This window comes from Melanostigma gelatinosum, assembly GCF_949748355.1.
Source record: "Melanostigma gelatinosum genome assembly, chromosome: 4".
Classification (NCBI taxonomy): Eukaryota; Metazoa; Chordata; class Actinopteri; order Perciformes; family Zoarcidae; genus Melanostigma; species Melanostigma gelatinosum.
Window position 1 is genome coordinate 22,031,252 of NC_136637.1, and position 144,179 is coordinate 22,175,430.

Sequence of the window (144,179 nt, forward strand, 5' to 3'; positions counted from 1 at the left end):
AACAGTCAAACGGTAAATTATTGACATGGAGGTCAAGAGATAACACATTAAAAACATGTTTAGGTAAGATAATATATAAAGGTTTTCTAGATGAATGTATTAGAATAAAATCCAGTCATACTACAACATGACTTGTTCTTACGAGGGATCAAAAGAAAAAGTAAAAAAGAAATGATGACACACTGTCGCTTCCCCCATACAAACAAGCCAGTTGACTTTATTGCTGCATGTCCAGAAGACGTATAATTAAATATTCTATAACTACCAGTATTATCTATTTTTAAAAATCTGTTACCACTTCCAGCATTAACCAACTAGTGAACTGAGTTCATACCAAAACATGTCATATCATTTTTGAGATTCATTCATTCCTCTTTTCATACTAAATTTAAGCTGTAGTCACAAGTAAATATTGTATATAGAGTGAATAAAATGTAAAAAACAAAAATAAGATAAAAGGGGCCATGTATAATATCAGAGTATTAATATAGCATCAAACAACGATATACTATGTAAATATATAGTGTAGTAATGGCTACCTGTATTTAAAAAGAAAGTACTTCCTTGCTTAATCATATTTACATTTTCTTTTTAAACATATAATGAATCTTATCCAAGTAACATGCTGCATTTAAGTGGCAAGTATTCATGACTGTGCAGGGTGTGTCAGCTATTCAGTCTCAAAAGTAATCTTACTTAATTAAATTATGAGAAAGCTTTCCACACGACAGAGTGGATCAGGTGGGTCAGAATAAAACACAACAAAAATATCTGTATTTATTTATTGCTCAGACATGTACTTTGGGTTCTCTCTCCAATCCTGCATGTGCTTGTAATAAAGAAAGAATGCGCGTGTGTTAGCGTGTTAATTTACATGAGTAACCATACACACATATAACAGGTAACAGGGTTAACCTTCATCAAACAAGACCTCCAATAGCACCACCCTCTCTACAAAATCCTCTATTGTGAGAAGACACCGTATGCAGGAGGAACTGAGGACAGACAGACGTAAGGTAAAGGAAAGGAAGATACCATGGCAGCGGCTTCAGATCAGGTAACTTATTCATCATGTAATTCATAACAAATAGTTTTTTCCAATTTCCTTAAATAATTCGGCAATGGAGTTTCTCATTTTTGGGGGTCAACGACCACAGGGCCAAACCGAAGAAACCAGTGTTGTCTCGTAAAAATAAATAACCATGTCTAAATCATTAATTATTGTCAAAAAGTAAAATGTTTCTGTCAATGCAGAACGATTGATTTGATGATTTCCAATTTCATATTCTTCACAGATCCTCTAAATTAATTAATTAATTAATTCTGATTAATTCAGTTTTTTCCTGCTCGTTCATGCAAATGAAATGTCTTCATCGATGTGCATCTACAGATTTGTTTGAAATATATTTTACAAACTTATCTTATGAGATTAACGTTAGTACTCATAGAAAAATCAGCAAACTGTTAAAAGTTAAACACATCAGATTTATCTGTTAAAGGCAACAGATAGATGATTGACAGTGCAGAGCAAATATCCAAGGTCTCATGCACACAGGAGACAGACTGCAAGCTGACCAAAGACCAAACTTCAAAGCAAAGGAGAAAACGAGAATGCAATACATACATCAAATTAAGTCAAAGCAAAGTTTAAAATACCAGCAAAAAAAAACACACTTATGGCACAAAACACCCGTTTACGTCACTGGAAACTGCTGAAGTGCAACATGTTAGTAATCCGTTCCTTTGTGTGCGCAGAAGGTGGAGTTTGTGCGAACAGGCTACGGCAAGAACGCAGTGAAGCTGCTGGTCATCAGGAGAGAGGGCGGCCACCACTACATCATCGAGCTGAAAGCTGACGTGGAGCTCACACTCAACTCACGCAAGGATTATTTAACTGGAGACAACTCAGACATCATCCCCACCGACACCATCAAGAACACCATCCATGCCCTGGCCAAGATCAAGGGGGTAGCCAGCCTCTCTACACTACACCCGTCTACTTTCTACTGATCACAACACTTTCATCAATCCATTGACAACAATGTCTATCTACAGAAAGTGAAGGAGGGCAGTTTGGACCAAAAGTGTATCTGTGTTAAAGGCCTGAATTGTGATCACGTTTTAAGGAATCCTATAAGACTGAGTTGTTCTGAACATGTTTTTCTGTCAGGATTTTGTTGCAAATTTATTCAAAAGCAACTTGATTCAGGATGTAATGCAAATGAGTTCGGAAGAGGGTTAGATTAAACCCATGATTGAGGATTTGGAATTTTATGTACACAATATATCTGTAGTGGCCATTTGTCGGCTAAATCAAACTTAAACAAATAATAATCAAACGCCACTGATGCACCGTGGTCGGTATCTTTACGCAGCCAGAAGAGAGTCAAATGTCCAAGCAGGATTCAATTTTGGTGTATTTATTAAATAAAGCAAATAAAACAAGAAAACAAACTAATTAACAAACTCCTGTCGTGCTGTCTCTCCTGTCCTGTGTAGCTGGTAAAAACTATACGCCCACCCCGGTGCATGCTGGTCCTACCTTGCCACTCGTTTAAATAGCAACAGGTGCCCACAGTAATTACCCAAAAAATAATAGAAACAAACAAATTACTATTAAAGAGAAAAATAATCTTAACATATGAAACATCTACAATAATTAAACAATACTACTTATAAATGAAATAACAAAATACAATATCAAATAAATAGCTCCAACATTCCGGCCCCTAATTGTGCATAATATCACAATTATTATTCTCAAACGAGCTATTCCTATAATAAACATGACCTAAAGTTAATCTTCTTCTTGACTCCTACAACAAAAAGAAAGATTAGAGAGAGAGAAAATAGAGGTCGAGAAAACATCAGTCCATGATGTTTAGTCTGCTGCTTCCAAAAGCAGACAGAGCTTCGTCACCGGCCTCTCCAGAATGCTGGTCCTGGTTTGAAGTCGCACAGACCGCACCAGCCCCTTTGTATCTGGTCTTGCCTCCAAAACTTTTCCCATCATCCAAGATCCTCTTGGAGCTGTAGAGTCCGCAACAAGGACAATGTCTCCAGCAGTGAGGCTTCTTCTTGGCCTTGTCCACTTTTGTCTCTCTTGCATTATAGGCAGGTACTCAGAGATCCATCTCTTCCAGAAGAGTTCAGCCATGTACTGTACTTGCTTCCACCTTTTCTTGATGTACAGATCACTTTGAATGAATAGTCCTGGTGGCATGATTGGTTTGCCTTTTAACATTAGAATGTGGTTTGGTGTGAGAGCTTCAAGGTCATCTGGGTCATCTGAGACTTTTGTGATGGGTCTGTCATTTAGAATTGCTTCAACCTCACAGAAAATAGTCTGGAGCCCTTCATCGTCCAGAATTTGCTGTTGCAGAACTGAGGTGAGAACACCTTTCACTGAACGAATCAGGCGCTCCCAGATGCCGCCTTGATGGGAAGCTGCTGGGGTGTTAAAGTTCCATTTTATGCCATCCTGGACAAAAGCCCTTTGAATTTTGTCATGATTCAGAACAGCCAGACTTTCCTTCAGCTCCCGGTTGGCTCCAACAAAGTTTGTGCCATTATCCGACCTGATAGTGGAGACTGCACCTCGTCTACAGATGAACCTTCGTACTGCATTTATACAGGAGTCTGTGTCTAGTGTATATGCCACTTCCAAATGCACAGCACGACTGGTTAGACAGGTGAAAAGCACTCCATATCTCTTCAGAAGACTTCTTCCTCTTTTAACATTGATGGGCCCAAAATAGTCAACTCCAACATTTGTAAAAGGAGCTTTATCAGGCAACACTCTCTCCTCCGGCAAGTCTGCCATCTTCTGTTCACCAAGCTTTCCTCTGTTGCGTCTACAAACAACACAGTCAGATATGACTTTCCTGGCAGCGGAATTTGCATTGATGATCCAGTACTTTTGCCGTGACCTTGACAGCATGTGATTTCTTCCAGCATGTCCCAGCTGATGATGGATATGGCGCAAAATCAGCGTGGATACATGCAGGTCTTTGGACAAAATAACTGGATGTTTGGATTCTGCTGGCAGTGCTGCTTTACTCAGCCGACCACCAACTCTGAGAATTTCATCATCCATTACTGGGTCTAGTTTGTACAGCGGACTTTCTTTGTGGATGGTTTTAAAACATCCTTTCAGTGAGGCAATTTCAGCTTTGAACTTGTGTCGTTGTACATATTGAATGATTGACTTCTCCGCCTTAGCAAGATCTTCAGGTGTTATTCTTTGTCCTTTGAGTGTGGCTTTAAAGCTTTGAACTTTTCTTTCTACTTCATGCTCCCGATTCTTCAGATCGTCCTTTCTGAGGCCTGCAGAAGCACAAAACTCCTTTCTCTTCTGTCCCAATAACAAGAGACGTTCCTTGACCTTCAGAAACCAAGCCACAGATGTTTTTAGTCTAGTCCAAGATGAAAAATAGTAGATCAGGTGGTTGGTGGCATTTTCCAAATCCTTGATGACAGCATTTACCATTAAGTCCCTTTTGACCTCTGGGTCATCTGCAGAAATCACCTCAAGATTCCCATCAAGTTTAGGCCACTCCTTCTTTGACTGATAGAGAAACTCAGGTCCACTTATCCATCTCCTGCCTTTCAGGAAATCCTCAGCTCTCATTCCTCTTGATGCTTCATCTGCTGGATTATCCTTGGAACCCACATATCTCCACTGATCTACATCTGCTGCTTCTCTGATGAAAGAGGTTCTGTTTGCCACAAAAGTGTGGAATCGTCTGGTTTCACTAGAGATATACTTAAGGACTGTTGTGCTGTCCGTCCAGAAGACTGACTTCTCCAGCTTGAGTTGCAACTCCTTCCGAAGCATTTTATCCACACGAACTGCAAGAACTGCGGCTGTGAGTTCCAGTCGAGGAATTGTGGTCTGCTTTAGTGGGGCAACTCTGGCCTTTCCCAAGAGAAATGCAACATGTACTTTATCATCAGTTTCCAATCTCACGTAAGACACAGTTCCATAGCCAACTTGACTGGCATCAGAAAAGTGGTGAAGTTGTGCTGTAGCAGGTTCTCCTAAGTCTCTGGGCTTAATACAGCGGTCCACTTTGAACTCAGACATCCTTTGCAGGTCCTCCAGCCAATTAGACCATTGTTCAGCGAAAGAGTGGGAAATAGTGTCATCCCAACCCAAGTTTCTCCTACAAAGCTCCTGCAGTAACAGCTTGGCTGGCATGCTGAATGGGGCTAGAAATCCCAAAGGGTCATAAAGTGAGCTGACCACTGACAAAATGCCTCTTCTGGTGTTTGGCTGTTGTTGTAGTGATGTCCTGAACTTGAACTTGTCAGTTTCAATGCACCACTCTAGTCCTAGTGCTCGCTCCATTGGAAGTTGGTCTGTATCCAAATCCAGTTCCACCATTTCTTTTGGTCTTTTGTCCTCAGCGATTGACAGCAGCACTGTGCGGCTGTTGCTGATCCATCTTGAAAGATTGAATCCTCCTTTATGACAGAGCGCATTCAAATCTTTGATTATTTGCAGTGCCTCCTCCTCTGACGCCATGGATTTCAGGCAGTCATCCACATAAAAATTATGTTTGACTGTATTTGTCACTTCTGGAGGGAAATGTTGGACATTATCATCTGCAGTTCTCCTCAAAGCATAATTTGCACAACTTGGTGAGGATACAGCTCCAAACAGATGTACTTTCATCCGATACTCCAGTGGAGACTGCGCAGTGTCACCATCAGACCACCAGAGGAAGCGGAGAAAGTTGATGTGCTTTTCTGAGACACGAACTTGATGAAACATGGCTTGGATGTCGGCCATTACTGCAACGGGCTCTTGCCTAAATCGGACGAGGACTCCAATAAGAGTGTTAGTGAGATCAGGTCCCTGCAAGAGCTGGCAGTTCAGTGATGTCCCTTTAAAAGTTGCTCCACAATCAAAAACAACTCTTAGTTTGCCTTTTCTGGGATGATAGACTCCATGATGAGGGATATACCACACCTTTCCATCACTTTGTTCGAGTTGATCAGCAGGTACCATCTCAGCATATCCTTGAGTTATCATGTTGTTTAGGAATGCGGTATATTCCTCCTTAAATGGAACAGTCTTGACAAATTTTCTTTTCAGGCTTCGGAGGCGCTGTTCTGCAACACAGCGATTGTTAGGCAAGACAGAATTTTCCTGTCTGAAAGGTAAGTCAATACAGTAATGGTTTCCAGTTAATACTGTTGTGTTGCTCATAACATTCATGAACTTGAGGTCTTCTCTGGACATTTCAATCTGCTCCTCTGATGATCTCTCATTAAAGTCATGGTTATACTGTTTAACCAGCATTCCTTGCAGATGTTCCACAGAGATTCGGTTGGCTGTTACAGCAGGGCAGCCACTCTTACTCCTACTGCTCTCGCCGCGAAGTGGACCATTAATGACCCAACCAACTCTGGTTCTGACCGCATAAGGTCCTTCATCCTGGCTGTTTATCAGCTCCCAAGGCTCCATCACTTTTGGAGCATCAGTTCCAATTAGTAGCTCAACACCTGCGTCAATGTCGTGGAGCTTAACATCCTTGAGGTAAGACCATTGATCAAGATCCTCCTCCCGTGGGACGTTGAGTGCAGAAACAGGCATGCTCCTTTGAGTTAAAACATCAGGTAACTCAATGAAATCGTTTGTGCTCATACCAGACACTTCAAGGCCTGACAGAATATGTGCATTTACGATCTTCTTTTGATTCATTGTTCTCAGCAGAATACTAGTCCTTTTACCCTTCAAGTTCAGTTTTCTTGCCAAGTCCTCTGTACAGAATGTGCCGGAACTCCCTGGATCCAAGAAGGCATATGTCTGCACCGTTTTGTTACCTCTCTGGCTCTTGACTTTGACTGCGACAATAGAAAAGATGGAATTATCTTCATAACCAGCCCCGATATGGCCGCAGGTTTGAGACATGGTGGTTGACACGCTTGGAGGGCTCACAGACTGTTGGGCTTGTTGAAAGGTTGTTCTTTTGTCTTGCCACTCTATGTGAAGGACTCCTGGGTGCTTTTGGTGACACACATTGCAATCCAAGCGACTCCTACAGTCTTTGCTTGTGTGGCCTACTTTCAGGCAACCAAAACAAATACCCTGTTCTTTGATAAAGTTAATTTTATCACGATGTCCTTTAACTTTAAACTGTGAGCATTTATCCAATGAGTGACGACTTTGTTTACAAAACAGACAGTTGTGAAGAGAGGAAGACGTCTTGTTTCCTGTGTACTGAGTGATGACTCCTTCTTTCACTGCAGTAACATTGGTGGCAAAGCTGCTTCCTTTTTTCCTTTGCTTCAAGTAACTAACGTTGGAGACCTTCAAGTTGGTAGGTTGTGAGTCCTGAATGTTGCCAAAAAGTGGATCTGAGGCAATTCTGACTTGTTTTTCAATGAAAGCAACAAGATCCTCAAACAGTGCTCTCCGGCCACGTCGCTCTTGCAGATCACAAGCAACATTTCTCCACCGTTCCCTTAACTTATAAGGAAGTTTCAAGATGATGCTCCTCATATTAGATGGTAGGTCCAGTTCCTTCATATGCATCATTTGCTCTGTTAGATTTGAGCATCCTCGAAGAAACAGGGAAAATGATTGCAATGCTTTAAGATCTTCACTTTTAACAGGCGTCCAGCTGAGAAGCTTTTCCATATACGTAGATGCAATTTTGTATTCGTTTCCAAAGTGCTCTGCGAGAAGACTTTTGGCTCTATGGTATCCCTGATCTGAAGGTAGATGTTGACAACTGCACACCAAGTCTCTTGGCTGCCCCCTGGTGTATTGTTCGAGAAAGTGCAAACAGTCACTCCAATTAGTTGTCTTCTCCTCCACTCCATTTTCAAAAGCTCTGATAAAAGACCTGTACTGAAGAGGGTCTCCATCAAACACAGGAATGTTTCTTACAGGCAGGACAGAGCACAGATTTTGCTGGACCAGCAGAGCAGCGATATCATTTTGTCTTTGCATCACATTTACAATGTCATTCTGATGGGGTTGAGGTTGCACAAGTCCTGCTTGACTTTCATTCACAGTTTGTGTCGTTTGACCTGGAGAATCAGTCTTTAAGAGCATCTCATCAATTTGTGTGTTTGACCTTTGTTTAGGCCTAACAACCTGTGGTTGCATTATGGGATCAGACACAGAAATAACATCCTTTTCAACAGGAACAAAGGTGTAGGCATGGGGATTTAATAGTCTTGCTTCTTTGAACTTGTTCCTTTCAACATAAGAGTTCATTCCGTCTGAACATTTTGAGCCACGCTGGGATGAATTTATTTCCAAGACATGAAGCTTTGCACTTGTAGCTGCCAATTCCGTTTCAAGTTCCAATTGTTCCTTTTCTTTCTTCAACTTTTCCTTTTCCCTCTCCAACTTTTCCTTTTCCCTCTCCAACTTTTCCTCCTGAGCTTCGATTAGATGTTTCCTTTTTAGAGCAGCAACGCGCTCCATCAGAGCTGCCTTGTCAGCCTCAGCTCTAATGCGTGCAGATGATGTTGATGAAATCTGTGATAGCTGGGAATGTGTCTTTACAGAGTTCATCTTTACACTTAACACATTAGAAGCACTATCTTCAGGGTTTATTTCATCTGCAACACCTTGGTGGTCGAGAGAATCTTTACATGGCTGCACATATGGGTAACCCATTTCAGACAGCCAGCCTTTTACCCTTTCAGTGAAGTCATAGAACATTGTCATTTTTTCTTTGAAGTACAGATTTTGCCTTGTAACTTCATCTTGAGGTAAAGGTAAGCTCACAAAAGATGTATGCATGTCATTTGCATCTTGGTAACACTTGATGAATGTAAAAAGCTCAGCATTCACTGAATTTACATTTTTATTGGAAGTCATTAAATCACTTATGTTTCTCAAACACTTTTTGGCTTGTTTGCATTTTGCGGTTGTCTTTTGCTGGTACATTTCCGTGTAGAACTCCAAGCCTTTAGAAGTCATTGTAATGTCTCTTCTTGCTGACGGCCTTTCAACATCCGTCGCCTGAACGTCAGACATTTTGAACACTTCTTCCAAACTGCTTGTCACACATCAATCAAATCCGTCGGACGTGAATGCAGGTAAAGTGCAGCAAAAAACAGCAAAGGCGCTTACAGGCCGCTCCTCCAATTCACCACACACACACACTGAAGTCGGGCTTTTTAATGAATGAAAGCCGCCGATAGTGGTGCGCGGGTGTTGCGCAATGTCCTTTGTAGCGATTCAACGCAGTCAGGCTTAAACATCCAGAAGCACGTACATCACTGTGAATACAGACTTTTAAACTCCACTCGTTTCACCGTCTTCCTATACGGCAGTCGTATCACGTACCCGTTTCTTCTGAGATGTTTCAGCGCTGTGTTGATCTGGTCCAAAGCAGTTGTCCCGCTGATATTGAATCCAAGAGTGATGAATGAAACAATCCTCTTTGATCATCCATACGAAATCCAAAAACGATCCAACCAGTTGTGGCTGTGGTGGGATCGGTCCTTTGAGTCCAAGAGCTAAGCTTTTACTTTAGTCCAAAGGCGTAGTTTTTACTTTATGTAGTGGCCATTTGTCGGCTAAATCAAACTTAAACAAATAATAATCAAACGCCACTGATGCACCGTGGTCGGTATCTTTACGCAGCCAGAAGAGAGTCAAATGTCCAAGCAGGATTCAATTTTGGTGTATTTATTAAATAAAGCAAATAAAACAAGAAAACAAACTAATTAACAAACTCCTGTCGTGCTGTCTCTCCTGTCCTGTGTAGCTGGTAAAAACTATACGCCCACCCCGGTGCATGCTGGTCCTACCTTGCCACTCGTTTAAATAGCAACAGGTGCCCACAGTAATTACCCAAAAAATAATAGAAACAAACAAATTACTATTAAAGAGAAAAATAATCTTAACATATGAAACATCTACAATAATTAAACAATACTACTTATAAATGAAATAACAAAATACAATATCAAATAAATAGCTCCAACAATATCAATAGGCTTTACTGGCCAAGTCTAAGTTCTCAGACAAGATAAGGTAAGGCATCTTAGCAGGGCACCTTTACTAAGGACCATTTCGGACTATTACAGTAGTTTGGAATCCAGTGTAGAACAAACATGACTGGAGTTATGTCGTCAAATGTTCAGGGCCATTTTGAACAAGCTGGAGCATTTAAACTAGCGAGAAGGCTTTTACAGTAGTCGAGTAGTGCTAAGTGCTACATTGTTAAGTGCTAAGTGCTACATTGCTAAGTGCTACATTGTGTAATTGAGGAGTTATTGAAATTAAGTTGGAAATAATTGAGGCGCGCTCTTTGTTTCACAGGGCCTAAGATTGGCATATAGTCTTTTTTATATTCGGGTGAAGAAAGCTCATTGTCATTCGGCTTTTAACAACTAGATGCAGCTACATAGAGGTCTATGGTGAAAGTAGATTAAACAGCATTCATGTAAAACACACACTTGTACATTCCCTCATTGCATGGACATTTTGAATTCTACTGTGGTCATTCCTTGACCTCACTATAGTGCCACTAAGGGACCCCTGGCAACCTGCAGCACAAACACACACTGATCAAATAAAATCAAGGGTTAACAAACCCTGTTGACATTCGTTTGTCTGGGGTCGGACTTTTGTTTTAGTCGGCACTTCCTTTGTGTTCTCATTCATTTATGAGCATTTTCTTTAGATAGCTTTACTTACAGTCTGTCCCTCTGCTCTTTACGCTATACTCATGTGTTCAGGTAAAGACCATCGAGCAGTTTTCCCTGGATATCTGTCGTCATTTCCTCACCTCTTTCAACCATGTGCTGAGGGTCAACGTTCACATAGAGGAGGCCCCATGGAGACGCTTGGAGAAGGTGAAACACAGGGTTCAGTCGTCAGTCCTTGATACAAGAGTCTGCAGATATTTTTCGAGTCAAAATGTGAAAAGCACAATTGGAACAAACTATACACACGCGTGCTTTTCCTGACACGTCAAAACATCTGCCACGTGTTACCTTCATTCGAGCTATTTACATTCAAGCATGATTTTCACCCTTTCTGTTTGTCATTGTCATTTGTTTTCTCAGAATGGGGTGGAGCACGTTCATGCGTTCATCTACAGCCCAGAAGCTTGTCGCTTCTGTGATGCTGAACAGAATCTCAATGGTTAGCACAAACACACACAACTCATAAGGCTTATTGATGAAATACTAAGGGATCTAAAACTAAAGCTTAGCATTGCTGTATATCATTGAAGCTGCTGATGAAAGGCTACATTTTGTATGTTAGAGAGTCCAGGATGACGGCCATTGTGGCATGTGTCTATTCTGCGCTACTGTGAAAATGTTTCTGAAGTCTGTTTACTCTGCGCTCCAGGAATCCCCGTGGTTCACAGTGGGGTGAAAAACATGACGGTTCTGAAAACCACCCAGTCCGGTTTTGAGGGTTTCCACAGAGACCGCTTCACTACTCTGAAAGAGGCCAAGGACAGGTGTTTCTGCACCTCAGTGTATGCTAGGTGGCTTTATAACAAGTCTCAAGATGTCGACTTTGATGCTGCGTGGTAATTAAATCCTAAAATAACTTTCACTCTCTAAACAGCTTCGGTGTAGTTATGCATGATGGAACACTGTAACTTTATCTGCCTAATAGGTGGAAAAATGTCATTTCTGAACACAAATCAAGAAATAGAAGGAATTTCTCACCTGTTTCAATTGAAAAATCCTAAAAGTGAAATGACATGCCTTCTTCATCCAACGATCATCGCATCACCGTCCTCACAGGAAGTGTGTGAAGGACACGATTATTGAGAAGTTTGCTGGCCCGTACGATACTGGAGAGTTCTCCCCCTCTGTGCAGAAGACCCTTTATGAAACACAGGTTCTGGTCCTGGATAGAGTTCCTGAGGTAAGTCCACACTTATCAAACCTCCAGGTAAAATCTGTCGCGGTCGCAGCTAGAAAATAAAGCTCAATTGTAACAGTAGATGTTATAGACCAACTTGTCAGCCACATGTCTTTAGGTATTCTGTCTTTTAGGTTGATGAAATCGAGATGGTCATGCCCAACCAGCATTACATCACCATAGAAATGACAAAATTTGGCCTCACCAACAAAGATGAAGTAAGTTCTGTTAGTACAGTTAATAATCTTTCATGTTTAGTGAACATTGTTCGATTATTGACATGTAATATTCCCCTGACAGGTTTTTCTTGCCTTGGATAACCCTTCAGGCAACATCACAGGCACAGTGCGCAGGAAACAGCGAGCCAAGCTGTGAAGGCACCTCCACATCCAGGAAATGCTGCTCATGTGGCCTACATATCAAGTCAATCTAATATCATGTGAATGAAGTTCTGAGAACAAAAATGACCTTTAAAATATTTGTTTTGGTCATAAGTACAACTCAAGATTTCCTAAATATGATAAGCTCTTGATGTAAGTAAAGAAATGAAATCAACTAATATTGTTCTTTTGTGAGAAAAGAGCACCATTTATTGCAAATCTTTGATTCGGATATTCAAACTCCAGTGTTATGTTGCACATATACATCGGTCATACACACTTCAATACGGTTGTCTTTGCAACAATTCTGAAAGCACCACAGGTAGGAACATAGGAATATATACACTAGGCCTCGCGCCTAGATAATGTAGGTGTGCAGGAACAAAGAGGCTTTCGTTTGGCTCCTTGTTTCTGGGAAAACAAAATGCTTCAGTGTTACATGCTAAGGACGTTTTATGGACTCAGCTGCACGGTTTAGAGCATAAAAACTGATTTCAGGGAAAAAGCGGGATGCACCAGTATCATTTCATGATTGTATCAAAGTGTTCAGGTACAACAACATATACAGTTTGCAACTAAATATCATCTTATAAACAAATACTTTGTTTTTTTTAAAGCAACATGGGTTAATTCACTTTGCACACACGCGCAAACACATGTACGTACACACACACTCACAAAAATCCTTCCTGCACAGTACTTGCCCAAAATTACCTTCTTTCACATAAAAAAAACACACAACAAATAAAATACATACAGTATCTCAAGCAGAAAAAAATAAGAATGGATGAAAAGGGTAAACAGTTTAGGGTGCTCCATGTGCAACCCATTTTTGGAGTCCACGCTTATAAAAACATACAGCATTCAAATTGTGTTAAGGTGCCACTGTGGCCAGAGGAGTCTTTGTGGAGTGGCAGCTAACCTGGGGTCTCCTGACACGATGATTGTCACTGAGGCGGGTGCTGGGATGGCCTGCGGCGCTACGAGGCGTTGCTCTTGAGGTGTTGAGTTTGCAGCGGCTTCACGTGGTACTCGTAGATTTTCAGCGCAGGGCCGAGTTTTATCGACAGTCCCGTCAGGACGTCGTTGCGCGTCATTAGCAACAGGGACTTGCCATCGATTTCCTGTCAGGCGGGGAGAGCGACGTATCAGACCGACATCTTAGTTTATTTTCATCACGAGCAGGAAGAGAACACCAACCTGATCCTGAAAAGCAGTGGCTTGCTCCTCGAACCCTGTTGCTTTGAAGTAATCGACGACGTCGGCGACCCCCCAGTTGGCGGGGTCCGGCAGCTGGCCGTTCTCCACTGGGCTGTGGAGTCACAGTGAATGCATTGATCTTAATGTGGATGCACACTCAGCTGTTTAACACATTCTTTCAATAAACAATGTCTGGCACTAATTGAATTTAATACCTTTTGGTGTCAACAGAGCCATTTGCCTTGTCTTCCATGCCAGCTGTAAGAAAATAAACAATAATAATCATCGAACACACAGTCATTACAACATGTAGCAACTTCAAATCAATGTTCAATCCTCTTCACCAAAAGTCACTTTCAATAGCGTTAAAAGTATTTTCTCCACTGGTTTTAAAGTACACAAAAGCTACCAAGACTTAAACTCAACTGTGAACTGCTATTGCTTTTTACAATTGTTAATTGAAACTATGACACAGTTTGAGAGTAAAATATTCAAATCAGATTACAATAAATTATTTGCAACACTAAATAATTGTTAGTTGCAGACCTACAAAACAGGCAATACAACATGTAGCAATGTGAAACACAATAAATTGTTCCTAAAATAACTTTTTCCACAGGTTTTACATAAGCGACAAATAATGTACACTGTGTATGCAGAATCTTCAACAACTATAATGTAATTAAAATGTTGTGCATAATTTAACACACGTTTGGTATCATTAAAAAGACGTACACTAATTTGTATTTTGGGATATTATTAGTTTAAACAGTGCTTGGTCACAAAACCGTTCACGATGAAGCTAGCAAAAGGGTCTGAGGGGTTTCTGCTGCATTGGACAAATGGTCAAAGCAATTTAACTTTGGACTAAAAGCTTCCTGACAACACAAACTGAGATTTTCTTTAAAACAGAAACTGCTTTGGATAAACTGCTGGTGACCAAGGAAAGATTGTGCTTTCATTGAGCCAATGCAGTTTACAGTTAATAAAGCACTAATCGTAGCCATAAACAGGCTAAACGAGTCTCTTACAATCTGTAACGTTGCAGTAATTTTTCATCAGATGTCTTCTCTCGGAGAGCTCAGTGGGTTGGCAGCTCAAACACCATCATTGTTTCTCTTTCGCAGTCTTGGGCATTCACTGGGTGTCCTCACTGCAATAACAGTAAATAAGTACAGGTGTTTAAACAGTGAAGAGACAATGTACAACCACAACACACAGCTAAAGACCAGAACAAAGCTAACGCTGGTGTTGTATCGATAACTGAGGTACGCACTCACGTTGTTAGCTGAATTTTAAAATAGCAGAATAACGTTATGAAATTGCATTAACTGACACGTAACGTTACATAAATGAAGTGAAAAGGAGCAATACAGCACAGCACAATAATGAAATAACGTTATGCTGTCGACAGCTGATATTTGATCGCTGCCTCTTCGTATTTGGTATTAAGCTAACAGGGACAGTTAGCTGGGTTTGCTAATACAGAATTTAACGTTAACAGTTAACGTTACCTTATTTTAGGTGATTCCTGCTTGACAACAACAGTGCGTCCAAGCTACGCACGTACGTTGGACAACAAAAAGGTTTTCTAATCACTGAGATATTTTACTAATAATTAAACGTCGGTATTCACTTGATAGAATCAAGATGTAATCAAGTAAAGGCAACTAGCCCTCTTCATCGGTTTAGCTTCTTTCGCCCACATGACAGCAGAGAATCATGGGAAGTGGAGTTTTTACAGTTTTACCGCCAGCATCCGTAGTTCAGCAGGGTCCAGCACCTGCTAAAAGTACATCACTGCAATTACTACACATACAATATTTCTCATTACATTGAATACCGACAATTTTAGCTATAATAAAAAGAATTTATTATAGTGACATATCCTTTGTTACATAAAATCTGCTACAGCAAAGTATATTCCCCTTGCAAACACAAGTAAATATGGGTGGGAAAAACGTGTCAGCCTTCTAAATGATGTGAAAAATATCCCACAAACTAAATACAGACACATTTCAGATTATTGATCCCATACCGGCATGTGTGACTAGCTACGAAGAACTCATAAACTGATTTCCTTCAGTCAGGAGTGTGAAGTGCCATCATTTACATAAAAAATGACAAACATGAGGGCTAAATAACACATAAGAAGAGCTGTGGATTTCCTACACATTTTTCATGGGAAGATTTACACACAGGCAGTTTGGATAGAAACATGCTGAATTCCCAGGTGCAGTTTTCAAAGTTTGTCCAAATAAAAATGTCATTGATTCTGCAATTACATTCTGGTCACCCTTCATACTGGGAAAATAATATTGGATCTCCTTTAACAAAAAGAAGTAATAGAACACAACAAAAACGTTCAGAAAAATAAGAAAAAAAGTTAACCTAAAAGGCTACAATTTAAAATTGGCATGAGAGGCATCAATGTGTATTAACTGTTGAAAATATTTAAATTTCGATAAATGGTTTATTTTTAAATGAAAAAGTGGTACTAATAAATAACCCAATATATTCCCTGTAAATTACACTTTTGTGAATAAAACTGTTGGAGTCTCCTTATGCATACTGAGAACTATGCAAGTTAAAACAATTCAAATGTAATTCTATTAGACATCTCTAATATAAATAAAAAAATAGCATGCGAAAAGTTGTGCCTTTTGAAATGAAAAGGGGGCTAAATCAAATGTCACACCATGTGTTCAATTTATGAAAATTATGAATTCAGGCATAGCCAATATCAATATACAGCACATCAGTATCTTAAAAAAAGCATTCAGTCACCAAACCTTTTTCAAATTTGGTTGTCTAAGATTGTTGACACTTGAGCACCATGTCAAATAATGATCTAAACTTCAGAAGACTTGTTAAATTTAAAGACCGTCAACAATGCATTCTTGTTTCCAACAAGATGTGAAATGTAAAACTTTGATTTCCCGACAACCCTGAGTGTCCGACCTGCAGAAATTACTTCAAACTCTGACCTCCCTGTGGACGGCAGGGACAAACTTCCCTCTAGAAAATCAAAAGATCACAGAAGCAGGACCAATCAGAGCTTTTCTGGATTCTGGAAGTTCAACAAGTGGACACCGTGGCCTTGTAGGTATTGAACCTTTGACATACAGATTCTATAATCACCTGTTAAATACACATGTCAACCAGTCACGCCAGAGGCAGGGACTACATTTCAGCAGGAAAGAGCAGGCGATGTGTCCGAATTCAGGGGAAATGAGTGATGCTCTGTATAGAAAAAGCCCTCATAAAACCTATATTTCTCTTGAGGGGAGAAAATATGCATTACATATGTGTAGACAATAACTTAACAGGAGAGATTTACAATGAAAATGTTCTTCAAAAGTCAGACTCTTTTGACCTTACTCCCTTTGAAAATCTGTAACAAGGCAAAAACATTTTTGTCTGCTGACGTTCTCTGACTCAAAGGAAGGAAGAGTGAGCAAATATTGCTTCATCACAGTGTACAAATTGGTTAAAAATGATGCAAAGAGACTACAAGCTATAGTTGAGGTAAGTATGTTTCAACCAAGCGGTGACCAAGATGAATACTTTTTCGGTTATGATATTTAAATTTTCTGTTATTTGATGGGTAACTGTTTAGTCTTGCTTCCATGGGATCATTCAGAGGAACACGTCACTCAGATAAAATCTAAGATCTAATGCATCAACATCCCAGGCAATAAAACTATTTTAAAAACGGTAACAAAACACAACAACAACAAAAAAGATGGGAACATTTTCAGGGCACTATTAGCTTGTTGTGACACTGCTGTACAAACATGCAAAAGTAAAATTGAAAATAAAACAAATATGGCAGTTGCAGTGTCTTCTCAGAGCGCTGTGTAAGCACAATTTACAAACAAAAATCGGAAAGAAACCCAGAACGGACAAGATATGTCCATGTGACCAACACTGCTTCGCATCCACAGCAATATACTCTTAAGAAAATCGAACAAACTGATCTTTCAGCAATTATGCCACGGCAATAAACTTCATGTATCGGACGTACCAAAAAAACAGATGCCCCCGTTGTGTGGAGTGAACACCTTTAGTTTTCCTTCCTTGTGAAACAAAGAGTTGTACCTGAAAAATATATCATCTCATTCCTTTCATTTAATACCACACCTGGTCTGAGATGTGACCAGATATGGATAAAACAATGCTACAATTGACTGAATACAGCACTGACAAGTTCCTGCTCCGTAATAACACTTGTCACTGTTAATTCACCTCTTCAAGAACTGAATGTCTGAGTGCTGAAACTCAGAAACTTCAAGAAGCCATCAGTGTTGCTGTTCTTTCACTAAGCACCAGTTTCTTTGTTTGGAATTTGGTCATGCTTTAACAACACAAAGTGTTTATAAATGACAAGTCTATATATATATATGCACAATTACACGGTTCTAGGTCTTAAGGACACCAGAATGATGAATGATGGTTCATTTTAAAGTGTTCATGGTTGAGGAATAATAAACGGAACCCTTGAAGTGAACACACTCATGTCATGTAACAGACGACATATAACTGGCAAGACACAATGTCCGAAATGCAAACCAAAACAATCCCTTCTATTTTCCCGAAGCTTAAAATCACAATATGTGCAATACCAGCTAATACAATCATTCACTCTTTGTGCCATTTAAAAAAGGGAATAAGATTAGATTTCATGTCGCTTTTCAAATAATTATTTGAATTGAAATAAGGAGCAGGGAGCGGCAAACGAAAAAACAGAAGAAAGAAAAGACAAAAAATGAGAACGTGGTCTCGTATTTTTTTGTGTTGCAGCACAATGGGGTGTCTGCATAATGTGCCTGGGTATAGGATAGTGCTAACTGCACGCAGGATCATGGCAAGAAGGACCTCATTCAGCTGTGTGGTATCAAGGAACGAGGCATTTGTTTTGAGCACGCGATGGCCTCGGTTCCACCTTAAACCCTCAGGAGAGTGCAAATATCCCAAAACATGTGAGCCCTGACGGGACTCTTGCCCATTTACTAGAACTCGGCAAACTCTTTTGCACACTTTTCTGTTTGTGAGACACGAATGTCCTCCTCTTCGTAATCGTCAAAGTTGCTTGTGTCTCCTGGACCTCTGCACTTTGGCAAGAAGGGAGCTTCGACCTAAGAATGAGGAAGAAAGTAAGGAATTGTTTTCTGATCATTTATACAAAAATGCCAAACAATGGCTGGTGTTTATAGATGTAAATTCATTTCTGTTGAAATACTAAACTTCATTGGTCCTTCAGTCTATTTCAATGATAAAGAGAGCTTTGTGCAGTGGGGTGAAGCAAACTATCTCATTTGACATGAGAGAAGAACTGAGGCGATAGATGGTACTGGACCTTCAGTTAGTGGGGGACCATAACCCAGTGGTGATACATAACTAACCAATCAATCAGGGCTTCTCCTATAAGTACCCATCATTTGATTAAAGTCAGCGGTTTTCCAATAAACCAGATATTCAGAACGCTCTGACCAATTGGTTACAGGTTGACAGTCTTTACAAATCAGTGTTCATTTTATTCACGAAAACTATGACAAAATATGATGAACGTATATTTTTGCCTGTTGAGCTCTCATAACGGGCCTCTCCTCATAACAAGGCTCCGCCAATAATCATTCAATCTGTGTTTTTTTTTAAATCAGATAACGATAAGAACGAATCCTATATAAAATAAGTGTGACTAAATGATAAAATGATTGGGTTTGGAAAGACTAGATCGATTTAATATGTTCAATATAATCTGATGACTAAATCAGATCATTTGGAACAGGACCAAGACTAAAACTACATTTTGAAAACATCAAAAGTTGACTTAAATGTAAACTACAACTGGACAAAAATGTTTTAAATGAGTTTTTAAACTATGAAGGAAAAAAATAAACCAAAATGTGACTAAAACTAAAAAGCATTTTCTTCTCAAGAGTAAGACTAAGTCTAAAATAGCTTTCAAAACAAACACTGTAATACATATCTTAACTGGTGATATCTTAAAAGTGTTTTTCCTGCCCAATCCATCATGGCTGCTAAGAGAGAAGGTGTTTGTAACCCCAACACAAATTTACAAAGATGGGGCACACCTCACCATCACCTCATGACAAGATAACCTCATGTCTTGAATTTACAAAAGGACTAAATGATGGATAGTAATAGATGTGTCATTACATGTTTTCGGGTTGACAAACATGACAGAATGACTACCTACCTTTCTCTCATAGATGGCAATCCAGTCTGTTTGGGAGAACCACTTGTGATTTTTTATGTCATTCACACCATTCTTCAGGTTGCCAAATCTCTTTGTCAGGTCTACCTGGAGCAGGTTTCTCAGCAGATCCTTCAGGTCGGAGCTAAAGTGAGAGGGAAATCGTACCTACGGGAGCCGAGGACGATCAACACAAAGACACGTTATTCACCCATTTAATATAACAAACACATGGTTGGCTACAGCATACAAAAGAGCAATACCAAACACCGGAGAAACAATGCCAAGTTGATGGTTGTGAGTGAAAGGCAAGCAGATAAATGACAGAGCATTCAAATATTGAAACTCTTTGCATGTAACCATCTCTGCATACCTTGCCAGACACAATCTTTTCGTAGATCTGGATCGGCTGATCAGCAAAAAAGGGAGGGTAACCAGCAGCCATTTCGTAGATGAGAACTCCAAGAGCCCACCAGTCCACAGCTTTGTTGTAGCCCTAGAAGAGTCACGGACAGAAAAAAAATCGATTATCTTCACGCGAAAAGCACCTCAGATAACGACCGGCAATGAAGGCTTGAGACATGCAGAGCAGTCAGATATGCATAAAGACAGAGTGACACATTTTTGTCGTGTTGGCTCTGCACTTAGCTTCAAATTGTGGGGTTTTATATTTACATCATGCGACTGTCTAGTAATTGGATGTCTGTATTAACAAGTCCCCCAATGTTAGGACACAAAGTAATTGGAGTGCATGAATTTGCATTCAATGACTAGCTGATGTATTCGACACTTATCTTCTCTGCGGGTCCGCCAGCTTCAAGTCTTGCTTGTTTCAAACACTTTTTGACTCAAATTTAGTCTCCTTGTCAAGTAAAACGTGCTCAAGTGAGTCAACAAGTTTGTCCCGTTCGATGGGTTTAGGATCACTGTACTGCAGCATTTAACTGGTGAGATTTTAACATCGTTCAACAGTCTTATGTTATCTTACGTTAGCCTCAAGGGCTAGAACTTTTACCGTTGGAAACACAGTCAGCTGCTCCGGCTTGTCTCTCTCATTGGCTATTATAGTCCAGCTCAGAAAGTACTGACGTTATCATCCAGATTTTAACTCATAAATATCAAACATGTTTGAAATTATGGGAGCGGTTTTGGAGGTCTAAGACTAGATCAGTAAACCCCTCACATCGTCAGATAAACTGGGCCAAACATCGATAACAACCACGGCCTCGAACCGGATTTCCCCTCCGATTGTAACTATTTAAGCTATTTATCCTGTTTTATATCTTATACATGTTTTTAGATTTAAGATTGCCTTATTGTAAAGCACTTTGTAACTTTATTATTATTGTCATAGAATTGTGGTTACGATCCCTAAAAATAACCAGAATTATTTTTTCTAAATATAAATGTGAAGACCCGTTAAAGCTGAACATCATTACTTGTAAGTGGGCTGTATTGGGTACAAAGGGGTCACCTTGCTGAGGATGATCTCTGGAGCCAGGTACTCAGGAGTTCCACACAATGTCCAGGTCCTGCCTTTAACTCTTTTGGCAAAGCCAAAGTCTGTGACCTGAAGAAAGAACAATAGGAGCGTGATAAGAAAAGTAAAGACGTAAAGGCAAAGTCCACATGTACTACATTTCAAACCATGATAGTCAACAGAAGCATACATCTGGTATTTTAACATCTAACTTGGATTAAAACCGACTAAATGTGTTAATTCTCTATTTTGTAAGCAGTAGGTCCACCGACTCTTTCTTGGGTGTTTTCTACTAGCAGCTGATGCGTTTCCGATTACCTTCTCAGTTACAACTAATACTTTACAGACAGAACTTGTTGATGACCGATACCTTTGCTTTGAGTTTACTTTTCTATTATGAACTTCACACAGACCGTGTACCTGGATATAACCGTGTTGATCTATGAGCAGGTTTTCAGGCTTCAGGTCTCTGTAGATGAGGTCTAAGGAGTGAAGGTACTCGAAGGTGAGTACTATCTGAGCTGCATAAAATCTTGCATGGTGTTCACTGAAAGAATGGAGGGTGGACAGTCAGACATTGGTGGAATACATGAAGACGAGTCTCTTCCGAGTGAAAGAGCAAACTCAGTCAGTCATTGTATAGCCGGAAAATAATGTCCGTCTCGAGCTATTCCATGACATTGACGGACCAGAGTTAGCAAATTGAAAAATGTCCAGTTATTGGTGACTGATACAGCATTTTACAATAATAAAAACAAAAAAACTCAAATAATATATAATCGAATTGTACGCTATACCTGAACCTTCCAATACGTCTGAGGTGAGAGAACATTTCTCCACCGGGCACATATTCCATCACCATGTAGAGGTTTGAGTTGTCCTGTTAATCAAAGCAAGACATCTTTAAGCAGGGGCCTCCTGAACCACCTGATCACATATTAAATGGTAGGTGGTCTTCAAGTAGGGAAATGAAACATCACAAAAGTGATCGTACATTATGGGGTTATCTTTTCTGTTGAGGTTGTTTGTCATAACAAACATAAAACTGGCTGGTCATTGTGAGATTAATACTATTTAAACTGTATTCCTTGGTGAAAACTATAAAAACAGGTGAGCATGGACCTTGAAAGCGTACTCCAATCTGACGAGGAAGGGGAAAGAGACGGCCTGTAGTATCCTCTTCTCATTTAGTGTGTGTTCTATCTGCTTCAACTTCACCACCTGAAAAACACAAGGCACAATGCAAGTACTACGGTTGTATTAAGCAAAGCATGTTCTTGATAACCGAGTACGTACGTGTGGTGTATCATTCCCCAAACTAAATGTAAAGCAGAGCCACAAAGACCCATGATTTCTGAGAGCGCTTTGCCTGATTAAAAAGTCAATAAACACAAACATGTTTTAGCTCGATTATAAGCGATCCCTTTTTAAAGCATACGTTTTTTTTTTAAAATGTTAATTTCAGTAAGGTGTGAAAAGCAACTTGCACAGACTTCAAACTTCATTCATCAGAGTTAACAGTTTTCTGTTGGTTCTTTTTATTACTTTGAAACGTCCACCAGTGTATTCATCTGGTGCCTTGATGAGTTGGTGGGAAGACTTAAAAGTCAGGTGTTAAAAGGCATTGCATCCACAAGCCATATTGTGAGACAACAATAAGCAAAAAGTGGACATCACAGAAAGGAATGTCCTAATTTGCTAAATCCTCAGAATAAAAAAGTCTAACATTAACTCAATCCACAGTTTCAACTGCATTCCCACTCAATGATATAACACCTGGCCATGACTGTTACTGTGATGAATTACTGACTGTATATCAAGCAAGTTTTAAGCCTCTGCAAGTTCATTTGCATACGCTACTGAAATAGCTAAAGGGAAAACAATGGCAACCTGTAAGGCAGTAAAAACACATTTGCAAACCTGCGAATGCATGGCATGCTTTGGGAAATGCGCAGCAGCAATGTGACATGTATATGATTAGTAGTAGCATAGTAGTAAGATAAGAAAAACACAAGACCACTGTGACGGACGAATACAAGTTCAGTGTTCAAAGTGTGAAGACAAAAAAAGAAGCCAAGTGAGCAGACATGGTTATAAGGACAGCGTTGCAGCATTACAGCTGAAACAGAAAGTCAGACAGCTTTTGCTCCTCAGTGTACCGCTACATGAGAAACGCACCGAGGACGCGCTAACCTCCTCCTACGACTCTCACATCAGCATTAAAAGATCGAAACTCTCGTGCGAAGCGCCTCTGAGGTTTTCAGCGATAACATTGGTCACAGTGCACGAGAGGAAAAGTTCCATTTCCTTTTACAAGATCTACTGCATTTCATGTAGTTACAGCATTTGTCAAGCGTGCAGGAGTGTGCTTTTCACAGACTACCCGGGCTTCCTGACACTAGTTCTTTTGAGATGGGTAAAGTGATTTCTTTAAAGCCACGCACTTACTTTTTGTTTATCCAAGATCTTCATGGCGTAGAACTGATTCGTTTCTTTATGTTTGACAAGCATAACTCGCCCGAATGAGCCAGTGCCCAACGTCTTGAACCTGTCAAAGTCATCCAGGCCAGTTGTGCTCTGAGGAAACATTGGCAGTGGAAGTGAGGACAGCAAAGTGATGATTCAAATGCTTTATTTCTGCATGTCAATTTGGTGTCAGTGCAGCTCTTATGTGGCATTTTGGCTCCATGAAGCTGTGAGTGAAAACACATACGCTGGGTGATGTTTGTACAACACATGCGCTTTAGTGTCACAGTACAATTATGCACTCAGCTATGATTCAAGTCAACAAGATCTATGAAACCATGAAGTCCAGCGAGTTAAGAGAAAAGTAAAGTTTGAATTTTATAACGCAGAGTACACACAGGAAACAACTTACCTGTGGTGGACACTCCCATGTTCTTAAAAAATCTTCTTTGGCTTTAGCTAAGAACTCTTTCACTATAAACAGAGACAGAAGTGTGATTTAACAATCAGCATGTTGGTACTCACACAGTGTCAGTTGAGCATGTTGAGGAGAATAAACTGGGGCACTTTAGCGTGTTCGGGAAAATAAACAAAGGCAGTTCACATGTTGAGGGAAACAAATGCATTTAAAAAAAAGGTCACGCAAATGTCAAGTACTGAGGATGCAGGAATATACAAAACAGCAAGAAATACCCCCACACTCAAAAACCACACGCCTAAACAGGGTATTATAATTAATAAAGTGATGCAAAAAAGCTCTTGTTGACTTTACAGAGTTGGCCAATTCAAAGACGAGCTATTCTGCATCTCTTTCAAGAGTAGATGGGAGTAAAGGAGGGAGGCAGTGCTACTGGGCAGAGAACATAACTGAGGCTACAGTGCAGGCATTAGAAAGACATTGTGAAAGTCACAGCAGACATGAGATGTCATAAGTCACAGAGTCATGGCAGGTATCTAATGTCTTGTTGGTGGTGCATTTGGTACGCGGTTGCTGATTTAAATGCATACCTGGCATTGAAGGACTATGTGAGAGCTGTATGTTAACAGACTATCCTAACTAACCTCAGTCTTTGCAATACATGTAGGATTATACAAAGCCTGGTGGGCCTAAACTGCAGAATTAACTTTTTCTCTGTGACTTAGGACGGCTCATGGAAAAGTGAGCATACCAAAAGTCTCTACAGTTCACCCAAGGGTTTGCAGGACCATTCACCCACATGGATGGAAATGGTGGAGAAGAGAAAGAGAGGAAGAAACATTTATGAAGTGCTTAAAACAAGAACATTTGAGATTAAAGTGATTTAAATGCAACACGTAACAAAGTGACACAGGAGAGGACAACTACCACCTGACAGAAGATACACCTGATGAAAATAGTCTACCTTTAAGAAACAAAATCATTTTGGTTGGAAAATTAATTTCTTCAATTGACTATGAAAGCAGTACTGTTGCTAAAACCAATAGTCAGGAGATTTTAGTTGCTTACAATCAAGCAATAAGTGGATATTTCTGTCAATATGGGTTTGATTCTACACAGTAGGTCGCCTTTAATACTTAGACCTGACTTTCTCTTTCTTTATTACCAGTATTGCAGGAAACTTCTTTTTAATTTTTTTTTTTTTTTTACAATCTTTCAATAAACAAAATATTGTTAAACTACATATATCTGTCACAGACTATACAACAGTGATTGAAAAGACATTGAGTAAAGCACACATATATCACATTTCATACTTGAAAAACAGTACACAGAAATGACAGGACAGAGATGATGCAAGCAACTGAAGCACCACAAATGGCCCGTTCTACAAAGCTTATTTTACTGGATCCGTGTGCTTGATACAAACTCATGACCAACAATGTGCATGAAAATATAAATACTCATAACCAACATTAGACTAATACGCTACTTGGTCAAGCTTCTTTAAAATCAGTTTTCCGACACACAAAAACTACAAAACACAAGCAGAGACACGTCCGGCTCAGAGCTGCAGCCGACAAGTTTTAGGTGTAAAAGCAACACATCGCACTTACTGAACTTATCCCACATGATGGTGAACTCAGATATATGAGGCACCTCGCTCTCTTGTCCCTTCTGCTCTTGGCTACTCTTACGATATCGATGGAAAAGGCGACTGGCGAAGGATTGGTCCTTTCCCTGGGCCATTTAGAGACTAATTTCTTGCGGCATGAGTGAAAAGGCTCACAGGCAAAGTAACCGTTTTCCGACTGAAGACCAACGAGTGATACAAACTTCCTGTATGCAGCCAAGTGCATCACAATGCTTGGTTAACCACATAAAAATGAAGCTTCCTGTTCAAGTACTCTGCTTCAGTTCACGCAGCCAACTGCATGTCTACTTTCTCTATGTGGTGTGGAAAACACTTATTGGTCTGAAATGCAAATGGTGATGTTGTTTTTGACAAAAGGTATATAAAGTAAGCAAAGCACACATAAAAGGCCAGCCTCTTATGGTTATGTCAAAAACATTGCACAGCTGTGGCACATTCAGAGTGCTGATAAGGGAACTGGAAGCCTGTAACACCCACTGACTGACCTAGAGAGAAGTTATCTCCAGGTTATCGTGCTCTCTGGTGGTAAAGTTTAACAATGCAGTTCTTCAAAGAGCTTTCCCCTTTGCTTAAAGTCACCCTGACGAACTGACCCTAATCCTGCACACTCTTTTGTTTGTTTTGTAGTTACAGCAGTGTGGGCCCCTCTGAATTATTAAATACAAACAGAAACATAAATTACACCAACAATGTGTGAACAGTTTGTTTCTGTACCTGGCAGTTTGCGCCACACTATTATTGGACACAACTTTCAATGCATCCCTGCAGAAACTACAGTTACCTTGTATAACAAAGCTGCGAGACTGTATGGACTACCGCCAATCAGAAAGCGGGTCAAGATCAGTCCTCTCCAGACAGACAGTTTAGCGGATTAGTTGGGTCATTACTGACAAACGAACACTAAACACAACACAGTGGCCTCTGGCTATTGCTTTCAAGTGATTGATGGAGCCCTTCAGATTGAGAAATTGCTGTTCAACAGGTGCAATTTGACAAGGACGGGAGCTACCTCTCCTTGCTGTTGTAGCGGCAAGGCAACACGCTGATGTCAGTGCAAGAAAGCAGCGTTTGAGGCATACCATTTTGATTTACAGTAAACTTGTTGACAGCTGACATCACACATCAAGTGAGGGGGTTGGATAGAAAACGTTGCTAGCCATTTTGCAGCCCTTATTTTGAAAACAAAGCCACCAAAAACACCACCACCATCATTACCATCACTATCCTGCTTTAACCACACCGAGCAGCCATCTGGTCCACTTATCTCTTAGTCCTATCAGGAACCTGTTGTTGTTGTTGTTGTTGTTGTTGGCAGTGACTAGGCCTTGTGCTGCAACTTCAGTAGAAACACATTTTTGCTGATGTTATCCGGGCTCCAGACAGCTGATATTAGCTATTTGGAACTTAAACATTGTGCTTTGATAACTTCAGTTACACGTTAGTGTGAGCAAACATATATAATCCTACAATTCGTTGAGTCAAGGATCCCTTTGCATTCACTGCTGTGGGAGACATTCAAACAGAATGGCGAGGACCTCACTGCCATTTGCTCATTGGTTACTTTTAATAACTGGCTAGGTGCATCATCTGTGGCACTGTTTCCAAGTGGGATAAGCAAACAGACACCACAACGAGGGAGCTAGGCTAACAAACCTACCAAAGATGGTTATTCTTTATAGCCCATATTACTGTAACATTGCTGTCTGCTACCACTGGACAACAACTGCTAAACGGCTGCACTCCACTGACTTGATCATATGCAAACACTGTCTAAACAGCCAACGTGAGATGGCTAACAGGCTAGCTTGATGCTTCTCAGGTACTCACCGCTTTCTTGCTCATTGCCTTTCTTGGCAGTCGCTGTGTTTCCCATCGTAGGAGGACAGGGCGATGCACAGCTGGCTAGGAGCGACGATGGTGGCGGTTAGCTAACAGGGTCCTCCGTTAGCTAGCTAACAGATTTCAGCTTGTGCTAGCTGGCTGGCTAACAACAACATCAATGTCTTCTCTTGGTGGACAGAACCTCGACGTGCTCTGCTAACCGCCCTGTTGATCTTTATGTACAATGTCCTTTTTTGCCGTTCAAGTATGCCTCCGCTGGAATGAAAACATGATCCAGACTTTTCACCTCTGCCTGCTGTCGTTTTGTGCTGCGTTCACGTCATATGGTAATACCCATGGAACAGACTTTAGTGGGTGAAATGCTGCTTTCAAGGGCCGGTCGGAAATCGTAGGTGGTCAAGTGTCACATGATTTATTATGTAAAAGTTGTTTGTTATATTCATAACAGTCATATTTAGCAATTATCTATATAATAGATTGAATCACGACTGATGCACATTGATCACTCTGTGCCTAAAATATGCCTCTCAAAACTATCATTATTACTATTATTGTTTTGTATACACATACATTTAACAATATGCATATTCATTCAAATATGTTGCTTAGTCCGGGATAGATGCTAATATTTTTAAGCCCTGGCCTCATGGGCCACCAAGCCCCTAAATGTGGTGGCTAAAATACATTTTTGGTGGCCCAAATGTAAACCTATGTAAAAACTATAGACAGAAAAGGCAATTTAACTTAATTTAACACATGCCACATTAACATAATGCAAATATGTAATTGTTTATTCAAATTGAAAACTAGTTATTTGTCTTCTCACAGTCCCTAGTGCATATAGGGCAGTCTATCATGTTTGCATAATATACAATTAAAATGAATAGGAAATAAATGATGGAAATTAAGCAGGACTGTTGTGCCGACTGACTGTTAACAGATCAAATCTAGCGTGAAGGGATTGGTGAGAAAGCATAAATGCCCATTTCAACTTCACAAATCAGCCGTTACTCTCCAGACACCAAGTCATTGAGACACACAGTCTCATTTTTAAGAGATACCTGATAAAACTTGGTGGCCACAGGGAGCCAGCCACAGGGGATATTTGGTGGCCACAGAGTTTCGGAGAGACAATGAATGAACGCAGGAAAAGTAATAGCATAAAATGATCTACTTCCTTCACATTTATTTATACAGCAAATAAAGTACTGCAGTATTAATGAAAATATCCAGCCAATTGTAATAATTTGGACTTTTGTACCACCAAATTAAGTGATGGAAACCTTTATATTTGCAAGCGTTAATTATGGTAACTGTATTTCCCATGATTCGTGAATGCAGCATTTTTGACAGAGCAGAGCATACAAAGTCAATTGTTTTTGGAAGAAAACCTGCAGACTTTATTTGATAAAAAAAACAACGGGTGAATCCTGTGATAAGATGTATTAGTGGTCATTGAAAACTTTTCAGCTGTAGACGCTTCAGTTTAAGGTAAAAATATTTGTGATGTTCTAGCACATCCATGATGTGCTAGAACAATTTGTTCTAGCACAACAAGGCAGCAAGGCAACAATGTGCCCTTTATCCTGCTTGATAAGGCAGGATAAAGGGCACAGTAACTTTAGCACTCCTTACTTCTAATGCTTTTGCTTTTATGTGAAACAAACATGTTGCATTTTTGGCAAATAAAAACATATAACATAAAATGTTTGACTCCATAGTTTTACCTCAACCCAACAACTCAGTTTCATGTAACATCCTGTAGAAATGGTTTCATATACCAGCCTTGATCTCCCTTGGATGCTCTTTTGTAGCAGATGTGAGCTCTGACCTGCAATGGGGGCACAAGGCCAGAATTACTTACCCTTCAAGGATCAGGAGTGTCACATCAGAATACACAGTTTTAACGAAGACATACACCTGAAGGGCATTGTGTGCTGTTGTTCAGAAGTGCCTGTAAGCCAATTTAAGGACTTCATAGTCTTTAAGGTGTTGAAAAAAAATCTGTATATGAATAAATAAAAACAAACCTAAACGAACTATTGAAAAAAATCCAAAGCGGCCTGATGTAATCTAATGACATGTATTTGACTGCAAAACACGGACGTTGTCAAAGAAAATTAAGGATTCCTTCAATTGAAGAATTTTTTTTTTTTTACGGAAAACGATACATTGAACTTGTTTAAAAGCTTTGTTGCAGTTCTCAGTTGACTGAAAACATGATAAATACCAAATAATTTGCACAACATCACGTGAACTAACCTAAACTGATATTTTGTAAATCACAAAGTTGGAATAAAAGTGTCTGTGACAGTTTGATGAATATCCCCACGTTATTACAGCGATAAATAGGTAACAATAACTGAATACCTCTGAGTGGGACGCACCCATAATCGATTGTTTTTCTTTTAGCACCATGGTCAGCGACACAGTTGCTCGGTAGCCTCTCTGTTTGTATCAGCGAGTTGTGGAGGAAGAGCTACGTTAAATAATGACCTCAACGGTGTACGAAATATACCTTGCAGCTTTGGTAACACTTTTGTTGTCACTCACAACTAGTAAAGAGTTGACAATGATATGAGCCGATTTAACATGTACGCCCTACAGTACACCAAACGTCAGGTTGGTACCAGACTGAGAATGCAAACTTCAGCACTTCATTCAGCCCCCCCCCCTCTCAAAGAGCGAATGGTTTAGCCCATGGATTCGCTCCAGCACACACAAGAGGACTACAAGATACAGATTTTGTCAACCAACGTCCTTGTTCAATAGTAACGCCGTTACACAACATAAACAATGTTGTATTCTTCAGAATACTCTCGGGACTAAAGTGTTTTTTTAAAAAGAGACCCCAGTGTATCACTTAACGGCGGCTGTGTCGGTTGACACCAACAGAAGAGCTGCACTGCCTGGAATAAATAAGGTAACGTTAACGGGCTACTTCTCCATCCTTAGCTCGGTGGTGCGGCTAAGCTAACTGTACAGTAGCCCAGGGTCATTATGTTTCCTCTGAAACATTACACTGCATCTCATTCAGCAATTTGTTATTTCATTTCGAAGCTGCAGTAAATGATAAGGCCGTAACGACATGGCTGTAACCTTACATTTGATGGTAGCAGGTTAACTGGACAGCAACATTTTGCCAGATTGTTTCCTTGTGTGATCCTTCCTCCAACTGACCTGAGTGCTAGCAATCTAACGTTAGCTACCGCTTGCTAGCAACTTATTGATAGCAATAATTCACCTGCTTAGGCTTTTGTGGCATTTCATTTGTGAGCGAAAGCAATTTCCCGAAAGACACCCACGATGCATGCGAGGTTTAAGAAATCCAGTTTGGGCTGATCCAGAAATACAGACATAGATACGTTAATGGCCTTCTATTCTTTCAGTGATCAGGATGATACCATGTTGACTGCCATGCTGTGACAAGCACTGGATGTGATAAGGCTTTTATGAAGGATATGATATGTATACGCTTTTATTTGCATGCAAGCTAAAGTTGGCGTCCAGGATACTCATTGCACCTACAATAACGTAGCAATTAGGCTTGGTTGCTATTTGATACAGGTTTACATTTTTAATTACTTTCCATATGCACAACAGTTGACATATAGTCGGTGTCAGCAGCTAGTTTGTTTCTTTCTTACACTTTGCTTGACTTCCCTCTGTAATGTCTTTGAGTTCTCTCATATCTAGCACAGACCCTTGCTAGGTTTGCCGAACATAAACCACGAACTGAAACCCAGTCTTATTTGGATACAATACAAGACAGGATTAGGCACACATGTCGAGCACTGTGTTTGATTAACAGGTGAACCCATAATCATATGTGGTGATGATACATCTGCATACATGTAAAGCTAATTTGAGTGCAGTGCTTTTGGACAAACACCTACGTGTACGTTGTTCAATAAACTATAAGTTATTTATACAGGAAATAAGGCCACGCAAGATCATAGTTAATGTAAAACTTGAATTGCATTTCTAAGGGAGTGGTTGGATTTGTACATGTCACCAATATGCCTGCATCACTGTAGATTATATCCAATAAAGTTAAGCTTAGCTTTCAGCTTTTTGTTGGTGTATTTCAGGAGCCCGTGGGCTGACAGCTCCCACACACGTGCCTCCTCATATCTGGAAAAAGGCACAAAGCCAGAGTTGGGTCACTGGTTTGAGCTAATTTTAGATCCACTGGCAATTCTACATCGACTACTTTGCTGTGAGAGAGTAGCCCACAAATTCAGCAAAATCAGCAAAATCAGCTTTCCTGTTAGGACAATGTGGCGATCACAGCTAAGTGGATGATATACAATAGTTCTTACAAAAGGGATACTGTATTTTTTTTGAAGATGTACACAATTGCATTGTGCCTTTTAAATGTCCAGTGAATAGGATTTAATTTATACTATTTTTATGACAAAAGCTACCTTTTCTTAATCTTTTGTTTACATTTTCCTTTCAGCGTGTAATAGTACAACGTGTCTCCATTCTTTGGCAGTGTCTCTGCCCTTTTGAACGGTTATACATACCCTGAGGTCCCCGCAGTGCTGTAATGGCAAAACTGGGGCACTGTACAGACAATAACTGCTGACATAAGGCTAAGTGGTGTTCCCCCCCAAGCCTCGCTATTGATTCTGTATTTGACGTTTTCAAGATTTTGTTTCATGTAAGGAAGGGAGAACTTAAAACAAACCCTCCAGGGAAGTACCGCTGGCGGTACTAGGTACTTGTTAATAGATGTCACAGCGCCTGTCATGTCTACTGCTTTGGGTCAGGTTTTCCTTTGGCACACTTTTTCTAAAGCTATTTGTGTGCTGCCCTTTTGGATTTGCCTTTGACATTAAACGGAGTAGCGCATTTTTGAAGTGCCGTTGTCTTATTACAGTTGGATAATAACAAGTGGGAAAATGAATTTCTTGGTAGAGTTTTGAACAAGAACTACTTTACTTCCTGATATTGTTTTCAGCATTTGTTCGTGATGTAGCCTAAATGCTGCAGAAGAGCGAGAGAGAGAGAGAGAGATAGAGAGAGAGAACCATGATGTACAGTTACGTGACACACGCACATTCACAACTTGTGCTGGATAATTAGTGGTGTATTCTGCATAACAACGCCCTGAAAGACAGACATGTTTTTGTCATGCATTCAGGGCCTGTGAGACAGAGAGTGATGCAGTGATGAGATGAGCAGCATGAAGAGCTGACTCTACAATGAAGCCTTTCTGTGCTGTGTGAGGCAAAGAGGGGGGAGTGCATGAGATCAGCATCTATAGCAGTTCTGCCTGTTCAGCGCTGCTCTGCTACGGTGGCCCTCTGGCTCACTCTGATGGAGAAGAAGGGTCATTGCATCAGAGGATTATCAGAGACTGTTATCAGGGAAAGGACGTTATTCAGTGAAGATTCAATACTTCACTGAAAGGATTAATTGCGTTGATGTGAGCAGTAAAGTATATCGGATGTAAGTTTAGAAGTCTGAACCCACTTTGTGGATGTGCTCACGTTGCATTCCTCACATTGTTACGAAAAGTACCCAGAAGGTTGATAGAAATGACAAAAAGTGAACAAAAAATGATTCAGCACAATACAGTATACTATCGAGGATGTTGTCATATTATAAATGTCATTATTTTCATGTTAAACATACATTGTCTGTAATGCAATTATTGCATCTTTTTCTATTTTATTAGACAGGAAATAAAATGACTGCAGCGATAGGACGGGTACGGCGTGTGACAATGACCACTGAGCTCAATTCAAACTTGTGACGTCACAACAGGATGTCCTGCTCGAGTCCCTCCATCAGTCCCTCTAATCTGGTGTCTGGTTGCACTGAAATCCCTCTTCTATCGTGTGAATGCAAGTAGAACTATAGGCCGGTTTTGCAGCTGATAACCACCGCTACCCATAAGACGAATGAGCGATACACGACAGAGCCTCTCTCTCTCTTCTGGGTCAACCATCAGTGCTTCAACCCTGACCGCGTACAGTCACGGTACGCATGCAAACATGCCGAGATAGAAATCTGAAATCACCAAGGAAACAAATGTAATCACATTGTCGGAGAGGAAATTTGAAAACTGAATTTCATGAGAGCATGAGAGCATGATTTTAAAGTTTACAATTACAAAATATTATGTTTAATTAAGAATAATTAAGTCTACTGTAGCTGACAAAACTGATATTCAGTATTATTAAAATAAAACTGATAAATAATTGCTCCTTAAATTATATACCTCCATAATCCTGCAATATTGTGTGGAATGATTAGGATTAACATCAGTCTGTGGATTGTGTGCATTTTTCAGAGATTACTTGCATTGGATTATGCATGTCTCCTATTCGTACGTATGCGTTTGGTGGTGTTTAGTTACATAATGTGTGCCTGTCAGATCCCCCCTTTTGTTCCTGAGGGATTACCTGACACTCAGGTCCACTGCTCATAGACACAGTGTTCTAGAGAGCCAGTACACCACTGGGAGGGGGGCAGGTTGTTTGTCAACAGCACGGCTTGGCTCACTTTATCACGCCGACTCTTTGTTGTTGCTCTGCCCCTCTGTGCTGATCTCATTCCAGTCTCTGTCCTCTCCAGGATCAATGTCTCGTGCTTACCACAGGCAGACGAAGAGGCCGACAGTGAAGACCGGAATGTTCGAGTAATGCAATTGGATTGTTTCCCCAATTCTAATTTGCAGATGTGTACATATAGACCTACAGGTGTATCTGTGCGTATGGACAGTAAACGTTGGTAGATAGAGAATAATGGGATTTTCAGTGGAGTCTCACCACTAGAGGCTACTGTTGATCTCTGTATGAAACGCAGAAGCTGCACCAAAAAACAGTCTGCTGTAGATATAGCCTGGTATATATACCTATCATTTATAGTTTATATATTTTACGATACTACATGGACCGATGCCCTGTATCTTAATGAGTCACATTTTTAATTGTGGCTATTTTTCCAATTGGAAAATGATACATCTTGATTAGAATGTGCATCACTTCCCCATTTCCACCATCGGAAGAGGCTGAGCAGGCCTTACATGCATCATGTGACATGTGGCGTTGGTTTCTTGTGATTCTTTCTTGTTTATGGGTTGTGATCAGGTCAGTCAAAGTGTGACATTTGTCTTTTCTTTATTTTAATAATATCATCGGTAAAAATACCCAGTAATTTGCAAGAAAACAAAGATAAGGGTCAACGTATCGATAAATATAGAGGAAAATGTTGTTTATCTCTCCCACAATCATGTCACAACCCTTCAGCTTTATCTTGTACCTCCATGATGGAGCGGGGTTCTGACCCCTCAATCTATAAGTATGGATCACTGTCAATTATAAATTGATCAGCTACATGCACTATTTGACCTGCGAGGATCACGAGCTGCTGGAATCGTTCCAAGCATGCTGTAAATGTATTGCTTGTCAGTCCATCATTGGACGGGCAGTTCGGAGTCTCCGGTACACCTGACTGCTGCTTTGTCTTTAAAGAGGGGACTTTCTAGGATTTCAGGACATGTGGGTCTTAGCCCGGACCTCTGGGGGGTGAGGGGGGATCCTACCCCAGGAATCTTTTTTTTCTTTTTTTCTTTTATGAACAAGCTCTATTTTTCAGGCTTTTTTTGCACTCTGGCATCTTATTTACATTCAAAGTACGTGTCTTCATCATTGACAAGAATAAAGTGTGTACCACAAAAAAAAACAGTTTTTACCTTCCAGATGAATACATCATTGTGTTAAAGATATTTGCATCGTTGTTAGTAATTTGTATTATATTGAGTAGATACAGAATACTTCTATTGACGATTAATGTATTTATGGTAACAGTTGTGGAATGTAACTTTGAACATTTGCACTTGAGCTTTTCCATTTCATGCTACTTTATACATCTACTCCACTACATCTCATGACATAGTGGAGTAGATGTATAAAGTATTACAAGTAATATAATGAGCCCCACCTTTACCAGCGGCAACGATGAAGTGATGAACAAATCAACGCATCAGTAATAATACAATCATATAATATACATTATTCTGCACGAGTACTTTTACTTTTGGTTCTTCGAGTGTTTTTTTTATGATAATAGTATTTTACTCTCTCTCTTCTCTCTCTCTCCATCATCTGCTGCTGTCTCTCTCTCTCTCTCCATCATCTGCTGCTGTCTCTCTCTTCTCTCTCTCCATCATCTGCTGCTGTCTCTCTCTTCTCTCTCTCCATCATCTGCTGCTGTCTCTCCCTCTTCTCTCTCTCCATCATCTGCTGCTGTCTCTCTCTCTCTCTCTCTCTCTCCATCATCTGCTGGTGTCTCTCTTCTCTCTCTCCATCATCTGCTGCTGTCTCTCTCTCTCTCTCTCTCTCCATCATCTGCTGCTGTCTCTCTCTCTCTCTCTCTCTCCATCATCTGCTGCTGTCTCTCTCTCTCTCTCCATCATCTGCTGCTGTCTCTCTCTCTCTCTCTCCATCATCTGCTGCCGTCTCTCTCTTCTCTCTCTCCATCATCTGCTGCTGTCTCTCTCTCTCTCTCTCCATCATCTGCTGCTGTCTATCTGTATATCTGTCTGTCTGTGTCTTTATCTCTCTCCACTGTGACTTTAAGAAAGTGCGTTCACACCAGGCACAAGCCTACTTCATATCTTGTAAATCAGACTACACAGGCTCACTTCTTAGCCTACCCTTTCTTCTCTTTTGGAAAAATACAAAAAGATTGTTTGTTTTTTTCCAACTGGACCTGTAGGTCTGCCATTTCTCCTCTAACGTTTCTCTTCCCACTGTGAGTCACTCAGCGCTGACCGTCAGACCCAAGGCAACAAACAAGAACATGCAAACCCCACACAAAGAAGACAGGGACTCAAACCTAGTCCTCTCTGGCTGTGATGCAACAGTGCTAACCACTGAGTCACTACGCTTCCTCAGCCAGCAAAACAAATGAAATGTGACAGAGCATCTCAGCAACGGTTGATTAACCTCAAAAGTGGTTTGAAGACATACACTCAGACCGCAGCCAAACAATAACAAAATCTGGCTGATGACTGGTGTTCATTTCCCACACCACTTCATAGCCTGAAGCATCCTTTTAATACACCACTGTAAAGATGCCATCTGTTTGAATGAAGTGACCTCTCAGCCATACAATGAAACCCAGCTGGCACACACATCAGACACAATGGGATTCTGCAAACCCTTTACTTTGACAACCACATTAATATTTCACAGTGGTTCCATGGAATACCAATTAGTCCAGCGGACATCACACGTCTTTAGATTATTTCATTCGTAGTACTACGGCGTCAGAGCTGCACAGAGCTCTCACTGAACTGTTACGCTTGGTGTCAGATTGACTGATGTAGCCTGTGATAGGCCTGTGTGCTGCTGTTGCTGCTGCTGCATTACATCAAAAGCATGTCCAATGCACTCCAGTCCAGTGAGAGCACACACACACACACACACAGATCCACAGTGGTCACCCTCCGAGCAGTCAGCCTACCACGGCTGTTCTGCTGCTGTAAAATATCTTTTTTTTTTCTTCTCTTCTACAGGCATTCCTATCCATCCCTCTGTCCACCCCCTCCTTCCCTCTCTCCTCTTGGGGCTGTAAAGAAGCTGGGGCTGTGTAGACCCTTGAGAGGCCCGCCCTCCCCCCCCCCCCCCCCACCACTGCACACTCAGACTCTGCTGCTGCTCTTTATGTTGCTGAAAGGCACCAGGGAGATGCTCAGATGATCCATTGGGCCATCCTGAACCACTTCATCCATACAGCTCGAGACAGGGAAGACTAACTACTGCAAGCGTGAGAGACCCCTCGGAGGGTGCTGCGAGTACCCTGTGAGGCCCGCCCTCCCGCCAAGCTTGGCAGAAAGCTTGGCTTGCCCCTTCACTCCTCCGGCCCCTGAGATGCCCTCTCCTCCCAATGAAGGAGGTGAGTAAGAGAGGTCCAACTCTCTCGGGACTAACAGGGTTATTCTGTTGTATACCTGACCACCTGCTCATATATGTACCTGCCATCATCAGTACTATTCTCCCCTGCATAGAGCCACAAGCACACACATACACAAAAACACACACAGATCATGATGCATCCAGCTACAGAAAACTAGACGCCTAATTCATTTACTCCCTAGCCCCATAAACAAACCCCACTAAATCCCCTGCCGATGTGAGACAAATATATTACAATACTCCAGCAACTCCTGCTCCCCTACCAGTCTGGAGCACAAGCTGTGACTGTATCTAGTCTTCTTTTTAATGCCGTCTTTTCCTCCAGAGGATCAAGGAACGTCCCCCGTGAACGGGCCATCTGTGGGCTCCTTCCAGAGCAGTGGGAAGAGGAAGGGGCGCACCAAAAAGAAGAAAGGCGCTATCACCGCCAATGTCACTGGCACCAAATATGAGATTGGTACGGTATTTTATTTCTAATGATATTAAAACACTCACAAATTACAGCAACCACAACCACAAAAAAGACATAAAAATGTGGGATCAAAACAAGTTTGAAAAGGGAGCTAAAGCAGGCCTGTACACTTCAGAAATGTCAGTCTGCAGAGATAAGATATCTTTTGATCACAGAGTTCGTCTTAATGGAGAACTAGTGCAGGATGAAAGAGGCTTTCTTTGAGATGGGTGATGAAACCCTTTCATCGATGTACATTATCCTAGTATTGATGTTTTTTGTAGGAAAACAAGCGAGTTGCCTGAAATGGTTTAGCAGCAGTGTTTGTGGTTGTAGCTTCGGTTGTAGTCTTAGTATAACTTTTTTTCAGGTTACTGCTTACATATAAACGTGGGATGCACTGTTAACATTGATGAACACACACTAAATGATAATTGTCCTGAAAACGTTTTGTCAGATTTAGCTACATTGTGTATACTAAGCCTGTACTACAATGCGTCAGATTTCAAGCATTTTAATTGATATATTGATTTTCTTCATGACAATTTCATGAGTGAGCAAGACCAACATTTCGGGGTGGTCCTGCAGGTAAGATTAATGTACTGTGACACAGTGAATTGTATATTAATTTTGGAAACAGCTCTCAGTATGGCCCAGTCAGTCCCTCAAAATCACAGCAAATCTAATCACAATAAAATAATACACTGCAGATTGTCCCCTCGACAATAAAATCAAATTTTGCTGTGGTGGATTGTTTGAAAGACGCCGTTGTTATTTAATGTCTTGAATTAAACCTAATAGAGTTGCAGTCCACTAACAGTTCACACAGAGACAGCTCGGCTTTACACGCATACATAAATCTTTATTGAGGTAATTTAACTTGGCAGTGAGGTCTTTTTGAGAAGGGCAAACAGAAGCATAGTAAGCACTCCTTACATGGCCAGTATTTGCCAGTGTGGCAGCACAGCTCTCAGGGGTGAGCTACAACCTATGAAATGAAGGAGTCAGCAGCAGAAAGTAGAAGTTGGGGGCTGCCCGGATCCTGTAGGTAGATGGGAGGCTAGCTGTGATTCAGTTTGCTTGCTGTGACGAGACCCTCGCGGTGGCCATTCTGAGAGTAGTGCAGGGCTATTTTGAAGGAAAATTAACACTAAGGGCCAGATGGATGGCTCATTTTTGCTGTTACCTTTTTTTTCCCCCCGCTGTCTTTTCTTGTTTCAGAATTGATAGTAGTACAGGTAAAGGCTAAAGGTCAGGGAATGTGGTGTGTGAAAATTTGCTTTACACCCACTGAGAAGGGAATGTCCACTCCGACACTAAGGAGGTCTGTTGCGCGAGATGTGTAAGAAAGAATTGATTATAGCTTTGTACTCAAAGACCCTACTGGTATCTGTAAGTATAGGCCTGCTGTGATGTAACCCCCCCCCCCCGTATTCCAGTTAGCAAAACACTGTTAGCCTCTACCGACATTAACAGATGGATGAAGTCGCATCGGAAACACCTTTTTTCCCATTCAAGCACCATCATGCAACATTAGGCAAGCCTTCTCCAGGTTTGTGAAGGCTTTCAAGATATTAATTAATACCACGTTTCGTTAGGGCATATGAATTTTTCATTACCCACTGAATAATGAATAGTTGTTGGATTAATGTCCAAATGGGCTCGCCACCTATCTCTCATATATGGGGTTTCCAGTGGGATTTGAATGCATTACAGACAATTCATTTATCTTTTTGAAGAGAGGCATTACGATTGGCTGCTCTGCAACCATTCCACGAATGGTAAATATTGCTGCAAGCTTTTTGATCTACAATCTCCCGGACTCATTTCTCTCTTAATGTATGCAAAAACAGAAATTAAGCCGAGCAGAAAGTGAAACATTGATCTGTAAAGTGGAAATATTTGATTTGTGGGTCCAAGTCACATCTTATCTCTTATTTAGCATCTATAACAGTAAGTTACTTTGTTATCATGAATACAAAGTTTATTTAAATGACTGCAGAGGTATTTCTATTCATGGAATACAATCGAATGTGATTGTTTTTCCCCAGTTCGTATAGTCATCAACGAGGTGGACTTCATCAAGACCCGGGAAGATGACGAGACAGCCAACCTCATCTGGAATGATTCGGCGGTGCAGCATGAGAAAATCGCTGAGCTCAGGAATTATCAGGTACACAGCATGGCCACCATGTCAAGTCAGCACACATTGTTCAGCGGCACCGTAACGTCGAGGTTAGAGGAGAGAATAACGGTGACAGGTCCAATAGCTGCACTGAACAGGAAGAAAAAACCCTTTAGCTCCAATACAGCTGCTCTGTGGCCAGCAGCAAAGGCCACGATGCTGATCAGCTCCCAGTGGATGTATCTAACTTTGGAAAGTGAAAAGTCTCGAGCAGCAGTTCAGAAAAAGAACACGAGTGTTCAGTTTATTTTAAAGGTAAACCAAATGTTAAAAACAAAACAACCTAGCTCTGATGTGTATATGACTGGTAAGGTGAGGAGGGATTTTCCCCAAGGGAAAAGAGAAAAAGGAGCAAGGGATGCCTTAGAAACGAAACCGAAGAAAAGAAAGGCATACAAAGGATGAAACAAACATGACAGCTCCTGCAACCCTTCCATGCTTAGAGAACTTTATCTTAATGATTTTCCGATGAAGAAAACTAAATCCCTTCCTTAGAAAACTCCTTTGGTTGGAGTTGGATACACATGACACAGTTTCCTTTAGATTCTTCAAAGTTATTACAGCACAAAGTATTCATAGATAAGTTTCTACACGCTTGTATGATAGACCAGTTTGATGCAAGGCCTACTCCCGCATGTGATGACACATTACAGGACAACAAATGTCACGTATACCGCTGGCAGTGAGCAAATGCCACATGCCTTAAGAAAATAAATTCTCTTTGTCATCGACTGTTGTTTATGTGAAAAGTTTCAAAGTACTAATTATCACTGAAGCCTATTCATTTGGCAAGTCATATAACTTCAAATAACCGACCTTCTGAAGTTTCAGTTCAAATAAGAATGATCAAAACAACACAATGTAGAGTTTTTGAAGTTACCTCTGCCGTAAAAAAAAAAAGGTTTGCACACCACCCGGCCATATAATATGTTTTCCTGCTTGTCTCCAGTAGAAATGAAAGAAAAGCTAAAGGAAAATATAAAGAGGTTACAGCAGATGGAAATGGGATGGTGTATAGAGACATTTGGGACGGAGTAATAGTAAATGTCAGAATAAAATAAAAATAGAATAGAAAGTGAAGATGGATGAAAAGACCCCCATCTGCTTTTCCTTAGGCCCTGGGAGGTAAGAGGGAGACAGCAAATAGGACAGAGGGAGAGGGAACAACAGAGCGCACACAGAGACAGATAAGGAGATTGACAAGTAGACTGACAGGTTGAGAGCAGCAGGGGGTAGGGGCAGGTTTCAGATGTCTCTAGTGATGTTGACAAGACAGGCCTGAACAACAAGGGCTGCTCTGAGTTATATGTAATAGTCTGAAAATGATCTTACCTCTGTTTGACCTGCCTGTCCTGCTGACTGAACTTGCTGCTGCTGCTGCTGCTGCTCCCCCTCAGCTCCGAGCGTCAGCCATCCATCTTCCCGCTTATTTGATTAGACCGGGCACTAATGATCGATTAAATCACATGCTATGAAGAGTATGGCTTATTAGGACAGGGGCAGCAAGAGTTCAGCTTAAGTAGATTGAATATTACAAATACTGTAACGGCTTAACGTGTAGCAATGTGGCTAATGTTTTCACATAGAACTGGTGATTTGCTGTCAATTGTTTTCACTTGCTCGCTCGCGCTGCTGTGGTATTTCACGAGATCATTTCTCAGTCGAAAAGTAGAAGTCCCTCAACAATTGGTTTTGATTTCCCCTCACAAGCCACGTCGTCTCGCGGCATTGGCATAATTGTGCAATCTCTTCCGAATCCCTAATTACGTCCGTCTCGTTTGGATAATAATCACGGGATCCTTTTACACTGTGCTTTCTCTCGTTCGCCCTCTTTTAATTCTTTCCCTTTTCCCCGTTTAGTGATGTACTGTGAGAGTTTGCTGTCAAGTTTCAGTTCATATGAGCCTAATTAACGCCCTGTTCAGGCTCATTTGGTCAAAGAATACAGAAAACCCAGAGTTTTTCCTTTCCCTCCCGCCCCCCCTTTCGGTGCATTCAAAGCAATTCATTCAACTGTCACTGCAGGAGCTTGCGATGCAGAACCAATTACCTCGGCCCCTCGCAGTTGAGATTGATCTTTTTTTTTTTCTCGCCTCTTCCCTCCCCAACCTTTAAAGTAAAAAAAAAAGAAGGAAAGCATGGTAAACTAAATAAGGGTTGAGAAAGGTCTCAGCGTCACCTTTTTGTTTTGGGTCCGTAATTGGGCATAAATGTCAGAACATTGTAAGCTCACTTCAGGTTGCTGCCTTTAATGTGCTCGTTTTTATGAAGGGGTGGGGGTGGAATTGAGTGGCGTAATGGCCCTAACAACATTATTATGTCTGCCTGTCCCTCTGCAGAGAATTAACCATTTCCCTGGTATGGGCGAAATCTGCCGGAAAGACTGCCTAGCAAGAAACATGTCCAAGTAAGTTTTCAAATGAGATTACTTTGGTACAGTTTGCAAATGTGTAAAAACAAGAGCATTTCAAAGCTCCGTGTTTAGCCACCTGGCACTCGAAAAAGTCACATCTGGGTACTTGTAGCACGTCACCATTACAAGCCAAATAACTAGAAGATACTGCTTTAAAAGCACAAAATTCATCTTTACTTTTCGAAAAAATGTAACTTGTAATTTTGAAAAGTACAAATACAAAATGTTGCTTTACTCCAAAACACTTTTTTCTCTTTGTTTCTCCAGAATGATCAAGAGCCAGCCTCATGAGTACAGCTTCATACCCAAAACTTGGATCTTCCCTGCCGAGTACACTCAGTTCCAGAACTATGTCAAGGAGCTACGCAGGAAACGCAAGCAGAAGACCTTTATCGTCAAACCCGCCAACGGAGCCATGGGTCACGGGTAGGTCAGAGGCTAGCAAGTGCCCCCGAGCAATCTAACAAACTGGCTGTAAGACTGACGGAGGCACGAAAGAGAGGGAGAGAGTGACTGAAGCAGAGGATAGAAACTAAGCGAGATAGTGAGTGTCTGCGCGAGTGAGTAGAGGAGGAAATATAGAGCAATTAGATGACAAGCACAACAAAACAAGGCAATAAGAGGTTTGTGATACTGACATGAGTGTCTATGGAAAAAGGTATTCCGGCTGGGACCAGATTGAGTATTTGAGCTGAGAGGTTGTGGTGAATCTCATTGTTGGCCTCATTGTCCTCGATGGTCACACTCACCATAAATCAGAGGTTATCGGTGCCGGTGGAGGATACTCACACACACACACACACACACACACACACACGCACACACACACACACACACACGGTCCCTGGCAGTTACTGTAGTTCTTTCCCTGAAGGTCTCTGCATGTGATTATTTGGATTCCTTTATGAGGCACCATCAGCAGAGAACAATCAGACTACAAAATGGACCAAGGTGGCTGCTGCAGGGGACTCTGTCTCACCATAACATCTCTTTATCAAAAGATGAGCAGGCGCTGGTACCTGAATGCATATTTCATACAGTGCCTATCTCAGGTTGTGATGTTTTCACTATCCTGAAGTATTAAGAGAATCAGTATAGAATCCTGGTGACATGGCCTCTTTACTCTGACATTAACCAGTTTATTAGGTACACCTGTACCCTCCAAAGCAATCAACACACCTAACGTGTGTAAATAGGGGTGGGCAAAACAATACAAAGCAAAGTTTACCAAAGGGTTGAATTGACTGCTCTCTGACACAGTGTCAACAAAACTAAGACTGGGTGAGTGTGGGGGTGGTGTTGATTTTAAACTTGCTTGTGAAGGAGTTCCAGGTGCCACTGACTAGGAGGAGACCAGTTGATTAAAATCCAGAAGGTCCCTGGAGAAAGGGACATTTGGGCTTCTCTGCTCAATCTACCAAAAAACACTGACCAGGATAAGTGATTTAAAAAAAATTGATGGATGTAACAGAAATGTTCTGCAACACAAGTATCCAAAATTGTCTCTAAAATAAACCCAGTAACTAACTCTAATGTTCTATGTGTGAGTCATAGCTAACAAAACGGAATTGTACGAAGCTACTTCAGGTCAAGCATACATGTACAGGACTAACATAAAGTGTAAATGCTAAGTGCTTTCAAGTTCAAAGTTTCCAGTGTGGTTGGTTTAAAAAAATAAAATATGAACTAAAAGACAGGCCCAACTGTGGATATTATAATTTGGCTACAATACAGGCTCCTCTGAACATAATTTGTTTTTGTTTTGCACATAGCTCTCTTAAACACTTCTGAATACATTGAAACTGTTCAGATTGCGAAAAACAATTAACAAGTATTCTTTTTGACTTGCTATTCTTTGAAATGGTGATCCCTAAAGTGCATGTGTGAAGAAATACTTTGGAGTGCATTCATCACTGGCACCAATAGGTGGGGATATTGAAGTACAAATAGCTCAGTGTGCCTCACCTCTCCCTCTAATTCTCTTTGAATTTGTCCGTTCTGGTATAATGTGAGCATTACTTAGAACTCAATGCTGCACTAAGCCCTTATTTATTAAAGAATAAAAGGCAACAAAGGCTGAATTATAGCAATACATTAAGAATATGAAAGATGATGAGTTTAGCTCGACCACTCAACGGCGGGCGGTTCACAAGATTAGATTTTTTTTTTTCTCAATTCTTTTTTTGCATGGTGTGACGCGGCAGGAAATTAACTTATATCTACCCCCTGTCGTTTATTTTTCCGTCGGCCAACAAAATGAAGTTATTGTTTGCGTCTGAGGCGCAGCTTGTTATAAGGGAAACAAAATAAAAGCGCGTGCAGGGCTTAAAAAGATCCCCTCCGGTGCCAAATTAAATAGGCAGGGGAGAGTGGGCCGTGATTATCTGACACCCCAGCTCATCAATCATGTCGTCTTCTCCTCAGCTACTCCTCCTTGACTAGCCAGCACTGTTAACCCTGTCTTCATCATTCAGCTCGCTGTTTGAAAGGCCCTTTCACAGAGTCGGTCAGCCTACCATCAACTCGTCCCTGTTCTTTCCTACTCAATCACTGTGATAAGCAGACCAACGACACGGCAGTATTTTAGTTGGCAGGAGCAAATGGTGATGAGGAGTGGTTGATAAACCTGAAAGTAACAACAACGTCACACTGAGGCAGATCTAAGCTGGGAAACCTCTGAAGAGGAGACTGTTGACCTAAGACCAGAACCTGAGAGGAAGTACCTGATCTCAGTCCAGACTCACACTTAGAAGCTCATCACCAATGCTGCAGTTTTTTGCTTCAATAGAGTTAACCAAGCAGTATTATTTTAGACATAGACTGCACTGTTCCCAGCATACTGTATGTTCTATGTGATTACAGAGCAGAATAACGTTTGCCCTTAATACCTCAAACTGTACTTTTTTTTTTTTTAACTTTACATCTTTACAGCTTTACATCTTGGCCATATATTGTGTTTGTATGTGGTGTGCCTGCTTGCATGTGTATAATGGAGCCTTCCAGGCTGTGCATGTAACCAATTTAGGCCAAGTCTGCCTTAACTAAGAGTGATGGTGATATAGGTCAGTCGCGATGCCTGTACATAGTGGGAGATTGTTTAGAAACGACCCCTCACCCTCCCACCCCCCACACCCACACACATACGGACACACTTTCACTAAGTTTAAAAAATATTGCCCCTCAAACTCGCGTGCACGGCCACATGGATGCACGTAAACCAACACAACTCATTCTGGAGTCCAGCTCGTAAAGGCCTGCATACTATAAGGCCTGAGTGCCAGTGACATGAGACCAAAGCAAATTAATTCGAGGTTGAGGTTGAAACGGAGCACAATGTCTGCTCCTATTAACCTGCACACAGCTGAAAGAGCCTGCGACAGCATGTGATGCTCTGTGCCATTCAGACAGTTTGGCTTCAGAAAATCACAATGTTCTCCAGATGCTTGCATCTCAAGACAAACCAGCATTGTATTGTACCTGTCTGTGTTTTTTTTTTTTGTACATTTATTTTGCAAGAGCTTTATTTAGATGGCCAAGTAATGAAGAGAGTGACCTAAGGCATGCTGAGCACACTCATTTACAAATGTTTTCAGTGAAGGTTCTGTAGAAGTGAAAGGTCATATCATAAATACCACCAGGGCACGATGGCTAAACGTCTTCAGTGTAAATGTAATGCTCAGTAAGGACATAGCTTCTCCTTCATTTATTGCTTTTAGGAATGTGGAGATTAAAAGTCTCCACCATAAAAGGCAGATGTGGCACCCCAGTAATATGTCCTTAACTTTCCCCGATGATTTAAAATGAAATATAGTGTTAAAACCTATCAAATCTGTATACTGTTTGGCTTAATTGTTTTTGCTTCAACGCATATGTATGACGGTGCCAATATCATCAGTCATGTTCATGGTCCCTGCTATGCTGCCATCTATCATTTTTTTAATTGTCTTTTTTGTCTTTACTGTGCCATATTTTATTATGCTGCTGACGACACCCCAATTTCCCCGCCCCCCCCGGAGGATTAATAAAGTTTCTGTCTATCCAGGATCTCGCTTATCCGAAACTGCGAGAAGCTGCCAGCCCAGGAGCACTTTATCGTTCAGGAGTACCTGGACAAGCCCTTCCTGATGGAGGGCTACAAGTTTGACCTGCGCATCTACATCCTTGTCACGTCCTGCGACCCACTTCGCATTTTTCTCTACAATGACGGCCTGGTTCGCATGGGCACAGAGAAGTACCATGCACCCAGTGAGGCCAACCTGGTGAGTCACTAACAATAATACTGATAATAAAGATGATAACATTCATTTGTGTAGGAGTTTTCCCATCGACTGAGAAAAAAACGTGCATCTTTTTCTGTGTACCATCTGTGCACAAGGCCAGTTTGATGAGTTGTAGACATATACCCTTCATGGATTTCTATTGGAAAGTAGATACAGAACCTTGTGTGTGGCCAATCGGGCGAGTCAGGAATGCGCTACAGACGGATAGTAGAAGTAGATTCACAATGCACTCCCATGAAGCGGAGCCATGGGCTTGTGGAAGTCACCATAATCAAATTAGACACACAAACACACAGCAGGACAGAGGTTGGGAAACACAGTGTTATCGCTGTATGATCACGAAACATGCATGTACTCATATACACAGTCAACAGTGCCCAAATGTAGACAACTGTAAGGCTGTACACACACACACACACACACACACACAAAATGGGCAGGCATACTGTATGCACACGGAGTGTAAATGTCCACATGCCAGATGTCTCCTGTAATATCAAGCCGCTCATATTTGCCTTGAGGTTCTGCACCTGCTGAAGCACAGTCTGTTGCTGATGATGAGATGCACACGCACACACACACTCACACACACACACAGCTTCCTATCAAGTGCGATGCTGATCTACAATGTGAACACACGCTCACATAGACATGCTGGACCCCTCCTGTGACAGAAATGTGTATTGTCTTACCCGGTCTGTGAGACATGATGGAGTGAGTCGTGCCACGGAGATGGATGTTCAATCCCACAGAGAGTGGCTGCCAGACAGCCATCATGGGCTGGAGTGGCCTCCGGTCACAGCGTTATTACCTTTGAGGCTAAGGACAAGGATGTATTGTCTTCAACTGTGAGGGATGGTGTTTAAAGAGACGGATAGCACAAGGGTTACACAATCGCTAGTTATAATCAACAAGTTCGTTTTTAGCCTTGCTCTGTTGGAACTATGGGGCACTATGGCTTCAGTGCTTGAGATCTTGGTGATCTATGATTGTAAGCATGCTCTGCTGTTGCACTCATTATCTGTCTCTCCCATAAGGGCAGAAGGAACCATTTTTAGAATAGAGCATTGGTAATTCCCATATAGCACAGCGAGCTGTTCTTTATTTTTCCGACTGCACCATTTCGTACCATCTTTAGTTGTTGCCAAGGGACACGTTTGTGATGCTTTTGTTTTTTCCTTTATTCATGTCCTTATTACTTATGAGGAAATGTTTTACATTACATTGTGGGTATGTGCACTGTGGGGATAAAAGCGTGAACACCCTCGAGGATGTTGTTTGCTGAGACGATTATCATCACTGACAAAGGTATAATTACACTAAAGAGCACTTGCACAGGCACCACAGCTATTTAAGTACAATATACAGTTTATGCTCCATGTATTAAAATAACATTTCATTCTATCTACTATTGCACTTACTTCAGTGGAGTAATTTGTAGCCATTAGTATTAGATAGTAGTTGAACTGGACAACTCTCAGCTATGAAAGCATCTAACTTTGAGCAGGAAGCAGGTGAACACGAGCCTAACTTCTGTAAATGAAGGAATTCAGGGGAAATAATAGAATAGTTTTTTTTATGCGACAATGAACAAAACATGCCATCTGGTGCAAATGCAATCTGCTGTTGCTCTGCCATTTGATTTTGTATGTCAGAGCTCATATAAAGACCACAGACCTTTGACTACACAATCTACCACATCTGGTCAAATTGTAGACATCCTATATTTTTTAATTCAATATTTAGTTTCATCATTTTGATGATGGTAGTATGTCCATTCAGCCTCTAAAATCGTGCCTATTTTTCCTCAAATCTGTGTTCTGATGTAAGAGCTATCGCATGAAGTTATTGCACGGCTATCGAATGAAATGAAGCTAGAAATCGACAGCTAGAGACAGGTGTGAACACGCACGTGTTGACGCGCAACCCTCCTAACTCACCTTCGTCTCCACAGAGCCAGCTCTACATGCATCTGACCAACTACTCAGTCAACAAACACAATGAGAACTTCGAGCGAGACGAGACCGTGGACAAAGGCAGCAAGAGGTCCATCAGTTGGTTCACCGAGTTCCTCCGCGCCAACGACTACGACGTGGCCAAGTTCTGGGGAGACGTCTCTGTACGTGGGTAGTCCACCCAAGCAGACACAAACACAAAAACACAGATACACGCAGACACATCGTGGCGGATGTGTACTTCCACAAATGCAAACAATGTGTGCATGCGTTCCCAAGTGCAATCTGTGTAAGCGTACACTCATATATACACATGCTCTTTCTACTAACCAACACACGTCGCACAAAGAACACGAGCGGACCAGCAAAAGGTTTGATATGATTTGTTATGGCAGTAATTCAGTGAGCTTCCGAGCTTTGTTTAACTCCAGGATGAGCTCGGTGAAAACATCATTCCAGGAGGATGAGCTGTTCTCTATCCGGCCCTACTCTCAGCTCAACCTTTACCTCGTACATTTTCTTTCATCAAAGTCTCTCTGGACGATTCTTTTACATCCTATTCCTGATTCATTCACTTTTTTTGAAAACCTTTTACCCATCCATCCCATCATATGCTCCTTTGTCTTTCCGTTAGTACTCTTGTCGTTACACCTTTCGTTTCTACCCGTTTCTTTTGCCCCGGTTCCGTTCATGTCCTTTTCTATTTCATTCTTCTTGACCGTGACTTTTTGTCCCTCTGTCCGTATTCATTTGGGGTGCATGGTCCCTCAGTGATTGTTCTGTGTTCCACTGTCTGTTCTCATGCTACAAGCGTTCAACCTCAAAATCAAATCCCATTGGTGATTATACTTTCCTCAAGGCAATCTTTTGTTTCTTCTTTCCATCAGCTTTTACTTTTCTTTATGTTCACGTTGAACAAAGTGGTTTTTAAAACTGTTGTAGGTCTTGTAGCCAGTGTTTTACCTCATGCTTTAACTTCTTGTTTCGGTAATGTTTCCTTTCCTTCATTCTCCACTCCTATCTTCTTTAATCTCTCTATGTGATCCATTTTGTCTGGGCGTTAAAGTTCTTTTTTCTACTCTTCATTCTCGCTTCTGTTTCTTTTTTCTCACATCCTGCTTGCCTCTCAGTGACACATCAGAGTGTCGCCCTCTGCCTCAGCTAGACCATCCTCCTCTTCTCTTGCTGTCTCACCATTTTTGTCTCTGCTCTTTCCTCAGAAGTTGCACCACTTTGGTGTTAGTGCTGTCCGTTTGCACTCACACACTGTGTTTTATTTCAACTCTGTATTTATGCTCTCCGCTCACTCTCCTCTTTCCTTCTCTTTTCATCTTTCCTCTTACATTTTGTTCCTGTACAGACCAAGCAGGCTGCCCTGACTCTTCCCGCCAACGGTCACGGTCAGAGAGTCAGAGAGTTTGTTTGCCAAAAGATTGACTGTGGTGGTTAAGAATATAGTGTATGTGGTTTTTTTGTCCATGTTTCACTGATATCTCTTTCGTATTGAGGTATTATTGATGTGCTGTATGGGGCAGAGTGTCCAATGTTTGACCAGCAAAGCCACAGCTTTTTTTTGTGGGTGTAATTTTGAGAGCAGCATCCGAATACGAATGCTAATTATAGAGGCCACAGCTAGACCGTCGTAGCGTTCTCCTGCATCCAGCAGTGTCACAGAGAAAACTGCAGGCCAGCAGCACTGCGTGGGGCTTGACTGGTGAGGGGGAAGCGTAGTGTAGATGTTGTGTGTGTGTGTCAGAGTGACCATGTAGTGGACAATTAAATAGTTACACTTAGGACCATCACTCTGATGGTACCATTAGAGTGCATTGATGCTCCTTCTCTGATCCGGTAGGTCTGTGGTGGACATTCAGAAACATTTGATGGTTACACATATTTATGTCACTCAAATTCAAATGCATATTTCAACCTGTTTAAGCACATCAGTATTTTTTCAGTTTAGTTTGAAATGCTTTCCTTTGTCGTAAAAATATATAATTTTACTTGAGGAAAAACTTTACTTCCTACTGCTGCTACCACTGCCTCTAGTTTACATATCCTGCTGCAGAGGTGGGAACAAGTCATTGTTTTGCAATCTCAAGTTTTTGCACTCAAGTCCTTCGTCAAGTCTTAAGAAGTCAAGACAGGAACGTCCTGAGTCAAGTCCCAAGTCCTAAACTTTGAGTTTCAAATCCTAAACAAGTCACAATGTGCTCTTCACCAAATGTATTGACAGTCTTTGTCTGTAGTTTTCGACCCATACATTTTGCATGCTGCAGTTTAGTATGCAAACGAAATTATCTTTGGTATCATTTTCTCCAACTGCCGCTCGGTAACGCAACGTTAGGTCTTCATGGTTCTCTCATGCGTCTTGATTGGATGCTGTTGGATTGGTTCTAAGAAAGTGGAACTGGGGAATTAAGTGAGGACTTGCTGTGAATGAATAGAGTTCCTGTTTAGGAAATGATTGATGCGTGGCAGGTTTTTAAAAATAGCATACATTTTAATCTTTGTGCTTGGGGGAAGAATTTTCAAGACAAAAGATTGTAGTCCAAGTGAAGTCCCGATTAATTTATGTTAAAGCCAAGTCTACTTGTGTGTCTTTTTTTGGGGGGGTCTAAAGTCATCAATTTTGTGACTCAAGTCCAGGTCATGTGACTTGAATCTACGACTCTACACACTGCTGGCTCCACTACACTGAGATAGAAAGAGAAGCCACGCTACGACAACAGAGACGATAAAAATGCCTCATACACGCACACACAAAATATTTTAAATAATAAACAAATGTATGCCGGTAAAACACAAAAATACATGGATAAAATGGTTCAAAGAGGCTTATAAAACCATTTCAGCCCAAAGCTAACAAAACACAGGCACACATGCACAGTGCTCGGCAGTGGCCAGTGCCGGGGCCTCAGGATAAGGAGGGAGGTGATGGGGGTGGGGACAAAGACACACGTACACACCAGCCAGTATTGGGGACGTCGGGCATAAACGACATGAGTGGGAGCAGGTGTTTGTGCTGTGCAGCCTGTGGGTCAGACTGGTGGATGGATGGACAGATTGATGGAGGTGTGTGAGCGACAGACATAAAAGGGATGGGGCTGCCGCCTTATCAGGCCAGGGCCAGACCACCATTCCCCTCTCCTGCACCCAGCAGGCAGACTGGACTGGGCAAATGGCAGGCCAGCAGCACTGCGTGGGGCTTGCCTGGTGAGGGTAAGCTTTGTGCAGAGTGTGAGAGAGAGTGTGTGTGTGTCAGAGTGAGCATGTTTACCCCAGTTGCACAGTGGGAGCAGGCCGGCAGGTAGCAGCCAGCAAACATATGTGTATACACACACATGAACACCGGTTGGGAGCCACTGGCCACACAGATGGACCACCACCAACATTGGTGAAAGTCTGTGTGTGTGAGTAAAATCCAAAAGATTCTGTGACAGTAATACTTTTTTGAGTATCTTTGAACAATTGAATGTTGTCCTACCTCTTTAAAAACCGTCTGTAGATTACAGGTGTAGAATGTGTCATGATCACTCAATTGTTAGAGTTTAGTCCAGAACCTAAAGGTTCAAGCATTTGTCTGCAGTCACAACCTGCAATTAAAGCCAGACCTCTAATTGCACCATTTTCAGTTGAAGAGGACATTTAATCAGCTGCTATAAAAAATTAGCAGCTGCTAGCTTTTCAGGATGTAGGCAAGTGACAAAAACAAAACAAAAAAGTAAGATGTGCGTTTTTCAGCTCAGCTTGGTGATTCTCGATCTCTTTGTGTTTGTATCCTGCCAGGAGCTGGTGGTGAAGACCATAATAGTGGCTGAACCCCACGTTTTGCATGCCTATCGCATGTGTCGCCCCGGCCAGCCACCAGGGAGTGACAGCGTCTGCTTTGAGGTCCTGGGCTTTGACATCATCCTGGATCGCAAACTCAAACCCTGGCTACTGGAGGTACAACTCCGTATGTGTGTTTATGTGTTTATGAGGGGTGTGTGTGTGTGTGAAACGGCGTTAGTGTGTTTTAAATTTTTCCGAGTAATTTCTACTCCCCATTGCTGACAAAAACGTTTTTTTTTGCCATAATAAGAAGTGTATTTACTACATTTAAAGGGACAGTATCATTTGCTAATTTCAACGTTTTGATTTTACTGTAGTATATTTTGTCAATATTATGTATGTCAGTATATTTTTGAACTTTGAACATAATGAATAATAATGAAAGCATTGTAAGGGATTTACCGTGATCGATAAAATATATTTTTAGGGTGTGTATGTGTGTGTTCGGCTGCCGTCTGTGCAGTCTCACCTGTCTGTGCTGCTACTAAAGTGACAGCGGCTCCTAAACTGAAGTAATGTGGCATCGGCGGGAGAGAGGGAGAAGTTGCCCCGCACTGACAGAAAGCATAAACACACACTGATTTTGCTTACACATTTTCATTCCCGGTGCACAAAAACACACACAAACATCTACACAGTCTCAAGTATGTATTTATGCACCTCCAAACACAACCAGAAGACACACTCTCATGTAAAATGAAAGGTTCACAACCACAAAAATGAACACACAATTACATGGATGTGTGCATTCATACGCACACCCACGCATACAAATAGAGATGCAGGCATACACAGCTGCATATAAGACAAGACAAAGACCCCTTTTCGTCATACAAAGGCAAACATGCAGAGTAGGAAAATATAGGTCAGGACGGCAAGTTCACTAGCAAGACACCCACCCCTCATTCTCTCAGTGTCAGTCTCTCCAAGTGTCAGTCACTCAGGAGATGGATTTCAGTTTAGACTCCACTCCAGGATTTCTGTCTCACCGTTCTGATGTCAGCCTGTCAGTTAAGGCTTGACCTAAATCCTTTAGCCCAAAGCCCTTTTCCCCCCTCCTCTCCCACAAATTGACTCAAGGATGGGAAATGCCTCTGGGATAATTGTTTGTTTTTTTCACCAACATGACATAATTACCTGACGCGTTTTGTGTGGTTGAGCAGTTGTACTATATGACAAAGGGATGTACAAGAAAGAGCAAGATGATGGTGTTCCTTTTGACTGCCAGTGCACTGTGATATTATGTATGTGTGTGTGTGTGTGTGAGACATGGTAAACAGCCGTGAATGCAGTTGTTCCACTCCAGCAGTAATGATCCCCTCTGTGCTACTAGCAGCTCTCTATAACTCTCATCAATTAACATCCCACGCACACATGCACACACACACGCACACACACACACATATACAACCCTGCTTCTCTTTCACGCAACATTTACAGCAACAATCATTTATATCCAAAAAACAGCTGATTAGTCAGGGGATGCTTGCAAGCATAGAGACCCCTTCTTAAATCCTCACTACGGATGCTGTCAAGCCTGAAAATAACTTTATTCCCTATTTTTTAATCGACGTTCATTCCTATTCTGCAGGGACACAGTGTGGCCCATAGGCTGGTTGCCACAAACGGTACCGTATGGCAAGCCCTCAGGTCCAAATTCTATTTTTCAGCAGAAGTTTTTGCAGCATTTTGTGGCAACACAAATGCATTTCACTGCATTTCAACATTTCAAATTTTTTTTAATTGCTGTCACCCCCTTGAATTAGAAAACTTTAAAAATGGAATTGGAACACAATCTAGGTCTTACAGGTTTGTTTTGAATTTGTGGACTTCAGCTCTCAGGTTTCCCTACGGGTGTCACTGTGAATTATGTGTGCCATGCCTCGTTGGGCCTTTACCCAGACTGCTGTTCCGACAATGTCTTCCTCTCTTACTCTTTAAAACGTCAAAGTTGGTTGTTGGACATGCAAACTCGCAGCCAGGAAATGAAAGTTCAACCTGTGTAAACTCCAAGTCAGTCGGATACCTGAAAGCTAAATGGTATCATATATAAGAAACTGTCAAATGACATTAATCCTGCCCTTTTGTATTTGTATTTTTGTCTGCCATTTTGTGTGTGAGTGTGTGTGTGTGTGTGTAGGAAGCTGGGCGAGGGAAAAGCAACATGATTGCCTCTCACATCCTCCAATTACACCTCTAGGAAGTAGGGACTGTTTTTTTTTCAAGACAAGGTATTCAAAATAGTGCATCTCCAAACCCCTGTGATTAGAAGCGAGTTGTCGCCTCTATTTTGCCTTTGCAAGAAAACCTCTGTGCAAGATACAATACAGCGACTCTTTGTAAGCAGACACGCACAAAGAGAAATCATTGCAAATATACTGATAACGAACAGGGACACTCCAGAGGAACAACCCACAGACCAGCGCACACCTGCTAAATAGCTTGTCACAGGGGGGGAAACAGAGAAAGCAGGAGTGATGCTTCTCAAACCGAGGCCAGGCATCAAACGGGCACATTGTGCTCAGAGCAAGTATAGAAGGTGGAGAAGAGCAGGTAAAAAGAGAGAGACAGGCCTTTGTGTGATTCTTATCTTAATTCAGCAGAGTTTTCAACACAGGTTTTACCTCCTATTGACATTCAAAACATCAGCACTACATAGGCGCGCACACACACACACACCCACATACACACACACTTGCTCAAATGGCGTAACCCGAGACGTTCACTTTCATTAAACCGGCCCAGACAGCATCTGTGTCTCGTATGGGAAAGGCGTTTCATTGAGCCGCGATCTTCTCACACACACGCACACACACACACATACACACACACACACACACACACAAGCACACACACTCAGTCAGCTTAGACTATGGTTTGTATTGTCAATGCTAAGGCTTTTGCTTTGAGGGCTTCATTGAGTGTTTTCTTTGTCTTTTGACAGCAAAATAATATATAACAGCAAAACAAAAATACAATGAAAAACATAATCGATGCAGAAATAAATACACATTTGGTTTCGCTCAGGAACTGCCTCATGATAGGCGTTGCTCATAAATTCTGCTTGTATTTGGTGGTGTCTTAAAATTGGGGTACATGGGTGAAAGAGAACAGCAGTCATCTAAAAATCCAGTGTGTCATAAGGAGTGCATTTCACTCAATGGAAAATATAGCAATGGGACAGCATTGGCACCCCTGCACCCCCTTCCTCAATCAAGTTTATCCAAGGCTCATGTGCTGTAAGCCGGCGTGACAAATAATGTCAAATGGAGTGAGGAATAGGGGAAAAAAAAGACTTGCGGTTTGGTGGGTGATGGGCGAGGACAAGAAGAATACATACACACACAAAAATATATGTTTTGAAAAAAATAAATAAATCGAAGCTTAAACTTGTCAACTCAAAATAAGAAGAAACACATGTTTGTAGTGAGCACGTATAATTACAAACGTGCCTGGTCTGTCGATCTAGTGTCAGGTACCAGCAGCTCAAAGGCTGGTCGGCCTGCTCGTTAGGGCCACAGTCTGTGTGTGTGTGTGTGTGTGTGTGGACATTCTGATCTAACTCCAGCCTACAGCACGTCTTTTTATCCAGTCAGAGAGGCATGAAGGAATCTCGCTTAAAACACCAAAACAGGCCAAATTAGCATGAAACGGATTGAAGAGAGGAGGAAGAAACCTCGTGTGCCAACTTTCACGGTGTTTTTCGTTCGGTACTGAGATGCCATCGGACACAGGAGCTTAGGCTGCTTGATTATTGATGGCTGCAACCTATCTACCATCTCCTCCTCCATCTCTTTTCCTCTCTCCCCTCCTGCCCCCCCTTTAGGACGGCTTGTGCGGAGTGATTGGCAGCTAATGAGGCGGGCATGGTTTGGTCAACCGTGGCACTGGTTTGTTTGCGTCTCAGTGTGTTTGTGTGCGTGTGTGTGTGTGAATGGGCATTACGACAACAGACTGCAGCTGGACTGCTCCCCTAAGGGCGGTGATTCTTCACCCCGCCTCTCCTTCCCTTCCTTCACCCCTTCCTGAAACTTTCCTCTCTTTCTGTGCTTTGCCCCCAATTGTTTCAAGATGAGTTTGGTTTTGCCTCTCCGTCCTTCAGAGCCAACATAATCCAGACTTCCTTTTCTTTTGAGTGCAAGTGTATACGTGTGTGTGTGTGTGTGTGTGTGCGTGTTTGTGTTGGGAGTGTGTTTGTGGGGAGTAATCTGTGCTGGCAAGTGTAAGCAGATGCCACGGTACACACATACACGTAGAAACAAACACATGGATATAACTCTTACACATCTCCAACGCACATGAACGGAGACGGCAAATGAATTACTGAACGACTGAAAATACCGTTAATTTCCTCTGCGGAATAAATAGTGCCTCACACTTACGAAAGCTTTCGATTGAAATTCTGCTTCATCCGTGCAGAATTAGATGAAGATTTTATGTTCTAAAAGCTTTCCATGAAAGTGTAAAAGAGTAGCCGTTCAAAGTGTTTTCCTCTGAGTTTTAGAAGAAGGATTTAGAGGTTAGCCTGCCTTTCAGATATTTCCTCAGGAAATTTGAGAAGTGTTTTCTAACCCCTACAACAGCCGAGTCGAACGTTATTGTGTATTCAGGGTGATTAAGGAGGAATTTACTTGCTACCCATGCTCTCCAAATTTCATCCCCTCATGATTGAATTTTCTCGTGTGAAAAACGATAGAGGAGAATACATACAGTTTGATGTACTCAATTATCTTTCAGAGTTTCTCTTGCACCCTTCCACCTTTCATTCTCCTTTTGCCTTTGATTAATCTTTTGCACTTAGTTTGCTTCATTCTTATTTAAATGTAGCTCTGAGGGGGCGTCTTTCTCCCTGCGATCCCTAGGTGGCAGTAGTTACCTACGAGCCACTCTTTGGCTTATACGAGGTTTATTAAAGAATAATTAGAATGATGTATGGGACTGTCTGTCTCTATCCACATCCATTTTCCCCCAACATGACTATTTCATGGAATAAGTATCAAATTAGGAGCGCACGGGCCTCGTATGTGGGGCAGTTGAAAAACACACCCCAACATTTAGTCATTTATCATCAGGCATGTACGGCAGCAGCAGTGACAGTGTGTGTGTGTGTGTGTGTGTGTGTGTGTGTGTGTATTTGTGTGCATGCATGTGATTGAGGGGGAAGTTATATATTGCATGTTTATGAGTGACATATGGAACTGTAGTGTGTGTGTGTGTGTGTGGTTGAGTGTGTTAGAGACTATAAAGGGAGATATATATACTCTTGCTAGGGCTGGGCGATAAATCGATTTAATCGATTAATTCGAATGTGTGCTTTAAGGCGATGTGTTTTATTGAAAATCGAGAAAATCGCCCCCACCCCTTTTTCCCGTAGTAGAGTGCGCGCGCATTGTTTACAAACTAAAACAATGGCGGCCAGCAGCTTCACTGCTGGCCGGTGGAAAGCCATCACGGATGCAGTCGCGATGTATATCGCAAAAGATATGGTGCCCATATACACCGTGGAAAAGCCGGGGTTTATTCACCGTCTCAAAGCTTTGGACCCCAGGTACGTGCTACCAAGCCGTAAACATTTTTCTGACGTTGCCTTGCCTCGGCTGTACAATAGTACACGCCAAAGGATCTCTGCGGAGCTGGAGGGGATGTCATTCTACTCCGCAACAACTGACCTGTGGTCCAGCAGGTTGACCCAGACACCGATCCACTTGACTGGTGGAAGCGTCACCAACTTAACTTTCCAAGGCTAAGTACTTTAGCAAAGAAATACCTCTCTGTGCCAGCTACAAGTGCCCCCTCTGAGAGGCTTTTCAGTGTGTGGGGGGGGGGCATTGTTACATGCCACCGTGCATGCCTGAAGCCAGAGGTAGTAGACAGGCTTGTCTTCCTGGCAAAAAATATTTAGAAAAAACATGCACTACTGTTTAATACTGTTGGTTATGTTGTGAATGCACTTGATTTTGTTTACATGCACTTATTTACTGTGCAAAATATGTTATGTTGATGTTAGATCAGATGTTGCACTTTTGAAAATGTGAATGTTAAAGGGTCATATACATTTTATTTCATGCTGTGTTTGTATCAGTGTATTCAGTTAGAAAAGCTTACTGTAAAAAGTTACATTTGCACAGTTGTTTACAATGGAAGGCTACTATTTAATGCCATTTAATGTTATGTTTAATTTAATTTTATATTTAAATGATTCAGGCAAACAAAAGAGTGACCAAATACTTTTTGTATACTACAGGCACCTTTCTACAATGTTCAGGTTTTGTTTGCACTTTATTTTTATCAACCTACTTGGGAAAATCATCACAAAATAAAAGAAAAAATTGTTTTCAACAGCTTCTGTCATCTGCAAAAAATTTTGGGGGAAAAAAATCGATTTAAATCGTGAATCGGATTTTTTGTAAAAAAATCGGAGATTTTTTTTTTAGGCCATATCGCCCAGCCCTAACTCTTGCATATTTATGACTGACTGTCTGGAACCTGAGGTGTGTTTTGTTGTGATATTCTCGCATGTTTGTAAGTAGGTGTGCGTGTGCGGCTGCATAACTATGTCCACTTTTACCTTTCTGTGATCCTTCAAAGCACCCTTTTTCGTGGCTGTGTCAGATTGTATCTCTGTGTGTCTTCAAAGAAAGAAAAAACAAAAAAAGCAACAAGAAAAGCAACACTCCCTCTGTGTGTCTTCAAAGAAAGAAAAAACTAAAAAAGCAACAAGAAAAGCAACACTCCCTGCACCCTGCCAGCCAGTCAGTCAGGCAGGTCGGGCCGACTGGTGGCTAAGCTAAGCGCTGGACCCGCTCACTCCCAGGACCTTTACCAGCAGCTCAGCATGCTCAGCTAGAGTTTCCCTGTGTTCGACTGGACCAATAAAAATGCCACAAAAAGAACAAAACAGTGATTGATAAGACGGCTGAAACAAGAGAGTGACTTAACATGGCGGCCAGCTGTCTGTCTTTCTGTCGCTCTGCTACTCATGCTCTCCCTCCCTTGCCTCGCTCTCTCGTTCCACCATTGTGCTGCAACAAACACTCCATTCTGACAGCGGTTGAACTGTGCCGATACCCTCGAGTGTGCGGGGCAGAATGGGAGGCTTGTCAAAGCAGTGGTTGTTTACACTCTGCCAGGAATAATAAGAGGGGGTCGTTTTTCTGAACCGATTAATCACGTGCAGCCCTTGCACTTGTCTGACGAGTTTTCCAGACACAGAATGGATGTCGATGGGGGGGGAAGCAATTTGTTGTGGAAAGAAAGCAGCTGATTGTTGTTGATCCATTGCTGTTGCTATGTTATTAGGGTTGGTGTGACACAGCAGAGGGGCACATGCAAAAAACTGTTTGATGCCCACATTTTCAACAATGAGTGAGCCAGGATAATCAACAACGACAAATTGTTAGACAAGAGTTGGATACTGAGTCAGTGTACGGACTGAGATTCAGTCGATTCTCTCTGAGCAGAATGGCCGATGGCTACGTTGATAATAGTTTGTGCTAGTTGCACTTCTCTGTACTGTAGGGCCTGCAATAAAGAGCAGTAGACAGGCTTCAGTTCACAGACAATTCAAACCAAATGGATCATTTAAAAAATAAATAATCAGCCCTCCCTCGTACAAGCTTTATTTGCCTTCATACACACTGGCAGGTTACTTATGTGTCTCAGTCACACATCTCCAGGTGCAGAAAATAAGAGAGCAACATGTATGTTCATGATTTACTGCTCACCCTCTGTTCTTTGTATGTTTAACTGGGTGATCAGATGAGGATAAAGCTGTCCTGTAAAGAATTACAGACTGATATGTTCTTCTCCTACATGCTCATTCTGCTGTTTGGCCGAGTGATATTTGGGCTGCGTTGATCCGATGCTGATGCTGAACCGAATCAAAGCACGAGTAAAAAGAAGTTTCTAATCTTTTCATCTGACATTTTTATTGAATGCGTCTTGGAGCAACCGAAGGCTCCTTTAAGACCCTGCCAGAGTCACTTAAGGAAATCAGAGTGGGGGTTTTGGGAGCCTGCAGGGGTTCATTAGGACCAGACGGGTCCAACTTCCTTTGCCAGAGAGGAAAAGGGCGAACACAGAAACACAGATAGAGAATGAATAAGAAAGGTAACGACCAGAGCGTGAGCGATAGCAAGCGAAGGGAGGGAAATAAGTGACTAGACAGAAAACGGCTTGAGAGACAGGAAGAGAAACTAACCAGAAGAAGAAGGCGACTAGAGGAGAGTAGACAGAGAGAGACAAAAGATTGAGGGAGAGCAAAGAGAGACAGCGAGTGCTGCGATGCCAGTCTACTCTGTGACAGCTTGACACCACAAATCAAACTAGGAAATGAAGACAAGTAACGAGACAACCGTCGCCAGGATCACTGCCAGTCTGGCTGTTACCTATAGGCTATGCTGCTCTAAAGCCATATTCTTTCCATTGTGGCTGTCATATCAGAGAGTGCTCTGAATGAAAACAGACCTCTTCCCTCTTTTTCTTTTGTGATGTTTTTTTTCTTCCTGAGGTAAGGTACTGTAGGTCGAAGTGGAGCTCTGCCCTTCTCAGCACACAGAGGGATGTATGGTAGAGTTCATTCGATTGAGTGAAAGAGTCCCTGTTCCTCTTTTCCTCTGTGCACTGGAAGACATTCATCACCCCCCCCCCCTCCCTTCCTTCTGATAAATGGTTGCCGTTTAGAAAAATTTGCATGTGGGTGTGCGCACACGCTTGTACAAACCCATGTCATATTGGTGCAGATTTAGCGTCGGACTTTTTGTATTTGTGGATCTATCCTCTGAACTAGTCGAAGAGACTCGGGCAGTGTTGGCCCAACTCAGAGAAGGTTATACAGTTGCTTCAGGTTACCAAAGACAGCTACATCTCCGGATAAGTTTCCATATCCTTGCATGCTCTTATTCACCTATGCTCAGCCTCACACCGCTACATTCATTCAAACATGGGAGCCTCTTTGTCCAACCGTATTCATATCGTGGCAGTTTGGGGTTTAGGTGTCTGACTCAAGGACAATTTTGGAGTACCGTAGCCTTTTACGGAGTCTTTCAGTAGTTACTGCTCTCTTTTGGACAACTTGCCCCTCGGTTGGAAGTGCATTCAACCCTCTGGCTCTCTCAGTTCCTTGGACCCTGGTTGTGATGTAAATATTATCTCACACCACTGCTCCCAAATCTGCCACACAGCAGTAAGCACCTTTGTGTCAGGATTAGTAATGGCCAGAACCGTAGAGGAACGGAAGAGAAAAAAGAGATGGCGTTTCTGAGTGCTACCCCTGCAACCTTTGTGACTCTATGCACATCTCTGTAAAGGGGCTTTGAGGTTTTGTTGCTGATTTTCGCCCAAATATCTTTATGGTTCCAAATGGCCTGATGTTGCACACTAATCTGTTTTCTCATTTGCCCCTTTCAGTATTATTTACCCATGGATGGATCTATAACGTGCTCCAAAACCTCCGATTGGCTCAATGTTGCTCTGTTTATGGAAATCTCCATCTGTGATTGGCTGCCGTGCTGCTTTTTATGACTTCAACTGTATCCAACTGCTTTTTTTCAAAGGGAAGATAGGAACGGGACGAATAATGTCTCACTCCAACTGCAGATTACGGCTACTGATAAGGATGAATTTCCAGCTACAGCACTATTAGCAGTGATTTTTCTTTGATTGAAAAGGATCTTTCATTTTCACCAACGGATGCAGCCATGCTGGGTTATAGAATGGGAGTTCTATAACCCAGCATGGGAGATGGCAAGTTTCAGTCAGTATGGCTATTACAAATCTAATGACATCAAAAGGTGCCAACCATACTGATGTTCCCACATGAAAAAATAGGGGAAAAAATGAAGTTTGAACGACGTTTGGAGGAGACCTAACTTATCGCAACAATCAAGGTTCATTAGCCTGAGCCAGCCTTTCGGAGGCCATCTGTTGCATTGTCATTTTGAAGTCACCTCTTAGGAAGACACCATTTCAATTGCGGTTGCCAGTTCATTCACCCTCCCTCTGCGCTTTGTCAAAAAGACAGAGGGAACATACAAAGAGTAAAAAGGGAAGAATTGATTTGTTGTATCAGGTATAACAACTGATATCTGAATACCTTGCACCATCGCTGGTGTTTGTTAAGAAAGCTAAGCTGCTCTTGAATTTTTCCCCGGGTGATACTGGCTTTTGTACCTCAAATCACAGGTGGCTTATTCTGCTCTCGCTCAGTTGACTCCCTCTGAGCTATCTCAATTGCATATGATGGGACTGAGCCGAGCGCTGGTAATTCACTGATGCTCACAAAGAGATTGTTGGTGGCAGTGGTACGGATTGGTCTCGCAGTGCCTGGCATACTTAAGTTACAGAGTCATGGACTGCTTCCTGTGGTTGACAGAAAAGGGCAGGGTCACTAATCTAGTGACAGCTTAATTTACACAATCTGTTCATATGCATGCTGTCATACACACATAGGCTCTTATTCATGCACAAGCATACACACATCAGTGTCAGACAAGATTCATGCCCAGGCAAAGACTAAGAGTTCCAAAGTGTCCTTCAAAAAGACAAAGCTCTCCCTTTCCAGCTCTTCTCTCCTCTTCTTATTGTGGGAACAGATGTCTTTTTTCCAAACATGCCCTAAATCAACTCCTGTAATTGCATAGCATTTCTGTCTGCTGAGTTGAGAAGGAGGAGGAGGAGGGGCAAAAAAAACGAGATGAAGTAGGAAAATATTCTTTGAACGTTTCTCTCCTCTCCTCTCTGGCAGATCAATCGAGCGCCGAGCTTTGGGACCGATCAGAAGATTGATTACGACGTGAAGAAAGGGGTGCTGCTAAATGCTTTCAAACTCCTCAACATTCGGTATGGTTCTCCACCATGGTCCGACACACACGTGCACATGCTTGTTGATGGACACACGTGAATTGCATTCAGGGGCCCCATTGAGTTCCATGTGCAGAGGCAGACAGAGCTCACGACAAATTTTAATTTACAGGGCTCTGAATGTTTCAAGATTTCAATCGATTCTTTCAGGTTTCTTTATTTGGCAACCCTGAAAACTTTGGAATTACTTTGATGCTCGGCACAGTGCGGCCTTCATCTCGTTTCGTTTTCAATCGGATGACACCGTAGTGACATTAGTCTGAAACTAAGAGGAGCTGTGGATAAAAAAAAAATCACTGTACTTGTAAATTTGTGTGTTGGTGCTGCTGTAGTAGACACAAAGACAGACAACGGCCAAGGTATAAAGCTATGCTACTACTGTGCGCATTGTGCACCCTTTAATCAGACATGCTGTGTGTGTGTGTGTGACAGGAACAGGATAGCAGTAAGTTCTGCTATCTGTATTTCAGAGTCTACATTTCCCCCTGCTCTGTGTATTTACATAAGCTTACTGTGTTACTCTTACTTTGCGGGTGTATTTGTTTGCCTGTTTACAGTAGGTTATGCACACAGTCGTTTCTTGTTGTGTCATGTATTTTTTGTATATCTAGTGTGTGTTTGTGTGTGTGTGTGTGTGTGTGTTTGCTGGCATGCTTTTCTGTCCCCTGGCTACAGTGAGCCTGTCCATTGATTGATCATCGTACACCAGACCTCTGGATCTCTGCTATCTTTTTTTCTTTCTCTCTTTGTGCTTGTCCCCCTATTACTGCTCTAAATATAGTCTCAACTCGACGAGTCACACACATGCACAAATGCAGCACAAACACACACACACACACACACACACACACACACACACACACACACACACAGATCAGTTGATCAATTACATGCAGCATCGTAGATCTATTTTGGCCGAGTGTGGTGCGGGGTGCAGCCATCCCACATAGAAACTCACTCTCCTTCCTCCAGCCCTGCTTCAGTCGACACAAAAACAAATCTCTTATCAAAACGATTTGTTTCATGGCTGATGTTTGCCGTGTTCCCACAGATTAAAAGGGGAGATTTGATTATTTCATGACGAATAAATCGTAGGAGGCCTCGAATGGCAGCGGGGAGGTATTTCCACTGGACAAACTGCTTATGTTCATGCTGGAGTGAATGAGGGCTTTGTTCTACCTCGCTCACTTTTTCCTTCTATAGTAATGGCTTTGCTTCCCAAAAGGGAGGGGTTGGTGGTGTGTAGAGGTAGGGTCGGCTCTCAACTCTGCTCACACACACCAACTGTATCAACGGGGGATCAATTCAGACCCGGCCGGGCATGGACATTGATAAACCTCAGCCCCCCAACGGCACTCAATATCCAATTTAAAGGGCCAGCGATTGACTCATATGAATTGCCCTTTCTCCAGACCGCAATGGCCCGCTTGTTCAGAATTAGCTGTCTGGTCCTGTTCATCCTGTGGTTGTCACTTTGTTTGTGCCGTGGCTCTATCTTTATCTCTGTGTTGTTGGATGTTTCGTGAGGGATTTTTCTATTTGTTTAAATACCACAATAATGTGAAAAGGCAAATTGAGGCTCGTCCGTCAGTTAAGGATGAGACCTGCATGCTGTTAAACTCATTGTTCATTGTGTACAGCATTCATGAACACTGTTCACTGTCTGCAGATGACATCTGTTTTAACTGCGATGCAGTGATAAAGTACTTATTGTGTATTCTGAAAGGACTATTACAGTATGCTGTTACAAAATAGAAATGAGAACGGTAAAGAGAACTTGAGCAGATTAAGATGATGGAATTTCAGTAATGGTGCATTTGTTTCTCAACAGCAGCTAAACCTGCGATAGAAAAAGAATTGAAGATCCAAATAGTTATTGATGAACGGAAACGTGATGTTTCAATTTGCATTCTTCCGTACTTATTTTGAGTGCATAAGTATCAAGTATCTAAATTGAGACACAGTTGTCAAAGCTTCAATGGGAAAATACGCTTTAACTGTAACTGTAATCTTAATGGTGCTGCCCTCTTTCCTTATGTTTTAAATGTGCATCCTTTTGACTCTGTACTTGTTCTACATTGATCCAGAGCCAGTGATAAGAAACGCAACCTAGCCCAGCAAAAGGCAGAGGCTCAGCGACGGCTCTATGGACACGGCTCCATGAAGAAACTCTCGGCTGCCTCCTCAGACTGGGAGAAACAACGTCACACGCTGGAGCGTAGGAGAGAAGAGCTGGTAAGTCACGAGCAGATTATTGAACTGTAGCATTAGCTTTAAACCTCTCCGAAAAGATTTGCTGAGCTAGACTGTACTTGACTTTTATACATTTACACATATTCCATCCTGCGATCGGCCTCGTAAAAACACAATTCTCTCAGTTGGCAACTGACCAACGTCTGTGGAGCATCTGGGATGCTATAATCACTTGCACAAGGTGGTGCAGCTTGACTAAGGTCAATGGAGTTAAGAGTAAAACTCATTAATTTCCCCACACAGACTTTCACAACCAATCTGGGAACTGAAACAGTGGCTGTACGTACGGGCATACTTCCTGAGCTTTTTAGACCACACCAACATGAGCACAATCGGTGGTTCGGCTTAAGCAATTCAGGAGCAGGTGCTCATCAGAGATGTGTTCAGAGACATTTAGTAATCATGTCGATCAATTAGTAAAAAAAAAAAAATTTAAATTCTTATTTTGTAGGAGGTGTTCACTTCAGTAAACAACCCAACAATACATGCGTGTTTGTGGCATGAACTCTTCTCAGGATCAGAAACGATAAGAAAAGCCTGAGCAGAAACTTTCACTTACCTCTTACTTAATGTCAAAGTTCTCTGAGACAAGCATACCATTTAATTAGTTTCTCTTTGAAATGAAGGAGTCGGGGGAGCTTTTTTGAGAAAAGTGGCAGCTACTAGTACTTTAGGCCTCCCGCGCTCTTTGATTAGCCTTTTGATCAGCCACGGCAGTAATCAGTAGGAATAAGGAAAGGTGGCGCAGAGGCACTATTTTAAAAAGAGGACTACCTCATGGTTGAGTGCTGTTATGGCTGAAGTGCAAGACTGGGATCAGGTCTGTTAAAGGCACATATCGCTCAGAGCTCAATGATACTGCATTACCCGTATTGAAGTCAGTCCCTCCTCTCTGCTTTATGCTGAATTGGCTGACTGAGCTCCACAATTATACCTTCCTTACATATCAATTGGAGAATAGATGGAAAAATGCCTCTTAATGATGAGGTATTGTTGGGTACTTTTTTCTCATTTTTCTCCCCTCTTGCCTTCTCCTTTTTATTACTTTATTCTTTCTTTATCCCAAATACAAGGTAAGTGGGGGTTACAGTGACTTTCACCTGAGAGATTAAGTCATTTTCCTTTGGGTTTTCTCCTATTTCTAGAAAGAGCGACTGGCACAGGTCCGCAAGCAGATCTCTAGGGAGGAGCATGAAAAGCAACATCTGGGGAACTACAGGTAAGGGAGAGGCAAACAGCCTCCCTCCAGGAACTCCACCCACTATACCGGTACCGGTACATTTATGGGGTCATCTGCATAGCGCTACGCTCTCAGGAGAAAAAATAATGCTGCTGCAGAGAGAACAAACACAAGAGAACACCCAATGTTTTGAGAACGCTAGGGGGAAGAATTAAGACTCAGGGAATATGTAAAAGTGAAAGGAAATCAGAGGTGGTGTGTTATGTCTAGGTCCCAACTGTTACTCCTCTATTCACACTGTTTTCAGGGTTTCAGAAATTCAAATGGGCATGTATACTTTGCCTGCCTACTGCAAGCCATTCTCCACCTCCATTTTCCACCACACTTCTACTCTTTTCTCCTCTAACTCCAGCTGGGACTTTAGAAAAACATTGAGCGAGTCCATTCTTAACAGTCACCTCACAGATGGAGCGGATCCATCTTAGAGCATGACTCAGCAACACAAAGTTCTGATATGCCGCTTATCCCTTCCAAAATAGTTAACCCTCGTCACTCCCTCAGTTTCTCTTCCGACTTTTATCTCTTTATCCAACATGTACACGCTTGCAACTTTTCAAGTTCTCGATTTTCTTTCTCTCTCTCTCTCTCTCCCAGACACACACGCCTACACAATTGGCTCACACACACACACACACACACACACACACACACACACTTGCCCTTCTTGCTGTCTGCCCAAGTGTAAGTGACTTCTTGACTCATCACTTGACTGAATGGATAGTCAGAATACTGATCCCAGCCTGCATGAAGTGCTGTCACCTCCTTCTTCTTTTCAGACACGCAGCCAGACAGTCAATCAGACAGGCTGAGGTCTGTCTGGAGCACCCCTACTAAAAACCTCTTAGCATTCAAATGGTGTCCCAGCGCTGCACTGGAGTCTGATTAACACACTGCTTCTCATTAGATGAGTTTGGGTAATGAACTTACTTACATTCTGCTATTAGATTAAACTTGCATCAGTTACAGACAAGCCAGGACCCCATGGCATCAGAAGGAAACCCAGCTGGTTGATGCTATTGTTGATGTTCATTTGACATCATTTACACAGTTGGAATAGAGAGGCTTGAGAGACACCGCTGACCGAAAACAAAGATAGATTTAAACTGATATCAATGGAATATGACTCATTTTATATGTCTATAGCCCAGTTGGGATGAACATGAACATTTTATGTAAAGAAAATACTGCAGGGTCACCCTCAAATAAAATGTCCTTATGTTCAGAGATGGAGGGTGCCAAAAAGAGGGAGCAGTTAACACCCACTATTACAGTTGTTTCAGTCAAGTCATTTATGTTGCTCATTGAGGATTGAAAAGTTCTGGCTCTTTTCATATATATTATGATTTAAATACAGTTTATCCCCCTGTTATGAAGAGACTTTTTTCCACATTTCTCGGACAGTCTCTCAAGAGATGAAAATAATCTGGTCCATGTACCTTAAAAGGTGGTTAAAAAGTGTGGCAGTGACAAAATCTCATATACGGTATATACAATAGTGCCAAGGGAAGGTAATAAAGTGATAAGTTCATCTCAGGTTTCTCTACATTCAGGAGTTGCTTGATTTGAACTACATTAACGAAAGTAATGCATAGAATTAGGTAAACCTCTCAACAATATGGAAATCATGTACCCAGAACAGCTTCTCTGCAAAAAGTTGTTAAATGGCAGATGGGCTGCAGTAAAACTTTTAATGGTGAATTCGTGCAATGTTAAACTTTACTTGGCATTACACTTCCACTAAAATGTACAACTGCCAATATTTGTGACTCGCTTAATCTATTTTTAAAAGATAGAGTAGAGCATGTCATGGTGCTGTATAAACTTTACAGTCCACTTTATGTATTTGTGTTTAGGTCTGTACTTTAACTCCATCTGACTTCAATACGCTGTTAATTCAACAGGCCAAATCGGGAGGAGTCTGGCTCTAAATGTCTGTAAAGGCGCCAAACTATTTCTTGCGTTTACACTCCACACTGGCCAGTGCTTATTAAAACTCTGTCATTGTTTTTGATTTGACGGCTAAAGCGATGACATGGGGAGAGTTTTCAGATGTACTATGAGGAAAACCAGCCAGAGGTTTATACATTTTCCAAATCGCTTCAGGCCTAAGATAAACACTGAGCATTGTTAAAACTAAGCAGAGCTGTGAAGGTGTGTATTGAAGTGCACATCACGATGAGTGTGTATGCGTGTGTCCTGTATGTGTGTGAAACAGTTGTGCAATAATGCATGACTCAATTTGAAAAGACTGGTGTGAAGTTTGCAGTTTCTTGCTTCAAGGTCTCCATTAATACTTCTTCGCCTTTCTTTTGTCCCTCCATCATTTCACACCTCTTATTGAAATACTTATAATTCTCCCCACCTGTGTTTCCCCTCCTGCTTGCTATCTTTTTGTCCATCTACCACGCTCACCTGCTGTGCCCCGACCTCTCTTCGCCTCACTCCATCCACTCCTCCCTCTGCTTTCATCAATCTCTCCCTCTCTTAAACTTTGTATTCCTTTTCTATTTCTTTCTTGCTCCTTTCCTTCATATTTCTGTCTCTCAAACAACCTACTTCCTCCACTCTTTTATTACCCGTCTTTTTATCCGTCATGGCTCCCTCCCTCCCAATTCTGTCACCACTCCTCCTCTCACCTCATATCCCTCTTTCTCTGAACCCCAATCCCCCTCGTCTCCTTCTTTCTCTCCACCCCATCACTCCCACCCTCTCCTTTGACAACCCAACCTCTGTTTTCTCTATTTCATCATTCCTTCTCATCCCCTTTCTCGCTGCACCGATGACCCTCCTTCTTTGCCTTTTCTTTCTCCCTCTTTCTCCACTTCTCCCTCATTCTCCTTGCTTTTCTCTCTCTGTCTCTGCGGCCTACAGACGTATTTACCCCCCAGACGACAAGCTGCTGTTGGAGAAGTATGAAAGCCTGCTCTCGGCCGCCTTTCAGACCTTCCTCGCCGGACGAGCTGCCTCACTTCAAAAGGAAATGAATAATCCTCTGAAACGAATGAAGGCACGTACGTCAGTGGCAGACTGTCAGACGCACACACACGCAAACATCATATAAACCTGCATAGACACACACACAAACATATACACACAATATGCAGACACTTGTGGAGAAGCACATTCTAAAGAAAATAAACACACATGCATTTCTGTTAAGATTCTGCCCACAGAGACAAGAAAGAATGTGCAAATAATGCGGAAAGTGTACCGCAGTCCTTCAGATTTGTTAGACCGTCTTTGTTAGTATGTCCTTCTTCTTCTCTATCTGCCTCGGTTTCCCGCTGTCATTCAGTCACTTTCTCAAATCAAATCCCACAAAACAATGTCATTTTGGTTTCTTTACCGTCAGACACTCTTGAGTTTCCCTTGTCTCCTTTCTCTATCCTCCTGTCAAAGTTAGCTGTGAAAAGGCTTCAAGGTTGATTTCAGTAGTTGCCCAAATCCTGAGTGTACTTTCCTACATGTTGTTTATTCATTACGATCCAGGATACACATTTAAACATATATTTGAGAACGCAAACTAATACGTGCACATGTTTGCATTGGGGTAGAAGTGTTTGTATGCATGTAAATGTCAATGCCTCTTTGGTACCAGAGCAGATGCAGTTTCAGCTGAACCTTGAAGGTAAAGAGAAATGAAGGGACTTTGCAAAGGAGAGAAGTTGATTTCCATTCCACACAACTTTAGCAGAGAGAGAGAGGGGGAGTATGGAGTGAAATCTCAAAATGGTCTACATTGATCAACAAATTAAAAATAAGATTTACAAAAGTGCACAAGGATATGTGCATACATTTGGGGCATTCACAAATGTGTGTTTCAATCCACACAAATGCCAAGCATAAAAAGTTCATATGACATGAAAAGTAACGTTATAGACTCCTCAATTTGTAATATTTTAACTCTAGTTTACCAAACACGAGATCAGGTAAACTGTACATCTGTATGTAATATTTACATTTGCTTGTGGAGTTTTGATACTATTCTCCAGCTCAACACAGATCTACAAAACGCATGCTGCGTTTACAAATCAATTAAACAAAAAGACACCGAGGAAGGCATTGTGGGATAATACAACACATGGAGGGAAGATGCATTGATGAGTAGTAAAGATGCAGATGAACCAAAAAAGCATACTTCTATTTACAACTAAATAATAACAGTGAATACTGAATATAGATTCTTTATTTTTTTATCGTCGTATCAACGTTACAAATTCCTATCAAAGCACAGGGAGGAGATGTAATATGCAACTATTGCAACTTTTATAGAAACAACTCCACCTTAACAGCAACTAGGCCCTCAAAGTTATTGTCTGTCAGAGAATCTCTGCAGATAATTTTTATAGAGACGTCAATCAAAGATCAGGCGCACTGGTACAACAGGCCGAGGTACGTTTAATTAAGTCAACACAAAGAGATGTGGCTCTTGTTCAAAGTAGGAAAGGAGAGAGATAACAAGAACAAAGGATGCTCGAGAATCTGCTATCTAATAACATGATCGTGAGTGACAACTGGACTGCCCTTATTATTGGACAGAGTGGGAGATACTAATCTTGGCAATTTTTGGAAAAGAAAGGGTGTTTCTGAATTTGAATATGATTTCCAGCAGACCAGGGAAGAATACAACTTGATTTGAGGTACTTTTCTTTACAGACTTCAGATGGGGTTGTTTGTGCTCCTCAGCTTTGCTTTTTGTGGAATCATTGCTGTTGATTTCAGTGCACACAGATAGCGGAGACAATTCAAGTTGTTCAAGTACCAGTCGTTGTTTTGCCTTTATCATTTATCTGCTTACAAAGCAAGACATCCTCTAACGTGTTCGGAAATTAGCTACCCAATGTTTGCATTCGTGTCAATCCTATACTAACAAATCTTTGCCTAAATATAATCGTTTTAAACTTTGTAGATAAACCTATCCTTAAGGTTTCTACCTTGACAACAATGTATGATTGTGTGATAAACCAAAGCCTTTAACTATGTGCACCAGTCACAGTGCTTTGGCCTACAACCCTGGTGGGATCAATAATCCGTCATAATCTGACGTGCATGTTTGGATAGTTTTTCCTGGGGCCAGAGGTCATTTGTCAACGTTTCATCAACACATCGGTCAGGTCTGACGGACATGGTACCCGCAAGACTCATGTTTGATGCGTTTGTGGTTTCACAGGGCCATGAATTGAAAAATGTCATGGATTGTCACACTATCAATGAAAATAAAACGTGTGTTGCTATCCCAGCGAAAACATGCACTGCAGAGCTTGGCTTCATTGCTGTGCTACAGACAGCACACCACCCACTGGTGACGCTGGTCTCGACAGGGTTTGCATCACTCTTCTCCCCACTTTCATTACTGTTAGGTTGACAGGTATGCATCAAATTGTTTCTGTTGTTAGCTATCCGTGTTTTCCCGCCGGCTCAGCTGATTTATTCCCATTCTTCCATTTTTCTCACATGGGCACTGAAAATAAAACATAAAAATTCACTCTGCCAATATAATAAAATATCAGAAGTACACAAACTGCAAGTGTTGTGTGGGAGCACTTCACACTCAGAGGTGTGAATCTTCACTGGCCTCACAATAGGATTCGATTACGATTCACCTGCACGTATCAAAGGGTTCTTAAAGCATCTCAATATATTGCATCCTCAATATTCTATATTACTGCAGATGGCTACTTTTTCATCACTTAATAAAGGCAGTGAGAAAAATCTGAATTACTTTTTTAGTAAATGCGTCAAAAATCAGTCTACAACTGTCTATAATATAAAAAGCTGCATCTTTTCACTATCATAATCTGTGTGATCTACCTGTAGTGCATTACTAGTGTGTTGTAATGTACATACGGTTTTCACATAGCAGCTCTAAGACAGGCTCTTCCTGAACGCCTATGGCATTCTACACTAATTTAGTTAGTAAGTTAGTTTGTTACTTTGTCTTACTCAAGGCTTACTTAGTTTAGGACAGAACAACACTGCAGTTCAATTTCTGCCTGCACACACATTTTTTTCGGCCTCACATTGTTGAAACAGAGCAGCTAATATCGGTGGAGACAGCAACAAGTTAGCGGACTGCCGATCGTGTCTCTCAGCTCCGTGCACACAACGCTTCGCCCTCGGTGCAATACAGAGGTCAAAGGAGAGGAGAGAAAGAGGACAGAGGAGAGACTCAAGCGTGTCAGTAAATGACAGCAAAACGCAGTAAAGGCTGTCACCGAGCTGAAATGCAATCAAATACCCCCCGCTGCGGACAGCTCAAAATTGACTTCCAGTAGTTGATAGCGAAGAGGAAAATAGGATGAAAACATGAGCTGCATATGGGCAGCTGATTAATTTACACGTCAGGCAGAATTAACAACACATCATTGAGGCCAAATACCTGAACCCAGGACCAGCAAGTACAGCCCGCTCTCGCTCCCAAATCATCAACGGATACATACGGAAGCTTGGTCAGTGGCCCTTCACATTAAACTATGTGACCGAATTCATGGCGGGAGTAAAGGAAGAAATCAGATGACGTGGTAGAAAGAGCGACGGAGGAGGACGAGGTGTAGATACGTATCCTAGCCTACTTATTGACAAAGTAGCAAACATAATTACTTTAACCCAGACCACAATCTTTACCGAAACCTAAACATGTAGTTTTAATTCCTAAATATATACGGTAGAAGCTGCCAGCAATAGAGAGAAATTACTGCTTTTTAATAAAAATGGATAAAAATACAAAAGCTCTCTGGACAGGACTACCCACTTGGTCATGCGGTGCCAAATAAGTACTTTGTTTGGACAATATAGTTTATGAGCTGCGTATACAGAGGTTGTTGGCGATGGCAAAGTACTGTAACAAGCACCTACATATTATACACAGAGGGTTTAAAATATTTAATTTGTAAAGTGATCATTACATTTCATAATCTATGAAAGTCAGGCAACACTTATCAGTGACTGTACAGCCAGTGATGGCTGAATAAGAGCTCTCCTCAATCATTTGATGTAGACTCCCTGGGTTATAACATTTTTTTTTTACTAAAGTGAAAGTACGTAACTTTCAGTTACTGTGGAATGTTGTGTTTTTCTTCCATGCTGTAAAACATCAAAACCTCCATGTAATCTGCTTTGGAGCAGTTTAACAAGGTAATAGGCCTCCAGTGATTTGTAAACCACGGTGGACGAGGAAGCTTTCACCGCTTGAAAGGTTATTGAGTTTATTGAAGTGAAAATGCCTCTAGTTTTAATTAGTCAATTCCCGCTTGTTACATGCATACAATGTATTTTCAAAACAAACCGAATAAAGTATGAAATACTTCAAAATCAACATAAATACCCCCAACTAACTCACTCAGTGTTGAAATGTTGACTCTCCTTTTTATGTTTTCTTCATTTCTTTTTCTGAACATCTTAAAATATGAAGAATTAACACTTCTATATCTGACACTGTATCTCAACTGTCTGACCAGACTGCGACCCAACCCTGTTCAGGCTGACTCATTTGCAAGTTCACACCATTACGCACGTAAACACTTGCAAAGCCACATAAAGGTATGCATGAACTAAAAAGACACACAACAGAAAGGCATCATTTAGAAAAAGTCAAAAGCTAAAAAAAAACACGTATCTGAGCCCATGGATGTGTATTTAATACTTCCAGACGTGGAAGTATGCCACTGTACACATATGTACACGCACACACACACACACAGATGTTCGTGCAAAAACGCACCAACACAAACAGCCAGAGCACTCCGAGAGACCTCACAACTCATTTTGACTCGTTAGTTATTAGTTATTAATTAGTTATAAAACATCAAAGAATTTAGATTATCAGTGTATTGAACTACCTTGCTTGTCTTTGCTGATGCTTAATATTCTACGGTAAGTTCTTCATGTAACATAAATCATAACCTTTGGCGTAGTCTCATCCACCTTGTGTTTGCGGTGTGCGTTGTGTAGGAGGAGGACATCTTGGATCTGCTGGAGCAGTGTGAGCTGGACGACGAGAAACTGACGGGCAAATCCTCCAGGCAACGAGGCCCTAAGGTGGGTGAGAGTGAGAGAGAGGTACACTCTAAAAAAAAAAAAGTTGAGTATACTTAAAAAGGTTAAGCAACCAGCTGCAAAGGCTTTTTTGAGTATGCTCAACTAAGTTGTGTCAACTTAGGATAAGAAGTTAACTCAAAGTGCTATTTTAAGTTTCTCAAACTTGATATTTCAAGTGTTCTTTACTTAAGTACATGAGTAGACGTGAGGATCAAACTCAATATTTTAAGTTATGTTAACTTAAGTACATAAGTAGGTCTGAATAGTAATAAGTTTGAGAAACTTAAAATAGCACTTTGAGTTAACTTCTTATCCTAAGTTGACACAACTTAGTTGAGCATACTCAAAAAAGCCTTTGCAGCTGGTTGCTTAACCTTTTTAAGTATACTCAACTTTTCTTTCTTTACAGCTTTCATTTTTAATTAATTGGAAATGTACACCGTTAAAGAAAAGAAAAACATCGTAAAACACAAAATGTTTAATAACAATAAGTTATTTGCTTGCAAAACAATATTGTCTTTCAATTTCAACACTTGAATAGTAGACAGCAGGGGGTCAACATCCTTATAATCTCTACTTCATGCCATTTTAAACCCAAAGACACAGACTAAAGTTCCGTCCTAATACTCAGTCAAAACAAAAAGAAATGCAAATATGTGTCTGCATGGCGCTATGTGGCAGTAACAACAATAAACTAAAATTATAATACACCTAAAGCACAGGACCAGCAGTGGATAGTTCAGCTGTAATATACAAAGTATATACAAATAATAAACTTGTTAAACATCTAACACTTAAGGGTGTTGACCAATTTGGTCAACTCATACCATCGGCATTTGGTCAAGTTGGTGACATTTCAGTCCCTCATGAAAATCCAGTCAAGACCATAGGCGTGGTTTAGATATGGCAGGCTACTTCAGCAAACTGTTCTTTAAGGCCTGAACCCGGGTAGAGCACTGGGTACCAAGGTTCATGAACACCTTTTGAATTACTTAAAAAATGTGTACCGTAAGTCCTTCGGATAGTCCAGGTTAAGAGCCTGGATGAGCCCAAACAAAAGGGCAAATGCGGTTGGGAAGTCGCATACATCCTCCAGGACAATCCGTTCCTCAATAACCAGGGCGATGCTTATTGTTGTTGGACTTGAGCGGACCACCCCAACGCCATCTTCAACAACTGAATATTCCAAGTTCAACTCCCTTGACGCAAAATTCCTCCGGGTCTGTATTTTAAAGAAAAACAAGCATAGAGAGACTTTCATAAATATTCACCCCCTCTTTAAAATTCTCTTTTTTTTCGTTCCCATTCTGTAACAATACATTTGAAAAGTCAAAATACATTTTTGGTTGGTCAATTTTCTGCAGATTTTAAAAACAAAAATATACCACTTTCATACCATATTCACCCCCTACACATTTGTATTATAGTATTTTAATATTTAAATATTCATACTCTGAATGTCGTGTCTTGTGATTAAATAAATAAATAAATAGATAGAGCAGAATACAGGGAAACATTTGCTCACTGTACAGGCTTCCTTCGATTCAATAAGTGACAAAAACCTGAAGGAACTGGAGCAAATCTGCCATAAAACAATGGACAAAATCACTCCAAATCTGCCAGATTCTTACTCTAAAGACATGTAGCAGCAAAGGGTGCTAATGTTGTGTAGGGACTTTTTTAGTTTTATTTTCTTAAAAAGATTAGCTAACCAAAAAGGTATTTTGACTTTGAAAATGCACTGACAGAGAATGACTTTACAATTAAAAACACTCAAATATGTACATGCATCATTTTTAAGTCAGACAAATCTTCAACAGGTCTAAATACTTTCTGAATGCACTGTATACGAGGTCTCAAAACCCATGACTAATTTGGGCTTGGAATTATAAATGTTACCAGTAAATTTGAAGGAGAATTGCTGTTACAAAATGCATGTGATGCAGGCACCACACTCACATGTAACCTTGATGCTACAGTAATATTGCCAGTATTGACGATATCACATGAAATGAAATGTTAAAAACTGTAAAGTTACACTTATTAAACTATTTAGGTGGAATAACAAAGTAACAGTGAAGTAGAAATGAGGGTTTGATGAAAGTTTGCATTCGTGTTTTCTTGCTCAATGTGCAACCTAAATGACATTGACACATTAGTCTTACCAGATATTTCTTCAGAAAGCCGTCCGGCTTCGCCATCAAAGAACGGTAGACCCCATAGAGCTGTAGAGTTTCTGTGGGCAAGCACATCAGTTGTCTGAAAGATACAAAATGAAGATTAAAAATGTATATATTCATAATAATTAAAATTCAAAACATTCAATGCAAACTATAGAAGACAAAGGCATTTGGCAAACTGCTTCCAGCATTGTCGCATGCATTTCAGGTTGGCTGTATTCACTAACTAAATTAACCTATATTTTACCACTGTATATATGGGCATCATGTTTTTGGACACAGCTTAAGGGTGAAAACACAGTAACGCTCTCTTGCTTTTCATCTCCGAAATCACCAATTTGAAATGTCAATTAAGTCAAACAATACAATACACCTGTGAACATTAACGTGTCTTCATATTTATTTTGTAAGACAAACTGGAATATTAAAGGGTGATCTGATGGTAAATGCTCTGCTCCAATGTTATGGTTTGCATAGTTTCATAATTGATGTCTTGTGTCGGACTAAATAATTGTGAAAATGCCCCTCGTCTGTCCCCCAGTTTTTGGTCCCAGTTCAAATCTAATTGAGGACCCCTGCTATACCACATGCACTTCCTACTTATTGATTACCTGTTCATCAAAGGTGTCTAGAAGGATCCTCATGTCCTTTCCAATGTTCCGCGGCGTGATCTGTACAGCTTAATAAGCTGCGATGAGTGTGCATCCAATGATGACAGGAAGATCTTCTTCAGGTCCACTCGAGTAATTCTGTAGAACTCTGCACAAAACAGTTTGCATGTAAAGAAACAATGATGCAAGTTTATGTTCAATTGTACAATTGTCCAAAGGCATTAGATACATGCTGCTTTCTATTTCAGAACAACCAACAGTAGCCTGTGGATCATTGCACTCTGCAGGCAATTCTTCATCTGCTTCTGGTAGATCAGTTGGAGTTGTTGGAGATATTACAGATTATCTAAAATAATTAACACTGTAAGATTTGTACTTACCGGATTTGTTACCGGCTTACATGACTACTGAAGGACATTACTTGTAAATTCACAGTTTTTGAATAGACAACAGTCACATGCTGCTTCAAATGAGCCCTGAGATGGCCTATGCATTTTTCTGGAGCACAGAGGACCTTACAGTCACACAATTCACAACAAAATGTGACCTGCACTTTAGGTTTACCAGACTGTTTATGTACTCTTGAAAGGTGGGATTTTAACGCACCAGTTGTCTTGAGAGTTCAGGTGCAGGCTGTATACAGGCACGGGAGTGGTTAGAGTCACGCCTGGTAATGTCTGTAATGCTTTCAGAGGACATCTTGACTGGGGTGGAAAAACTTGCATCCAAATCCTATGAAGGAAAGATAAGAACATGTTAACAATGTGCATAGTTGTCAAAACTCCATGCAAACCTAACAGCTTCACATCCCCTTATTTTCAAAGTTGCTCAAAGATGGGAAATATTTATTGCCAAGGAGTAATGGTACATTTTTTACTAAAACAGAAAAGCAGTTTGCCATGATTTATTAAATGTACACTGAGAACTGAGAATGTAAAAGATGATTCCACTAACCTCTAACTATGTTTACCTTAAGTGTGTAAAGGAGCAAGTCATTAAAATGGTTTTATCATAATGACAAACAATACTATGAGTGATGGAAGGAAGGGGGTGACCACGAAAAGCAACAGAACCTTCATCCCCCCTTTTGCTGAGTATTTTTAAATGTGTATTCATGCATATTTGTTTTGTATCATCAGGGAAGGAAAAGCATAGGTCAAGGAGTCTTACGAGTAACACAAATAAATTGGGTGCACAAAAGAACGGCGTGTTGCTTTATGCCTACTTCATTACCTGGAAGGTATCGAGTGCACCTCAATGGTACACACGCGCGAGTAACTTAAACTAGCATGCTAAAGCCCTCGTGTTTCAACGCCACCAACACTAACGAACGGCGAAGCACTTTGCAGCAACATGTCAGCTAGCTAACAGAAACCAACCAATGTAACGTTAGCATACGGCGCTATAACATTGTGCACGTGCATACAACGTAGTAGCTTTAGCTAGTACAGACGTTAACTTTAATATGTGCAAATTCACTCGACCATGCAAAACCGCAAGCCGCGGGTCATTATCGTTAAATTACACATGACATTATGAACACGTGAAAAATAGGGTGGGGTCCGTCACATTGTAAACTTCTTAATGTTAACTTTTGCATTAAAAAAAGAACATGTTCGCTGACCAGCCCGTTAGCAAACACACTCCAGAACATACACAGCCTTACCTTGTTAATTTGTGATCAAGGTAGACAGCATGCTGCAGCAACACTTGAGCTGACGTGGACCAGCGTGGACTTGCTAACGTTATCTCTAACCGAAGGCACTGGTGTAGCGCAGTGACGTTTTTTTCCCCTCTCTTCTTCTTCTTCTTCTGCTCCTACTGCTGCTGCTGCTTCTTCTTCTTCTTCTCCTGAATTTGTGGCGGTTGGTTTTTTTTTTTTTTCTTGATTGAACTTTATTGAACATTGTCAACAGACATTCAGCAGATCATGAACATTCTTACACATATAAGATTTAGGTATAAAAAGTAAATGTCAATCAAATCAAATCTAAACAAATAAGGTATTTAAACATAATGGTATCTTAACAGGGGCTAAAGAAAATAATGTTTTATTTATTTTATTTTATTATTTAAAATATATAATTATAGTATATATATATATATATACACACATACATACATATATGTACATGTATATATTTACTAAAATCTACCCATGCACAGTGGCCTTAGTTACCTCAGCAGATGCCCAAACCACTATGCTGAGTTTTCTCGACTTAAAAGTTTCAGTGGACTGCACTCCTTATTAGTAAAGTTGACATTTTGAGTTAGCTCAACTTTTTCCAAAGGGATTTGTTGACTCAACTTTAAAAAAGGTGTTAGTACAACAAATTTGAAGTTGGGCTTTTTAGAGTGTAGGGAGACACCGACACCAAGAGGGAGGAGGGAGAATAAGGGCCACATGCCTCAAGGGAACTACGAAAAAGTGCAAAGGAGAGTGTCAGAGCGAGAGAACGAGAGGGACGGGGTAGGCAGGTAGGCAGATGCCTGAAGCCAACGCCCACAGAAAGCAGAGAGGACGTGATTCTTAAAAAAATAAAGAGGGGGGTCGCGGGTTAGGTGAGAAAGAAAAGAATCAGAAAAACCCCCAAAGAAAAGATCCAACTCCCCTAGGGGACAGCTGTCAGGCGGTCTCTCGTGCTCTCAACGTGCTATCTTTCCTTCTGTCTATCGCCCTCTCTTTCCCTCTCTCCCTCTGTCACATACACCTCTACGCCCCCTCCATTTCCCACGACAGCACATTACTCCGTCCATCACCTTGCTTCACTCCTCTCCCTTCACCTCTTCATCCCTATTCTCTCTCTCTCTCTCTCTCTCTGAACATCTACATCTATCCCTCACTCGAGGGCTAAATTGGCTGGAACACTCAAAGAGTGTGTTAGGGACTCGACAGCGCAGCATTAGAGAGGCCTTAGCTGGAATGAAGACTTGTTCAGACACAATCACTGTTGTCCAAATTAATTTGGACCCCGTCAGTTTCGATGTTGCCGAGTGTGCTGAGAGAGACATTGAGAGCGGGGGGAAAGAAAGAGCTGTGACGGATAGATTCACTCCTTGGGGTGTAGCGCTCGCAAGCCATCTGGTGAAACCGAACCAGCGAGTGTGCGAAAGCTCGAAGAGAGGAGTGAAGCAAAGGGATTAGAGGCAGGGTTTTGAGGGAAGGAATGGCCGCTAAGGTTTGCTTTTGCTGAGGAAATGTTCAGACTCGGAGGACAAGTGGTAGAGAGCGAGGAAGGCAGGAAGGGAATTGGTGAAAGGAGGGAGAGCTAGCAAGTGCCTCAAAGTTTTCCTTCTCCTCTTATTTAGTTGTTTCTAATATTGGCTTTTTGAGTCCTACTGTTGTAATTTTGACATTCACCGTATAACATTTGTTCCTCGCGGTGTCCTCAAGTGACCATTTAGCTTGAATATACCCAATCGCTCTCACTCCGTCATTCAAAGTTTCTCTCTGTCTGTCTCCTCGTCTGTTCAGTCTCTGGCTTTCTCTTGCTCGCTTGTGTTTATCCACTGTGTTCCTGTCTCCTTTTCTCCCTCCAATCGTATGTTCATTGTCCTTTTCTTTCTCTCTCTTTCTCCCTGTGCTCATTTCCGTTCTCCCCGTCTATTCAATGCCTCATCTCTGCTCCAATACTCGGATTCACCTTGTACTCCTCTTAATTTCTCTCCCCATCAATCTGATGTTCCCATCTTCCCTTTTATTCTCCTCTCATGTCTTTAATCTCGATCCCCCTCTATCAGTCACCCGCACTGCTATCCAGCGGTGACTGTGTAAGCCCTGTCATCACTTCCTGCCCATTCATTTGGGTGGCCTGACAGCACTGCCCGAGCTAACCGTTGAATAACAGATGTATAAATGCGTTATTAATGCTATCAGTATGTCCCCTTCCAGGATGTGAAATAGACGAGGCTCAACTTAATGAACTCCTGACTGAACAAAAAATGTGTTTGCGTTTTAGGGCGAAGTAGATCATCATTTCACATGTGCAGAAGTCAGCCACTTGTGCCTGACTGAGATTAAAAGTTTTGGTTTTCATCAAGACGCAACCAGAGTTTCAGAATGAAAGGCGAAGTAGACTTACAGTTTCTTGTTGTATCATGTACACAGTCAGTCATGCAAAACATGAAATATATAAAGAAACTTCTACTTTGAATTTAACTTTCACATATCGACCAATCAGGTCAAATTAGTTTAAGGTGCCACTCATACTGACAGCCGGGCTTAAAAAGGAGTGCGTGTGTAATTGTGCATCTGTGCATAATGAGCCTGCAAGCAAATATACACTCGTGTGGGCACGTGGGCTCGCCGAGTCACCAGCAGGTCTCCCAGTGACAGATGGTAATGGACTGAGGGTGAGGAGAGGCTCAGGGAGGCTGACAACATCTCAATGTATTTATGCACAAGTGTGTGTGCGTGTGTGTGTGTGTGTGTTTGTTTACTGTTGTACTTATGTCCTTGTGAGAGGCTGTTTGAGTTTTAGACTTTGGAAGGAAGACATTTATCCCAAACCTTTGGATGGTGCAAGGCTCGGAAGTGAAGTCACATGAGTGTGTGAGAGCGAGAGGAAGGTCATATATGAATTATCATGTCAGTTTCATCTGTGTATGTGTGCACAAATTAATATAATATATCGACCGATGTGTACTTCTTTTGAATACATGTGTATTTGCCTTACGTGTCTGTATCTGTGTTTGTCCCTGCCAGCCCATGACCGCCATGCCAGAATGCAGTCAGACACCAAGACGTCAACGACCGGACTACCTGGCTGACTTCACCAGCGGCAGCAGCGCCGATAACTCCTGCTCCTCCTCAGATGAAGAAGAGGAGGAGGAGAGGAAAGCAGAAGGAGGAGGAGGAGGCGGAGAGAAGAGGGAGAAGAAAGTTTCCTACGACCTTGCGGAGAGCAAGGAGAAGAACTTGGCTGAGCGCTCAGGTAAAGCGGCAGGATGGGTAAACGTGTCTAAGAATGGCTTCATTAGGACGCCAGGGCGTCGGGGTTTGACAGGGCCCTTGTTTCCTGCAATCTTTCTTTCTTTCTTGCTTTGTTTGCTTTCTTCTTTGCTTAATTTTTTGTTTTAGCTGGAACCAGCTATCTGATCACAGCGGTTAACTTAATTGCTGAAACAAACTTGTTGTTCAGATGTATTAATGTGCAGAGTCAGACACCTACGCATTTACACATTTTCTTTAAGATTTCTGGTTCAGCATTTGCGTCTCTATTTCGATCTTATCTGACTATAGCAGAGAACAAAGTGCAGACGGGAGCGATAGCGAGTGTGAATGTTTATAATGATGCTATAAGGAAGTTGGATAGTATTCATAGTTGTACAGAACACATTTCCACAGACACTTTCTTTGAATACAAATGCTGAGAGTTTTACTTTGATCAGTACATTCAGCTCTCACAGGCACATACTCTCCAGCAGCAGCACGGGGGCAGGTCGTGATGGTGTGAGCCAGTAGGGGGGACAGTTCAGATGTTTATCAGCCCACCAATATTTATGTTCCTATTTGATGTGATAAAATGGTAGAAGGTCCTTGGATTTTAATTAAAGTGGAAGCAGGGTGATCATAGTCTCCGACTCGTGAAAGGTGGCTCTTTGTTGCAGAGTTTTTAAGTTAAGGAGGTTCTCAGCTTTACACACTAGCTGGACACACACACACATATAATGAAGCACTGAAAAGCACTCGAGGGAAGAAAAGCACCGCAAACAGTGCAGTTACGCTGAATAGAAGGTGAAGGCAGAGAAGGAGGAATTTGATTGAAAGAAAGAGGGAGGGGAAAAAAATACCGCTTTCGTTGTTTACCTTGAAAACACCTTGAGTTAAATGCTGACATATTCTATAATGTTTTATTGTGAGACCGACAAGTCTCAAGCATTCCCACCAATTCGCATAAGTCACAAAGTTCAACTCACTTTCGGCTCTCTGAAGTGAGAAAGAGGGCGTCTTTCACTGCATTCTATGTGCCAACCTTGGAAAGAAGAAATTCTCTGGTTGCATTGTGGGCGGACGGTAGATAGATAGAAATAGAAAGAACCCTTGCTTGATGAGTTCATTCTATTTGTGACAAAAAAAAGGACAAAGCCATGAAAAAGCCCAACTTTTGGATCTTTGTGTGTGTGTGTGTGTGTGTGTGTGTGTGTGTGAATGAGTGTGTGTGTGTGTGCGCTTGAGCAGAGAGAGAGACAGAAACCCTTCCAAGCCCTACTCCATACCAAACCACCAAAGGGTTGATGGACTAAGCCCCATAATACTTTCATTTGGCAAAATATCCAAACCTTGGAGTTTAGCAGCCCCACACACACACACACATATGATCACTTGCGTGCAAACTTGATGTCAGACAGACAGAAACTGCACAAATAGACAACACACACTAATACACTGGCTGGTAGACAATCTGGAGGAGTTTCAAGGGTGACGGAGAGTTAGTGTGGGTATTCAGCTTTATTTCCTGTGTTTTTCTACTGTGTGTGTCTGAGAGAGAGCCGCTCTTTAATCCATCCCCAAACCAGACAAGACTACTGTTTAGTTTCTGGTTTCCACTACACATGCTGCGGTTGTTATAAACACACGCACACACACTGGGCCACTGAGCCAGCGTGCCAGAGCGCCCCGCCAATGGGAGTTTTAAAGCCACACTTCATCTCCAAAGCCACCAGGCAACGGATGGAAAGCAGAGGAGAGCTTGACAGTGACTGGGGCGCTGAGACAGGATCAGGGAAGAAAAGAAATTGAAACGTGACAGTGAGTCAGTGTTCCTCCCCCCCCCCCCCCCTCTCTCTGTCTTCTGTTTCTCTGCAGGTCGCATGCACTGGAAACCTCCAATCAAGTCACTCAAAACCAGCCCTGTTCCCTCTGCTTCTCCAACACTTTCTGGACCAATCAGACGCTCCATCTCCTGCCCTCGCTCCATCGCCTCCCTCTCATCGCCCAATGAGGTGCGGGCGTTGTCCTCCAGGCCTTCTCCCACAGTTCCCATGGCCACTCCCCTCGTCAGGCCGAGCTCCGCCACGCTGCGCTCTCACTCGCTGAGCCGGAGCGGCTCCGCCCACCGCGTGCCTCACAGCAACAGCCTGGGGACCATCCACTCCAACATAGTAAGATACTCGACAGTCACACAAAGTAGAATTCACCTCTTTGCAATTCAGAATGTGTCAGATAAGTTGTCAGTCATAGAAAACTATATGGAATTCATTTTCGAATAGCCAAGCTGTCATTTTGCTCAACGTGGCAATCCTCTGCTGAGCCACGACTTCAAGTGGGTGAAAGTAAACAATCAAGAATTACTTTCAAATTCTATTTCACCAAAGTCTGATGCACAAATGTACTTCTGCCATCGTTGCTTTTCTCCTTCTGTGGCAAATATTGTATCTTGGCCCACTAGGAATCCCCTCAGCAGCTTCTTCGATACTGTATAAGCCGACTGTAACCTTCTATTGTATTGCCATCTGTTGCTTTCCGCCTGCCTCCTCCATTCCCCTTCCTTCTTTACAAGTATGCTGGTAACCTTTGCATACAGTGGAACAAACTGAAATGGAGCAGAATAATTCACATTGAGAATAGAACTAAGTGGGAAAACCTTTGTACTGAAAGGCCATAGACTGCACCGGTAGTGTGCTTGTATCCTGACACACATGTATACAAGATGACAGAAGAATTTCCTTGTTCTTTTTAAAAAAATTATTTTACCTTCTTACACATTTGTGTTCCCTGTGGGAATCACACCTCTTGGGATAACGCTGGTACAGGAAATCTCATATTAGATTTTGGTTTACTAGTGAGTGCTGTGCTCTCGCACCAACAAAATGCTATCAAATGAGAAGGGTTCATATGATACGTGTTCCTGAAACTGCTCTGTGCTAACTGCTACGTGAGCAAAAATAATGATCTGGGACTATACTGGTGGCAGCAGGATCATAAATGAATGAGAACTCTGGGTGAAAATGGCCGTTTATAGTAATGGCTAATATTCACAAGCGATAACACATTACACCCTGCTCACATTGTTGTTTTGACATGTTAACAAACACACATGTGACACCACTTTAACGCTGTCTTGTGCCCTAGGTTATTTGGAGGATCCCCCCTACCTAAATAAGGATTGTTAAAAAAGATACAATAGTTTTGAATGAAACCGTTTTGCTGAATTGTGACGTGTATCTCTAGTCTAGACTCAGTTGGTTTCTCTCGACTTGTGTGTGCGTGTAGAGCGATCCGCTGATAAACCTGAGGAGTAAAGAGCAGGAAGCCGTGCTGGTGCGTCAGACTCTGGATGCGCTCACCGCCATGAGGATCAGGTTTCCGGGCAAAAGCGAGGAGGAGGCTGAGGCTGTGCTGGATGAGGTGTGTGCACTATTTATATTCTAGTTACGTGTGCATTTAACACAGTGTATTTACATGTTTTTGTGAATCGAAATTATTCCGATTCAGAGGCAGAAACAGACTGTGAAAAGTGGAACAAAGTAGCGTCAAAGAAAAAGACTGAAATAGAGAGAGTGAACATGGATTACAAGGGTACAAGAAATACAGACCCACTGTATTCCCAGAGCCTCCTCTGGGGCCAGGTGCGGTCACTCTGCAGCCTAACTAAAAGTGACCTCCTTGTCTCCCTCCACAATAGCCGGTCCACTCTGGCTTGGCTCCCATTGTCTTTCAAACAACCCCAGTGACAACGTGTCGGTCCGTTTGCTGCCCCACACTATTCCCCACTGCTCCTTTGTATTAATCAGTGCCTCCTCTATTTCTGGTCAGATCTCTGTGTCCTTCCATTTGGTGCATGTTTGTACTCTCTTTTATTGCAAAAGCTTTTACTTAAATGTATGTTTTTGTAAGATATTACTGTACTGTACAAACGATAGAAGAATATGCTCATATGGCTGACAGTAATATCCTCGTGTTATGGATATGTTCATCATGTACTTTTGGAAGCAGGATGTCCAAGAATTCAACAATGGCTATTAGTTAACTAGCTGCTATTAGCAGCTATAACACTTCTAAACTTCCTTTTTTAGTTGATGGACTTTATTTACAAGTACAGAAATGGATATTGCATTTTGTCAAAGCATAAAAAGTGGAAAAAAAAAAAAATCAAAAGGGAGACAGAGGCTAACCGTCAACTCACACCAGAAGCAACACATCAGCGGCACAAAAGTACTGTGAAAGCATTCATCCGCCCGGTCCACATTGACTGTGACCTCCGTTACGGCCGTCGCTGTCCTCAGAACCAGCTGTCTGTTCAGCAACACGGCTCCCGCGGTGCTGAAAGGACAGCAGCCGTCTTCACCAGAATGACTAATGATAGAAATACCACCAAAACAACAAGTTCAATGGATATACAAAAGTTCTCAGTTGGCTACATGAAAAAAAAAAAAAGTTGTTTATTTGAGTTTATTCATGTCACATGCAGGCCAAAAGGTCAATGGTCCCTCTATCACATGGCCACCAGCTAATTAAAATAGCTGGTGGCTACCAGCCTTGTATTCCTGCCTTGCTCTGTGTACAATGATGCGTCTAAAACAGAGAAAGCCGCTTGACTGATAAAACGACTCTGGAGCTTCTCGGCTGATGATTCACTTGATCAATGTTTAGGGGGCCCTAAAATCTTAACATGCTAATTTTTGCACTCAACCATGATATCAAAAATATTTCAAATATAAATGGAATTTGGCTTTGTGATAATGCCACAAGAACTGATAACATGTCACTACATGTGTTGTAACGCAGGTAAGAGCCCCAATATAGATTTAATTATGAAGATTTCTTAATAAAATTCCGTAAAGTTCAAACTTATGTATGTAGTTGATATAATTAAGGTCAAGTCTGTGCAAACCACCAATTAAATGATGTCTGCTCATACAATGTCCTCACAAGAACAGCAAAAGAAATGCGTGTGTGTGCGCCTGACATCTGGGTGTGTCTGGGTCGTGCAGACAATTAGCACCACACCTGTACTGTTAACAAACCCTAATGAGAGCACCATGGAAACGCAGATGAGCAACTGCACCTGTATTGTTCACTTCTTGCCTCGGGAAAGGAGTGTTCACTTGGCATGAAAACAATCTTTGGCAATTTTTGTTTTCCACGTTAAAGTTAACGTCTAATTGGACTAATGATGTGTTTCTATCCGAGTAATTGCCTCGTTTATACTTCACTCAAAACCTTTTTGTCGCAGTTGGAACCATTGAAAGGTGAAATGTATGGAGTGTGTTTTGTTGTGCTTTAATTGAGGGTAATCTGTGTAAAAAAAAGAGCGAGTGACAAATGGTCGTACATCTTGCCATACAAGGTTCATTCGGTTTTATTGCGAGAGAATACTAAACAAGCAAACAAGTAACTTTCTGGAAAGCAAACACAAGTGTTCAATGTACACCGCAGCTCTGTTTCTGGTTCCTGTGAATCCTCGTGGATTGTTTATTGTGTGCGTGTCTGTGTGCGATGTGTGTAAACATAAAGTTTACGCTGGAGCCTCCCAATGGGAGCACTGTTTGCAGGGGATGTAACGTGCTACGTGAGAGGTTTATGTGCACCACTGGGGAGATGTAGACTAAGTCAACAGAGCAACAATAGCAGTGCCTGTAGGTACACAGTGATGTTGGCACTAGGAGCAAGTGCATGGGAATATTCTGCACAGCTTTTGAGCAGAACGACACATTCCCCAAGGATTTTTGACACACCTGCAAAACAATTAGTTTTTTTCTGCTTAGGAACCAAAGATCACGACTTGACTTTTCTATTATCCCCGAGTTGTGCTATGAAAACAAAAGTCTGTTACAGACGAGCACTGTATTATCTAAGTGCTCGCCACATTTTACACATCAGTTTGAAAATGACATCAAGTCTTTTTCCATTGTGGGCAGGTCACTTACTTAGAGAGAATTAACATTTCCATATTATTCGTTTTTACATGGCTCAGATGTCAATAGTCATGTTCTAGTAATACATCCAAACCATTCATGAGAAATGACATTGAAATGATGCTTTAAATGCCTTGTGTCATCATCTGAAGCAGGAGATTTGACTCTGAAGACAGACTTTTGTGAGATCAAATTAACAGTCGTTTTGTAAAACTGGCTAGGAATTGGGGTGATTGCGGAACTGCTCTACCTACGCACTGAAGACAAAACAACAAGACCGTGTACAGAAGTGCTGCAGTAAACAATCTCTTTTTAAAGTTTTAAAGGGGATATATTACGCTCATTTTCAGGTTCATACTGGTATTGTGGGTTTAGACTAAAACATGTTTACAAGCAACAGTATTTCTGTCTGTCTGAATATACCTGTATTCACCCTTTGTCTGAATCGCTCTGTTTCAGTGCCTGTCTCTTTAAGACCCCCTCCTGAACAAGTTTGCATGTGACACAGGAAGAGGAGTCAGATCTGAATGGCTTATTTAATCCCATGTTTTCTGTCCTAGTCAGTCCACAAAAAAATTGAATATTGTCTTATTTCACAGTTTGTGGGTTGGTAGGCACTCCAGATAACCAAATGTATGCGCACAAGCACTAAAAACGTGTTGATATAATACCGGCCCTTTAAATACTAAAATACTAATATTGAATTTCGCTCTAAATTGGAAGGTGTCTTTCTTGCCAAATATGTTGATTTTTATTGTCGTTGTTGGCAGTAATTTAATTCCACTGCACAATGACCGCCCTGTAAGAACCCCGGGTTGTGACGGAGGACTGCTGAGAAGCAGCAGATGTAATAAAATGTCAGCGAAGTAGAACCTTCAGTGTTTGTTTTTGTTCAAAATGATACCTTTAAAATACTATCAGGGCGTTTTTAAATGTGTTGCCTGGTTCTACTTCTTAAGGACGTCTGAACTAACACACGTTTTGTTCACGTTCAAAAGATATTTCTTCTACTTTTTTAACCCCTGACTTTTCTTCCAAAGATCCTGGACAACTGGAAATACCATAAATCAAAAGTGGCCTCCTATTGGTTAGTGAAGCTGGACTCTACCAAACAACGAAAGGTGAGTCTTATGCTGGAATCAGATCACAGATATCTGAGCCAATTCACGTCTGACTTGTCCCTCCAGATTTTTACATTCTGAATTGCTTCAAGATACATATAGGGCAACTTGATTATTTTAAACCTGTTATTACAATATTTGATAGAATTTGGATAAGAGGTCACTGCTTCCTGAGCGGACTAGATCATAACGCCAACGACAGACAATGCAACAAAGAAGAGAAGTTGAGAGTTGTAGCCTATTGGCTTGAAGGAAAGGCTGGTGGAAATGTGGCCTTAAACTGCAGAGATTAACATGTTCCCACCCATCCAGAAAGAAAAGGAAGATCTGGTACGTGTGTTTGAGAAAGACAAAGGGCTCACCTGTGAGTGAGAGAACTTGAGTAGCTTCGGCTAGTTATTCATACTCAATGAACTTATAACAGTTAAAAACAGCTAGATTCAGAGATTATTGTCAGAGATAATGGTTCATTTTCAGATATATCTTGAAGTCTTAAAAATGGGCCAGATTTATCTTTTGACACCTGTACAAGTTTCCTGCCTGCACCCTTGCACCCCAGCCCACACTGTCACCCTGTCTACAATGGACGTTGTTAAAATCGGTGAATATGACAAAATGTCACCGCTACCTATTCCTTTGAATCCTTTTGAAAAACTTTTAAAGGCCAAAAATAATCCCCAAATAAAGCTTCAGGGGGAAAAAGAAGAAAAAAAGCCACGCATGAAGATCATTATCATGTCAGACGGTGAGAGGTAGAGACACCAAATATGATGTAAACAAAACAGAAGAGGGGATAAGACCGGAAATGCCATCCGGTAGGCGTGTCAGTAATGATGTGATCTCTCAGCCGCTGCTTTCTGCACAACTGGCTGTGTTGTGGGCTGTGGCGGTGCGAGCCGATGTTTTATTTGCAGTGGAGCAGCCTAATGAGCAGCAGGCAGAGGTCAGGAATGTAGCGCCCACCGCTCTGCCATCTGATTACCATACCAAAACATATCTGTGTGTGTGTGTGTGTGTGTGTGTTTACTCATCTATCAGTTTGTCGGCGTGTGTATGCGTGTGTCCCGCTCGCCTCATATTGGAAATCTTCCCTCTTCGCATCACACGCACACACAGTCGAGACGGGAACGTCAGTAATGAGGAGCGAGGAATCAAAGTAGAAGAGCCACAGTGCTGCACTCTGAGCGGGGTGAAAAGAGAAAGAATAGGGGAGGAAGAGAAGGCAGTGAGGTGGGAAGGGATGGGAATACGAAGAGGGGAAGATGGAAGGCTGGTGCAGGTGCCCTCAGACCGCCTGGGAACTTCTGACACCTTCTCTCCAAGACTGACGTCGGTGCAGCAATTAGTCCTCTCCCCTGCTCTCCACTGTCTGCCCCAGCAGTTTTTTCCATATTCCTTCTACCACAGCCACACACACACACACTACACACTACACACAGGCTTCATGCATGTGCATGCTTTACCGTGAATGCAGAGATAAACCTGCTGAAATCCTCATTACCTGTGTTTCATGTTTGATTAAATTAGTTTTCTGGATGTGTTGGTGCATTTACAATGTGTGTTGCTGTTCTCCAGTGTGTGCATGCATCCGTCTGTGTATTCATTAAAGCGAGCTTGCTCTCTGTTACTGAGTGAATGCATTAGCCTCTGTGATTGCTAATTTTAAGGTACGGTGAAAAAAAGAGAAAGAAATCTTACAGTTGGAACAAATGCCAACTCACGCATAATCAATTAGAAATGCTGTCACCTTTTGTCTTGCAAGAGTAATTTCCTTCTCCCCCCCCCATCGCCCTCTCACTTTCTCTGTCACTCAGGTGTTGGACATTGTTCGTACAAATGTACGCTCGGTGCTGCAGCGGATCTGGAGGGAGCCGGATGTAGAAAGTCTCCACCTCTACCGGCTCTTTAATCGGGTCTTCAACCGGCTGCTCTGGAGTCACGGCCAGGGCCTGTGGAACTGCTTCTCCAACACCGGGTAGGCCAGTCTTTGCAAGGTTGTGAGTTGGGTTTTAGATGACGATGGAATGGCCGGGATATGCTTGAAACTAGTCCGTAAGTGTTCGACCACCTCACAAGGGCGAAGAAGCCTGCCATCATAGAATAAGTACATGCAAGAAATCTGAATATTTTGATTGTAATTGGTGACTTAAACCAAGACCAACTAACCAAGACAAAAAAAATCAAATCAAAAGAGATGTTGAAAATTTGCCCAGAGCATCACAAAGAACACCCTTGAATGAACAGAGATGTTCATGGGCACTAATTATTCTGCGCCACACAAACAAGCGATCACACTGCAGGCCAATTATCACTCTATTCATTGCTTAACGGCACTCCATACTTATCTCCATAACTAGAAGTTCACGCTCTTCGCAATCCCCCCATGTCCTTAAGCCCAGTGTTCGTCAACAGATATCGTTTTTAGTGACAGTTTCAGAGACAATTTGCCATTTTTATTCAGTATGACGAGGGAAGCGACTGCAGCTGAATGGCAGAGAATGAGTGACAGACCGACCAGACCCCGCTGCACTTTCCTGAAAGCTCTTGGGGATGAAAGAAACATGTTCCTCTGGGAGGCTGGGTGCAAATTAAGGTCACATATCTGGGCTGGTAATCAGGGCTTTTTCACAGGTGAGAGCAAGGAAAGGAGAGGGGAGGAATGGAAGCAAGAAGGAGGTGAATGAAATAAATTTTATTTATTGATTTCTCCTACTCTTTTTGATGGCGACACTAAGTGGCTTCCTACAAGATGAGTCACTGCAGAGACTTGCCAACTTGATCGTGTTCCTATAAAAACCCCAAAACAGCAGACACGCACACACACATAGGCAAGGCAAGGCAAGTTTATTTGTATAGCACATTTCAACAACAAGGTAATTCAAAGTGCTTCACATAAAACCATTAAAAGCATCAAAGCATAAGGCAAAAGAAAAGGAGATTTAAAAACAATTAAAAAACAGTGTAAGAAATAAAATGCAGTAGTAAAATGCAGAAATGCAGGAAATTGATTAATATATTAATTGAATGTGGTTCAATTAAAGGCCGCAGCAAACAGAAAAGTCTTCAATCTTGATTTAAATGAGCTGAGGGTCTCAGCAGACCTGCAGCTTTCTGGGACTTTGTTCCAGATATGTGGAGCAGAAAAACTGAACGCTGCTGTACATACACAACCACAGAACCAATGTTTGTGGTTCACATTGGCTTTCTTAAACACACATTTCCCTCAAAGACAAGAATGGTTTCCATACAATTTCACACGCATTAGCACTCCCAAACAAGTCCACACATGCAGCAAAACACACACACAGACACACAGACAGACACACACACACAGACACACAGACAGACACACACACACAGACACACAGACAGACAGACAGACCCCTCACATTCAGACAGCTGCTGCGCCGGTAGCTTTTCATCTCGTCTGTGATGGAGGTGTGACCTTCTTGCATCTCCTCCTCTCCATATTCTTTACAGTTCAGTTGCTCAGTGGCCGTGCTTCCCTCGACACAGAGGACTCAGAGGGTGTAACTGAAGTCTCTGCCCACAGCTCTCCCTTTTATTCGTAATTGAGGGAGAGTGAGGAAGGCAGTGAGCGGGTGATAGAGATGAAGGGGATGATAAGCAGAAGGCAAGAAGGGTGGGGGGGACCTGGCAACAGAGAAAAAGGGAGGGGATTGATTGAAAATAAGACATCGTAGGAAAAAACAAACCAGGAGAGAAAGGGTTGGGTGGAGGGGTAGATGACTGGGAGGATTAGCCTAGCCTAGCCTCAGCTACCCCCATGCAGCTTTTGTCTGACTACAGCCTGTCTGGCTGATCCAGCTAGAATGCTAGCCTACCGTCTGGCCCCTCCCTTCAACAGGCCACGGCCCAAACATGGATAAACCCAACAGGGGGGCTCGATGCCATGCTGCGACAGAGAAGCGGGTGCACCTCGAAAAGCACGCGCCAAATCCCCCCGCGTCTCCTGTTTGATATTGTATCTCAGGGACTTAACAACAATCAAACGGCCTCGCAGCTATTGTGGGCGATGAATTCAACAGGCTTTGTAAACGACTGAGAGAAAGAGAATGAAAAAACTCAGTTTTGAACCCTTTCAGAGGAAGCACCCCCCACCTCCTCAGGAGTGAAAGGGGGTAGACATCAAACGCACCCCCCTGGGTTGTGTGTCTCAGTTCTCTCACAGTCAGGGGTATGTCCGGGGTTGTAAAGGGGGTTAACTGTACTCTGATCTGTTTCATCCTTCCTCCCTGTGTGTCTGCCTGCAAGTGTTCATGCAAATGTATATGCACACATGTACAGTAAAGGCCAAACAGTATGAAGAACATATAACCATATGAATGAGTGTGACTTAATCTGTGTGCCTGCACGATGCATACACATGCACTGTATACTGCATACTGATGAATACATGGTGATGATTATCTTTGCTGACTTTATTTGAGTGTGTGTGTGCGTGCCCTCTTGTTTGCGCTCCAGTTCATCGTGGGAGACCATCTTCAGTAAGAGCAGCGAGGTGGTGTCCCCTCAGGAGCTGCTGTGCTGCCGCCGGCTGGTCCAGCTGTGCCGAGACTGCCTGTTGGTCGTCTACAAGTTTGTCTCAGAGTCTCGTGGCTCTTTGACCGGACTCAGCCCAGAGTGGGACGACACCAGGTGAGAAGGAAACCCAACCCTTCAATGACTTCCCCCTGAGGTCTTTATTTGTGAAAGATTCTTAAAGCTTTACTGCTGTAATAGATAGTTTATTATACAATAGGGTGGCTGCATGAGATGGGATTCAAGACTCTACTGGTAGGTCCCGGGTTAAAGCTGTTCTTAGTGTTCTCAGGGTTCATCTAAACCCATAAATACATTATTTTCTTATATTGTCCTAGTTTACAGATTAAACTAGTGGGTCTAAGGTCATAACGGGTAAAAAACACTAAAAGAACACAACACACTACATATCAGGGGAAGGACATTTAGCGCACCAGGATGTTGGACCTGCGTTAAGATTAACAGGAGACATCCTTAGTGATGGGAATATTTATTTAGGTTGATATTCAGGTCCAGATATAGAAACTGGTTACACACGAGTTTGTGAAAGCAGATGCCTAGCTATTAACTTTGTTAAAAGTACCTTTAGAAAGTTCTGGAAAATAAATAAATGAACACACTTTGACACAAGGAGTCTTTGATTTGAAAATCTCAACAGCAATGATCTTTATACCTCTCTTAGGGAACATTTCCTCCTCCACGGAGACTTGGAGCCATCATCTTTCTCAAATAACCCCGATTAAACAAACAAAACAAAAAAATCAGCCTCATTCTATTTTTAAGGTTGATCCCCGCAGGAGACAGCAGCTCAGGTTTGGAGTGAGGGAACTTTTAAAGCACATATGCTTTGGGCTGACAGACAGTGAGGGAGGGGGCTGGAGAGAGGGAGTGTGCTGTTAACAGGAAATAATGGCCCACAGATTAGCGCTCAGGTTAGCCCGGGGCCCCCCGAGGCCTGCTTAATTCAATTAGAGCCCAGATGAGCCTGTGCAGCAAATGACCTTACGAGAGAAGGAGCGAGAGAGAGAGCTCTATTTTTTTCCTGGGGCCTCGTTTTACATGATTCATAACTCTTGCGCATATTTTAACAGGCTATCACTTTGTGCCTCCAGTATAAAAACCTCTGCTGTTAAAAGAAAAAAAGCGTGTGGGGTTTGTGTACAGTGGTTAGCCACTTATGTCTTGACTAATCTGACATTGTTGCTATTGATTGTTTTATTGTTTTTAGCATATTTATTTTGAGGGTGGATTAAGGAATATAAATTAGTGGACTATGAAGATTTTAAGATAAGACTGTAATTGGATTTAATAAGTCAAGCATTCACAAAATGACACATTGGTGTGCCCATATGTATGTAGGTGTCCTTGAGAGTCCATGTAAGCATGCATTGGTCTGTCTCTCCTTATTTCTTCTGTCTATACATGTCTGTGTAAAAAAGCTTACCATTTGCTGCTGGACCAGCCTCTACCCATGGCTCCACCCCTGCTGCTGTCGCTGCCGCTTCCTCTTCCTCTTCCTCCGCCTCTTCGCCCCTCGACGCAGGTCTTTGCTTGGTTTAGTTCTGCTAAACCCCCCCCCCCCTCCCCCCACCATCTACCAGCACCGTCCCCGTTCCCTGCTGCTCTCCACCACCTCGCCGCTGTAACAAAGGCCCCACCTGCCCGATGATGGCTGTTTTAGCTGCACAACCAACAGTCTAGCATGGTCTCCTCTCCTTTCACTCGACAATATTTGGATTGACTTGAGAATCGGATACGTTTCATATGATCTGATGCCCAAAAATAAAAGACAATATATCTGAAAGGAAGGAGGAGATAGGAGAAGAAAGCATATTTGGACTGTTGAGAGCACTGTTTGTCCGCGCCGCAACCATTCGGCCAGCTTGCTGTACATCACCAGCCAATCATCCTGCTGCCACATGCTTAGCTATACCTTTCACTTGACACGTTTATCAAGAGCATCTCACACTGAGTGCATTTTTAGTACGAGTGGCCTCGGTGGGAGCCGAGCGTCTCACCTGCACCGCATCAGTGCCGTGATCAGCCCAAGCACCGCTCTTTTTCTTGTCACAACAAGACAGAAAATGGCTCGGCTTGCATCGTGCGGCTTGCAGTTTCACAACACACATGGGTTCACATCTCTCCATCAGGCATGCCACTTCAGACAGAAGAGAAGCAATTAGGATTATTTTCTCATTGATGCATACGCTTTCTATGAGAGGGTAAACTGTGTGTGTGCGCGTGTTCATGCACATGTCATGTGATTGTTACGGAGTGATTTTCGGTCCCTCTTTTTATGTTTTACACTGAAACTAACTTCGAGCTGTGTCCACATCCATTGATTAAAATAAATCTTTGCATCAGTAGTTTTACTTATATTTTATGAGACGCTTTGAGCTGTTGTTAGTAAGTTAAACAGATCATAATTCCATCTCTGATATTCATTTTATATTTCATTTTATATCTCCTTCAAACAACTGTATTTATTAAAGTTTCTAGCCAAGAACTACATTTTACAAGAACACATCATGATTGCATTGTAATTGACCTCGTCTCAATACCAGTTTTACTGAGTAGAGCGTGAACATCAGTGCAGCCGCCATTAAAGTTAGCTGTTAGCTCTTTTATAAGCCTGTGCTAGGGAGAGACTTATTTTGGACTTGCAGTTGAACTTCAGGTCTTCTTCACTCACCGAAAACATGTTGGCCGTGGCCGGTTGCTGTGTATCTTGCGGCAGCCGCGCGCAAGTGTAAATATGATCGGCAACAAATTTGAAATATGAAACTGACCGGCCAGCCAGCGGTCATGTGAACCGGTCGTTCAGCTGAACAGAGTCTGGTTTCGATCTGCAACTAATCAATCAGTGCATCTCTAATTCTATTAGAAACAATACTCTCACGCCCATATGCACTGTGCATGGAAAGAGGATTGTGCATTTCCTCTCACATTGGAATGTAATGTTAACTTGCAAATAAATAATTTAATAATAAAACAATAATTCGGTTTATTTTATCACAACTCCACTGAACTAAACTGAATGGAGAAATTGTGGGTCAAGAAATGATTCCCATCAGATGACCAGCTACTGACCAGCCATAGTTCATACCACAGCCATTAATGACACCTGGTTACTATGTATGACATCTCTCAAAGACTCAAGCGGACAGATATTTTACGGGTTCCAGTTCAATATGTAATCGTACACAAAAAAATACTTTTCTAGAAGAACAGTAGAAGAACCTCCACATTCTAACCTCCACACATTAGAATCAAACACCATACAGTCAGGCAACTTCGCACGAACAAACTCAATATCCACTTCGTCTCTTGTGCATGCACACGCACATCCATGACATACACTTACAGAGCTCTCAGCAGGCTTTGGCACACGTCAAAGTAGGTCTGTAGGCTGGGGTCTTTGGGGTCTCCATTGTTGACCACACCTGCCCGCTCTTGTTCAAGCCTCCTTCCTCTGTCGAGTGCCCTGATCAGGTATGTCAACAGCCCCATTGGTCTCAGCAAAGTCCTTCAGTCTGTGTGGGCAGATGAGAGGAAGTAGCCAAATAGCTCCACTAATGACTTTCTTGTTAAGCACGAAATTACTGTCACTACCCAAAGACAATTTAACCGTAATGACAAAAGTTTCAGATTCTATTAACTTTCATCTGTCTGAAAAGTGTGGCAGTAATTCGGGTTAATTGGGGTGTTGAACTGAATGTGGGCTGCAGATAACCTTCAAGGCTCTTTGTACCTCTTGGTTTATGATTGCGTCAGCTATCGCGGCAGTCTTTCCCTCCATCCTTAGTCGTGGCATTTTGTTTTTCTCTGGCTTCTCTTAATTCGCTGTGGCAGTTGCATCTCGATGGAGGACTAAAGAGTAGCGTGGAAGGCCCGTCAGGAGGAACAGCGGCAGATTGTAGCTCTGCATGTCAGGAGCGGCGCAGGAGAGTATCTTTCCGTCTCTCTGTCAACTGATGGATTGAAGCGAAGCACAAGTGCATGAACAAGCCTCCCCCTGGCTTTCAAGCATGCACGTTGTTAAGACCTTCTTCATGATCAAAAGGAGGACGAACCTGGAAGATACCGAATGTGAATCCAATTAAATATAGCCTGCAGAGACAGCGGCCGCTTGGACGTGAGAAGCCCTCCTACCCCACCCCTTACCACTACCAGCACCGTGATGCTGTCTATAAGCAGAATATTCTCAAAGTGAATACCAGAGGGTCTCTGAAGAACACACACTCGGGCCCCCAATGGATGTTCAATATTTGATTGTCTTTCTTTTCTTTTTCTTTTTTTACTGTCATTTCCATGCCTGGGCTCGGGGTTTTCAGCCAAAGACCACCTCCCCCCCCTCCCCAATCCATGAACAGAATCCCAATGGAGGAATACAGGGAATCACATAGGCAGGCGATGGAATAAGGTGCCGAGCAGGGGGAAGAGAAACATAACAAATGTAGAAAGAAAACAAGGGTGACGCAAAATCATGGTATGGAATCACTAAATGTCCCCTTGAGGACTGCACTTAGAAGTAAATATGAAAAGGCTTAAAGCAAAACACATCCTGCCCACCTGTTCTCTTGGGTTTGAGTGGAGGAGTTTAAGAAGTGCCGGACTGAGCCCTTGTTCACCAAGTCCAGTCAGAGAGAAGAGGACGTGCTGGAGGGATACCCACGGCCCACTTGAAGCTGCTTCAAGGACACTCTCGTTGGACTAAATGAAGTTAATTTGGATCTGTTCTAACTCTCCTGAGTCTACTGTGTTGAAGCGGGCGCCCTCAGCGACATTGTGCTTTCTTTTTTTCTCTCTTTCCGGTCGACTTTAAAAGAAACTGCTCGGCTAATTTGTCCAACAGCTATTTCACAAGGAGAAAGAGAGAGAGAGAGCGAGCTGTCAGAAGGAAAAAGTATGCTATCTCTGCACCAGCTTAAAGGAAGATAATATCATTTCTTCACTCTGTGATCCTCCGCCCCACTGGCTCCCTTTTGATTAGATTGTCACATCTTAAACACTTCCACGGGGACTATTTCTTTTGCCCATTGTTCTCGTTCAACTAAACGATTATCAGATGTATTTTTTGATGCGCTGAAGATCCTTGCTGCGGAAGTGGCAAAAAAGGTCACATCATGTATAACGTCACAATATGACAAGTACTGCAAAAGCCCATACACGTAAGTCATTCTTCCAACTGATCAGTCTGGAAGAATTCAAACTTCCCCTGTCTCATGTCTTCTGAACAGCACCCCAAACATTTGCATAACCTTCAGTTAACTTTGCCCACGAGTTGATCATCTCATCTGACATTGCTCTGACAACCATATCTGACTCATTTCCAGTAGCTAAAGGAAGATGGGAGCAGGGTTGAGCCCCTCCTTACTCTCTCTCAACCTGACGCTGGTCTCATTCTCAGGTACTGGAACGCTGTTAGCAGGAGCTGCCTCACTGCTCTGTCTCGGTGGAAGGTGTCATAGAAAAGTCTTAGAAAGGTACTGACGCCTATGCCTCGGAATGATAGGTGAGGATTTTCTGTTCATGATACCAAAAATTTAAGAAAAAGGTCAAAGTTGAAAAATGCAGTTGTCCTGAAAGCATCTGCTTCTGTCAGTATGAGGTCAATCATTTATTTGTATACGCGTACATAAACAGAACGCCAACTGAGAGTTTACATTTGGTACATTACATGAAATTACAGCTGGAAAATTAATCGTCAACTCTTTTGATAATTGACTCATCAAAATAGTTGACATTAATCCCTGATAATAAAGCCAAACAATTGCTGTTGACACATTTTAAATATGAGAATGTGATGCTTTTCTTTGCCATCCATGAAAGTAAAATGAATATATTTGGGTTTTGGACTGTTGGTCAGACAAAACAGGACATCTCGTCCCCTTTGGTGTGTTGGGAATTATAACCATCATTTTGAATTATTTTCTGGCATTTTATAGACAAACTGCTCAGTTGATTAACTCATATGGATCTCACAATCTTTTTTTCTCGTTTTCAAGGGGAGGGTGATGTCAGGATATCTTGAAATCACCAAGCTATTATTAGAGTTGAAATGGAGACGGCCGTAAAATGGTAGAATGGTAGAAATATATGAAGAGTGTGGTCTCAGTGCCGAGCACTGACGCGCCCTAACCTCTAAATTGTGACCTATGCATATCTAATCCTCTCATTATGTTCATCCTTTCCCTTAATCCCTCCGTCCCTCGCTCGTGTCCGTCTGTCCAGGTATCTGCTGCCAGTGACCTCCCAGTTCATCATGAAGTGGCCTTCGTCCAGCTTTGGCCGCCTCTCTTCGACAGTGCCGCGGTCACGCAGCCTTTTCGCCGCCAGGATGGGCCACTTCTGAGGTCACCGCGGCAGCCCTGGCTCCCTACACCTTTTGACCTCAACCAACCTCCCCCCCCCCCCCGACTCTCACCCAGCCAAACTCCGATCTCAGCAAGTCCGGCACAGATCTGAAGTCGAGGCAGCTCTGGAAACCGGCCGGAGCCTCAACCTGAGCCAATTCCCCCTTGTGGCAGACCAACAAAGAAGGGCCAGATGATTATGGATCACTAAAGGGCCTCGTTCAATTTAGACCAGTCTGGACCGGCCTAGACCAGCAGACCACCGGTACCCTCAAGCCCCACTTTAAGCCCCATGTAACACCAGACAATGGGTTTACCCCTCTTTTCTCATTGTAATTGCTGTATTATACTGTACAGTTACAAGTCATGGTACTGTAAAAGGAAAAAAGAACAAATACTAAACAATGCAAGGATTATTTATTTATTTACTTACTTATTTTGTAAGGTATTCCATGAATGCAGTGAATGCTGATGCAGAATGCGGATATGGAATGATCAACAAAGCTATCCCTTGTGTAAAAAAACAACAACACAAATCTTATTTCTTCTGGCTGTAATCAGTTATTTTATGTCTGAATTTTATTTATTTATTTCACAACTTATATGAGAGGCTTTATGTTTTGTAAATGTTTCCACAGTCACTTTATATTCCAGTTTTGCACAGAGAATTTAAACTGTTTTTTTTGAATTAGCAAACTTTGGAATGCTAATGCTTCATGTTTTACCTGTGTTATATATCGAGTGCAGCATTATTAACACGTTTAGAATCTCAATGTAGTAAAGCCACGCCTCTTTGCCTCTTAGAGAATGAGCTAACTTTGACGCCACAGCGCAATGAGCCAAACTTAAGTCTTTAGGAGAGCACCCAGTCCCTAATATGCACTTTGCAGTATGTCACAGAAAGAGAAAGTGGGTGCACATAACTAGTGTTTGCATGCCTAGAGTTTTAGTCCTTCGCCCAGAAGAGGAGGAGCTGCGTTTGGAATATACTTGAAGTTTTGTGTTTGTTTGTCATTAATTCTTGTGTCTTTGTAGCGGCTTCACTAAGAAGGAGACACTTCACTTGTGTTAGAGACAACAAGGATACGTCACATCACTTTCAGATTGTGTGGCACGGTGAATGACGTGGATCAGCAGCTCAAATGTTCTGTACCGTGACGGCGGCGAATTTCCTGGGACGAGCAGCTGCAGCCTTTTCTCCCACCGCACTGTAGGAGCAGTCGCCTCGGAGATCATGGATGTGCCAATAATAAGCACACGAACTTCATGTGTTCAGCTGGGTTTTATTTCAGGGTATGTCATGAAAACACTGTAGGACCTCAGTTAGACACAGCATTACATGTCGATAGGGAGAAACGCAGCGTTATATGTTTAGTCGTTTTCTTGGCTCTGTGTTCTCCCCAATGAAATGACACGAGACTTTTAAAGATGGTAGTCTGTGAGCGATACAGTACAGTGTGCATTTTATAACATCAACCCTGACTAACAAGTGTTGCAGCAATGCTGTGCTGAATCTGCTCACATTTAATTCCCACACACTGAACATCACTGCACAATGCCAAATAGTTTTTTGCCTGATTTTATTTGTGTTATTTAAAAGTAGTACTTTTTCATTGGAGGTATGAGATTTTTTATTTTACATCGCAATAAAATGTTTAAACAAACGAGTTTCCTCTTTTTGTCATTTCTTTTCTTCAGCGGTCCCCAACGTCTTCTTCACATTTTACGATTGCAGACGACTTTCAATGTTTGTTTCTTTTATTTATCCTCTAAACACAAACATTAAACTTACCTTTTATTGTGGGACCATGCTTATTAAAAAAAGGTCATATTCATAACATATTTATGTTGAAGAATAATCTTTAAAGAATAATACATCCACAGAGTTTTTAGAAAAGGTGCCGAATAAAAGATATTGCTTTTCCTAAAAACAATGATTGTGATTGTGAATTCATTTATTTTTTTTAAATTGAAGGAATCCTAAATGAATGCTTTAATCTCTGTGGAAGATATCTGCTGTTTTCTTGCCGCATCGAACAAGACTTGCCAGTTCATGCGGAAAGCAAGGGATAAATTGATAAATGAGTTTGACAGCAAGCTCCCCGGCGCTTCACTCCGGTTACTTTACCAATCCCAAGTGCTCAGCACCAGAAGGAGGCTGCCTCCGCCGGGCCTGGCCTCACTAGTGTCTGACTGCTCTCCATCGGGCTGCAGAATACATGACTACCGTGGCAACAAGTGACAAATGATTCATCACTTGACATGGCTGTCTGTGATGTCACTCCACTCGACTATGAACTATAGATTGTGCAACAAACTTGTCAAGTAATGAGTGGTTCTTTGATTTATCTCATTTATTGAGTAACTGCAGAACACGGGGTGCACCCAACACACAACATTGGTACTCTCTCTCTCTCTCTCTCTCTCTCTCTCTCTCTCTTCAAGTCTGTTTACTTCCTGAATCGCCACCAATCCTGTCAAAACCCAGACACACAACAGAGCTGGTCTATAACCGCCACATGAGAGCAGAGCAGAGCGGCAGCCGTGAGCTAAGCAGTGGGGCACGCTACGTGCACTAACATGCACTAAAAGTCACGTGCAGCCGGCCAGGCTATGTCAATAAAAGCACAGAAAATCTCTGATTGCAACACACATACTGCTCAGGTGGAGGTTACTCAACCATCTCTTTACCGACTGCGAGAGGAAGGCTCCGGCCGCGGTATGTTGAGATTATATCACAGCTGAAGGGCCTTGTTTGGCCCGACGCGAATCGGAGGCCATATGAAAGTTATAGACGCATTCCAATTCATATTGTTTCAATAAATGACAATGGTCACGATAAAAGTGTATTTCCGCTGCATTCAAATGTTGTTACAATTCTGCAAGTAGCATGTTGATGGGGCAACTTCAATAATCGTCAGTGTTGTTTTTTTTAAACAACTAATTAGCTGAGATAGTAGAAATAGAAGTCGGCGCTGTCAATCAAGCAGAAACATTGAATTGAAGTGCCGTCGATCTCTGATGGATTTGGAACTTCCTGTCCACCTGATATCCGTTACTCCAGTGGCTCTCTGGCTATCTGGGTCAGCCTCTGGGTGATATCACATTTCACACAATTTGTGGACGGGTGACACTCCTGAACTGTCACTCGCCTCCGAAACGAGTGTGTACCCAGCAGCCCTTTCCTTGTACCATCTTGACCCCGAAAGCCACCCTGCACGGATGATCGTTTGTGCGCAAGAACAAAAGTCAGTTCTTATTTCGACCTGTAAAAGCAGCATGGCCTCCAGGTTCTTGTGACCTTTCCACCCCTCCATCCCTCGCGCATTCCCTCTTTCTGTCAGCAGAAAAGGTGCAGGACCTTGAGGCTCTCCTGCCTCCGCCTTGGCCGCGGCCCCTGCAACCACACTGGAGCGGAGGCTGACAGTCTGGCGCCGTGACCCCTGCGTGCTGTCCAAAAATATCTCCCCCAGCAACAGAGCTGCGCCGTACTGTCCTCACCTTTCCACTCGTCAATCTCCGAGGCCCCAACGCATCAATTTCTGCCTCCCTCTCTCCCCTACCTGAGCGAGGTCCAGGCAGCTTTGCAGCCAGAGTCCAGGCTTTTCTTTTCGCAACACCCAGATGACCCAGTTTCAGGGCCCTGAGCCGACACACACAAGCTCTCGCAGCAAACACAGATGGCCGAGCTTAAAAAAAAAAGAAGCTTTTTTTTGTGCTCTTAATCCACTATTTCAAATGACATGGAGGGAAAAGAGCAGTGCGATTTGTTCTGTAATTATGACTGGCTGAGTGAGGTGTCCAGAGGCTCGGCTGCCCTCCTTTCTCTTTCTAGTGAAGCTTTAAAAGTGCAGCCTGTGGTTTGTGTGCTTTCAAAAGTGACCTTTCTTATCAGACAAATATTGCCCGTGTACAGCCTGCGTATGAAACTGTGTGTGTGTGTGTGTGTGTAGGATTATGTATTTCTTCTACCCACTCAGTGAGTAATGTACTGTGCTATATGTGTGCGGGTGTGTGTGGTCGCATGTTCACATATGTTAACTGCTGTGTATTATTAGTATTTCAGGCCTCACACCTGCCTCTGTGTCCTGGTATTTGTGTGTTTAACGTGTATTCTCAAAGGGACGCGTTCAATGACACCCGCTGCCATATATTATCTGTCGGGCCTCGTTTACAACATCTTTGCTCTCAGCAGGGGTCCTGCCTGTAACCGACACATAAACCAACAGATAAACACATGCACACGGAGGAGCCTGGATGCTCTTCACTCAGCTCGCTGCAGTGGCTCAGGTTATTTACCACACACACACACACATTTCTGTTTACGCTGCAACACATTTTAATATTAAAGTCTTTCATCAAAATATGTTTTGCTCGTGAGAGGACGTTTCTAAGAGGGTGTAATATGATTAAAATGTGACTTCTGGTCGTTTTCTGTTTAGCGAACATGGTGGCCGTATTTCATTTAAATACTCAGAGAGTAACATAATTAGGGGATAAAGTTATATTTAAATGATGTAGTTTTGTTGTAAACTTGAATTTGGACTAATGCCGAAATGATGAGCCCACTAATTAAAATGAATTAAGATTTTTATAAATCAGTTGTTTGAGTCATTCTCATACATTAACATGGGCCGGTGGTTAGACCAGTGGTTCCCACAGTGGATGCTGGTGGTGGTTTGGGAACTACTGTTCCCCATTTAAAGGTCTCACCCTGTGCTTTGAGAAGTTGTGTTAATCATCTGTAATATTTTTTGAATTGATAGATTATTGGTAAAAGTAAAACAGATTCGCCAACAATGAAATGTTAATTACAGCCACTGACCCTGTTCATCTTTCAGACATTCGAGTTTAGAGCTGAAACAATTAGCTGACTGACAGAAATCAATCTGCAGCTTCTTTCATAATCCATTAAGTGTTGTATTTCAATCAAATATGGGGGAAAAAAGATGATTCCAGCTTCTCAAACATGAGGATTTAAAGCTTGTCTTTGTCAAATATGATAGTAATCTGAATATCTCTGGGTTTTGAACTGTTTTTCGGACCAAACAAGACATTTGAATATGCCTCCTCCTCGGGCTCTGGGAAATTATTGTCAACATTGAAGTATAATCTGACATTTTGTCGACTAAACAGTTGATTGAGAAAATAATCACAGATTAATCAACATTAAAAAGAATCTTTAGTTGCAGCTCTATGTTTTATTTGTGTTTCTATTGAAATCATTTGTATAAAGACCAGTTGAGCAAGTCTCTCCGTAATTTACATGAATTGATTCATCAAATTACAAGCGTGATGTAAACAAACAAGGCACAGTTGAAAAAAGTGCACAATTCGTTAGTTGTGATCCACACCTACGGCTCATCGCAACCATGGTGACAGCGCGCACGCACACACACACACACACACACACACACACACACACACACACACACACACACACACACGTAAACTGCAGGATATGGAGCTAATTCAAGGTGAAATGTGTTTATTCAAGTCGAGGTCATCACGTTTTTGTCTTTCAAGAAGCACAAAAGGCTACATTAATCAACAAACTAAATAGCAAATGTTGCATTGTGTGTAATGGAAAAGCATAATCTTTCATTATTTTTGTTTCATGGCCAAACATGCACACAATCACACACACCATTGTTTATCAGTTTGCACACCCTTCGTTTGCCCTGTTTGAAATTGAATGGTAAGCCGATGTTGGTTTGGTTGGGCCGAGTCCCGTTATGTTTCTTCTCTGATTCATCAGCCATCTTGTTGTTGTTGTAGTCTCTTCCTCCGTTTACCTGGGGAAGGGTAACTCTGAGTGCGAACACTTTGTCAGCTCTGCTTTGCTTCACATTTTCACACATTAACACACTTCCTACACCTGGGAGTTGTGCGGTGACAGCTGGCTGCTGTTGGCTGCAGAGCGGTCAGACGACTCGCACAGTTGTTTCTTGAAGAGGGCAGCGAGTTCCTCGTTCACCTTCCCTGCCAGAGTGTTACACACAACCGCACGTATATAACTTTTAACCAGTGACCTTCTACCTATAAACCCGCTTCACTAACCTTCATGGACCCGTCGACGCCGGCTGGGAGAACTGCTACGCAGGGCCGCTGATTCAGACTCGCTACACTGCAGCACTTCCAAATGCTAACCTTGGTTTCAACACTCAAGGAGCCCACTGTACTTTGTTCCAGCCACGGGGGGGGGGGGGGGGGGGGTTATAGATGAGCACAGTTCTGCATATGGCCATCATTCACAGCCCCGGGCTCCCCCTGAGTGTGTGTAACAAATGGAGCCGAGCAGTAAAGGTATTAATGTGAAGGAACGAGCCCTGTGGTGGAAGTACAGCAGGAAGTCACTTTCTCTCCCATCTGGCCCCTAACAAGATGGAGAGGAGCAGGCAGGTGTGAGCGGTGGTCTGCTCTTCCGCTGGCTTGATTAGCACTTCTGATGGCCGAGAAGAGAGGAGGACAATCCTCGGCGTAAGGCTGTCACTCTCTCTCTCTCCATCCCCTCTCTGGTACGTCTCCTCGCCTCCTCGGTGATCACTGCTCTCTGTCCTCTCGCTCTGCAGCGAGCGGGAGAGAGGGGAGACTCGAAATGAGAATAAATGAGGTGTTAGGAAGGCGTCCGGGCACTGTGCCTGTTTGTGTGCATGTGTGTGTGTGCATGTGTGTGTGTGTGTGTGTGAGAGTGTACCTGCCTTCTATCGTGTTCAGATCGCTTCCTCTAGCTGCAGTGTCAGGCTGTGGAGCCAAAAGACCGTCCGGGGACTCTTCCTCCACTGAGCGCCCCAGGGGATGGATTGAGCCTTGCAGGCTGGGATATTATCAATACAGTCCCTCCAGGCAGCCTGGGAGACAGGAGACGGAGCCACTGACTCAGTCTGCCTATTACTCTACTGCTGAGCATCAGCGTTTGGGGGTGGGGGTGGGGGGGGGGGGGACAGCTGGTTTGACTGGAGCCTCTGCCAACTACACCTCCATCTTTGCCTCATCCTTACCTGCTCAGTCCTTCTAACTCGCCTCCTCTTTGATTGTTTCCGTCTTCTTGATCCTCCAATTTACCGTCCCTCCTCTGGCCTTGCTCCGTCTCCAACCGATGTCTTTATAATCGTCACACCATGATTCTGCTCGTTTCTGTCTCATTCCCGTGCCTTTGAAGGTGCCAAGTTACAGCGCCCTGCACTTACAATGTGCTGCCCACTCCTGTAATTACGCGTGTCCTGCTCTTTTCAACAGTGCCATCGTCACTCCTCTGCATTTGGAATCTCCGTCTCTACTTTGTTTCACAGTCGTTTGATATTCCATTTGTATAATGAGGAGGTTGACCTTGTATTTGCATTTCTGAAAATTGCTTATAGTCGAAGCCACCCACATGCTGAACGGAAGCCAGAGAACTCATCGGGAGATTTCTTCGGAGATTTCTTCGGAAAATGGTTTACTGTGATCTTTTTTATACACTCGTTGTGAATCCATTTGTTCCAAAATGTTCACCAACAGAGGGACATTCAGATGTGAATGGCTGAGAACACATATTACAGCAAGCATTAATATATAAAATATGGACCCAATGACGATTTAAGGGTAATATATGCATCACTCACTGAGACACTGCCTTATGTTCAACTTGCGGTCTTATATTTCTTGCTTACACCTCTTTGCTGCCAACTTCACGAATGGCAAATCACTCCCAATCTTCCCTTTAACCTTGATGATTCACAGAGACAGATCTCTGGCCGATCTGCTCTCAGCGCCTGCATGAAGGAAACTGGAGAAAGCCTCAACAGAAACCACAGCTCGGTCTCTGGAGCCAGCAGCCATTTTGAATCCCCCCTCAGATGGTTTAAACAGCCATAACTGTGACCTCATCTTTTTTTTCGAAAACAAGAGGAATGTAAAAAGGGTGACCCTGCGAACCCTCTTAAAACTGGAAGGTTTTTCCCCCTCCTAGGTCGGCAATCCCTTTTGCCTTTGTGACTCCACTTCACGTGTTAGTCTCATTTTGTCCAAGACATTATCCTGCAACAATAAGCCGGACACAGGTCGCTGGTGTCAATGACCCCTCTGGTGGTCCTTTGGGTGCCCGGGTCCTCTCCAGTAAAGTGAAGACAAACATGTCTGGTGTGGTAAATATCCCAGAGTGACTCACAAAAATTGTTTTTTTCTCCCGCAGCTAATGACCGCCAGAGTAGGATCCAAAAATCTCGTATATATATATATATGTGTCACATTCTGAGCCTGATTTGTTAGTTTGCATAACTTCTGTCATAGCGTGGACATGTCGTGATGTTCTGCCTCGCAGCATTTTGTTTACTGAGATTAAATGCAGGACTTTCTTTTAAACTGGAGAGGCTGAATAGCTCGGCTTGGGGAGATTAGACTCCCCAGATTTAGCCAGAGAGTTGTGTGTCAGATGTGCTGTGTGTGTTGATATGTGTGTGTATGTGTGTGTGTGCTCACTGTGTGTATTTAGGCAAATCAGTTTGTTTGTGTTTCACTGGCAGTGTGGTGATTTTGCATGAAATCACTTTAGTAAATATAGCTGTTATCTTGTTCCCATCGTGTCTCAGAAAGCCAGTCTTTTAAGGCTGACATTTTAAATATATCTACCCAAAAAGGAAGAGGCGCACCACTCAAGGTCCCTCAACATCCCTTTCACCGGTGGTAAAACTCAAGTCGCAGCTGCTCGAAATACTTCTGAAGTTAAGGTGGTACATCAAAGTAGCTTTACGTAAATGGATGACTAAAACACAAACTTTCTTTCAAATGTAAGGCTGACGTTAATTACCGAAGGTACTCAATGGCTGCAAATTGTTCTAGAGTATCTGTAGCTTTTCGGCGACTGAACAAGCTCAGTTTTGGATAATTAGTGGAGCATTCTCACAGCCACTGAAACTGGAAATAATTGGCTTCTCAGACTGCGTCTGCAGCTCTCGGCTTGTAACAGCTTCATCTTTGAACCCGATGCCTTGTCTGCGCTACGTCACGACAATCATAATTGACATTATCACCGTGAAACGGCGTGCATGTTGAAACACCTCAATTTTGAGATTATTTGAAGTTCATGAATAAGTGATTTGGCATGCAAGGTCGAGTGGCGCTATCCATGTTAAAGCAAGGGGGAATATTTTTTTTTATACCAGTTATTTAGTGACACTACAGCTTAGTGAGAGCATGTGCAGATGCAACACATGAGGGTATTAAAGGATAAGTCTGGTGATATTCCACATTTTTGTCAACTAATCCCATGAGAAGACCGAAACCGACAAAGATGTGATCCTACTATCAAGTATTTCCAGTGCAGTCAACGCCTGATGTAACTTATTCCTCTTTGCCATAGAGCTTAAAAACTGATTTGTACTGTTGCACACTCATTACCACAGTTCATTACCGTCCTGCTGCCTCAGATACTCACTCGAGCACCAAACACGTATTAATCCGCAGTTGAAAATAGTCCCCAACAAATTCCCTATTTAGCTACTCCTGTTTGAGTAACGCTTGCTAGAAACTACAGGGCCCTCCTGCTTTAGGACATGCCTGAGCTTTTTATGTCAATGAAAGTATAATATTCATGACCCATTTTAAAGGAGGAACCCGTCAAACAGTATTGAGACACGGGCTTACACATTGTTGGTTTTGGTCTTTTCACCTGATGTGAAAAACAAATTATCATTGGACTTAATCTGGAAGGTATAACTACGTTGACATTTGAAAAAATTTACTCAAAGCACCGTCAAGCCTTCCTCTCGACAACCTTACACTGCTCTTTTAAAGTCAAATATAAGTACTGTATACTACATGTACCCATACGTTTTGAGGGACACTGGAGATGAGAAGGTGTTTCAATCTACTTGGTAATTTAGGAATCCACATGGACACAATGTCAGGCTAATAGGCAAGAGTGTCAGAACTGTAGCCTGGGGGTCCGGAGTGAGCCTCTATCAGCTGTAGGTGCAGATTTCTTGCGCGAATCTGTCACTGGAGGATGAATGACCGGATTCACAACCTATTTCTGTTCCGTCATCGAGGAATATATGCACTTGGGCTACGGGGCTCTGCAGCTCTAGGAAGCGGTTGCCCTGGTTTGTAGAATTTGCTGCATCAGACAGACTACGAGTCCTCCCATCTCCGACGCAGCGCGGAACTTCAAATGCAGATGAGCAAAGGGTGCAAAGGGAAACATTTCAACTTGACATTAAAATAAGCATTCCTTTGCTGTGCGATACTTTCAAAAGGTCTCGCGCGGATTTAAACGTTGCCGATCACCAGGGGGTTTACAGGGGGGAGGGGGGCTTCAAACTCCCTTGATGGCGGAAGGCAAAGAGAGCTGCCTTGAACTCTGCTCTTCAAATATATACGATGATGGATAATTAATCCCAATGCTCTTCTTTCGTTTTATGCTTGTGAATGATGCAGTCGGCAGTAGTTTCACTCTTTGAGTTGGAAGAAGAGAAGTCTCCGAGAAAGAGACAGAGAGAAATAGTTGGCTTTCTCTGACAGACAGACCGAGAGACAGATGGGTAGAAAAATATTTATTTGGGAGAGGGGGAGGGGAGTAAACGCGCCAATACACAAGTAAAACGCATGACTGGTACCCTGATGATGAGGCCAGCACCAGACTGAGCATAAAACCTCACTTTGGCGTGTCATGCTAAATCAAGTTGTGTGATTATTTCCATCCTCAAATGCAGAGCAAATCTCTGTAACCCGGACTAACGAGTTTACGGAGCGCCAGCAGACCAAATGTAAGCTGCTGCCATGGCAACGTCCCCACCATGCTGCATCCGCTTTCTTCACAGTGACGGGATCATGTATTTCCACCAGCTGGAGGGCCGCTGCCACGTGTCACGTTGTGTGTTTCTGTGTGTGTCGTTGACGTGCATGTAGCATTGTGTACTGAGCATGTCGCTGACCTTCCACAGTGTCAGTCCAATTAGGAAACATGTGGGACGTGGCAGTGACAGATAGACAAAGATGGTTTAAAAAGATGTAGTTAGGGTCATTGAGAAGGTACAGCAGGGAGTGTGTTACATTAATGACGAACGTTTGGCCTTGTCAGACCTCAAAACCTTTACGAATGATTGAGTTTAAGCTAGCATTTTGCTGTTTTTCAATCCAGTATGTTCTTTATCTCTCATCGGTTTAGTATTGTGCCATAAGGTGGGTTTGGTGTGTATTAGGGATGCACCAATACCAGTATCTGATCCTATGATCATGTATTCATACTCGTAAAGCTACTCCAGTACAACCGCACCCGATCAAACAGCCTCGTGTTGTTAACCAGAAACAAGTTAAATCCATCAAAAATAGGCAGTCTCCACTTCACGCATCGGGGAGAGTTATGGCTGCACAATGCTGCGTGCATTGTCCTGGACACATGCAGACACTTGAGTCTCCGCAGTGTATTGCTAACACGGCGCAACATTAGCGAGTGTTTGGTCCAGGGAGAGCGTGTGTGTGTGTGTGTGTGTGTGTGTGTGACGATGAGTATGAAGTTGGCAGAATGTAGCAGTTCAGTGAGTGTACAATTTGTCAATAGATAAATGCTACAACTCCTCGAGACCCACGAGGAGTTCCTGTGTCTTAAGGTGGGCTGACCTTTAAGGTGGCCCATCGGTGCATCCCTGGTGTATATTGGTATTAAGGACAACATTCTGGTCATGAGTGCTACACAGTGGAAGCCCCGTCTGCTATAGCTCTGGAAGTATTATTGATCAGTGTGAATTTAAAATGATGTTTTTTTCAATCAGTTTGGTAGCGATATGGCTCTAAATACTAAGACACCAATGAGCCTTAGCTATGCATCCAAAACTGATCCAAACTGATGTACACCGCTTAATCTAGATCAGGTTTCTATGAAGCATACACTTTAGCTGCTGCTAAACTTCTTTTTGTACATTTCATACATTGTTTTGCAACACTGCTGCAACTTCTGAAATCTGAACATTACATTTGTAACTGCTTTAAATTGTAGGAAATTGAATACTTTGTCTTTTTTAAACTCATTGTTGTATATCCGTTTCAATTTCTCAAGAGATGGAAGTTAAATCCTTCACTACTTCTCAGACAAAACTTTAAACCACCGCCCAAACCTCTAAGAGCGCCGACACAGTGGAAGCATGTGTCCACTGTCTTGCCCGTGGCTTCATATTAGATATGAATGTGTGGCTCGACGTGCGATTGTGCGCGTGTGTGTGTGTTGAATTTGCAAGTACATGAGTGTGTGTGCTGTGTCACTGTATTTCTGTCTGTTTCAGTGAGAACAACGTGCCCTCTCAGAGCAACCGAAAGTGGATGAGCCTGAGGGGCCCGTAGGGGTTGGTAAAAATAGCCCCGAGGCTGATTAGGAGCGAGGCGGCGGGGGGATTTTAAAAACCTGCTCATTACAGCACCTGTAAGGCCTCTTTAAGTAGCCCTTCTGCAGAGCCCAGATGCTCACATCTGCCAAGAGCTGTTCGCCATGCCTGTAAACTCCTCTCGCTCATCCTCCAGGGGCGGGACATCACAATGCAAGACGACGACAATGGTGGGTAAAAACTCTGGCCTCAATACATCCGCCAACAAAAAAAAAGTAACTTCATCTACGCTAAAATGGCGTGCTGCTTGCATTTTTAATAACATCCTCATTTCGCCATTACCATTCTCCATATGGAACACGAAAGTTTTACGTTTAACCTTCAAATTAAAGACTAGCTCGATCACATTGCCCTCCATTTCCCGTATGGAAGCCATGAATGGTGCAAAGCCGAGGAAAGGTTTATGGCCGACTGCATTCCCCGCACTCCTAAATGAAAAACTGAAAAAAAAGAAATGACTTACTACTCCTTTAAAACAATAACACAAACAGCTCAACCAGGGTTGATTCAAGTTGTCCTCCATAAAGGGTATACAAACTCCCCGAGAGCGGTGCTTGCCGCCGTTATTGAACCGGCAATCTGTGGGGTCTGAAGAGGCTACGCCCCTCTGTCAAAGTACTGCTATGAAGTCTCAGCCTGCCCTGACCCCGGTTGACTCCCATCAGCCCTCCTGCTGGGACAGTAAAACAAACGAACCCCCCATCGACAGGCTGTTTAGAAATGTGCTGTACTGAAGCCTGTCCCTGGATGCCTCTTGGAAGGAGAGACCGAGGGAAAGACAGATACAGTGCGACGACAGAAAGGCGCTGCGACAGCTGTTTTTATCAGCGATTATAAATGTGATCAAACTACCGTATTCTTGTTATGCTAACTATCAAAAATGTTTCATAAAACTGCGTTATGATGCCAGATGAGCAAAAAACACAGCTTTTTGTCACCGTTTTTTTTCCTCCTGTGCTTTAATTCTACCACTTTGTAGCAACGACAATTCATCCTGATTATACTTGTGATGTTTGGACATCGGTGGATGTCAGCTCTGTTCGTGAAATAGCTGGATATTTGATTCCTGGCACGAGTTTTGGCAAACAGCTGGGCTTGGATTCAGTTCAGGATGTGGTGGACTATCTGACGCTGCTGCCATGTTTTCTGCTGTTTTTTGTCCCCCAAGCATTTCAAGCGTTTCTTTTAATTACACAATCCATGTGCCGTGTCCATGTAGACACACTCGCTCTGAAAATAAGGCTGAAGTGGTAGATTGTTTTCTTGCTTGGTCAAACTAACAAGTTTTGGTAAAATTCACACATTTCACATTTCTTGCTATTGTGCCAATTGTGTGTCTTTATTGTTGTGTGCAATACTCTTCCTGGGGACTGAGGTATAGCATTTTGCCCACTTGCAGCTTTGATAAACATGTTTTCATGATGAAAATAAGGAACATTTCTTCCGCATTACACTGAACAAACACTTTCCCCAAAAAGGCAACAGGTTACAAGACTGAAAAGCACCTCGTATGCTATGAAATTGAAAGAACAAAATGAATAGAATAATAAATGCGTGCCCTGGACGGTGACAGTCCAGCATGAATACAAGCACTATTCGATATACAGATGAAATACACTGTGATTTTGTACTGGAAAGCATAAGAAAGGTATACTTACCGTAGCTGTGTGGGCTTCCAAACATGTTCATCATCACACATATAATTTCTATTGGTTCATATGTTTACAAATGTTTGTATTCATCTAGAAGTGTAGGTCACCTGCGCCTGGTCTCCCTCATCCAACACCCAGATTTACATTTAAATACCCACACATTCATGCCCAGTGAATTACAGTCCTCTTCTGCGTGCTAGCGACTGACCTCCGTATGTACACATACATATGTAAAAGGTACGCATATATATATATGCACCTCCTTGCATACAAATGTCAAGCGCAATCTTCCCAGCCTTCAGTCCACCACCCATCCTTTCATCTTTTCTATCCTTTCCTTCTCCACCCCACACACAGCTGTAGGTTTTCACCTAATCCCACTGTCCTCTCATGTTATAACAGCTCTGAACTCGAGCCCTCGGAGAGAGAGGGGGATCGCCCACACCGTGTTTTCACAGAGCGCAGCATCTGGGCCTGTGGACGTCACTCCTACAGTGTCCTGTTTGGGGTCGAGGACAAAAAAAAGAGTCGATGTATATCACTTGTTAAAGATAATATAGTTTGGGAGAAGTGGATGAATGCATGATCACGTAACAGATGTTTTTGGAGGATATCGCCAGCTCTGTGGGGCATCTTAGTAGATTTCCTTTCTACTTACTGAATATTTGTTTTGTGTGTTCAGTTTCACACTAAACCGAAAAAAAACAGGGAGTGTATATTGCAGTAATTAATTCCTGTCTTGTTGATCTTAGCAGCTTATTTCTTGCCTCTCTCTTTTCTGCCACAGTTTATTTTTCCTTTTTCTTTCTCCTTATTCCATTGCCTCCTCCATCTCTCTCACCCTTCTGGATCATAGCCCTCCTGACCTGCTGTGTCCAGAGCACACAAACACATTTCCTGTGATGTCTGCCAGCTGCCCGGCTTAGCTTGGCTCACCCCGGATCAGCCGTGGCTCCGGTTTTTCCTGTTGGCCACTGCTGAAACCGCCCGGCCCCGCTGACAAAATCATATGGTCCCCAGCCTTTTCCAGGCATTTCCTGGGTCACCTGAGCAGCGTACAGCCCTCCCTCTCCAACATCCTCCCACTCCCTGCCCCTCGCTGGCTCTTCCTGCCTTGGTTTGGAAGGTCCTGAGAGGGGTCAGAGTGGCCTGGTGCGCAAGTGGGAGCCATACTGAGGATATTTATTATTTCATTTAAGTCCTCCCTTTGCTCTGGAGAGTAGAGGGACCACTGATGTCTAACGGAGGTTGAAGGATAGTTCACAAGGTGACCATGTGAACTGTTGAACCCCAGAAGCAAGGCTGGGGGTGTGTGTGAGTGTGTTTTTTTAATATTTTGTGTGAATGTGAGTTTGTGAGAGTATATGGGTCTTAAAAAGGCCCCCTGAAGAGTTTAGCAACCATGAGTTTATGTGACATGATGAATACAGAAGAGAGCACGTGAACGAGCGGCCACACACAAACACAGACACACACATGGTCACAGCTGTGCAATTTGGGAGAGAGATGTGTAGTGCTGTATCAGTAATTGCATCATTTATTTGATGTTGTTTGGCAACAGTAACATGTACACCTTTACACCCACTCTGTCCTCACGATGTTATTCAAGGGAAATTCCAGTTACATGAAACTTATTTTCGTAGTTTTTTGCCATCGGTAATGCAACGTTTACACTCACAAAGTTAATTGCTGAGATCTTGGAACATGGTGACACGGGGCAAGAAGCATTAGCAGGCAGATGATCAGATTGGATTAAAAAAAAGCTCCCTGGATAAACATACCGCAGAGAGAAAATTGTCCCGTCGTAAAACAATCACAGTTCATTTAGTTTTCCGGGTAATCGTAGGTCGCTTGTGTACTACCTGTCTGATAATGTTATCTGTTCTCTTGGACTGCGTTGAAGCAAAGTCACGTTTCCAAGAGCTCAGCAATTACTTTGCTAAGTCCAGTGTTGTCATAACCTCTCGAAACGACGGCCACAGAAACGAAAATTAAGACCAAAGTTACAAAGCCAAAAGTTTTAATCTCCACTCTCTTATTTAAAGAACTTTAACGAGCAGCAGTCCGTCGGTGGCTCAGTCATTCCAAACTCATGCTGTTCAGCCGTAGATCCTCCGAACCCACGGAACGTTATTTTGAATTCGAGCAGAGTTCCAAAGTTTCCAAAGATACCAAATATGTTGGGCTGAGTTTTGGGTAAATGTGTATTAAACTATGCAATGTGCAATTATCTTACAAAAATTGCACATGATAATGGTGCAGCCATAAAAAGAGACTTGGGTTTGGATATTTGACTTAGTTTGTGTTATATGTATGTATATATATTAGTATCGATACATTTTTTTGTTGTTGTTCTCTCCTCTCTCCGACAGCCAGCTGACTCACACACTGCTATTTATCTTTTTTTAAAATAAAAATCAAAAATTGTATGTCCTCAACAGTGTGTTACTTTTTCCCTGTAATGTCAAAAATGTTATTGAAAAGATAGTTTTCAAGGTATTGTATCAGTTATGAATTACAGGAATCCGGACAACCCTAGACGCATTGTGTGAGTGTGTCTGTGTGTGTGTGTTTCAACCTTTCAGCAACACAAGGGAACGAAAAGGGAAAACTGTTTGTTAAGGTAACATATGTAAAAACATACAAATTTCCCCCTGGGGATGAATAAAGTACATTTCTATCGATCTATAAGTGCCTGTATATAAATAATATATCATTTGTGAATGTGTAGTTAAAAAAAATACAGGTTTATCTCCAGTTTGCATCTCATTGTGTGTGTGTGTGTGTCAGTTTCATTATGTGTGTCTGCAGTGCAAACTGAGATTCAACCTGTTGGGGGAAGTTTCAATGCAGTCTGGCCAATATCAGCTTCTTCCCCAAAGCCAAATGGAGGCTGATTGGGGAGCCGGAGCACGACAAACCAAAGCAGCCCAGAGTCCTAACATCATTATCGGGTTGAGAGAGGCAATAAAGCCAAGTCTTGGGAGATTACCTCTGCCGCAGCCAGCGTACAAACCCACTGCTTTCAGGTCTGTGCATGTGAACTTTTTGTCCGGTCTTGTACGGCAACGTGATAGATGATTCCGTCTCGAGGCTGCACGTGAACTCATCCTGGTTTTCATCACCTAGAGAACCCACAGATACATTTATATGTCACTGCTTATTGCGATTGCGTGCTCCAACCTTGGGACAAAAAAGTGACTACAGGCTTTAATGTCAGATTGTAACTTGTCAGCGCGGATGCAAGCTGCTTCAGCACCAAGACGCAACAGATGAAAGTATCGCTTAGCGGAACAAGACAGGGATGGATCCCATCTGCAGCCAGTTGCTCCCGGGGAGGAATGAGATTAATGATTTTACAAACATGATGAATGGCTGAGATCGGCGATGACAGGCTTTGAGTGGCGGGTTACAGGTGTAGACCCTCCCAATTCCCAAAACTCTTAGACTCAAACCCTACAGCCATTCCCCCTCCTTTCGTCTTCTGAGGGAACAAGTGCGACAGCCGCTCTTGTCCGCCGCCGCCTTTTCTCTGCAGCCAGCCGCGACGGCGTGCCCCCGCCCGAGGTTATTAAGAAATGCGCGACCTCTGACCCCATGTAATAAACACGGTTAGCAATGTCTGTGAAGTCGGGCTGCCGGTAGTCCCCAGCTGAATCCCTGGGACTTTGCTGCTTGTTTGCTGCACTCAGTCTTTGTCAAGCAGAGAAACAGTTAAGCTGTCACACATCAGAGAAGTAGCAGCCTTTAGTGCAACACAGTGCCAGTTGGCCCGATTGTTGGGAGGAAAAAAGAAAATCAAAGGGCTGCAAAAACAGCTGCAGATGGGGTTAGAGTTACAAAATAAAGATGACGAGGAACAGGCCAGACTGTGATCATTTGTAGGAGACGGACTGTCGAAGTTTACAGCCATTCCAGACGGGCTGGTATTCAGGTTTTGACAAGACGTCACCTTTCACTAACTCCTGCCATCAACATTGCTTCTGATCTGGAGTGGCATCAAAACGGAGGCGACGACTGAGAATATGCCGAAACCTTATTAATGCGCCCTGTCGTTGCATTTAACGTCGTTCCTCACTGCAACAAAACATCCCACCGTTTCGACTTCCTCCTTTGCCACCGAGTGTAACATTTCTTTACGGCCGGTCTGGAGACTGATTGAGTGGCTGCTCGATAGGTTGCTTGTACTTAGGGCTCGGGCTCTGAATCTTTCAGTATCTCACAATTCCAATTAACTTTGATTCTCGGGGTCCAATCCGATTTAAAACTGATTCTAAATTCAAAACTATTCCGGATTCAGTACATAGGGGCACTCATTTCAGGATCTGCTAAGCATCAAAGCAGCTAAAAGTGTGGATAAAGGACAAATCAATTCTGAGCGACTTCAAGAAGAAGAAATTCAACTTAAAAAAAATTTGAAAGGCTGCCAGTTACATATATAAAAATTGGTAGGCTAGCTGACTTTTTGCTGTTGGCTATATTTATTGCATTTCTAGGAAATATCACAATAAAAGTGTTAAAAGTGTGTTTTCTGTTTAACACGTACAAACATCTGAAGACGGCAAGTACTGCTCACCCATCATAAAAAGTAAACCCATGTCCTAGACCTGCTCTTAAAATATGTTTTACATTTTTATTTTATTTTTTATTATTTTTTATTATTTTTTATTTTATTTTTCTCTGTGTATGTAATTTATTGACCCTAGGGTCACATTGTGTTTTTTTTATGCTTTTAAATGTCTGCTCTGTTAAGCACTTTGTGATGTTATGTCTGTGAAAAGCGCTCTGTAAATAAAATTCATTCATTCATTCATTCATTTAAGTAGTTACGTCTCCACTTAAATCGTTCATCTTGACCTAACTTTAACTGCCATAAAAGTTGTTCAAGTCATTGTTTAGTATGCTTGTTTATATGTTTGCGTTTTGTACGGTTTGTTTATGTCAGTATGGATTTTTGTTGTGTTTTTGTATAAATGTGTGTGGGGGGGGGGGGGGGGGAACTATTGTTGCGTGCTGTGTTGTACTGGGACGTGTTTGACCGTCGCACAGTGACAGCAGGATGACACGTGAAGCCACGTAAGTCACTTAAAGTGGTAACGTAAACTAAAAGTGTAACGGTACAAGTTAAAGCGATCATCTTTGATCGTGTTTGGACTCATTGCCTCTCGGTTGTGTTCAGCCAGTGCGCTACGTTACGCATGTTAAATCTGTCATTGTGCATATTTGCGTTTAAACTGTGTTTATGTAATGTTAACGTCGGATTGTTTGTATGTCTAACTGTAATTTATATAGTTCGACGGTGGTGTAAAAGGAGGAATAAATCCATCAGCAGACAATAACTAAAGGTGTCGTGTATTTGCTGGAGGGAGTGATGCTAACCTTACATTTCATATTTTAGTTAATGAGAGTGATGTTGCGAGACGCCCGTCATGCCTCTGTAGTGCTGCTTTGTTTTTCACAATCAAACATTCATATCAGAATGCAGTATCTGTTCTTTTGTAGCAAAAAAAAAAAGATTTTAACATTCGAGTTTTGGAAGTTGTGAATGGATTCAAAATCTTAGAAGAATCTTGATTCTTACATGAATAGATTGTTTCCCTCAACCCTACTTAAGGTCCGACACTCATGATATAAAATAGTTTCAGGGTACATTTTCTATTGATCAACTAATTGATTCATCGTTTCAGCTTCAGTTTGACTGCCCTTCATTTCAAATCTATTTGTATTCATTACAGCTTCAATATGAGTCATCCAATGTTACGTGTCAAATTATTATTTCAACTAAGCACAGACTTTTTGTTTATCTTTAATTTATGCAAAAAGCTTAATTTGTGAAGGCTTGAAAAAATGTCATGTGTACTTTCGCATTATATCCAAAACTATGACGAGCACTGGGAACACACTCCTTGTTGGTTGGGCACCTTTTACATTAACTAATATATCAATTTAAGTTTGTGACTTGTATTAAATGTATTAATTTACTTATTAATGAGAAAACACTTCTAAAGGACAGGTCAGTGCGTGGCATACCTGTGGTATATGCGCCACATATTCATTTGAATAGATGGGAGTCAAGAAGAGCTCGAGGTTAAAAAGAGCAGAGAAAGGTCCGGGGACTGGACAGATATTGGGATCAGGTACGATTGGAAAAGGCTCTTCTTCTCTTATGATTTATCATGCAATAATCCTCCACACATGCAGTACTTTCCCCACCCCCAAGTCAAAACGAAAGGGAGTGCACAGGCCTGAATCCCACCGCTCTGTAAATGGACCCGACAACCTCTGATATCGCTTCTTCCTCTAACCCCCGGAAGGTCCTCTGTTTCTCTCCGTTCACTCACTCTGAGACACTCACTCTCTCTGAGACACAAGATCACATCGCCGAAACTAAAGGACAAGTTATAAGCACAACCTTTCTACGTGGCCAAAGGTTGTTGAATAAGAGAGCCTGCTTTTCTCCTCTTACCTTCCCTCCCCTTTCTCTTTCCGTCTCCTTCTCTGCATTGGTAATGACCAGCAGACAGTGAGTAATATGGCAGGGAATTACACAGAAATGTCCATTCCTCTTACGTGAGAGGATAAACTTGTGGAAAGTAGGACGTTGGTGATCAGAAAAGCCCCCACCCAACTCTTAAAGAGAAGAAAAAAAAAAAGAAAAATAAGGAGAGGCAGCGGTCACCTTGGATACAGCGAACCTCCAATTTTCTTTTGGAATAACACAAACGCATACGGACACAGGCACACACACACACCTGCAAACACAAACACTAGCACAAAGACTTTTTTCTAACTCGTACTTTCTCTCTCTTTTCTGCACACACACGTACACACACCCACTGGGAGGCTTTACAGAGTACCCGCCTCGTTGTCCAACCTCGCTGTTGCGCAGAGCTCATGAAATCTGGCTGTCACGCGTCCGCTTGACAGGTATCCTTGACAAAGCAAATCCCAATCTATATGCAGCGTGGCAGGCGGGGACCTTGTCAAATGCTAATGCCAGGGACGCTTTTAAAAAGGTTGTTGCCCTCTGTGGCTATTTTTACAAACAGTACATCGCCCTGGTATTCCTGTTTGTGGAGCAGTACTAGAGCGAGCCAGCTGGTGGCGGTGTCTGCACTCTCTTCATCAATCACTCCCCTTCGCTTTCTCTCCCTCTGCCCTCTCGTCTTGTTATTCATTAAAGCGCCTCAGAATAATAAGTCCCCAAGAAACTGGGAACATGTGATGAAGTCGTAGTTAATAATGTATACGACCCCCCCCCCCCCCCTCCCCTCCCTCACTCCATCTTTTTATCCCCACTTCTCCCTCTGCCTCTCCACCTTAACTCTCTCCCCATTCAGCCCCCTTCCAACAACACAACTGCGTGCCCCGCCACACTCAATGCGCCCATGCCCTTGCGGTGAATGGGGGTAAATGTGCATTAACATATTTATATCTTAAGCCCCCCCCACCCGAAAAAAAAATTGTGACAACAATGTAAATGGGCTCATTTGACAGCCTTGAGAACACAACTTCAACGCCACTCTTTAAGTATGCCGTCTTAATGTGTCGGTGAACCTTAACGCGCCCCCCCAAAAACCTGCTCCAGGATGGTCACTTGGATACTTTGGCTGTTGTCATATCGAGACGTCCGACACAGACGGAAAATAAGCTCACGCAATCTCCATCGCTCAGCCTTCTCGCTGAGCGCGTGCGGCTGTGGAGAGAGATTTGGGATGCTGTGATCTGGTCGAGAGGCCCCGCTTCGCTTCTCTGTGATGCTCCCGGTGACGTAGCGAGCGTCGTGTTGCGTTCGTGCGCTCCATCTCATGTTGACCGCTGCACACTTTGAGCCTCATGCAGATCGCATCCAACCTCAACATGCAACTTCAAACAGAGTCCACGAACACGTGTTCAACCCATCAAAGCGATTATATTTCTTTCCGTCTCCCCCTCTTTCTCTTCTCTCCATTTTCTCTGCAAAAAAAGAAAAAAAAAAATCAGACCTGAATCCTAAAAATATCCAGGACTGAATCAGCATTCAGGCCTCGTGGTTTGCGGGGGCGGACCCAGGGATTGTGGGGGCGGACCCAGGGATTGTCCTCTCTGTCTGAGTCAGAATCCATACATATTGTACTGATGCCGTCGTGAACGTCAAGGCATTCGCTCTGTACCTGCAGGCGGCTGCTTTGTCCTCGTGAGCAGGCCTTAAGGGAGATGCACTTTCAACAGCACAAATGGAAACAACGGGGACGTCATTGTTCTGCATTGGCGGCTCAATTATTGAAGCGCAAGAATCGATAGCGTAGCTCCGGAGTATTTTTTATAAGGAGCTGAGTAATGCATACTGCTCATGACACTGTCACAGGAAATGGAGGATAATACTGTGTACACTGTAGAAAAGCAGGCTCAGGAGAATCCAAATCGATTTAATTCAATTTGGGTCAGCCTGTCTTATTTCAAGGTGGGTTTTTTTCACTCAAGGGGGCAAGAAAAAGAATCTGGACAAAGTGTCCCATACACTCCTGCATGCCTCCCCTTTCTTTCTGTATTTGTCCAGGAAAGAAACGACTTGGGTTACAGGATAGATTATTTATTTAAACAATTTTCTGTATCCTTCATGCTTCTCTCTCAGTCTTACAGTCTCTCATAAGCTCCACATGCAAATGTGACTGTGTCCCTTCCCTATAAATAGCAGCCGCCAGAGGGTTTCTTCCAGGAGTCAGCCACAGTTTCTCTGCCGTACCAAAATAACCAGGGGAGGGGAGAGTGTGAGAGCAAACACTGTGGCAATACAGATATTCTCACATTCAGCCAGAATACTCTATCAGCATAGAGATAGTAAGTAAGGAGGGGAGAATGAAGAGAGAGAAAATAAAGAGTTTTGAGTGATTCGTCAGCATGACCTGGGGGAGGCTCCCGATAGGACGCCTGCCTGTTGGTGCTCCGTCTTGATTGGCTGTTGCAACGTGCCCCAGTTTGGTGCGTATCTTCGCCCCCATGGTTGGAGACTTGAGTTTAATGAATCTCACAACTGTCCATGGTGTTGATAATAGGAACTTCCCAATTATCCTTTAAATGATGGTCTTGTGTATTGAAGTGTTATAAATACAGCACCTGGCAGCGTTATTGGCACCCTGATGAAGAGCTAAGGAGAGGCACATTTAGACAATTGAGAAGATTGCATCTTCTTTAGTTGTGATTGCTTTGTAAATTTATTGGAATATATTTTAATTTGCACAGCGAGAACTTTAAAAAAAACAATTTTTGCTTTTAAAATGTGTCATATTATTAATGTGTTCATAGTATTTGTATCTGCTGAGCGTCTGTCATGCCTTCCATTGGGATGCAGATCAAATACATTTCTACAAAACCTAATGAGCAGTAAAAATAAATGGTAAGAGCATATCTACATCTTAAATGCATGAACAGCGACTACAGAGATCTAGTTGTTTGAAGGTGTAGAGAAAGAAAAGGTTCATTTGAGAAAATAAAAGAATTTGGCATATTTTTTACAAGCTTCATTCACAGTCAGTCTTTTTCCTGACAAACTACTTTTCTGAACCGCTCATCACGAATCGGGACACAATAACATAATTTATCCAATTTCCTGAGTGTGGTGACAGTAGCTGCGGAAAATGTATTTTTTTGAATTTTAGTTGTCTACCAAAAGGTACTAATGTTATTGAAAATGCTGAATATGTATTAATTTAATTTAATTGAATATGTATTACAAACGGTTGATTGGAAAACTATGAATCTAATTGTAAATGTTAAATATTATAAATCTGAGTTTGCTTTTATGAAATGTAAAAAAACACAAACCACACCCTGTAAATCTATACGGCGCTAATGTGCGAGTCTTTTTTTCTTCTTATAAACAGCAACTTATAATTGCATTGGCTGACAACCCAAATGGTTGGGTTTGCTGCGTTCGTCACCCAGAAGGGCCCCACTTCTACTTCTTCTCCCAAAAATGTTCACGATGAATAAACTTCTAATCTTTGACGAAACTTCAGAAATGTAATTCAACAGCACTCGAGTGAGCATTTAAAAGGAGATCCATTTGGATCTTTGCCTGGAGGATGGAGGAACGGCGACGCGGGCTTTTTGATTGATGAAAACCCTTGTGGAGGATCTGAGTGAATGTGACACAAACCTTCTTAATACATACTCTCTCTTTCTGATCCCTTTCACTTTTATTTCAGTGGCACAACACAAGCAAACACACGCATACAAATATCATGCAGGTACGCAGACGCACACACAGTCCCTGCCTCTCTGTCCTCATTCGGGAGGCTGTATTGTTTCACAGCTGATTGTGAAGACAGCGCAAAGTGATCGTGATGAAGTCTTTATTTTCCATCCCAGCGAACTAATCAATTTCATATTTGCCTCCCCCCCCCCCCCCCCCCCCATCTATCCACGCCTCTGTCTCTCCGGCTCTCTTCCTAAAAGCCTGACGCAGAGCCAGGAGTGAGACAAACACCCATGGAAATCATTTCAATAAAGACTGCCATCATATATCCGTGGTGCTAACACTGTGATAGCAGGATTCATTGCAATTCAATTAACTAAAAGGAATCGGGGAATGTAAACGTCTCCGCCTGATAATATTCGCTTTACTCGCCAAGCTTATCGTAAAAAAACAAACAAGAAAATAACAAAGACAAATGTTTGACAAAACCCTGCTTTTCAAGCGAAAAAGTTATTTATGAAAATATGCATGTGGTTCTAGTTTAGGGGATGTCGCCGGCATGTGATTGCATGGGTTTATTCATACATTCAAATCTGTTTTAGAGTGCTCGTAAAGAAATGAAGTACGTAGGGTCACCTCCTCGGAGTACAATTGGAGGAATGAGGGTGGAAAAAATAAATCTAAATGCCCACAAAGCCATTTTGCTCGCGTAACCAGAGCGCAGCCATGCACAGCCTTAAACACGGACTATACAGCACAATCTAAATAAACGGCTGCCCCTTGTTACTTAATGTATTCAGTCAAACCGACCTGAATTGCATTCCCCGTGAATGATAACACTGTTGAAAATGCATGAAGACCTGTTCACAGGCCCGACCTTTCAGAGCCTGCACTGGCTCTTCCCTGAAGAGCCTGTACTCTTGAATTGTTTAAATCTCTCTCTCTCTCTCTCCGTCAACATTTCCCACAACAGCACACAGGCGCGAGACCCGTGTCGCCACGGAGTCAAGCCGCCTGAGTCCTGAAACAACGGCCTATAATCCAGTGGTGTTTTCAGAGCAAGATGAAGGGGCAATGGGGTGCACGCAAGTGCAGATTTTAGTGGAGCAGCTAAGCTATGGTAAAATATTTGGACCCGGCAGAGCACGGATTTAGCTTCTGAAACAACACGCTCCACTCCACTATTTGCCATTTTTAGAGCGTGTGAATATATGGATGACTTTTGGCAAATTGGGGTTGTGCTCATTTCAAGTAGTTTGGGTGAATGTAAGGAAAGTCTACAGGACGGGATGCAATTTTGACAATGACAAAAAAGAAAACCAGTGACATTCTTTTAAATAATAAATGTGGTAAAAATGAATGAAAACTATTGATATTCTGTACAAAACAAAATACAATTATCCTGTCGTCATGTAATGATATATACAGATATGTATTTCCAAAATATTTTGTTACTGCTCTTAGATTCGCCATTCTAAAATACTGTACCCTGAGCTGCAGCGCAATAATAATATCAAATATAATAATAATATTTTTTGTTTCTGCAAAATCGTGCTTGTTCTCTCTTCATTCCGTAGGGAAACTAAACTAAATGGACATCAAAATCCATTTTGCCCACAGAGGCTGCTGTGTGCTCGCTGCCTGCCATTTGCAGGCCTCTGAAGCTCCATTAGTTGGGTTGGTGAGCTCCAGCTATGGTACCTCACGGGACAGCAAATAACAGCCCCGCTGAAGGCTCTTTGAGAATGACCGATCGTACATTTGCGGGAGAAAGCCCACCGCCGGAAAAAAGAATTCCATTGTGATTGTCCACATTCATTGAAACCGAGGCTTATTCTTTACCCCCCTTTTGACTTCCGCGCCATATTTGCAAGTGATGAAATTGAGATCGTGAACTCCAAAGGATATTTCTGTGGAGGGGTGGTGCGATATTTATCTCTTTGGGTCTGTTTACCTTTTTCACCGGCAGGAATATTAACAGGAATCCAACATTTAGTGCTGCAGTAATCCCAGTGATTAAGACCTGCTGACAGTTGAAGGTAAAGTTTATTGTTACTCTGGGACCCAGGGTTTCGCTGCCATATTAAAAACCGGCTCTGCATGCAGAGCTGGCCGTGAAAGCAGACACAAGAGACGAGGCGAGATCAAAGGGCTGCCCAGTGAGGATCTCACCGCTACAATGGTACTGTTCAGCTGGGGAATGTGTGTGTGTGTGTGTGTGTGCTGTGTGAGCGGCTCTGTACTGTAATATAGACTCAGTTGGACACAAAATAGCACTGTGTGAGCAGGAACGTAGAGGGAAATAAAGATGTAGATAAAATATGACCTTCAGTCAGTGATATTAAGACATCACAACCGGGAATATATAAATACATGAATTAATAAAAAAGGCTTGGAAAATATCTCAATTGTCACGATCTGTCTGATCTTTATGTTTTTTAGGCCTACGATAATGCAGTCTACCTTTAGGTCACATTAAATTAGTGAGTAAATTCAATGTTGATCATCAAGTGTAAACTTAAGTAAACATATTTTTGGTTATGGTACATTTTCTGTGCCTGTACAAAAACAGTTTCAAAATACTCACACAAGGTGCATCTGACTGTTACATTACCCAAACGTTAGAAAATCACCAAGAAAATAAAAATAAAATAAATAAATGACTGGTTTGAGGGTACAAAAACAGGACCCACACAGCAACATTCCAATTGCACATAAAAAAAAAAAGAAAGAAAATCCTTTTTTTTTGGCGCTCCCATCCGATGTCCAATCAGATGCTTAGGTGGGAAGATGAAAATGCCACTTTTCCTGCAGGCAGCCCCCAGGCATGTCATTAGGAAAGGAATTTGATGCCCTGTACAAGCGCTTGGAACTATCAAGTGCAAAAAAAGTGAAAACTCATCAGTTTTCTCCAAATTTCACCATGTCCTTGACTCAAGTGTCCGTGAGAGAGAGAGGGGGAGGGAGACAGAGAGGGCCTATAGGATTAGGCCTTTAGGTGTCACTGTACTTTCAAGAATCCGTCCTGCCCCCTCACACAAACACATGCACTCACACACTGCAACAAAATGGTGTGACGTTGGGGCATCTATTGTTCAAGAACGCTGGGTTTGGCTTTCAGTCTGTCGGGGCAGCACAGAGAGAGCCCTGTGCTCCACTGAGTTCCCCTCTCCAGGGACGGGTGATTAATGGCCGAAGCAACAACTTTGGAGTTTTTCACAAAATCTGATTTCTCACCCAGACGTCAATACTGACCGACTTTGACTGCCACAGAGTTTTGTTGTCCGCAGCGAGCACATTTAGCGCTTTCTTTTTTCTTTTCTTTTTTTACTGAAAACATCAGTCTCATTCCCTTTTCTTTTTCTTTTTTAAACTAAATTGCACAAACTAAAAGGAAACCTGCGAGAGTGCCGGACATATAGAGCAACGACTAGGTGCGATTGCGACAAATTATACTGGCGTTTACTTGTAATATACCTTGTAATTCCATTCTCGCAGAGTTAAATGCCTTTTTGAAAACGCAGGGGGAAGTAGGAAACAAAACAACAGATGAAAAGAGGCTTTTTAAAGTCTCCACATTACACATTCAACACTGCAAGAACAAAGCCCTGCCATAAATACATCCACATGCTCTCCGTTTGTGGCTACGCATATTTCTATTCAAGGAAAAACATGCGGTTTTATGCTGAAAGACTTTCTATTCAGAAAATAACCTTTGTAGATGAGAAGATTTCAAACTGTTTTCTCCCTTCCTCCCTCCTTCTCCATTTTTTTCTGTGCTTCCTCTGTCTCTCTTTCTCCCAGCATTATTTTACTGCTGCATCACCCCAGATAGAGATCTACCCGTCTGCGCTGCGTTCAAGACTAATCAGCCCGACCATTGTTATGATGTTAATATTAAAACGACCCTGTGCCAATAAAATGGCAGGCATAATCACAGGGCCTGAGAAACAGCAGCGACAAACACAGCCCGGATGACTACAAACACAACCATAAACACATGCTGATGAACACAACACAGACTGTTTTCAGTCAGTGATCTGGGGAGTGGTAGAGGCAGACCTATTTAACCGCGGTTTCTAAAAAAAACAAAAACAAATCCAAGTGTTTATTTGTTGGCGCCGCTCATGTCGAGGAAATGTCACGTCGCACGGCTGCTGTTGTCATGGCGTCCTCACCTCGTTAGAATTCGTACGGGCCGCTCTTTGTGTTGCTGAGAGCATCCTGTGAAAGCTGCACATGGAGCGAAAGCAACCGTACAAGTCTCACCCGGGAACATTCAACATTATAACGAGAGGTTACCAGTTCCGGGCCGGATGGACATGCACTGCCTGACATGCTTGATAAACATGCAAATCTTGCACACAGTGTATTGGATGCAGCTGGCTATTCCCAACATGTTAATTACGTGAATGAAAATGTTCACCCGCCTGACTTTGTACCCTTCCCCGAAGCTGCTTTTTGCGTCGCGATTGCAAATGTTTTCTTTATCACAGCGAAAGCCAATGTTGTTTTGGGGACAAACGGCTCTGCCTGCTGAGGTGAAACAAACACTTCTGACAAGATTTTTGGGTGAAGTGAGGACATTTTTTTGCTCTGCCCTGCTCTGTTTGGGATTTTGGTACAAGCCCTCAAAAACATTCAGCGAAGATGGTAAGCAGCAAGCAGAAACAGCGGTTTTCTCCCCTTGCATCCTATCTCTCCCTCCCTCCCTCTTTTTCCCACTGATTTTTTTTTTCTCTCTTTCTACTTTATGCTTCTGTTGGAAATTAGCTGGAAGACAAAGAAGCCATGTGTTGCGACACGGCATGCTTACTGTACCGGTGGGGTTGGGATTTCCGGTGCACGACCTTCCAGGCATGGCTACACAGGTAATTAAAACTCATTTGGATTCTTTCTCTGCTGACAGGCATGTTAGGGGCGAGACTTCAGGGGAGAGAGGTAGCTTGGCACGTTTTTAAGGGGTGCACGGCCAATGTGACTCCAACTGAGCATGATTGGGAGAGAAAGAGGGAAGGAAGTGAGAAAGAATATGGATGTTCAATGAGGTGTGTGTGTGTGAGAGAGAGAGAGAGAATAGAGTAGTCAGGAGAGTTTAGGGGCAGTGTGTTTAAGCAGAGATAGGCAGCAGCCTGTACAGGAGGCTTTGTGACCCACATTGAGGAGGGAAGGGGTGATAAACAGAGAAAAGGAGTAAGATACAGGGCAAGCAGGGGAAGGCAGGGTCAGGGAATGAGAAACAGAGAAAGGAGTATGTGATAAAGAGGTGAGAGATAGAGGTGGAAGAAAGAATGAAATACAGAAGGAGGGAGGAGGGGGAGAGCAGAAATCCCAAAGAAAGAAAAAGGAAACGGGTGAAAAAGAGTTGGGTTTCAAATCCAACGCTCCCGACAGTGGCACGCCAGATGACCTTGGGCATGTCACGCTGCCATCTGTTCCCCCTGTCTGGCCTGTCAACGTACCTCTAACTCCAGTTAAAACATGACATTCCAGCTTCCTTACACACCGAGGGGCAGCCCGTCGTCACCCCGAGCGAGCGAGATAGAGAGACGCGTGCAGAAAGGCAGCGACGGAGGAACGGTGAGACGGAGGGGAGAGCGGGAGATGCTGTACGGGCAAGGAAGGGAGTGACCTTTTCTCTCAACAGCCCATCTTCATCAGCTGATATTGTTATCAATGTATTACTCCCTGGATGGCCACTAGAGCTACAATCACGCCATTGAACAGACAGTCCATCATCATAGGACAAAGAGGGGCGCTAACTCTGACATCCTGTGGGGGCATTGGGTTGCAACTGATTGCACTCGTAAATGAGCATGGCTCTCATAAAATCATGTGGTAACTGCTTAGCGGTGCACAGGGTGATGGCTTTTGTTATCAACAGCTCGAGTGCCACGCGGGCTGCCTGTTTGTAGTCGCGTCCGGGTGGCCGGGTCGTGTTTTCAGATGTGAAGTCAATCATGCATCCATTGAAATGTGTTATTGCAGCACAGATGATGGGAGAAGGAGGGAGGCACTTAAATTGTATTTTTATTTTACCCGACTTTTTTGCATTTATTTCAATGTTTATTTTGATATGAGAACAATCTTTTTTCCAGTCATTTTATTTGTTTTTCTCTCTTCTGAGGGATTTTTTTTTTTTTTGAAGTGGGCTGCGCTGTGGGCTTGAATTGAGATTAGTTCTGGCAGTTGCAAAGGATCTCTGATGGGCTTCGATCAGCAGGGCAGCTCAGGCGGCGGACCACGTTACTATCATTTATCATTCTCTATACTTGCCAATAAATCCTCCTTAATTGGTAACGACATGGGATGGGAGTGGATAAAACATTACGGTTGCCTCCAGAACATGAAACGCTCTGCAGCAAATTTAGAAAAATATCAAAAATAAATATCAAGGAATATCATGGGAGACTTCAGGACTCTGATGTTTCTGCTCTGCCCTCGGATAACTTGTAAGGAGCAACTGCTCTCCCCTATAGCTTGAGAGTGGTTCATGTTACCAAATATTGATTGAGTTGTCGTGGGCCAATGAATGCCACATAGCATTCCTATTTTAAGATATTAAAAACTTGCACCAATCGTTTTTTTCAGTTCGTCGTACTTATCACTGCAGGGCCACAAATTATGAGTCAGTTTTGATGAGCCAATATTGGCCAATCCCCCATGCCCTTAAGCAGACCTTTTGGGGCTGTGCAATGACAGACAGGGTCATGTTTACCAAGAGATGGAGGGTTTTAGATTTTCATGGCGGTTAATCATCGCGGTGATCCATGTGTGCCAAGCAGGAAGCTCCTCTAACCCCAAATTCATTTTGAATTTTTCAAGAGACAGAGGATCTCAGGGATCAAGCTACTTAATGTATTGATGGTATTAGTCCTGAGTCTGTGAGATTAAGCCTCTCACAGCGCCGGTGGCTGGTTTGGGTGAGCAGCACTGGCCCAATAACTTCACACAGGTGGGTTTGCTTTGGGGGGGGGATGAAGGGGATGTATTCAAAGCAACCTGCTAAATGACCACACTGCTATGAATATGGAGTAAGTACCCTTCTTTGGGGATTCAAAAAGCAAACCAGAGGGAGGAAGTCCAAGCTACTTAAATCATTATTGAGCTCTTTTTCGGGGCAACGTTTTACTTCCACCCTTAATGTATTCACTTTCAGTTTCCTAGCAAAGCATCCCTGTTCACTTACTGCTGCCAAGTGAGGTGATGTGCTGACGTTAGAGAACAACCGAGCGGAAAGCGTCGCGGGACAGTGGCCAATAACCAGAAAGATAATGACACCGGTGAGGAAATTCCCCACCAATTATGAATGGAATATTTACATTTTCGGTTGAAGGCTGAAAACTACAAACCTCTGGAGCTTTCACACTTCCTGTCACATAACCCCCATGCCCTGACAAACTACAGCATACTTTCCTCACAGTCCCGACACTCTGGGGATTAGGGGAGGTAATTCTACAAAGGCCATGCCTTGCGCTCGCCTCCTCATCCTTCAGTGACTGATACGTAAGGGAAGTGGGACCTTGACCCACTCCTGACTGAGGGAAATTGCTGTGAACTCTCTACGCTTTTGGGAGGAAGCCAGACTTGGCACATATGCGCGCCGGGGTGCTGTGGCTGCCTCTTCTGACCCCAAAGACCTTTAGCTGGCCGACCCCGTTCGACCCTTTATTCACAAACGGACACATGCACACGTAGCTCCTGCTGGATGGATTAGGTTACCCCTTGGAAACGATGGCTGCCTCCGTTTTGCATCCTCTCCCCGTTTTCATCGTGGGAGCCGAGGAATGCCCCAGTCATTAACACCAGCAGCCATGCATGTACCGGCAGCTAAAAGGTCTGCATTCATGAGCGTCATCCTGGAAACCAGATGTGCTCGCACTGTGAGAACGTGTGTGTATTTGTGTGCATGTGTTTATGCAGTGGCTGGAGTGAAATTCCAAGTGTTTAGGAGCAGCAGATCAGGCCATGTGTGTGCCTGAGCCCCCAGGGCCTGAGTGGTGCACAGGTCACCGAAGAAAAAGTGGAGGTGGGAGGATCACACACACACACACACACACACACACACCTACACACTCTTGGGAAACCAACTATGTGCATTTAACATTTCATCTGACTAATATGAACCTCCCGAAAAGGGTTGCAGACTGAATGACCTTGCTTTGTATATTTTTTCTAGCATTTGCTTCATATTTTTCAAAAACATCGAAAAAAAAAAAATGTAATAAACAAAAAAAAAAACCATATTTCCCCACTTTCCCAAGAGGTATCCAGACTTGCAGTTATCTTTGGTTTCAAATGCCAAAGTTTTGAGATTTCCTCCGCTAAGAAACCCACAAGAAAACACGTTCTAATGAAAACTGTTGACAGCTGGTTCTGTGATTATACGAAGCAATCAGGACATTGTTGGTGAAAAGACAAATTGTTGATGAGATTTTCAAACGTGATATTTCAATGTGGTGGCAACAGAAATCTGAGCAGCAAATACCTCGATACCTCGGTAAGTAAAACCAACACTGTCTGCATGTCTTGGTCGTGGGAACATGCCTTCCTTGTGGTTTAGTTGAACTATTTTTAATTTGTTGCAAATCAGCAAACACCTGTGACTTTATTTTTGACTGCATGTGAAGTAAAATTCTAACACTGGCAGTGTTTGGTCGACCTATCAGACAATTTTGTATTGGCCTCCCCCATGGTAATGTTTATCTTTTTTAAACCATTATAATTCTCCTAAATTCAGTCTGCGGGAGTACACAGGGTAATCTCCACAAGCTACATATCATACCTGGGAAATCCAGCTTAGCGTAAGTTATTAAACACACTGTAGGACGTCTTGAAATACTGTTAACAGCTCTAATTAAGGAGTTTTAATTCTTGTCTTTAATTCACTTTTCCCCCACACAGATCCAAGACAGAAGATAGCAAAATGCTGCCAACTAATCTTTGCCACCCACAGAAAAACAACAACGATGCCAGACCTAAAACAAAATGAAAATACATTGAATACGTTTCAGAGTCAATTCTTTTTTCTTCCAGCGAGAGCCTCGCTAACACTGGGCAGAACACTCCCATTTTGAAGTGGCAATCCATTTTGGCTAAGTGATGTCATGCAGCCCGTCACGTTAGTCTGTGTGAAGCAGTGGGCCTATTCCTCATCTCAGCGGCCGCTCGCTCGTGGTGGGGACAAACGACATTTCTTCTTCTTTGGAAGATAATAACGGGGCCAGAAACTGCGCTGGCAGCCAAACAAAAACTACGCCCGGAGCTACAGTCAACCAAGGACGCCAGCAAGTCTTTGTTTGTTTTTTATTATTTCTCACTTTATTTATTATTATTTTTTTTTAGTAATACTACAAGAGCTGTGTGAATGTGCTCTGATATTACTGGTGTAGTTTCACTTTTTGAGTTGCTATGAGTAGTTGCAAACTGCCAACGTGTTCACGGCAAATGGGCAGTCATTTCCAATGGACACCATATAAAATAGCGGTGACTTTGGTTGGGGAATAGCAAACCCCTTAGCCCATTTAGGCCGGCACAGTCACACATTTATTCCCTCTATTCCAATTTTCATGACTCGCTCACGGAAATCCTCACGCCAGAGACAGCTTCATTATTAGCGTGCATTGCACAGAGCAGGATATTGCATAGAGAAGCATGTAATAGCCGAGCAATTTGAGTTGGGCAGCTGGGCATGCAGGTATTGTAATTCTAATTCCCTTCCCAATTCCCACGTCCCCTGTACAGTCGTTTCTTTTCGAACAAGTTTGAGGTCACGTTTCTTCGAAAATGCTCTGAAACTGTGAGGGGTAGAAGAAGGATGCGGCTGATGTGATTTTACATAACATTTTGCTCAAATTATAAACCACTTATGACATTTCCTGATTGCCACTCTGCACACTTTTCTGCTGATCTTCTTTGAAAATGGCAAACGTATCACACATGGATTGTGAGAATAAAATAAATAACACAACAAATACCAGCAGAGTGTTTTTCTGCTGTGGCATAGAACACTTTAAAAAGAATTACTTGGCAAGCAAGCCACCGCTGTTCGGTAGAATCGACCAAAATACACAAAGAAGTCCAAAGTCAGCATTACAACAACAACAAAAAGTATGCTTTTTTTTTTATCTCGAGCATAATTTTAATACAATGAATACATGACAGCTTCTGCTTCCATCACCACATTTGTGGAGTAAAATGCCTCCATGTTATCCAACATCTAAATGGCCATTAGCTGCACTAACCCAATTAACGGAACAAGATCTAACACAGCCTTCCATCACAGGAAACAGTAGAGGTTTGCTGCATTCTGATCAAATGTACTGTATGGTGATTAATGACTGCGCTCCCACTATGTTGACAGGCTGTAACAGCTCTAAAAGCCAGCCCCACATTGGCGCTACACATATTTGTCTGTATAACTGACACTTGAATGAATAAATTGGGCAATAGCTCCATCACCAACCTGACTACCCATACCCAAATCTTTTTTTTTTTTCCAAATGAACAATCGGACTGAGATGCTGTCAGGCCCATGTTCCCTCCCTGACATGCCACATCTGTGCATCTGGAATAATGACCAGGCTAAAAATATTACAAACCGAGCAGCAAATTGCTTAAAGGTCGTTTTAATTATACGGATGGGCTGTCGAGCAGTCACGCTTGACAGACAATAGAAACAAATGATGTAATGGCTGAATGAGGAAGTACCATCGCCCGTAGCTTGGTTCAAAGCACCACAGGAAGCTCTTGTGCGAGATGATAAAGTTCAGAAAATATATGACAAATATATTTTCTCTCAAAAAATTCTGACCTACATCCATGTGTGAGTTCTTCTCACACATGCTCTGGGAAGAAAAAATAAAATAGAAAAGGCCAAAACTTCTGAGAGAGTCGTTAAAATCTGAGGCAAGTGGGTGAAATGGATTAAATGCACACCCACGTATGTGGGTCATTTTCTTGGTCTGAAACACGTTTTATTTACAGTTCTCTCGACTCAAAACATTTGTGCACTGCAGCCATAATGCCGCGTGAGACATTTTTTGCCCCGAGAGCTTATGAACACGCCTTAGAATCGTACATACATCGGCGACAGAAACACACTAGTCACGGCATGTATTTGTTTTTTAAAGATTAAAATGTGTCGGTGTACAGCAAATCCTAATCAGGAAATGAAACCCTTGCTGGAAATAAAAGGAGAAGAGCAGGGACCAGAGCAACACAGCAAGGCTGAGAGAAACAGATGAACAGAAGGAACAGGAGGAAGAGAGAAAGAGAGAGAAAAACTATCTCTGCCCGTGAGGTGTATTTAAATGATCCCCAATTGGAAAAAAAAAGAAAAGTTTGAAGCACTTATCAAGCCATAAATCTCTGGCCCAGGAATTAAAAAAAGTAAAAAAGAAATAACAAACACCAAACGTCATGCTGCTTTGAATGTCTGCCGTCTTTCCCCCACACCGCAGGAGTTCAAAAGAATAATAACTTTGCCCTCACTCATCGCCGCCCAGAGAAGCGTTAGGGCAGCTCATAATATTGTTTTTTTCCCCTTCTTCTTCGTTTTTTTAATTAGTAACTCTTATCAGATCATTAGGGACTGCAGAAATCAGCATAGCTGTATAGTGCAACTGTGAACCAGACTAGTGATTCAAGTGACGGCGGTGTCGTAGTTAGAAAACTCACATCTGTCTGATGACACTTTCTGCCATTCTCTGGCAGATTACGTGCTGTGACCAGAAGGCTAAAGGGATGCTAAAAGAGAAACATTGTGTGGGATGGGGAAAAAATGTGAGATAGTGCATGAAATTAATCAGGGTCAATATGTAGTGTTTTAAATATAAGCGTTTAGGTGCAGGAGGAAAAAGCTTGAAAACACAGGCTGATACTCAGGGTGAAACGGTTCTGCTGGATGCAATAAATCTCGCGTCCTTAGAAGTACTACGTAGAAAACGACCAGAAGTCTAAAAAGAGAGAGGGAGAGTCCAGCTACAGACGGTCGAGAGACAGTGAGAGCGATAGTCGGAGGAGAGGGTGGATGAAGCGGTGGAGTGGTACTGTAAAGCCACTGATGGAGAACAGATGGAAGGAGCAGGGGGTTGAGATTAGTGCTACATGGGGACCGGGCCTCTGCAGTGCTTAGTGTCTAGTGGTGGTTGGCCCTTAGGCGGCGTCCTCACCACTCATTTCTCTCCCATGGTACCGCCGTCACTGGCCAGAGAATCCCAGCATGCCTGCCTGGTCTTCCTTCCACTCAGCGCTGCGCAACACCGAATCCATTTCTCGACATTCTCGTTCTGGCATAAACAAGGCGTCCCATTGGCATGAAAGTGTCCCTCAAGGAATTACACAGTTGGTCTCATCGTTTTAAATCTCCTCCATGCTGGATGAGTGTGGAATTTACTCGGAGATTGTATTTATTATGATGCTGTGCGTTTGTCACATTATTACCACAGATATTGCCTTTGTTTTGCATTTTTATGTATCTATTTATTTTATTATGACAAGGATTTCTTTTTTTTCCCCACATCCGATTCCAGCGCTTGAACCCCCTGGCAGCCTCAATTCAGCCATCACTCAGCGCAGAACAATTTCAGCCTCAGCCGGCCGAATTAGGGTAACTTGAGCTCCAGATTGTAATCGAAGCAAAAATAATGAGTGCAGGACAAAGACCGGCGCTATTACTCTAGCTGGCTTAACATTTCTGTCCCTTAGGTTTTTAAAATTGTTTTTTGATATGCTCTCTCTCTCTCTCTCTCTCTCTGTCTGTCTCCTTTTCCTCCCACAAAGTCCAGAGAAACACAAACAAACAGCAGAACAGAGGAGATAAAAAGAAAGGAGGATGGAGTAAGCAAGGCCAGTAGCGAAAGAATGAGCCAGAAACAGAGTAAGGACTAAACAGAGGGAGGTAGCGAGTGGGGCAGCGGGCCTGTACTGGCCTCCACAGCCGGGGACTTGCAAATTAACTAATCACCTGAGGGGATTCTTCTCAGCTTACTTAAACAACCAGTAAGTTAAACACACATGGTTCACAGCCATCGCAGCGTAGGTCTGTGTGTTTGTGTGTGTCCGTGTGGGTATGTGAGCATTTGTGACCTGCTGCCCAACTGACTGAGGCAAGCAGCAGGCCGTCACAATAAGGAGGCATCTGTTTCAGCAAATCCTGGCATAGGCAGAGACAGTTAGTGGGATGAACTGGGAGGGAAGCCGGAGCCTGGGATGAGATCAGTGTACGGCGGTCCCCATTTGAGGTTTTCAGATTGTTTTTCTTTGCAATAATACAGGGAAACTAAATGATATGTGACTGCAATTTGTTAAGAAAACATGGGGCCTGCTGCAAATTAGGCATGCTGCAGTACTTCCACCTCTATTGCCATGTGAATATAAGTGGCGTAGGGATGTGACAAGGAGACAGAAAAGGAAAACATCTTTTGTTTTGTGCTCGCCTTTGATTTTTGCTGCTCAAAATGTTGGAGACAGATTTTAAATGTCTTTCAAAAAGTTCCTTCTCCTTTGTACTATTAGCTACACCAACAGATGTGCAGAAGTAATTGACAAACTAAAAATATCCCGAAATCAGCAAACAGTGTTGCCACTGGAGTCCTATCATATATAGAAAAATCAAAAGCCACCGACCAATTCTGCCATCTTTTCTGTAGTATTTTGTACAAAAGATGGCCAAACATCACATCTGAATTATTCCACTCCCACTATCCAGCACTCTTGTCTCTGAGCGACTGTCTGACAATAGCGTGAGGCAGGCATAGAGCTTGCTGCACAACCAACATATAAGGAATTCTGTAAATTTCACACCCTGCTGCCTGCCAAAAAAAAAACCTGGGCCCAGATTCTGTGTTTTTGGCCTCTTGAGTCTCATTCCAATCTAACCCACCCCCCCCCCCCCTCCACCCCCCCCCCCCCTGCCACAGAGGACCCTCTTGAGGTCACCGACTATGGGGTCCGTTCATACAAGACGGAACAAGCTCAGATCTGTGGCACTGTGCAATCTGCATTATGCTCAGAGAAACCATGAGGAAACCAATTATAGGACATGACTAAAAGACAAACCGCAGTCAAAGAAAAAACACAATCAAAGCAATGTGGAATCTAGAGCCAATGTGAGGAAATATTCCTCTCTTCTGTCAGAAATGACACGTGTTATCATATCGTATATGTTGAGGCCAGATAGATTGGGACTGGCTTTTATACAAGATCTATTCTTGCACGGGGCCTTATCGAAGAGAATCCGGTATTCACATGTACGTAGTATGTCCCCGATGAGTTGTCAGCAGTTTTCCTTTTTGGTTTCCGGCTCCTGCGACATTGCTCTAACAGAGAGATCATGAAAATGTTTTTGCCAAGAGAAACAGGACCTCCCCTTGAATGCTATCTGGTCTGCATTTACTTGAGAGATGAGCTGCAGGCTGCTGACACTATCAGGGGTTGTTATGCATTTTGATGCTCCGATGCCTAGGGCAGAGGAAATGTATTGATGGGAAAAAGAGGTCCTGAGTCAAGCAATTTATAGGTCCTTCTCTTTCCCATATGGGAAACAAAGTTAAGTGAATTTCAATACGCACAGTGGTGTACATAGTTTCCAGCTGGGGCCCTACTGCACGCTTCTGTGAGGAGTAATACCTATGTTGGATACGTAGAATGTATATTTACTGTACTAAATGTAATGAAAAATGCATAAAACAGCAACCTAATTTGTTTTGGGATTTAATGCAATTGTGTGCAATTAAATGGGTAAATAAAACAGGTTTTAAAATCATTAGTGTGTCAATGAGTGTGTGCTGTGTGAGGAAAAAAATAGCAAGAAAGGGACACACAAGGGAAAAAAGGAGATTTGCAGCTCTTAATACTATAAGGGTGTGTGCATGTGTGTGTGCAGTATATTTTTGCGTCTCTTTTTTGTCAATCCACCACTAAATTGAAATAAATACCAAGCTTCAAGATTATTTGCCTTTTTACAGCATATTCTTTTTCCTACTGTACAATTTTCAAGCACAAGGAAACCACTAAACATGGCATCCCAGTTGAATTGCTTCTCTATTTCCAAGTCATTGGGGAGTTAATAGCTGGTACAAGTTACCGTTGCACGTTATGTGACATATTTTATTGTCCCACTGGTTGCAAAAATGACACATCAGTGCTTTAAACCTGGAGGGTCACCAAGCCACCGGTACAACATTGTAAATTGTAATTGTTATTATTTTTTACAGGCTAAAAAAGGGCAAATTAAGCTAAATCTGAGCCACTTTAAAATGTATTAGGACATTATATTTTACCAATCAAAATATAAATGGAAGAAATATCTTTAATATATGATCTGCATACACACAATGTTACCACACAGAGGGACAAATTGTAATTGTTTAGTTTTCTTTAAATTTATTTCAATTCACAAACGTTCCTGCTTTCATTTGGATGACGGCAGCCAGTGGGCTCCAATCAGGAGCTGGGTTTGTTGTGCAGCATCCCAGTAATTAACTGATTGATAATTTATGGGTTGGTTTCCCTTAATTACGGGGCTGATTGTAAATGAACATGGTGAACCAGTGAATTGGAGGCGACCTACACAACGTGGAACACCTCTTCCAGATTTCTGCCACGTCTGGTCACCGCCCACACTCTGTTGGCTGCCTAAATGACGGTGAAGAAATCTTCGCCTGCCTGGCCCCCCTTTACCACACATGTATTATCCTCTTAGAGATACAAGACAAGCTGGAATTTATTTAGCCTTCTAAACTTTATGTATAATTATATCCCGTTAAGGTTATAATTTACATTTAATTCATGTATTTAGTAGCGTCTATATACCCTAGGTTATGTCGGCTACATAGCAAATGTTTTGCAGACAGGCATTGTCGTTTGTAAGAAAGCACAGCGACTAAGTAACAATAAGTGAAAGAAATGATTATTGTTATTTTTAACTCAGTAAATCTCTGTGTAGGCACACAGCCTGAGATGGAGTGACATTGTTTCAACAGGGGGAGCCACCTTGCTGTCATGGACTGGTGCTTTAACAAGACAACATGACGTTCTGTCTAACAGGTAAATGCTCAGAGTAGTGGGGGGTTATTCAGCCGGTTTAGAGGGAGATCAGCTGGTTGGCTGTACAGATTCAGGCACAACCTTATAGCCGTCTCGCCTTTTGTGTGATTTGAGAGGAGCAAAGTAATGTCGTATATAATTAGTATAATATATCCATGTTAAATTTCCCTGGGATGCTGAATTTCCAGGAGTTAAAATAACCTAAGCACTTCATGTGACAGCTCAGAAAACTATTACTTTGTTATTCTTTTCATTAGAAGTGCTCTTTACACAGTTTCACTTGGCGTGTTTAAGGAGTGACATACATTGACAAAATGATGGAGAGGATGGCAGGTTGAATACGAGGCCAACAGATGATTGAAGGAGTTGAAGAGTCACGCTGCCATGTGGAGGAGTGTTCGGCAGCAGCTGCAATCAAGGCCTTTATGGCGGCCATTACTCCCAGCTGATGGGGAAAGCGGAACCTCCTCATTGTGGCTTCCTGACAGGGATCAAGGCCAGTAAAACCTCCACAAACCTCTGAGCTATACCTGTGACCCAGTTGCTCACCTTCCAGTGACATTAACACCAAGACAACGGGGAAAAAAACTACAAAGAAAGATGGCATTTTCTACACACTCCTCTCTGAGTGTTACCTCTTAAAGCCCAAATGAGAAGCAAATGTAAGGCAACAGTGTTTGTAATAGCTGGTCATACAAATATCAATATCAGGACTTGTGGAACTTCTGCGCTATGGGGCTTCTTTTGTCTGGAGAGTGATACTTGGCAAAGCACCCGTGAGCTATGCTTCGCGTCTCTTTATATCAACATCTCCTGGAAAGGTATGTGGAAATCTTTTTGATAAACAGAGCTGAGGGGGGGGGGGGCGGACTCAAATTCAGAACAGGATAGTGTACAGTGAAGCATATGTCTGCAATTCAGCTTTGAGTCCGGATGAAGTCACAATGGAGTTTTGTTTACGGTATCATCAACATTGGAGCATGCCTTGGCAGTGCTTGCACAACGATCACATAATCTGTTTGCATACCAAAGTGTTTTTTTCATATCTGGGCAGGGGGAAGCTTTTCCAAATGACTCATTGTTTATTGTCTAAAATAATTATTGAAGAGTAAAGGAAGATTTCAGACCATATATAGTTTATCTTCTAAGATGCAACGGTTGAGTGGAGCATGTTTGCACGAGAGCTGCCCCAAATGCCAAAAATGTAAGAAATTCTGAGGTTGAAAAAGCTTTTTTCAACAGCACAGCAGGGACAAAACACATTCACTGTAAACCTGTATCTCCTTGAGCTGCTGCCTCAATCTAAAAAGTAAAGAAAAAAAAAAAACTTCCATTGCTTCTCTATTCTATGAGAGACCAAGGAGCCATCCATCACTATTTTCCACAGTGCTTTACCGCCCAAACTGCTCTCTCAACATAGAAACGAGCACTGTGGGTCTAGGCGGAGGATTTTGGCCTCTAAAAAACTGTACACAGTGAGATATACTAAACATCTATTACTGCGTTCAATCTCAGATGAATACCAATTAAATGTTGTAAGATTTATGTGGGACATTTTTCACACTTATATATACAATTCATTTATAATAATCTGTTTTAAAATGTATTGTGTTTAATGCAATGATCTTTGTATCATTTTATAGATAGAGAAATTATTATTTTTTTTATGTCACATAAGGTCATATTTTTCCACTGACAATTAAAATACGCAATTTACACAACTATACAGTAATGCACAGTTGGAAATTCTGGGATTTATTAAAAGCACTCTATGTGAAACAAAATTAATAAGATTTGATTTGTATGGCAAAAGAGCGCATATATAAACCAACAACACCCCCCCCACCCCCCCCCCCAAAAGAAAAAATCCCTTAATTTTGTATTCATCCCTTAATTTTGTATTCATAACATCAAATCCGAGCAAACAGTCATAGGTTAAGTCTCGGTCAACATGCTCTCCTTTCAGCGTTAACAGAATCAACAGTAAATTATACATGAGAAGCAAGCTTCTACCTAACCCATTAAAAAACACCCTAACCTGCAGGTCAGGCAGCACACAGCAACAACAGAATCTACCATCGCACCTTTCCTCTTCATGTCAACTGAGATAATAAGGGCCTCGGCTGGGGGCATGACATGAACACATTCTGATACTGCGGCGGAACAAACGTGGGACCACTGAGCGTCCCTGTCAAGCCCCAAAGAATAGAAATACAGTCGTTGAATAGCCATGCAGCAAAATCCAGCACCACCGTGCCCTCAGACAATAGGTGGGGTGCTAATCCCCCTTCATGGGGTCTGCATCCCCTGTCATGCCCGGTGGTGAACCATGCTGAGACGCTGCGTTGGCGACTGACACCTAGACAATGGCGGCGTCCCGGGCTGCCGTTGGGCCTGTGTGCTTTGCACTGCTGTGCATGGAATCTGCATTGGGGGGGAATAAAAGAGATGAGCAATGCGTTAAACAATAAGCTGCCTGGGTGCTGAGACCCCCGTCAAGAGGCTCGGTGTGGCCACCCATCACAAACCCTTGAGCCCAGCATTCGAGGCTGCAGCCCACGCCCACCTCCTCTGCCAGCCACTCCTATCAGTCTCGTGTCTGGGTTGGGCCTGCTCTTCTGTCCTCTGCTCTGCTGGACCTGACAGCTGTTACCGGGGGAAGGTCATTCACTCAGCGCATCTCTTGATACACACACAATGACCCCATAGCCCCCGCCTGTCTAGCCAACCAGCTCTTACGCTCCGCGACCAACAGACAAGGTGGAGAAAACGAGCTGACGGTGTCACTCGTCCGCCACTTGCATTTCACGCTACATATGCGCCCGGAGACGGCTGTTTTTCGCCCCCCAAATAACCGAGCTGACTGAAATACACCGTTTGTGGGGATTTTTTTTTTTCCTTTTACAAGTCGAAGGCAAGATGGCAGAAAAATAGGTCAAACACCAGGCAGAAGTGGTTGAACAGGAAAATGGCTGCTGTCGAGAGCGTGTTCATCCGAATGGAGGGCTGCAATAGCACCGAGCAGAGACGGGTGGCGCTCTTACTGTACTTACAATTCAGCTCATGAACACGTAACACAATTTGGTTTGTGAAGACTAAAACAATATGCTAATTTGTTTTATTCTTGAATTAAAAGAAATGATTAATATTAATGTTGGTTTTAAAAATCAAAGCTCAGCACACAGATATCTAAAGTATTCATATTAGACCAATTGTGGCGATGCATTAAACATAACAAAGATAAATAGTGTTTTCAAACATATTTCTATAATTCCCAGGTTTTGCAGCTTAGTATTAGCATTTCTTCAAAT

General features: G+C 42.4%; 4 protein-coding genes and 1 long non-coding RNA gene across 6 annotated transcripts; 2 read left to right on the top strand and 3 right to left on the bottom strand.

Annotated features, from left to right (window-relative positions):
• Positions 1-707: 707 nt before the first annotated feature.
• uox (urate oxidase) lies at positions 708-12,238 on the top strand (the record flags this gene model as incomplete). The annotated part of the gene is made up of 9 exons (XM_079267245.1): positions 708-741; positions 1,023-1,057; positions 1,756-1,968; positions 10,717-10,833; positions 11,047-11,125; positions 11,336-11,522; positions 11,743-11,866; positions 11,998-12,081; positions 12,164-12,238. The coding sequence occupies 9 exons, from the start codon at positions 708-710 to the stop codon at positions 12,236-12,238; spliced, it is 948 nt and encodes a 315-aa protein (XP_079123371.1).
• Positions 12,239-12,451: 213 nt separating this feature from the next.
• On the bottom strand, positions 12,452-15,160 carry samd13 (sterile alpha motif domain containing 13). Its single transcript, XM_079267356.1, has 5 exons — positions 14,958-15,160; positions 14,475-14,596; positions 13,659-13,701; positions 13,444-13,555; positions 12,452-13,367 (listed from the first exon to the last, which is right to left on the bottom strand). The coding sequence occupies exons 2-5, from the start codon at positions 14,500-14,502 to the stop codon at positions 13,224-13,226; spliced, it is 327 nt and encodes a 108-aa protein (XP_079123482.1). The 5' UTR covers positions 14,503-14,596; positions 14,958-15,160; the 3' UTR covers positions 12,452-13,223.
• A 139-nt stretch (positions 15,161-15,299) lies between these two features.
• Positions 15,300-27,800, bottom strand: prkacba (protein kinase, cAMP-dependent, catalytic, beta a; the record flags this gene model as incomplete). 2 transcript variants are annotated; one of them, XM_079267354.1, is made up of 10 exons in its annotated part: positions 15,300-18,581; positions 19,667-19,831; positions 20,037-20,159; positions 21,138-21,233; positions 21,564-21,690; positions 21,941-22,023; positions 22,266-22,364; positions 23,592-23,720; positions 24,022-24,083; positions 27,509-27,800. In XM_079267354.1, the coding sequence occupies 10 exons, from the start codon at positions 27,552-27,554 to the stop codon at positions 18,456-18,458; spliced, it is 1,056 nt and encodes a 351-aa protein (XP_079123480.1). In that variant the 3' UTR covers positions 15,300-18,455. The 2 variants fall into 2 exon arrangements, with proteins under 2 accessions (XP_079123480.1, XP_079123481.1); XM_079267355.1 differs by lacking the exon at positions 27,509-27,800 and adding an exon at positions 25,644-25,776.
• A 9,613-nt stretch (positions 27,801-37,413) lies between these two features.
• On the top strand, positions 37,414-100,632 carry ttll7 (tubulin tyrosine ligase-like family, member 7; the record flags this gene model as incomplete). Its single annotated transcript, XM_079266558.1, has 20 exons — positions 37,414-37,438; positions 37,784-37,915; positions 39,961-40,082; positions 42,434-42,501; positions 42,775-42,933; positions 46,550-46,766; positions 48,742-48,906; positions 52,529-52,687; positions 63,318-63,412; positions 65,521-65,668; positions 66,832-66,905; positions 69,798-69,933; positions 74,877-74,963; positions 82,460-82,688; positions 84,563-84,858; positions 85,970-86,104; positions 89,655-89,735; positions 91,550-91,710; positions 94,221-94,394; positions 100,512-100,632. The coding sequence occupies 20 exons, from the start codon at positions 37,414-37,416 to the stop codon at positions 100,630-100,632; spliced, it is 2,784 nt and encodes a 927-aa protein (XP_079122684.1).
• Positions 75,433-79,561, bottom strand: LOC306775970. The gene is made up of 5 exons (XR_013771897.1): positions 79,421-79,561; positions 78,361-78,486; positions 77,755-77,902; positions 77,129-77,222; positions 75,433-76,185 (listed from the first exon to the last, which is right to left on the bottom strand). It is a non-coding gene; the product is annotated as an uncharacterized lncRNA (long non-coding RNA).
• Positions 100,633-144,179: the final 43,547 nt, after the last annotated feature.

What these genes read in the sequence shown, in the direction of transcription:
- samd13 (XM_079267356.1), bottom strand. Translation starts at nt 14,502, where the DNA reads ATGAAAAATTACTGCAACGTTACAGATT. An exon ending in TTACTGCAACGTTACAGATT is followed by an intron (nt 13,702 to 14,474) that starts GTAAGAGACTCG and finishes ATTTTCTTACAG; the next exon opens with CTGGCATGGAAGACAAGGCA. An exon ending in GGCTCTGTTGACACCAAAAG is followed by an intron (nt 13,556 to 13,658) that starts GTATTAAATTCA and finishes GTGACTCCACAG; the next exon opens with CCCAGTGGAGAACGGCCAGC.